A 141,830-nucleotide genomic window follows, 5' to 3' on the forward strand; every position below is an offset into this window, starting at 1 on the left:
GATTGGCTTTTATTACCAAATGTAATTTGTTTTGAAGACTGTGTCTTGAATGTTAATATGTGCTTTTAACTTGTTTTTATATGACTTCATCCTCTGGATTTGGTACATTTATCTACTTGTTTTTATTTATTGAATTTTAATGTCATCAATTGTAATCATCTCATCTTTTGTTTGGCGCGTCATAATCATCTCTGGTTTTTGCGCCATATTCACTCACTCACTCACTCACTCACTCTCTTCCGACGGTGTTTCTGGCCCTGTTGACATCAATGCCGGTGTTCGTCAGGGGTGTCCCTTGAGCGGCCTCCTGTTTAACTTGGCCATTGATCCTGTTCTCCGCTCTGTTGGCTCTTCTCCTTCCTCGCCTCGTGTCCTCGCCTTCGCCGATGACGTCCTCCTGCTCGCTCCTTCTCCCTACGTTCTTCAGGATGACCTGGATCGCATTTCTGACGTCTTCTCTCGTCTTGGTCTTCAGCTTAATCCCGGTAAATGCCACACACTTCACCTTGATGCTTCTCGCCCTGCTAGAGTGCGTCCGACCGTCTTCTACCTGGATGGCATCCCTATCCACGCCCTTGGTGATGGTGATCACTTCCGTTTCCTCGGGAAACCCGTGGGCTTCCACCTTCCACCTGTCCGTGTGCAGCTACGTGATTTCTTGATCCTGGCTAAGAAGATTATGGACTCGAAGCTCGCTCCGTGGCAACGCCTGGATGCAATGAAGACTTTCTTTTTTCCCTCTCTCCTCTTCTTCATGAGGACTTCGCAGCACGCTAAGGGAGACTGGAAGAAGATTGACGATTTTCTGCGTCCTGCCCTCAAGAAGACCCTGAATCTTCCTCCCGAGGCATCTAACAATTATCTTTATGGCCTTTCCGGCAAAGGTGCCCTTGGCATTCCACTCGCTGCGGAGGATTCAGACATCTCTGCCGTCGACTCTGCCTTCAAGCTGCTCTGCGCTAGAGATCCCTTTGTTCGTGCTTCCGCCTGGGATGATCTGACCTCCTTCGTCCGTGCACGCATCGGATTCGCTCCTTCTCCTGAGTTAGTGGCACAGTTCCTGTCTGCTTCGGACGAGGCTCCCTTTGCCGCCTCTTGCAATTCCATCTCCTCTACGTGGTCTGCCGCAAGGTCCGCATCTCGGCGCCTCAAGATTGTTTGGACTATCGATGCTGGTGGGTCTCCCTCCATTTCCTGTGGTCCTAACACCATCTTCCCGAGCCAGAAGCACACCATCTTCCGGGCTTTCCGGACCCTATGACGGGCTACCCGTATTAGTGACCTGTCCCTCCTCCCGAACCAGGGTAAGGCCATGGAATGTGTTGCCGTCTCGCGCTCGAGCTCGCACTTCTTCAGAGAGGGGTCCTTCACGCGCTTCGCGGACTGGAGATTTGTTCACCGTGCCAGGCTGAACCTGGTACCTCTCAATGCCTGCAAGCCCTGGGACCGTTCACGCCGTGGATGTCGCCGTTGCAATTTCAGTGAAGAAACGCTCCCACATGTCCTCAACCACTGTATGCGTTATTCTTCCATTTTCCAGCGGCGTCACAATGCTGTGGTTGAACGGCTGAAGAAGGCCGCGAGTGGGCGCTGGGATGTGCTCTTCTGCAACCAAGTCTTCCCTGGTACTTCTCTCCGCCCCGATCTGGTTCTTCGCAAAGGCTCCTCCGCTCTGGTAATCGACGTCACCATCCCGTTCGAGAATAGGCTTGCTGCTTTTTCTTCCGCCAGAGAGGAGAAGATTTCCAAGTACCGTCCGGTTGCTGAGCTGCTCAGGAAAGACTACACCGATGTTCAGATTCATCCCATCATCATTGGTTCTCTCGGCTCTTGGGACGACAAGAACGATAGAGTGCTACGCAGGCTGTGCAGCAACAAATACGGAAACCTTTTGAAGAAACTCGCAGTTAGCGAAACTATTAAATTTTCTAGGGACGTGTATGTTGAGCACCTCACTGGGGTAAAACAGTCCTAATTAGGCACTGTTGGACTCAGTGACAGCTTGTCAGGATGCGGTCATGGGACAACTCTTGTATAAAGGACTTTCACAGTTATGCAAATTTTGTAAATATTGTAAATATGTACATATCTCTCACAACAAATAAATATGAAAGCTAAAATCGCACTGTGTGCGTTGTTGGTATAGCATGCCATGGTCTTACCAACACTATGTAAAATGGCAAGAAACATTTGTTAATAAAAATTTTCTGTTCTTATCAGCTTAATATCTGATACGACGTCGACATGACGTCAAGATATTAAACTAATTTTTGCAGATAGGCTTGTGGTTAGGAATTTATACCGCCCTCGCCACGGGTTGGCCTGCTATGGCACTACTTGCAGGATACGGCCCACAATATATCCAAAAAGCAGAAACTTCACTCACCCACTGCATCCTCAGGAAAACGTCCTTTTAAAATGGCCTCTTCAAATTTCAGAAAACCGAAGGTCTGACAACATCATACCTTTGTACGAGTGTGCGGCGACCTGCCTTTTTTTTAACTTGCTATTGCTCGGGCCCCTCGTTCTTTTCCTCGGAATGGGAACATTCTGGAGCCTCGGGTTTAACCCTCGTTCTTTTCAGTGTCAAGTTCTGGTTTCTGTAAATACGAAGTTTTATTCGTATTTACAGAAATCCCATAAAATCCACATTTTTTTCCCCGTACTGTTAACAACTTACTCATTCTGTCTGACTGATTGAAGGAAGATCGGCCTCGAAATATCACTCAAATTTCATTTGCAGTAACATTTTTGTCTCATTTCATGTAAGTTTGAGAGAATTCCTATTCACATTTGCCAGATCTTTCCCACTACAGCGCGCGTATACACATTGCTTCTTTCAACACACGAGCCTTTTTATTGTAAATAACTCTCAAAAGGGTGTAAAATGTTTGTAGGCACACTGCAGCAACAAAGATTTTTCTGTCTGTTTCCTAATGTTTTGTTTGTTTTGTTTGTCTCTGTATGATTTCTAAACGCCAGCTAATTGTAATGGTCTACAATTATTGTTAAGGATTGTTGTATTTATGTTTTTATTCATTCATTCATTTATTTTGTTGGCACATTAATATTAACAAACGGGAAAATGCCAATAGATGGCTGCACTATGCAGGAAGCAGTTTATTCTGAGTTTTGAGATGGCTTGCCCGCCACTAGTGTGGAAGTGTAGAATACAAAGTAATCATTAATTGTAAATTAAAAAGTACTGTTTTATTGTACATATTACAAATTAATTTGTAAAGTGTTTTTTGTAATTTTTCTGTTTGTTTAATTGTTTTAAGTTCCTAATATTTCACTCTGTGTTTTCAAGTGCAACGTTTGAACTGAAGAGAGAGAGAGAGTATCTCTGAGTTGGAAACCATGTGCTGGACTGTGCATGTCGAGTTTGTGTCAATCAAACTCTGGCATTATGTAATGCAGTTTTGGCTGATAAATTTTACTGTCTCAATATTTGTTTAATCACAAGAAATAATTTCTTCCCAAGCATGGGCATTCGATAACTCCAGGAATATTTATTTATTTATTTTTGGTTTTGCTATTTTTATTGCCTTTGTAATTACATTTGTTTTATATTCACCTGCAGTGAAGAATGAGATTTTTCGGAGGAGGAAGCTACTCCAGAGAAATGAACACTTTCATGAATATTTCATTGTCCTCTTTTCCCATCTGAAAAAAAATTGAGAAAATACGAGAATATTATGTTGCATGGTGCATAAGCTTATAAAAGCTGGAGGAAAACACCGGAATTCAGTTGTTTACTTACTGCTGTTATTGACTGTAGCGATTTCGCGTTGAGATCGGATTAACTTTTTCTACTTTGAATTTTGCTCAGGCCAACGTTTCCGTAAAACGTCCAATATAACTACTGTAAGTTATTGCGATATTGTAGAAATATCTGTGAGGATATTTCAGCATTGTGGTTCATTTGCTGTAGTAAGAATAAAATTTGCAATTGAATCTTGAATGAAATGAACTTTTGACGTCCTTGGCTTTTTAAAACTAGCCCCGCCCAAGGAGGAGGGGACTGACGCCTCCAGAATGGGAACATTAGAAAGGACCGCAAAATGATCCACTTGACTAGACAGAAATTGGTCATCCTTGTACACCTCTTTTTTTGTAACACAGGAGGAGGATGAAATAACGACATATCATAAAAACCCCCCAAGCAGCACTCGCTAACCTGAGTCTTCTGCACCCCCTTCTCCCCCTGCGCGAATGCTCAGGACTTTTGAAATATGAAAAATTGAAAGTGAATTCATCACGCCAGAGAATTCTGCATCGCTTCTCGGCCTTTTGGCTAAGATCAAAGTGTAGTATCTGTTCTTATCAGCTTAATCTGACGTCTTATTTTGTTCTTTTTTCAGATTTCCAGACACCATGCTGATGGAATAGTTTACTCGTCTGGTGGACGGAGCTGAAAGCGGAGTCGAGGTGGATCCTACGTAAGTTTTGCTTTCTTTCTCTCTCTCTCTCTCTCCCCTCCCATTGACGCTTGATGGTTCGAATACGTTCTTTACTTGCGTTCAATGGGGCCCTTTCACCTTTGAGCGTGCAGGTTGCCTGTGAGCGAGCAGGTTCTTTCCCGTCTACACTGTTTATACTGCTTGCAGTATATTTCGTGCTGCGCGGGGCCTAACTTTTTCTTCTCCCTTCTTACTGCTTCGGCTGTTTTTCAGTCGTCCCTAGTGAGAAATGGTTTCTTTTCTATGTCTTCTCGCTTTTCATTTCAGAAATACTCCGTTTACGGTGTCTTTTCTGTTTTGATAAGCCCTGAACTTCCTTTCCGCTGCCTCACTCGTCCGGGTGGGCGTGGTTTCGACTTTACTCTCTCCCTACTTTTCCTTCCTTCTTCTTTTGCTCTTTCCCTCGTTTTCCTCCTTCTTCTTTGGCTCTTCCCTCCTTTTCTTTTCCTCGTTCTTATCTTCTTTTCTTGGGTCCACCAAAAGCCCCAATTGAAGCTCCCCCCGCTGCCTCACTTTGATCTTGCCAATTGGATAATTTGCTAGTTATTTGTGTTACTGTTTCTTTAGTTTTTTCAGCTATGTCTGATCCTGCGTCAGCGCATCAGATCATTTTGCCAGAGAGGCCGCCTCGCCTTCCTTCTCCGACTACTCCTGGTCTCCCTCCGATGCCATCTGTCCTTGGTGGACTGCCACAGAGTGCTGGATGCCCCGATGGATCGCTGGACAGGACGCCACGCAGACCTCTGAGCCATTTGCCCGCTTCTGGTCACTCCTCCGTGATGACAACGCGGTCTGGTAGTCTTCACCCTGCTCCTGCTCCACGTCGCCACATCTCTGCCGCTGCTGTTCCCTCTGGTCCTCCTCTGCTGAGAAGTGGTTCCCTGTGCCAGATGCTCTCCATCATCTCTGCCAGGACGTCTGCCTCCTCTCGCATCTGCAATGATGTCTTCGCTTCCCGCTCCCGGACTTCGCCTCCTTCGGAAACGCTCACTGCACCGCTCGTGCCTCTTACTTCGGCTCCATCCTTACCTTCTCCTGGCTCCATCCCTGCTACCAGTGCCCCTTCTTCAGATTCCCCAGTGTGTCACCACACAAGATCACGTGCTGCTGCTGGACACTCCTGCTCGCACACTTCTCCGACCATGTCTCCTGTTGCTGCTGAAACGCTGGTTGCTCGATCTGCCACATCTACTTCTCCTTCGGGTAGTCCTACAGTTCGTTCTGCGTCCTCTGCGATCTCTGCTGATGAAACTCCTAGTGCTTCCTCCTCTCCTGTTCCTGCTCCTGCAACTTCTGGCGACAGAGCGTCTCTCCTGCTTTCCGACGAATCTGCTTCTAGGCGGGGGTCTCCTTCACGCCCGGATTCTGGTATTTCTCCTATTGCTGCTGTGCCCGCGTCTCCTGGTGTCTCCACTTGCTCTTCTCCGGTTGACTGTCCAACGTGTGGTAAGTCGTTCCTCAACAAGAGACAGCTACGCTTTCACCGCTTCCGCCGTCATCGCCTTCCTCCTCCTCCCGCCCCTCCTGGTGCTGCTGACTTCTCTTCCACTGGCCATCCGCAGCTCCCGTCTACTTCTCTTCAAGCCTCACCGCCTCCTTCCAATGCTCCATCTTCAGGCGCTCCTATTCCTTCTACTACGTGCCGCGAGGGTACCACGCTCCATCTCGTCTTTCCTGTAAGCGATGTCTTCAGGTGCACAGAGCCCAATTGCAGCCTCCTGTTCCGCTCCAACTCCTGGTCCTGCATGAAGAGATCCCTCACCAGACACCTTCTCCAGGAACATCTGACCCCCATTTCTTCATGCATGAAATGGTGCAGCCTTTGCAACTCCCGGCTTGCCAACAAGGTTTCTGTCCATGCCTGTTTCCGCAACTCGCCTCCCGTCATCTCCACTGGTGGCTCTTTCCGCTGGAAGTGTACAGTTTGTCCGTTCTCGTGTCCTTCCCGGAAAGGGTTATTCAACCACTCCGAATTCCACCGGCGTGCTGAGAGGAACTCTTCTATTGACCACAACATTCATCTTCCTGCTCCTGTGCCTCAGCGACAGCGCCGTAGACAGCCGCACCCTCCACCTGGTGCCTCTTCTTCACCCGCTGACGTGTCCTCCAGATCTCCGGCTACGTCCGCTCCAGCTCCTCCTGTGACTTCTGTGGACGCTCCTTCTTCACCTGCTCCAGTCCCATCTCCTTGCTCTTCCGATTCGTCTCCTGCTGTATCGGCCTCTCACTCCCTGCCACCTTCTCCTCCCGACGTCTCCAGGGCTACTCCTGATGCTCCTCGTCCAGGGCTTCTTCATCCCTCTTCGGCCGCTCATCCTGCTCCTGTGTCGACTTCTGCCTCACCTGCTGCCTCCTCCTCCCGTGCTGTTGTTCCCCCTGATTGCCTCGTCTCTGCATCTCCTCCCTCCTCTTCGTCACCTGCTGATGACACACAATCTTCTGCCGTCTTCCCCACTTCCGAGTTTCCTGATGTCGACCTTCATGAGGTTGTCCCCGTTGTGGCCGCTGATGACCCTGCTCGTATTCCTCCTGCAGACGTAATTCCGGTCACTGAGCCTCCTCTCCTGAACTTCTGGGATTCCCTGCATAGCTTTTCTTCTGGGACTACTGACGATGATGCTTGGGACTCCTTTGAGGCCTGCCTTCTGAACGTCACGGAGTCTGCCTCAGAAATTGTCAAGCTCCCTCCTCCTCCTCCTGTGCCTGGTTCTCCGCGCCCGGTCAACACCTCTAATCCTCGGGTCATTCAACGTTTATACCGGAGAAATCGTCGCAGAGCCATCCGTCTCCTTTCCTCTGACATCTCTCCTCCTTGCTCCATTCCTGCAGAAGAGATCGCCCTCGAATTCTCCTCAAGGTACTCCGCCAGAGACTCTGACTCATCTATCTTCACTACCTGTATCCCGGAACGTCCTCCTCTCGATTTGTCTCCTTTCTCTCCTGCCGAGGTTCTTGCAAAGCTTCGCTCCTGTGAGAACTCTGCGCCCGGCCCTGACCGCCTCTCGTATGCCCACTGGCGAGAGGCTGATCCAGACTGCAAGATCTTGAGTGAGATATTCAACATCTGTCTTCGCTTCCGGCGTGTTCCGTCCTCATGGAAATCTTCCCGTTCGTTCCTCATCTTCAAGAAAGGGGACCCGTCGGTGATTGACAACTGGAGGCCAATTGCCCTCAGTTCTTCAATTGCTCGCCTTTTCTCTGGATGTCTAGCGAAACGTCTCACGCACTGGTTATGTGACAACGAGATTCTCCTCCCCTCACAGAAAGGATTCATGCCGCACGATGGGGTTCTTGAGCACAACTTCATCGTCCAGCAGCGGTTCCAGCTTGCCCGTAGGACGAAGTCTGAGCTCTGTCTGGCCTCTCTCGACATTGCCAACGCCTTCGGCTCGGTCCCGCACTCTGCGATCTTCACTGCACTACTCACGTCTGGTGTCGGGGAGGACTTCGTCTCCTTAATCCAAGACCTCTACAGGAATTCCTCTACCTGCTTCCTCTCTTCCGACGGTGTTTCTGGCCCTGTTGACATCAATGCCGGTGTTCGTCAGGGGTGTCCCTTGAGCGGCCTCCTGTTTAACTTGGCCATTGATCCTGTTCTCCGCTCTGTTGGCTCTTCTCCTTCCTCGCCTCGTGTCCTCGCCTTCGCCGATGACGTCCTCCTGCTCGCTCCTTCTCCCTACGTTCTTCAGGATGACCTGGATCGCATTTCTGACGTCTTCTCTCGTCTTGGTCTTCAGCTTAATCCCGGTAAATGCCACACACTTCACCTTGATGCTTCTCGCCCTGCTAGAGTGCGTCCGACCGTCTTCTACCTGGATGGCATCCCTATCCACGCCCTTGGTGATGGTGATCACTTCCGTTTCCTCGGGAAACCCGTGGGCTTCCACCTTCCACCTGTCCGTGTGCAGCTACGTGATTTCTTGATCCTGGCTAAGAAGATTATGGACTCGAAGCTCGCTCCGTGGCAACGCCTGGATGCAATGAAGACTTTCTTTTTTCCCTCTCTCCTCTTCTTCATGAGGACTTCGCAGCACGCTAAGGGAGACTGGAAGAAGATTGACGATTTTCTGCGTCCTGCCCTCAAGAAGACCCTGAATCTTCCTCCCGAGGCATCTAACAATTATCTTTATGGCCTTTCCGGCAAAGGTGCCCTTGGCATTCCACTCGCTGCGGAGGATTCAGACATCTCTGCCGTCGACTCTGCCTTCAAGCTGCTCTGCGCTAGAGATCCCTTTGTTCGTGCTTCCGCCTGGGATGATCTGACCTCCTTCGTCCGTGCACGCATCGGATTCGCTCCTTCTCCTGAGTTAGTGGCACAGTTCCTGTCTGCTTCGGACGAGGCTCCCTTTGCCGCCTCTTGCAATTCCATCTCCTCTACGTGGTCTGCCGCAAGGTCCGCATCTCGGCGCCTCAAGATTGTTTGGACTATCGATGCTGGTGGGTCTAACTCCATTTCCTGTGGTCCTAACACCATCTTCCCGAGCCAGAAGCACACCATCTTCCGGGCTTTCCGGACCCTATGACGGGCTACCCGTATTAGTGACCTGTCCCTCCTCCCGAACCAGGGTAAGGCCATGGAATGTGTTGCCGTCTCGCGCTCGAGCTCGCACTTCTTCAGAGAGGGGTCCTTCACGCGCTTCGCGGACTGGAGATTTGTTCACCGTGCCAGGCTGAACCTGGTACCTCTCAATGCCTGCAAGCCCTGGGACCGTTCACGCCGTGGATGTCGCCGTTGCAATTTCAGTGAAGAAACGCTCCCACATGTCCTCAACCACTGTATGCGTTATTCTTCCATTTTCCAGCGGCGTCACAATGCTGTGGTTGAACGGCTGAAGAAGGCCGCGAGTGGGCGCTGGGATGTGCTCTTCTGCAACCAAGTCTTCCCTGGTACTTCTCTCCGCCCCGATCTGGTTCTTCGCAAAGGCTCCTCCGCTCTGGTAATCGACGTCACCATCCCGTTCGAGAATAGGCTTGCTGCTTTTTCTTCCGCCAGAGAGGAGAAGATTTCCAAGTACCGTCCGGTTGCTGAGCTGCTCAGGAAAGACTACACCGATGTTCAGATTCATCCCATCATCATTGGTTCTCTCGGCTCTTGGGACGACAAGAACGATAGAGTGCTACGCAGGCTGTGCAGCAACAAATACGGAAACCTTTTGAAGAAACTCGCAGTTAGCGAAACTATTAAATTTTCTAGGGACGTGTATGTTGAGCACCTCACTGCGGTAAAACAGTCCTAATTAGGCACTGTTGGACTCAGTGACAGCTTGTCAGGATGCGGTCATGGGACAACTCTTGTATAAAGGACTTTCACAGTTATGCAAATTTTGTAAATATTGTAAATATGTACATATCTCTCACAACAAATAAATATGAAAGCTAAAATCGCACTGTGTGCGTTGTTGGTATAGCATGCCATGGTCTTACCAACACTATGTAAAATGGCAAGAAACATTTGTTAATAAAAATTTTCTGTTCTTATCAGCTTAATATCTGATACGACGTCGACATGACGTCAAGATATTAAACTAATTTTTGCAGATAGGCTTGTGGTTAGGAATTTATACCGCCCTCGCCACGGGTTGGCCTGCTATGGCACTACTTGCAGGATACGGCCCACAATATATCCAAAAAGCAGAAACTTCACTCACCCACTGCATCCTCAGGAAAACGTCCTTTTAAAATGGCCTCTTCAAATTTCAGAAAACCGAAGGTCTGACAACATCATACCTTTGTACGAGTGTGCGGCGACCTGCCATTTTTTTAACTTGCTATTGCTCGGGCCCCTCGTTCTTTTCCTCGGAATGGGAACATTCTGGAGCCTCGGGTTTAACCCTCGTTCTTTTCAGTGTCAAGTTCTGGTTTCTGTAAATACGAAGTTTTATTCGTATTTACAGAAATCCCATAAAATCCACATTTTTTTCCCCGTACTGTTAACAACTTACTCATTCTGTCTGACTGATTGAAGGAAGATCGGCCTCGAAATATCACTCAAATTTCATTTGCAGTAACATTTTTGTCTCATTTCATGTAAGTTTGAGAGAATTCCTATTCACATTTGCCAGATCTTTCCCACTACAGCGCGCGTATACACATTGCTTCTTTCAACACACGAGCCTTTTTATTGTAAATAACTCTCAAAAGGGTGTAAAATGTTTGTAGGCACACTGCAGCAACAAAGATTTTTCTGTCTGTTTCCTAATGTTTTGTTTGTCTCTGTATGATTTCTAAACGCCAGCTAATTGTAATGGTCTACAATTATTGTTAAGGATTGTTGTATTTATGTTTTTATTCATTCATTCATTTATTTTGTTGGCACATTAATATTAACAAACGGGAAAATGCCAATAGATGGCTGCACTATGCAGGAAGCAGTTTATTCTGAGTTTTGAGATGGCTTGCCCGCCACTAGTGTGGAAGTGTAGAATACAAAGTAATCATTAATTGTAAATTAAAAAGTACTGTTTTATTGTACATATTACAAATGAATTTGTAAAGTGTTTTTTGTAATTTTTCTGTTTGTTTAATTGTTTTAAGTTCCTAATATTTCACTCTGTGTTTTCAAGTGCAACGTTTGAACTGAAGAGACAGAGAGAGAGAGTATCTCTGAGTTGGAAACCATGTGCTGGACTGTGCATGTCGAGTTTGTGTCAATCAAACTCTGGCATTATGTAATGCAGTTTTGGCTGATAAATTTTACTGTCTCAATATTTGTTTAATCACAAAAAATAATTTCTGCCCAAGCATGGGCATTCGATAACTCCAGGAATATTTATTTATTTATTTTTGGTTTTGCTATTTTTATTGCCTTTGTAATTACATTTGTTTTATATTCACCTGCAGTGAAGAATGAGATTTTTCGGAGGAGGAAGCTACTCCAGAGAAATGAACACTTTCATGAATATTTCATTGTCCTCTTTTCCCATCTGAAAAAAAATTGAGAAAATACGAGAATATTATGTTGCATGGTGCATAAGCTTATAAAAGCTGGAGGAAAACACCGGAATTCAGTTGTTTACTTACTGCTGTTATTGACTGTAGCGATTTCGCGTTGAGATCGGATTAACTTTTTCTACTTTGAATTTTGTTCCGGCCAACGTTTCCGTAAAACGTCCAATATAACTACTGTAAGTTATTGCGATATTGTAGAAATATCTGTGAGGATATTTCAGCATTGTGGTTCATTTGCTGTAGTAAGAATAAAATTTGCAATTGAATCTTGAATGAAATGAACTTTTGACGTCCTTGGCTTTTTAAAACTAGCCCCGCCCAAGGAGGAGGGGACTGACGCCTCCAGAATGGGAACATTAGAAAGGACCGCAAAATGATCCACTTGACTAGACAGAAATTGGTCATCCTTGTACACCTCTTTTTTTGTAACACAGGAGGAGGATGAAATAACGACATATCATAAGAAACCCCCAAGCAGCACTCGCTAACCTGAGTCTTCTGCACCCCCTTCTCCCCCTGCACGAATGCTCAGGACTTTTGAAATATGAAAAATTGAAAGTGAATTCATCACGCCAGAGAATTCTGCATCGCTTCTCGGCCTTTTGGCTAAGATCAAAGTGTAGTATCTGTTCTTATCAGCTTAATTTGCCGGTTTGATTTATTTTTATAGGTTCACCGGTGGATATGCTGATAGAGTAGTTGCCTCGTCCGGAGGGCGGAGCCAAGGTGGATCTTTGGTAAGTTTTGCTTTATTTTGTCTCTTTTTCTCCTACTGATGCTTGATGGGTTGGTGACCTTTACTTGCGTCAGTAGGAACCTTTCCTTTCCTTGTGAGCGTGCAGGTGTCTTTTCCCGCTATCACCGAACTAGCCGTTTTCGGTTAATCCATGTGATGGGTGGGGTCTAACTTTTTCTACCTCTTTCCTGTCTATTCTTGCTCTTCTTTAGTATTTTTTCGCTATTTAGTGTTAAAATGCTTTCGTTGAGCCCTTATTTTTTCCTTTGCACAAACTCACTATTATGGTGGGCGTGGTCTTTCCTTTATTTCATCCCTATCTCTTTGCTCCTTCCGCTATCGTTTGTTTCGTTTTATTTATTTTTCCCATGTCCAGGTTAGTTTCGATCTAACTGGTTGGTTTTTATGCTTACTCGGATTAGTGTCCCGGAGTAGCCGTGAGCCCTTAGCCTGTGTTCTGCCACAGGTCAGGGATCAAGTAAGCTTCCGATTGCCCATCCATGTGAAAAGGACACCCGGCTGGGTACGGCCTTTAGTGGGGCGTAATCTTCCAAGTCCTGGTCATCGTCTTTGCTTTCCTGTCAATGGTTTTTCCTTTCGAGTATTTAGTCTCGATAGGTGCCTCGACCCCCAGTTCGTCGTGGGTCCAGGGACTTACCTCCATTGGTGTCTTAGCAGACAGGCCACTCGGCTGAGTGAATCCTTAGCTCGACACCAATTTCCATCCAAATCGGCTAGTTGCACGCGCTACTTTCTCCGCCTACCCTGGTTATGTTTTTTTCCCTACCAGATCCACCCAAAGCTTCGACAGTTGCTCTTGCCCTCTGACTGTTTTATGTTTGATCTTGCCAAAAGTGCTTTGTTCTTGCTTTTTGTGCTGCTGTGTTTCTCTCCATTTTTTTTTCAGCTATGCCTGGACCACCGAATGATGCCGGCTCCTCGAGTGACTACATTCCAGTTCCGGTTCGTCCGCCCAGAATCCCGTCGCCAACAACTCCTGGCCTACCTCGGATGTTGCCTACGGCTTCTACGATACCTGCTGTGGATATGCGCTCCTCTCTTGCTGTGCCGTCACCTCAGCCCTGCTCTGTCACCTGTCTGCCTGTTGAAAACCATGCTTCTGCTATGCGTTCCAGCTCAAGACCTCCTGTCCGACATGTTGCTGCGGCTGCCACGCCTTCCGGTCCTCCACTGCTACGAGGTGGTAATCTCAGGCAACTCCTAGCAAAGATCTACGAAAGGTCGCCTGACTCAGTTTACCGTCGCTCTTGTGGCTCACCTCCTGGACCCCGCTCTTCACAGTCTCCCACCTTGGATCTTCATCCCACTGGATCTTCGTCTGACTCGCCTGCCTCTTCTCTCTTTGATGTTTCCTCTGACTCGCCAGTGTGCCACCACACTCGTTCGCGTGCTGCTGTCAAACATACCTGCTCTGGACCGCCTCCTCCTGGATCTCCTTCCACGATGTCTCCTGATTGCACAGTTGTCCCTGCACCTAGCGGCGACATCTTGCCTCCTGTCTGCCCTGTGACGTCTGCCCCAGGTTCCTCATCTTGCGCCAGTGATCCGACTGCCGTGTCCACCTGTCTGCCGGATGCCAGCACCTCCGTTTCCCCTTCTCCTCCTCCGCCTGCCTTGATCATCTGTGGTGACTGTGGAATGTCCTGTATCAACAAGAAACAGCTGCGCTTCCACTGGTACCGACGTCACAGATCCTCTCCCAGCTCTGACTCTCCTCATGATTTCCGGCTTCCTGCTTCTGATTCTCCGACTGCCGCCCCCAGAACTTCGCCTCCTCCCAGTTCTCCTGGCCTTGACACCACCTACATCGGCCCTCAGGGTCCTGATTCCACTTGTCGGGTCGACTCTACGCTGCATCTCGTCTTTCCTGTCAACGACGTCTTCTCCTGCACGGAAGTAAACTGCAGCCTTCTATTTAGGTCCAACTCCTGGTCAAGGATGAAGAAGTCTCTCACACGCCACCTTCTCCAGGAGCATCAGCTTCCCATCTCTTCCTGCATGAAATGGTGCAGTCACTGTTGCATGCTCTTGGTGAACAAGGTGTCTTCCCATTCCTGCTTCCGTTCTTCTCCTACTGTCCTCTCGTCTGGTGCTTCGTTCCGGTGGAAATGTTCAGTGTGTCCCTTCTCCTGTCCTTCCAGAAAAGGTCTCTTCAACCACTCTGCCTTCCATCAGCGAGCTGAACGTAATGCTACCTCTGATAATATTGCTCTCCCTCTTCCTGTCCCTCAAAGACCGAGAAGACCACGCCAACAACCTACCCAGGTTTCTCCTGCTGCTGCTTCCACGGTGCCTGCTCCTCCGCCTGCTGTACCCGCCGTTCCTATGAATGATGCTCTTGCCTCGACTGCCGCACCCTCGCCTCCTGTTCCTTCTGCTGCAGTCTCTCCAGAGCGTCCTCACTCATCTCCTACTTCTTCACCTGGTACTCCTGCTTCTCCTGCCAGAAGATCATCTCCTTCTGCTTCTCCAGTCTCTCCTGCACTTTCTTCGCCGGCTCTCTCGCTCTCTGCTCCAGCGGACGACTTTCTCAATTCAAGCTTCCTTGATGATGGAATCTCCGTTCCTTCCGGTAGCCTTCGTGACTCCGCGACTGTTCCCTCCATTGACACCCTGCTTCCAGATGATTCCCCACTGCTGCAGTTCAGCGAGACCCTCCAGCGCCTCTCCTCTGCTCCAGATGACAATAACACCTGGTCCGAATTCGAGACCTGCCTTGATGCCATCATCTCCTCTGCCTCTGATACTGTCAAGCTCCCTCCACCTGTGCCTCCTGAAGAGTCTGGGTTTCGCCGCACACCGGACGCCTCCAATCCCCGTGTCATACAGAGGATCTACCGGATGAATCGTCGGAGAGCCCTCCGACTCATCACCCAACGTGACTCCTCTTTCTGTGCGATTCCTGCGGAAGATCTTGCTGCCCACTTCTCTGAAAAGTACTCTCCACGGGATGCAGACACTTCCATCTTCTGCCAGCATGCTTCTGATCGTCCTCCTGTTGACATGTCGCCGTTCTCCCCTTCTGAAGTGCGTTCCAAGCTGATGGCTTGTGAAAATTCCGCGCCTGGCCCTGATCGGCTTTCTTACAGACACTGGAGAGATGTCGACCCCGAATGCAAGGCACTTTGTGCTATTTTTAACATCTGCTTGAAGCTGCGACGCATTCCGGCCTCTTGGAAGTCCTCTCGCACGTTTCTTATCTTCAAGGATGGGGACCCCTCCGTTATTGACAACTGGCGACCCATCGCCCTTAGCTCGTGCATCTCAAGGCTCTTTGCTGGTTGCATGGCACGTCGTTTCTCCAGCTGGCTTTCTACACACGACGTTCTCAGCCCCTGCCAGAAAGGTTTCCTTGCTCATGATGGTGTCTTTGAACACAATTTCATCCTCCACAGTCAACTCCAATTAGCTCGTCGATCCAGGTCTGAATTGTGCTTAGCATCCTTAGACATTTCTAATGCCTTTGGATCCGTGCCACACTCAGCCATCTATGCTGCTCTCTCTGACTCCGGTGTTGGTGACGACTTCTCTTCCCTCATCAGGTCCTTCTACAGTGGCTCTACCACCTCCTTCTTGTCAAGTGATGGCACGTCCTGTCCTGTCGACATCCACGCTGGGGTTCGCCAAGGCTGCCCACTTAGCGGACTCCTATTCAACCTTGTCATCGACCCCGTCCTTCGCTGTGTTGAATCGATGTCTCCGGTTCCAAAGATTCTGGCCTATGCTGATGACCTCCTCCTGTTGGCGCCTTCTCCTGAAGCACTCCAGCATGACCTCCTCCGGGTCCAAGATGCATGTTCCAGGCTCAATCTCTTGCTGAACCCCAAGAAGTGCCGCTCCTTCCACTTCTCTGCTGTTCGCTCCTCCCGTGTTCTTCCGACTGCCTTCTACATCTCTGAAGTTCCAATTCCTGCACTTAAAGAGGGTGAATTCTTCAAGTTTCTTGGTAAGCCCATTGGCTTCAACCTCCCGCCTGCACGTGCCCAACTCCGCGACTTCTTGTCACTGGCCAAGTGTATTTCTGAATCTAAGCTGGCACCCTGGCAACGGATTGATGCTCTTAAGACCTTCTTCTTCCCGTCGCTCCTGTTTCACATGAGGACGTCTCAGTTCTCCAAAACTGACTGGAAAAAGATCGACGATCTCCTCAAGCCTGCCATTAAAAGGACCCTGAACCTCCCCCCAGAAGCCTCCAATAACTATCTCTACGGCCTCTCCGGGAAAGGTTCCTTCGGTGTCCCTCTTGCCGCCGAAGACTCCGACATTGCTGCTGTGGACGGTGCGTTTAAGCTCCTAACATCTAGGGACCCACTCGTTCGCAAGCTTGCTTGGGATGATCTTTGTGGATACATTCGCGCTCGGATCCAGCTGTCTCCATCTCCTTCTATCGTCAGCCAGTTCCTTTCTGCATCGGATGAGGGACCATTCGCCGCCACCAGCAACCCCACCTCTTCACTATGGTCTGCTGCCCGCGCTGCCTCTCGCCGCCTTAACATCTCCTGGAGCTTTGACAACGACGGCTGCCCTTCCATCTCCTGTGGGAATTCTACCATCTTTCCTAGCAACAGGAACTCTATTTTCAAATCCTTTCGTCACCTTAGAAGATCTTGCAGGCTCCAAGATTTGGTGAATCTCCCAAGTCAAGGAAAATCCATGGAATGCGTTTCGGCTGCACGTGCAAGCTCACACTTCTTCCATGAGGGATCGTTCATTCGCTTTGCCGACTGGCGCTTTATCCACCGCGCCCGCCTCAACCTCGTGCCACTGAACGCCTCCAAACCATGGGATCGCACTCGCCGTGCATGTCGTCGCTGCCCCTTTCCAGAGGAGACTCTGCCTCATGTAATCTGTCATTGCATGAAGTATTCGCGGCTCTACCAGAACAGGCACAATTCCATCGTCAAGAGGTTAAAGGATGCTGCTTCTGGTCGCTGGAACGTCCTTTCTGAGAATCTGGCTATTGAAGGATCTTCCCTGAGACCCGATCTTGTCCTTTCCAAAGACGACTCTTGCCTCATTATTGATGTGACCGTCGCCTTTGAGAATCGACTCGCCTCTTTTCAACATGCAAGAACTGAGAAGGAGACCAAATATCGTCCTGTTGCCGACCTTCTAAGAAGAAAGTTTAGAAATGTTCGTACCGAGGCTATTGTTGTTGGTGCTCTAGGATCATGGGATCCGGCAAATGACAGAGTTGTGAGACGTCTCTGCACAAATAAGTATGCAAACTTAATGCGCAAACTTATTGTTAGCGAAACCATCCGGGCATCGAGAGACAATTATATCGAACATTTAACAGGCACACGCCAAAACAATCAAAACAACCAGTGATGTACATAATGCTAAATATTTTATTGTAAATAACGTTAAAGAAATTATATTGTTACGTCTTCATTGTTTTATCTTTTTGTCGAAATTCTTAATATTATTTATTAATAACGAAAATCGCACTGCGTGCGTCATTGTCTGACACGCCATGATCAGATCAATGCTGTGTAAAATGGCATGGAATATTTTAAATAAAGAATCTGTTCTTATCAGCTTAATATCTGATACGACGTCGACATGACGTCAAGATATTAAACTAATTTTTGCAGATAGGCTTGTGGTTAGGAATTTATTCCGCCCTCGCCACGGGTTGGCCTGCTATGGCACTACTTGCAGGATACGGCCCACAATATATCCAAAAAGCAGAAACTTCACTCACCCACTGCATCCTCAGGAAAACGTCCTTTTAAAATGGCCCCTTCAAATTTCAGAAAACCGAAGGTCTGACAACATCATACCTTTGTACGAGTGTGCGGCGACCTGCCTTTTTTTTAACTTGCTATTGCTCGGGCCCCTCGTTCTTTTCCTCGGAATGGGAACATTCTGGAGCCTCGGGTTTAACCCTCGTTCTTTTCAGTGTCAAGTTCTGGTTTCTGTAAATACGAAGTTTTATTCGTATTTACAGAAATCCCATAAAATCCACATTTTTTTCCCCGTACTGTTAACAACTTACTCATTCTGTCTGACTGATTGAAGGAAGATCGGCCTCGAAATATCACTCAAATTTCATTTGCAGTAACATTTTTGTCTCATTTCATGTAAGTTTGAGAGAATTCCTATTCACATTTGCCAGATCTTTCCCACTACAGCGCGCGTATACACATTGCTTCTTTCAACACACGAGCCTTTTTATTGTAAATAACTCTCAAAAGGGTGTAAAATGTTTGTAGGCACACTGCAGCAACAAAGATTTTTCTGTCTGTTTCCTAATGTTTTGTTTGTTTTGTTTGTCTCTGTATGATTTCTAAACGCCAGCTAATTGTAATGGTCTACAATTATTGTTAAGGATTGTTGTATTTATGTTTTTATTCATTCATTCATTTATTTTGTTGGCACATTAATATTAACAAACGGGAAAATGCCAATAGATGGCTGCACTATGCAGGAAGCAGTTTATTCTGAGTTTTGAGATGGCTTGCCCGCCACTAGTGTGGAAGTGTAGAATACAAAGTAATCATTAATTGTAAATTAAAAAGTACTGTTTTATTGTACATATTACAAATTAATTTGTAAAGTGTTTTTTGTAATTTTTCTGTTTGTTTAATTGTTTTAAGTTCCTAATATTTCACTCTGTGTTTTCAAGTGCAACGTTTGAACTGAAGAGAGAGAGAGAGTATCTCTGAGTTGGAAACCATGTGCTGGACTGTGCATGTCGAGTTTGTGTCAATCAAACTCTGGCATTATGTAATGCAGTTTTGGTTGATAAATTTTACTGTCTCAATATTTGTTTAATCACAAAAAATAATTTCTTCCCAAGCATGGGCATTCGATAACTCCAGAAATATTTATTTATTTATTTTTGGTTTTGCTATTTTTATTGCCTTTGTAATTACATTTGTTTTATATTCACCTGCAGTGAAGAATGAGATTTTTCGGAGGAGGAAGCTACTCCAGAGAAATGAACACTTTCATGAATATTTCATTGTCCTCTTTTCCCATCTGAAAAAAAAATTGAGAAAATACGAGAATATTATGTTGCATGGTGCATAAGCTTATAAAAGCTGGAGGAAAACACCGGAATTCAGTTGTTTACTTACTGCTGTTATTGACTGTAGCGATTTCGCGTTGAGATCGGATTAACTTTTTCTACTTTGAATTTTGTTCCGGCCAACGTTTCCGTAAAACGTCCAATATAACTACTGTAAGTTATTGCGATATTGTAGAAATATCTGTGAGGATATTTCAGCATTGTGGTTCATTTGCTGTAGTAAGAATAAAATTTGCAATTGAATCTTGAATGAAATGAACTTTTGACGTCCTTGACTTTTTAAAATTAGCCCCGCCCAAGGAGGAGGGGACTGACGCCTCCAGAATGGGAACATTAGAAAGGACCACAAAATGATCCACTTGACTAGACAGAAATTGGTCATCCTTGTACACCTCTTTTTTTGTAACACAGGAGGAGGATGAAATAACGACATATCATAAAAACCCCCCAAGCAGCACTCGCTAACCTGAGTCTTCTGCACCCCCTTCTCCCCCTGCACGAATGCTCAGGACTTTTGAAATATGAAAAATTGAAAGTGAATTCATCACGCCAGAGAATTCTGCATCGCTTCTCGGCCTTTTGGCTAAGATCAAAGTGTAGTATCTGTTCTTATCAGCTTAATTGTGCACTCATTTATTTTTATCTTCACAGTGGAATGTTGCTGATGGATTAACTTCACTCTTCTGGAGAATGGAGCTGAAGCGGAGCTAAAGCGGTCTGTAAGTATGGTTTTTGCTTTCTTTTCCCCTTCTCCCATTGACGCTTGATGGTTCGATTACGTTCCTTACTTGCGTTCAATGGGGCCCTTTCCCATCCTCTGCGAGCGAGCAGGTTACCTGTGAGCGAGCGGTTCCTTCCTGTCTGCACTGAATGTGCTTCTTGCAGCATACTTTGGTGTTTGTACGGGTCTTTCCTTTCCCTCCCGCTTTTGTTGCTGATTCGGCTGTTTTTAGTCGTTCTCAGTAAGGAAGTGGTTCCTTCCTATTATCTCTTGCTTCCCATTCAGGAAAACACTGCTTGCAGTGTCTTTCTTGCTTTGATAAGCCCTCTCATTTCGTTTCTGCTAACTCCCTCTTAATTGTGGGTGTGGCTACTCCTTTTCTTCTTTTCTCCTTCTTTGCTCTTCCACTTTTCACCTCCCCCTCTTCCCTTTTTTTTTTTGACTCGCTGAAGCTTTGTTGGACGCTCCCAACTCCATGCTGCCTAGATTGATCTTGCCGAGAGGCCTCTTGTTTTCCTGCATTTCTGGGATTTCTTCACACGATTCAAGGATACGTTGATGATGTCGTCTCCACATCGCCTTGCTGCCCGGCCGAAGCCTCGACCACCCCCTGATGTCCGGAGCCCTGGTTCTAGATCTCCACCTTTTGCTAGATGCCCTGATGATTCCTCCGACCTCCCTAGTGGACTCCTGAACACTTCTTCTCTCGTCTCTGGAGTTTCCCCGCCCAGGCCTGCTGCGAGTGATGGCGCCTTTCCTGGAGTGCTCACTTCCCTACCTGTACAGCCCGATTGTTCCAGTTTGACTTCCCGTCAGTCCTGTGCCACCACTTTTGTCCCCAATGATGCGTTGCTGGATTCGAGTGCCGCTAATGGACTGTGTCTTCACAGAGAGGTTACCAATGTCTCTATGCCTCATCCTTTGCCACCTGCTGATGGATGTCCACTGTCTACTTTGGACACGCCTCCTGGACCCCCTGGTGCTCCTCGTCATGTTGCTGCCTTTGTTACGCCTACAGTTCCACCCTTGGGAAGAAGCGGTCAAATCTGTGAGCTTCTCCGTAGAATTCGGGCCAGCAATACTGCTCCCTCCCCTCCGTTGACTGCTGTCACTTCTACAAGACGCAGTTATACTTCTCCAAGAGTCTGCACTATCTGCGGGAAAGCCTTCTCGCAGAAAAGAAAACTTGAAAAACACATCAGAACGCACCGTAGTGATGACTCCCGGACTCTACATGATGATTCCATCCTTCAGGCTTCTTCCTGCGCACCAAATGACATCACCGGTGAATCACCTGTCTGCCATCACACCAGGTCACGTACTGCTGCTGGCCACGCTTATCCACCTGTGAATGTTGCTTCCTCTGCAACGGGTTGCAGTTCCTCTTCTCCTGTTCCACAGTCTGAGTCTCCGTCTGATTCAGCATCCTCCTGCGCTCCATGTCCTCACTGCGTGTCTTCTGCCCATGTGTCACCTGCACCGTCTGCTTCACCCCCTGCTTCTCCTGCTGACCCTGCTGATGTCTCCTTGCCGGATGATCCCGATGGGAGCTCCTCCCCCCGGTACCTTAGGACTCAAAATGAGGATTCTCAGGATGCCTCTGTCAGTCGTCCTGGCTGCTCATCTGACCCTGCTGGTGGCTCTCCTGCTGCTGATGGACCTACTGACTCAGTCCCACGCCAGCCTTCTGGAGAGGAGTCATCCTTGCTTGTCTTCTTTCCCATTCCCCCGAATTTCGTTTGCACAGAGACTGGATGCAGATTTGCCTACAGCAGTTGCAAGTGGACTGCACAGAGAAGATCACTGGAAAGGCATATGCTTAATAACCATGATATTGAAATCCATTCAGTCAAATACTTCTGCCTCCATTGCAACAACGCCATAAGTGGACGACCGTCACACCACTCCTGCCTCGCAAATGGACTACACCTTATGTCGCAGTCTGAGACTTCTTCAGTACAACGTAGATTCCAATGCCGGCTATGTGACAGGTCTTTCACTTCTAGGAAGGGCCTTGACAATCACCGGATGTATCACAGAAGACAGGATGCAAGGAACAGGAACTTGGCTACACTGACTTCAGCTGTACTTCCTGTCTCTCCTCGGGCTTCTACTACCAGTCCTAATGATGTTGCCCCAGCGATTGCAAGTAATCCTGATCCATCCGTGACGACTGTGCTACCTCCTGCAAGTCCATGCCCCCCATTGGCTTCTGTTGCTCCTGCTCCTGCTCTACAGGCCCCTCCTGCCTCCAGTGCCCTTTCCTGCTTCCTGCCAATCCTTGACAACATCCTGAACAGCGAGGTCACCAATGACTCCTGGGACCTCTTCCAGAACACACTCAATGAGATCATCGGGTTTGCACAGGGGGAATGCAGGCTTCATTCGTCTGTTCCCACTCCCCAGCGGGCCCCTGTAAATATTGATGACGCCACTGCCTTACAGAAGCTTTACAGAAGGAATAGAAGGCGGGCGGCACGGCTTATTATGTCTGGCAATTCAAGGAACTGTGAAATTCCCCTCTCACTCCTAGAGGAACACTTTAGCCACACCAGGACGGGCAGAACTTTCAACAACTCCATCCTCAACTCTCATCCTCATCCCCGCAACACAGATCTCTTCGCCGATTAATATGGAGCCTTTCACTGAAGCTGAGGTTATTACCAGGCTCAGAAGATTTGAGAACACGGCACCTGGGCCGGATCGACTCACTTACAACCATTGGAGATCTCTGGACCCGGAGGGATGCGTTCTGACTGTTCTCTTTAACATCTGCCTTCGGTTCCGTAGAATCCCTCACTCTTGGAAGAACTCTAGGAGCATCTTGATTTACAAGAAAGGCGACCCTGACGACCCGAATAACTGGCGACCGATTTCACTTTGTCGGACTATTGCAAAGATTTTCTCTGGCCTCCTGGCTGTCCGATTGGCTTGAATGCAATGACATCCTCCACCCAGGCCAAAAGGGATTTCGCCCATTTGATGGTGTTGTGGAGAACAACTTCCTGCTTCAAAAGAAGATGAATGATGCTAGAACACAGAAAAAAGACCTTTGTGTTGCGTGGATGGATATTGCTGACGCCTTCGGGTCCGTCCCACACTCAGCTATCTCTGACACTCTTGAGTACATTGGTGCTGGAAATCACTTCTGCAGCATCATCAAAGACATGTATGAAAATGTATCTACTGAATTCGTGTCAAACGACGGTACCACGCCCCCCATCCCAGTTCGCTCTGGCATCCTTCAAGGTGATCCTCTGAGTGGCGTTCTCTTTGTCACAACAATGGATCCCATTCTCTGGAACACGGCCTCTTCGGACAGCGGTGCTATTCTGGCATATGCAGATGACGTTGCCCTCCTTGCTTCCTCACCTGCTGAGCTTCAGTCACTGATCAACAAATTCTCCACTTCATGTGACTTACTCTCGCTTGGGATTAATGGAACTAAGTGCGCCTCCCTTCACCTGACCGGTTGCAGACCTGCTGGCACTCGACCCACGCAGTTCAACATCAATGGACAGCCCATCCGCCACCTCAATGATGGAGAGACTTGCGACTTTTTGGGAAAGCCAGTTGGATTCCTGGGAGAATGTGGCACTCCTTCCAGCATCGAGCGGTTCATTGGAAATGGACGGAGACTCCTGACATCAAAATTGGCACCCTGGCAGAGATTGGATGCCGTTAAAACATTCCTGTACCCATCCTTCACCTTTGCAATGCGCACATCCCAGATTCCTAAGGGAGAGTGGGAAAAGCTCGACAAGGTCTTACGACCGCTTTTGAAAGACACTCTCTATCTCCCTCACCGTGCCACTAATGACTACCTTTATGGAAGCCCGGCCAGTGGAGCTGTTAACTTGCCGATGGCTGCTGAGGAATCAGATATCTTTGCGATAGATACAGCGTTCAAGCTTCTGACTTCGCGTGACACCTTTGTACGTTCTTTGGCCTGGGAGGATCTAAAAGATACTGTGAGACATCGCTTGCAACTGCGGGATGAGGACCCGGATGTTGCTGCCTTCCTCTCTGGCACTACTGATGGAGAATTCCGTAGAAGCAGCAACCGTATTGGGAACATCTGGACTGCTGCTTGTGCTGCCTCCAGGAGATTGCAGGTCAAGTGGACGATTCAGAATTGCCTCCGTGTCATCGAAGCCGGTCATTTTTCAGCTGCAGCAGTACACCGCCGCAATATTGCCACCTCGATCAGGAAGTCCTGTAAATCCGTCAGAGATGAACGCCTCCTGTCTCTCCCCAATCAAGGAAAAACATTGGAATGTGTTGCCGCCTCAAAAGCCTCCACCCACTTTTTGCAATCTGGAAGTTACACTCGATTTGCTGATTGGAGGTTCGCCCATAAGGCCCGACTGAATCTTGTTAGCCTTAATGGCGCCAAGCCATGGTCGAACCTTGACCCAAGATGTCGCCGTTGTGGAGCCGACAGAGAAACTCTCCCACATGTTTTAGATCATTGCATGGCATACTCAACCCTCTACAAAGAGCGACACAATGCGATTGTCGATCGCCTAATCAAGATGTGTGAGAGAGACTTCAACATCATTTCTGTGGACCAGTCCCTTAACACCTCACGGCTTAGGCCTGACCTCCTAGTTGAAAGGGATGGACAACACTTCCTCATTGACGTTACAATCCCCTTCGAAAACCACTTGGGTGCCTTTGCTGAAGCGAGAGCCAGAAAGCTTGAAAAATATGAAATGCTCCGTGCTTCCATCGCCCAAGAACGTGGACACTGCGTGATCGTTCCATTCGTCATAGGTGCACTGGGGTCATGGGATCGTGCGAATGATAAATTCATCAACATCGCCTGTTCCCGTTCCTATGCCCGCCTCCTTCGGATGCTATGCGTCAGCGATGTAATCCGCCATAGCAGGAATATCTACGTTGGACATTTAAGTGGAAGAAGCGAAGTCACACTACTCACCGAGGCAAATCCTCCAAATAATGAACAAAGCCACTCCCAGGCAAATGAAAATTAGGTACGAACTGTAAATTCTTACGAACTTGTGCCTTTTGCAAATCCTGGACTGTTTGAACTCTGACTCATGAACTTTGACACATGAACTTTGACTAGTGAACATTGACATGCAATCTTAGCCAACACGGTATGTTAAAACAAGAAAATGATGTATGTCACATTTACGCATCACCATCAGTTGTATATATTATATTTTATATTTTATGTTTTATTTCATGTATATAATCTACAATTTGTAATACTTTTGCTGTATTGCACTTCACGTATACATTTTTACTCTGTAATGATATACTAAATTCTTGTTGAACGCTGTACTTGATTGTACATAGTCTGTAAATATTGTTAATATTTGCTCAATAAAATTGGTTTTATCTGTTCTTATCAGCTTAATATCTGATACGACGTCGACATGACGTCAAGATATTAAACTAATTTTTGCAGATAGGCTTGTGGTTAGGAATTTATTCCGCCCTCGCCACCGGTTGGCCTGCTATGGCACTACTTGCAGGATACGGCCCACAATATATCCAAAAAGCAGAAACTTCACTCACCCACTGCATCCTCAGGAAAACGTCCTTTTAAAATGGCCCCTTCAAATTTCAGAAAAGCGAAGGTCTGACAACATCATACCTTTGTACGAGTGTGCGGCTACCTGCCTTTTTTTTAACTTGCTATTGCTCGGGCCCCTCGTTCTTTTCCTCGGAATGGGAACATTCTGGAGCCTCGGGTTTAACCCTCGTTCTTTTCAGTGTCAAGTTCTGGTTTCTGTAAATACGAAGTTTTATTCGTATTTACAGAAATCCCATAAAATCCACATTTTTTTCCCCGTACTGTTAACAACTTACTCATTCTGTCTGACTGATTGAAGGAAGATCGGCCTCGAAATATCACTCAAATTTCTTTTGCAGTAACATTTTTGTCTCATTTCATGTAAGTTTGAGACAATTCCTATTCACATTTGCCAGATCTTTCCCACTACAGCGCGCGTATACACATTGCTTCTTTCAACACACGAGCCTTTTTATTGTAAATAACTCTGAAAAGGGTGTAAAATGTTTGTAGTCACACTGCAGCAACAAAGATTTTTCTGTCTGTTTCCTAATGTTTTGTTTGTCTCTGTATGATTTCTAAACGCCAGCTAATTGTAATGGTCTACAATTATTGTTAAGGATTGTTGTATTTATGTTTTTATTCATTCATTCATTTATTTTGTTGGCACATTAATATTAACAAACGGGAAAATGCCAATAGATGGCTGCACTATGCAGGAAGCAGTTTATTCTGAGTTTTGAGATGGCTTGCCCGCCACTAGTGTGGAAGTGTAGAATACAAAGTAATCATTAATTGTAAATTAAAAAGTACTGTTTTATTGTACATATTACAAATGAATTTGTAAAGTGTTTTTTGTAATTTTTCTGTTTGTTTAATTGTTTTAAGTTCCTAATATTTCACTCTGTGTTTTCAAGTGCAACGTTTGAACTGAAGAGAGAGAGAGAGTATCTCTGAGTTGGAAACCATGTGCTGGACTGTGCATGTCGAGTTTGTGTCAATCAAACTCTGGCATTATGTAATGCAGTTTTGGCTGATAAATTTTACTGTCTCAATATTTGTTTAATCACAAAAAATAATTTCTTCCCAAGCATGGGCATTCGATAACTCCAGGAATATTTATTTATTTATTTTTGGTTTTGCTATTTTTATTGCCTTTGTAATTACATTTGTTTTATATTCACCTGCAGTGAAGAATGAGATTTTTCGGAGGAGGAAGCTACTCCAGAGAAATGAACACTTTCATGAATATTTCATTGTCCTCTTTTCCCATCTGAAAAAAAATTGAGAAAATACGAGAATATTATGTTGCATGGTGCATAAGCTTATAAAAGCTGGAGGAAAACACCGGAATTCAGTTGTTTACTTACTGCTGTTATTGACTGTAGCGATTTCGCGTTGAGATCGGATTAACTTTTTCTACTTTGAATTTTGTTCCGGCCAACGTTTCCGTAAAACGTCCAATATAACTACTGTAAGTTATTGCGATATTGTAGAAATATCTGTGAGGATATTTCAGCATTGTGGTTCATTTGCTGTAGTAAGAATAAAATTTGCAATTGAATCTTGAATGAAATGAACTTTTGACGTCCTTGGCTTTTTAAAACTAGCCCCGCCCAAGGAGGAGGGGACTGACGCCTCCAGAATGGGAACATTAGAAAGGACCGCAAAATGATCCACTTGACTAGACAGAAATTGGTCATCCTTGTACACCTCTTTTTTTGTAACACAGGAGGAGGATGAAATAACGACATATCATAAAAACCCCCCAAGCAGCACTCGCTAACCTGAGTCTTCTGCACCCCCTTCTCCCCCTGCACGAATGCTCAGGACTTTTGAAATATGAAAAATTGAAAGTGAATTCATCACGCCAGAGAATTCTGCATCGCTTCTCGGCCTTTTGGCTAAGATCAAAGTGTAGTATCTGTTCATATCAGCTTAATTGTGCACTCATTTATTTTTATCTTCACAGTGGAATGTTGCTGATGGATTAACTTCACTCTTCTGGAGAACGGAGCTGAAGCGGAGCTAAAGCGGTCTGTAAGTGTGGTTTTTGCTTTCTTTTCCCCTTCTCCCATTGACGCTTGATGGTTCGATTACGTTCCTTACTTGCGTTCAATGGGGCCCTTTCCCATCCTCTGCGAGCGAGCAGGTTACCTGTGAGCGAGCGGTTCCTTCCTGTCTGCACTGAATGTGCTGCTTGCAGCATACTTTGGTGTTTGTACGGGTCTTTCCTTTCCCTCCCCCTTTTGTTGCTGATTCGGCTGTTTTTAGTCGTTCTCAGTAAGGAAGTGGTTCCTTCCTATTATCTCTTGCTTCCCATTCAGGAAAACACTGCTTGCAGTGTCTATCTTGCTTTGATAAGCCCTCTCATTTCGTTTCTGCTAACTCCTTCTTAATTGTGGGTGTGGCTACTCCTTTTCTTCTTTTCTCCTTCTTTGCTCTTCCACTTTTCACCTCCCCCTCTTCCCTTTTTTTTTTGACTCGCTGAAGCTTTGTTGGACGCTCCCAACTCCATGCTGCCTAGATTGATCTTGCCGAGAGGCCTCTTGTTTTCCTGCATTTCTGGGATTTCTTCACACGATTCAAGGATACGTTGATGATGTCGTCTCCACATCGCCTTGCTGCCCGGCCGAAGCCTCGACCACCCCCTGATGTCCGGAGCCCTGGTTCTAGATCTCCACCTTTTGCTAGATGCCCTGATGATTCCTCCGACCTCCCTAGTGGACTCCTGAACACTTCTTCTCTCGTCTCTGGAGTTTCCCCGCCCAGGCCTGCTGCGAGTGATGGCGCCTTTCCTGGAGTGCTCACTTCCCTACCTGTACAGCCCGATTGTTCCAGTTTGACTTCCCGTCAGTCCTGTGCCACCACTTTTGTCCCCAATGATGCGTTGCTGGATTCGAGTGCCGCTAATGGACTGTGTCTTCACAGAGAGGTTACCAATGTCTCTATGCCTCATCCTTTGCCACCTGCTGATGGATGTCCACTGTCTACTTTGGACACGCCTCCTGGACCCCCTGGTGCTCCTCGTCATGTTGCTGCCTTTGTTACGCCTACAGTTCCACCCTTGGGAAGAAGCGGTCAAATCTGTGAGCTTCTCCGTAGAATTCGGGCCAGCAATACTGCTCCCTCCCCTCCGTTGACTGCTGTCACTTCTACAAGACATGACTCACCTATTGCTGCGGTTAAGTTTCCCACAATGCATGTCTCTTCCACATCCAGCTTGACGTCTTCATGTCATCCGGGGGAGATCTTGGATACTTTGCTTCCCTCTAATAGTCTTCAAAATATGTCTTCTTGTGTCAGTCCTCGCAGTTATACTTCTCCAAGAGTCTGCACTATCTGCGGGAAAGCCTTCTCGCAGAAAAGAAAACTTGAATAACACATCAGAACGCACCGTAGTGATAACTCCCGGACTCTACATGATGATTCCATCCTTCAGGCTTCTTCCTGCGCACCAAATGACATCACCGGTGAATCACCCGTCTGCCATCACACCAGGTCGCGTACTGCTGCTGGCCACGCTTATCCACCTGTGAATGTTGCTTCCTCTGCAACGGGTTCCAATTCCTCTGCTCCTGTTCCACAGTCTGAGTGTCCGTCCGATTCAGCATCCTCCTGCGCTCCATGCCCTAACTGCGTGTCTTCTGCCCATGTGTCACCTGCACCGTCTGCTTCACCCCCTGCTTCTCCTGCTGACCCTGCTGATGTCTCCTTGCCGGATGATCCCGATGGGAGCTCCTCCCCCCGGTACCTTAGGACTCAAAATGAGGATTCTCAGGATGCCTCTGTCAGTCGTCCTGGCTGCTCATCTGACCCTGCTGGTGGCTCTCCTGCTGCTGATGGACCTACTGACTCAGTCCCACGCCAGCCTTCTCGAGAGGAGTCATCCTTGCTTGTCTTCTTTCCCATTCCCCGGAATTTCGTTTGCACAGAGACTGGATGCAGATTTGCCTACAGCAGTTGCAAGTGGACTGCACAGAGAAGATCACTGGAAAGGCATTTGCTTAATAACCATGATATTGAAATCCATTCAGTCAAATACTTCTGCCTCCATTGCAACAACGCCATAAGTAGACGACCGTCACACCACTCCTGCCTCGCAAATGGACTACACCTTATGTCGCAGTCTGAGACTTCTTCAGTACAACGTAGATTCCAATGCCGGCTATGTGACAGGTCTTTCACTTCTAGGAAGGGCCTTGACAATCACCGGATGTATCACAGAAGACAGGATGCAAGGAACAGGAACTTGGCTACACTCACTTCAGCTGTACTTCCTGTCTCTCCTCGGGCTTCTACTACCAGTCCTAATGATGTTGCCCCAGCGATTGCAAGTAATCCTGATCCATCCGTGACGACTGTGCTACCTCCTGCAAGTCCATGCCCCCCATTGGCTTCTGTTGCTCCTGCTCCTGCTCTACAGGCCCCTCCTGCCTCCAGTGCCCTTTCCTGCTTCCTGCCAATCCTTGACAACATCCTGAACAGCGAGGTCACCAATGACTCCTGGGACCTCTTCCAGAACACACTCAATGAGATCATCGGGTTTGCACAGGGGGAATGCAGGCTTCAGTCGTCTGTTCCCACTCCCCAGCGGGCCCCTGTAAATATTGATGACGCCACTGCCTTACAGAAGCTTTACAGAAGGAATAGAAGGCGGGCGGCACGGCTTATTATGTCTGGCAATTCAAGGAACTGTGAAATTCCACTCTCACGCCTAGAGGAACACTTTAGCCACACCAGGACGGACAGAACTTTCAACAACTCCATCCTCAACTCTAGATCCCCGCCACAGATCTCTTCGCCGATTAATATGGAGCCTTTCACTGAAGCTGAGGTTATTACCAGGCTCAGAAGATTTGAGAACACGGCACCTGGGCCGAATCGACTCACTTACAACCATTGGAGATCTCTGGACCCGGAGGGATGCGTTCTGACTGTTCTCTTTAACATCTGCCTTCGGTTCCGTAGAATCCCTCACTCTTGGAAGAACTCTAGGAGCATCTTGATTTACAAGAAAGGCGACCCTGACGACCCGAATAACTGGCGACCGATTTCACTTTGTCGGACTATTGCAAAGATTTTCTCTGGCCTCCTTGCTACTAGACTGTCCGATTGGCTTGAATGCAATGACATCCTCCACCCAGGCCAAAAGGGATTTCGCCCATTTGATGGTGTTGTGGAGAACAACTTCCTGCTTCAAAAGAAGATGAATGATGCTAGAACACAGAAAAAAGACCTTTGTGTTGCGTGGATGGATATTGCTGACGCCTTCGGGTCCGTCCCACACTCAGCTATCTCTGACACTCTTGAGTACATTGGTGCTGGAAATCACTTCTGCAGCATCATCAAAGACATGTATGAAAATGTATCTACTGAATTCGTGTCAAACGACGGTACCACGCCCCCCATCCCAGTTCGCTCTGGCATCCTTCAAGGTGATCCTCTGAGTGGCGTTCTCTTTGTCACAACAATGGATCCCATTCTCTGGAACACGGCCTCTTCGGACAGCGGTGCTATTCTGGCATATGCAGATGACGTTGCCCTCCTTGCTTCCTCACCTGCTGAGCTTCAGTCACTGATCAACAAATTCTCCACTTCATGTGACTTACTCTCGCTTGGGATTAATGGAACTAAGTGCGCCTCCCTTCACCTGACCGGTTGCAGACCTGCTGGCATTCGACCCACGCAGTTCAACATCAATGGACAGCCCATCCGCCACCTCAATGATGGAGAGACTTGCGACTTTTTGGGAAAGCCAGTTGGATTCCTGGGAGAATGTGGCACTCCTTCCAGCATCGAGCGGTTCATTGGAAATGGACGGAGACTCCTGACATCAAAATTGGCACCCTGGCAGAGATTGGATGCCGTTAAAACATTCCTGTACCCATTCTTCACCTTTGCAATGCGCACATCCCAGATTCCTAAGGGAGAGTGGGAAAAGCTCGACAAGGTCTTACGACCGCTTTTGAAAGACACTCTCTATCTCCCTCACCGTGCCACTAATGACTACCTTTATGGAAGCCCGGCCAGTGGAGCTGTTAACTTGCCGATGGCTGCTGAGGAATCAGATATCTTTGCGATAGATACAGCGTTCAAGCTTCTGACTTCGCGTGACACCTTTGTACGTTCTTTGGCCTGGGAGGATCTAAAAGATACTGTGAGACATCGCTTGCAACTGCGGGATGAGGACCCGGATGTTGCTGCCTTCCTCTCTGGCACTACTGATGGAGAATTCCGTAGAAGCAGCAACCGTATTGGGAACATCTGGACTGCTGCTCGTGCTGCCTCCAGGAGATTGCAGGTCAAGTGGACGATTCAGAATTGCCTCCCTGTCATCGAAGCCGGTGATTTTTCAGCTACAGCAGTACACCGCCGCAATATTGCCACCTCGATCAGGAAGTCCTGTAAATCCGTCAGAGATGAACGCCACCTGTCTCTCCCCAATCAAGGAAAAACATTGGAATGTGTTGCCGCCTCAAAAGCCTCCACCCACTTTTTGCAATCTGGAAGTTACACTCGATTTGCAGATTGGAGGTTCGTCCATAAGGCCCGACTGAATCTTGTTAGCCTTAATGGCGCCAAGCCATGGTCCAACCTTGACCCAAGATGTCGCGTTGTGGAGCCGACAGAGAAACTCTCCCACATGTTTTAGATCATTGCATGGCATACTCAACCCTCTACAAAGAGCGACACAATGCGATTGTCGATCGCCTAATCAAGATGTGTGAGAGAGACTTCAACATCATTTCTGTGGACCAGTCCCTTAACACCTCACGGCTTAGGCCTGACCTCCTAGTTGAAAGGGATGGACAACACTTCCTCATTGACGTTACAATCCCCTTCGAAAACCACTTGGGTGCCTTTGCTGAAGCGAGAGCCAGAAAGCTTGAAAAATATGAAATGCTCCGTGCTTCCATCGCCCAAGAACGTGGACACTGCGTGATCGTTCCATTCGTCATAGGTGCACTGGGGTCATGGGATCGTGCGAATGATAAATTCATCAACATCGCCTGTTCCCGTTCCTATGCCCGCCTCCTTCGGATGCTATGCGTCAGCGATGTAATCCGCCATAGCATGAATATCTACGTTGGACATTTAAGTGGAAGAAGCGAAGTCACACTACTCACCGAGGCAAATCCTCCAAATAATGAACAAAGCCACTCCCAGGCAAATGAAAATTAGGTACGAACTGTAAATTCTTACGAACTTGTGCCTTTTGCAAATCCTGGACTGTTTGAACTCTGACTCATGAACTTTGACACATGAACTTTGACTAGTGAACATTGACATGCAATCTTAGCCAACACGGTATGTTAAAACAAGAAAATGATGTATGTCACATTTACGCATCACCATCAGTTGTATATTTTATATTTTATATTTTATGTTTTATTTCATGTATATAATCTACAAATTGTAATACTTTTGCTGTATTGCACTTCACGTATACATTTTTACTCTGTAATGATATACTAAATTCTTGTTGAACGCTGTACTTGATTGTACATAGTCTGTAAATATTGTTAATATTTGCTCAATAAAATTGGTTTTATCTGTTCTTATCAGCTTAATATCTGATACGACGTCGACATGGCGTCAAGATATTAAACTAATTTTTGCAGATAGGCTTGTGGTTAGGAATTTATTCCGCCCTCGCCACGGGTTGGCCTGCTATGGCACTACTTGCAGGATACGGCCCACAATATATCCAAAAAGCAGAAACTTCACTCACCCACTGCATCCTCAGGAAAACGTCCTTTTAAAATGGCCCCTTCAAATTTCAGAAAACCGAAGGTCTGACAACATCATACCTTTGTACGAGTGTGCGGCGACCTGCCTTTTTTTTAACTTGCTATTGCTCGGGCCCCTCGTTCTTTTCCTCGGAATGGGAACATTCTGGAGCCTCGGGTTTAACCCTCGTTCTTTTCAGTGTCAAGTTCTGGTTTCTGTAAATACGAAGTTTTATTCGTATTTACAGAAATCCCATAAAATCCACATTTTTTTCCCCGTACTGTTAACAACTTACTCATTCTGTCTGACTGATTGAAGGAAGATCGGCCTCGAAATATCACTCAAATTTCATTTGCAGTAACATTTTTGTCTCATTTCATGTAAGTTTGAGAGAATTCCTATTCACATTTGCCAGATCTTTCCCACTACAGCGCGCGTATACACATTGCTTCTTTCAACACACGAGCCTTTTTATTGTAAATAACTCTCAAAAGGGTGTAAAATGTTTGTAGGCACACTGCAGCAACAAAGATTTTTCTGTCTGTTTCCTAATGTTTTGTTTGTCTCTGTATGATTTCTAAACGCCAGCTAATTGTAATGGTCTACAATTATTGTTAAGGATTGTTGTATTTATGTTTTTATTCATTCATTCATTTATTTTGTTGGCACATTAATATTAACAAACGGGAAAATGCCAATACATGGCTGCACTATGCAGAAAGCAGTTTATTCTGAGTTTTGAGATGGCTTGCCCGCCACTAGTGTGGAAGTGTAGAATACAAAGTAATCATTAATTGTAAATTAAAAAGTACTGTTTTATTGTACATATTACAAATGAATTTGTAAAGTGTTTTTTGTAATTTTTCTGTTTGTTTAATTGTTTTAAGTTCCTAATATTTCACTCTGTGTTTTCAAGTGCAACGTTTGAACTGAAGAGAGAGAGAGAGTATCTCTGAGTTGGAAACCATGTGCTGGACTGTGCATGTCGAGTTTGTGTCAATCAAACTCTGGCATTATGTAATGCAGTTTTGGCTGATAAATTTTACTGTCTCAATATTTGTTTAATCACAAAAAATAATTTCTTCCCAAGCATGGGCATTCGATAACTCCAGGAATATTTATTTATTTATTTTTGGTTTTGCTATTTTTATTGCCTTTGTAATTACATTTGTTTTATATTCACCTGCAGTGAAGAATGAGATTTTTCGGAGGAGGAAGCTACTCCAGAGAAATGAACACTTTCATGAATATTTCATTGTCCTCTTTTCCCATCTGAAAAAAAAATTGAGAAAATACGAGAATATTATGTTGCATGGTGCATAAGCTTATAAAAGCTGGAGGAAAACACCGGAATTCAGTTGTTTACTTACTGCTGTTATTGACTGTAGCGATTTCGCGTTGAGATCGGATTAACTTTTTCTACTTTGAATTTTGTTCCGGCCAACGTTTCCGTAAAACTTCCAATATAACTACTGTAAGTTATTGCGATATTGTAGAAATATCTGTGAGGATATTTCAGCATTGTGGTTCATTTGCTGTAGTAAGAATAAAATTTGCAATTGAATCTTGAATGAAATGAACTTTTGACGTCCTTGGCTTTTTAAAACTAGCCCCGCCCAAGGAGGAGGGGACTGACGCCTCCAGAATGGGAACATTAGAAAGGACCGCAAAATGATCCACTTGACTAGACAGAAATTGGTCATCCTTGTACACCTCTTTTTTTGTAACACAGGAGGAGGATGAAATAACGACATATCATAAAAACCCCCCAAGCAGCACTCGCTAACCTGAGTCTTCTGCACCCCCTTCTCCCCCTGCACGAATGCTCAGGACTTTTGAAATATGAAAAATTGAAAGTGAATTCATCACGCCAGAGAATTCTGCATCGCTTCTCGGCCTTTTGGCTAAGATCAAAGTGTAGTATCTGTTCTTATCAGCTTAATTGTGCACTCATTTATTTTTATCTTCACAGTGGAATGTTGCTGATGGATTAACTTCACTCTTCTGGAGAACGGAGCTGAAGCGGAGCTAAAGCGGTCTGTAAGTATGGTTTTTGCTTTCTTTTCCCCTTCTCCCATTGACGCTTGATGGTTCGATTACGTTCCTTACTTGCGTTCAATGGGGCCCTTTCCTATCCTCTGCGAGCGAGCAGGTTACCTGTGAGCGAGCGGTTCCTTCCTGTCTGCACTGAATGTGCTACTTGCAGCATACTTTGGTGTTTGTACGGGTCTTTCCTTTCCCTCCCCCTTTTGTTGCTGATTCGGCTGTTTTTAGTCGTTCTCAGTAAGGAAGTGGTTCCTTCCTATTATCTCTTGCTTCTCATTCAGGAAAACACTGCTTGCAGTGTCTTTCTTGCTTTGATAAGCCCTCTCATTTCGTTTCTGCTAACTCCCTCTTAATTGTGGGTGTGGCTACTCCTTTTCTTCTTTTCTCCTTCTTTGCTCTTCCACTTTTCACCTCCCCCTCTTCCCTTTTTTTTTTTGACTCGCTGAAGCTTTGTTGGACGCTCCCAACTCCATGCTGCCTAGATTGATCTTGCCGAGAGGCCTCTTGTTTTCCTGCATTTCTGGGATTTCTTCACACGATTCAAGGATACGTTGATGATGTCGTCTCCACATCGCCTTGCTGCCCGGCCGAAGCCTCGACCACCCCCTGATGTCCGGAGCCCTGGTTCTAGATCTCCACCTTTTGCTAGATGCCCTGATGATTCCTCCGACCTCCCTAGTGGACTCCTGAACACTTCTTCTCTCGTCTCTGGAGTTTCCCCGCCCAGGCCTGCTGCGAGTGATGGCGCCTTTCCTGGAGTGCTCACTTCCCTACCTGTACAGCCCGATTGTTCCAGTTTGACTTCCCGTCAGTCCTGTGCCACCACTTTTGTCCCCAATGATGCGTTGCTGGATTCGAGTGCCGCTAATGGACTGTGTCTTCACAGAGAGGTTACCAATGTCTCTATGCCTCATCCTTTGCCACCTGCTGATGGATGTCCACTGTCTACTTTGGACACGCCTCCTGGACCCCCTGGTGCTCCTCGTCATGTTGCTGCCTTTGTTACGCCTACAGTTCCACCCTTGGGAAGAAGCGGTCAAATCTGTGAGCTTCTCCGTAGAATTCGGGCCAGCAATACTGCTCCCTCCCCTCCGTTGACTGCTGTCACTTCTACAAGACGCAGTTATACTTCTCCAAGAGTCTGCACTATCTGCGGGAAAGCCTTCTCGCAGAAAAGAAAACTTGAAAAACACATCAGAACGCACCGTAGTGATGACTCCCGGACTCTACATGATGATTCCATCCTTCAGGCTTCTTCCTGCGCACTAAATGACATCACCGGTGAATCACCCGTCTGCCATCACACCAGGTCACGTACTGCTGCTGGCCACGCTTATCCACCTGTGAATGTTGCTTCCTCTGCAACGGGTTGCAATTCCTCTTCTCCTGTTCCACAGTCTGAGTCTCCGTCTGATTCAGCATCCTCCTGCGCTCCATGTCCTCACTGCGTGTCTTCTGCCCATGTGTCACCTGCACCGTCTGCTTCACCCCCTGCTTCTCCTGCTGACCCTGCTGATGTCTCCTTGCCGGATGATCCCGATGGGAGCTCCTCCCCCCGGTACCTTAGGACTCAAAATGAGGATTCTCAGGATGCCTCTGTCAGTCGTCCTGGCTGCTCATCTGACCCTGCTGGTGGCTCTCCTGCTGCTGATGGACCTACTGACTCAGTCCCACGCCAGCCTTCTCGAGAGGAGTCATCCTTGCTTGTCTTCTTTCCCATTCCCCCGAATTTCGTTTGCACAGAGACTGGATGCAGATTTGCCTACAGCAGTTGCAAGTGGACTGCACAGAGAAGATCACTGGAAAGGCATTTGCTTAATAACCATGATATTGAAATCCATTCAGTCAAATACTTCTGCCTCCATTGCAACAACGCCATAAGTGGACGACCGTCACACCACTCCTGCCTCGCAAATGGACTACACCTTATGTCGCAGTCTGAGACTTCTTCAGTACAACGTAGATTCCAATGCCGGCTATGTGACAGGTCTTTCACTTCTAGGAAGGGCCTTGACAATCACCGGATGTATCACAGAAGACAGGATGCAAGGAACAGGAACTTGGCTACACTCACTTCAGCTGTACTTCCTGTCTCTCCTGTGGCTTCTACTACCAGTCCTAATGATGTTGCCCCAGCGATTGCAAGTAATCCTGATCCATCCGTGACGACTGTGCTACCTCCTGCAAGTCCATGCCCCCCATTGGCTTCTGTTGCTCCTGCTCCTGCTCTACAGGCCCCTCCTGCCTCCAGTGCCCTTTCCTGCTTCCTGCCAATCCTTGACAACATCCTGAACAGCGAGGTCACCAATGACTCCTGGGACCTCTTCCAGAACACACTCAATGAGATCATCGGGTTTGCACAGGGGGAATGCAGGCTTCAGTCGTCTGTTCCCACTCCCCAGCGGGCCCCTGTAAATATTGATGACGCCACTGCCTTACAGAAGCTTTACAGAAGGAATAGAAGGCGGGCGGCACGGCTTATTATGTCTGGCAATTCAAGGAACTGTGAAATTCCCCTCTCACGCCTAGAGGAACACTTTAGCCACACCAGGACGGACAGAACTTTCAACAACTCCATCCTCAACTCTAGATCCCCGCCACAGATCTCTTCGCCGAATAATATGGAGCCTTTCACTGAAGCTGAGGTTATTACCAGGCTCAGAAGATTTGAGAACACGGCACCTGGGCCGGATCGACTCACTTACAACCATTGGAGATCTCTGGACCCGGAGGGATGCGTTCGGACTGTTCTCTTTAACATCTGCCTTCGGTTCCGTAGAATCCCTCACTCTTGGAAGAACTCTAGGAGCATCTTGATTTACAAGAAAGGCGACCCTGACGACCCGAATAACTGGCGACCGATTTCACTTTGTCGGTCTATTGCAAAGATTTTCTCTGGCCTCCTTGCTACTAGACTGTCCGATTGGCTTGAATGCAATGACATCCTCCACCCAGGCCAAAAGGGATTTCGCCCATTTGATGGTGTTGTGGAGAACAACTTCCTGCTTCAAAAGAAGATGAATGATGCTAGAACACAGAAAAAAGACCTTTGTGTTGCGTGGATGGATATTGCTGACGCCTTCGGGTCCGTCCCACACTCAGCTATCTCTGACATTCTTGAGTACATTGGTGCTGGAAATCACTTCTGCAGCATCATCAAAGACATGTATGAAAATGTATCTACTGAATTCGTGTCAAACGACGGTACCACGCCCCCATCCCAGTTCGCTCTGGCATCCTTCAAGGTGATCCTCTGAGTGGCGTTCTCTTTGTCACAACAATGGATCCCATTCTCTGGAACACGGCCTCTTCGGACAGCGGTGCTATTCTGGCATATGCAGATGACGTTGCCCTCCTTGCTTCCTCACCTGCTGAGCTTCAGGCACTCATCAACAAATTCTCCACTTCATGTGACTTACTCTCGCTTGGGATTAATGGAACTAAGTGCGCCTCCCTTCACCTGACCGGTTGCAGACCTGCTGGCACTCGACCCACGCAGTTCAACATCAATGGACAGCCCATCCGCCACCTCAATGATGGAGAGACTTGCGACTTTTTGGGAAAGCCAGTTGGATTCCTGGGAGAATGTGGCACTCCTTCCAGCATCGAGCGGTTCATTGGAAATGGACGGAGACTCCTGACATCAAAATTGGCACCCTGGCAGAGATTGGATGCCGTTAAAACATTCCTGTACCCATCCTTCACGTTTGCAATGCGCACATCCCAGATTCCTAAGGGAGAGTGGGAAAAGCTCGACAAGGTCTTACGGCCGCTTTTGAAAGACACTCTCTATCTCCCTCACCGTGCCACTAATGACTACCTTTATGGAAGCCCGGCCAGTGGAGCTGTTAACTTGCCGATGGCTGCTGAGGAATCAGATATCTTTGCGATAGATACAGCGTTCAAGCTTCTGACTTCGCGTGACACCTTTGTACGTTCTTTGGCCTGGGAGGATCTAAAAGATACTGTGAGACATTGCTTGCAACTGCGGGATGAGGACCCGGATGTTGCTGCCTTCCTCTCTGGCACTACTGATGGAGAATTCCGTAGAAGCAGCAACCGTATTGGGAACATCTGGACTGCTGCTCGTGCTGCCTCCAGGAGATTGAAGGTCAAGTGGACGATTCAGAATTGCCTCCCTGTCATCGAAGCCGGTGATTTTTCAGCTACAGCAGTACACCGCCGCAATATTGCCACCTCGATCAGGAAGTCCTGTAAATCCGTCAGAGATGAACGCCACCTGTCTCTCCCCAATCAAGGAAAAACATTGGAATGTGTTGCCGCCTCAAAAGCCTCCACCCACTTTTTGCAATCTGGAAGTTACAATCGATTTGCAGATTGGAGGTTCGTCCATAAGGCCCGACTGAATCTTGTTAGCCTTAATGGCGCCAAGCCATGGTCCAACCTTGACCCAAGATGTCGCGTTGTGGAGCCGACAGAGAAACTCTCCCACATGTTTTAGATCATTGCATGGCATACTCAACCCTCTACAAAGAGCGACACAATGCGATTGTCGATCGCCTAATCAAGATGTGTGAGAGAGACTTCAACATCATTTCTGTGGACCAGTCCCTTAACACCTCACGGCTTAGGCCTGACCTCCTAGTTGAAAGGGATGGACAACACTTCCTCATTGACGTTACAATCCCCTTCGAAAACCACTTGGGTGCCTTTGCTGAAGCGAGAGCCAGAAAGCTTGAAAAATATGAAATGCTCCGTCCTTCCATCGCCCAAGAACGTGGACACTGCGTGATCGTTCCATTCGTCATAGGTGCACTGGGGTCATGGGATCGTGCGAATGATAAATTCATCAACATCGCCTGTTCCCGTTCCTATGCCCGCCTCCTTCGGATGCTATGCGTCAGCGATGTAATCCGCCATAGCAGGAATATCTACGTTGGACATTTAAGTGGAAGAAGCGAAGTCACACTACTCACCGAGGCAAATCCTCCAAATAATGAACAAAGCCACTCCCAGGCAAATGAAAATTAGGTACGAACTGTAAATTCTTACGAACTTGTGCCTTTTGCAAATCCTGGACTGTTTGAACTCTGACTCATGAACTTTGACACATGAACTTTGACTAGTGAACATTGACATGCAATCTTAGCCAACACGGTATGTTAAAACAAGAAAATGATGTGTGTCACATTTACGCATCACCATCAGTTGTATATTTTATATTTTATATTTTATGTTTTATTTCATGTATATAATCTACAATTTGTAATACTTTTGCTGTATTGCACTTCACGTATACATTTTTACTCTGTAATGATATACTAAATTCTTGTTGAACGCTGTACTTGATTGTACATAGTCTGTAAATATTGTTAATATTTGCTCAATAAAATTGGTTTTATCTGTTCTTATCAGCTTAATATCTGATACGACGTCGACATGACGTCAAGATATTAAACTAATTTTTGCAGATAGGCTTGTGGTTAGGAATTTATTCCGCCCTCGCCACGGGTTGGCCTGCTATGGCACTACTTGCAGGATACGGCCCACAATATATCCAAAAAGCAGAAACTTCACTCACCCACTGCATCCTCAGGAAAACGTCCTTTTAAAATGGCCCCTTCAAATTTCAGAAAACCGAAGGTCTGACAACATCATACCTTTGTACGAGTGTGCGGCGACCTGCCTTTTTTTTAACTTGCTATTGCTCGGGCCCCTCGTTCTTTTCCTCGGAATGGGAACATTCTGGAGCCTCGGGTTTAACCCTCGTTCTTTTCAGTGTCAAGTTCTGGTTTCTGTAAATACGAAGTTTTATTCGTATTTACAGAAATCCCATAAAATCCACATTTTTTTCCCCGTACTGTTAACAACTTACTCATTCTGTCTGACTGATTGAAGGAAGATCGGCCTCGAAATATCACTCAAATTTCATTTGCAGTAACATTTTTGTCTCATTTCATGTAAGTTTGAGAGAATTCCTATTCACATTTGCCAGATCTTTCCCACTACAGCGCGCGTATACACATTGCTTCTTTCAACACACGAGCCTTTTTATTGTAAATAACTCTCAAAAGGGTGTAAAATGTTTGTAGGCACACTGCAGCAACAAAGATTTTTCTGTCTGTTTCCTAATGTTTTGTTTGTCTCTGTATGATTTCTAAACGCCAGCTAATTGTAATGGTCTACAATTATTGTTAAGGATTGTTGTATTTATGTTTTTATTCATTCATTCATTTATTTTGTTGGCACATTAATATTAACAAACGGGAAAATGCCAATACATGGCTGCACTATGCAGAAAGCAGTTTATTCTGAGTTTTGAGATGGCTTGCCCGCCACTAGTGTGGAAGTGTAGAATACAAAGTAATCATTAATTGTAAATTAAAAAGTACTGTTTTATTGTACATATTACAAATGAATTTGTAAAGTGTTTTTTGTAATTTTTCTGTTTGTTTAATTGTTTTAAGTTCCTAATATTTCACTCTGTGTTTTCAAGTGCAACGTTTGAACTGAAGAGAGAGAGAGAGTATCTCTGAGTTGGAAACCATGTGCTGGACTGTGCATGTCGAGTTTGTGTCAATCAAACTCTGGCATTATGTAATGCAGTTTTGGCTGATAAATTTTACTGTCTCAATATTTGTTTAATCACAAAAAATAATTTCTTCCCAAGCATGGGCATTCGATAACTCCAGGAATATTTATTTATTTATTTTTGGTTTTGCTATTTTTATTGCCTTTGTAATTACATTTGTTTTATATTCACCTGCAGTGAAGAATGAGATTTTTCGGAGGAGGAAGCTACTCCAGAGAAATGAACACTTTCATGAATATTTCATTGTCCTCTTTTCCCATCTGAAAAAAAAATTGAGAAAATACGAGAATATTATGTTGCATGGTGCATAAGCTTATAAAAGCTGGAGGAAAACACCGGAATTCAGTTGTTTACTTACTGCTGTTATTGACTGTAGCGATTTCGCGTTGAGATCGGATTAACTTTTTCTACTTTGAATTTTGTTCCGGCCAACGTTTCCGTAAAACGTCCAATATAACTACTGTAAGTTATTGCGATATTGTAGAAATATCTGTGAGGATATTTCAGCATTGTGGTTCATTTGCTGTAGTAAGAATAAAATTTGCAATTGAATCTTGAATGAAATGAACTTTTGACGTCCTTGGCTTTTTAAAACTAGCCCCGCCCAAGGAGGAGGGGACTGACGCCTCCAGAATGGGAACATTAGAAAGGACCGCAAAATGATCCACTTGACTAGACAGAAATTGGTCATCCTTGTACACCTCTTTTTTTGTAACACAGGAGGAGGATGAAATAACGACATATCATAAAAACCCCCCAAGCAGCACTCGCTAACCTGAGTCTTCTGCACCCCCTTCTCCCCCTGCACGAATGCTCAGGACTTTTGAAATATGAAAAATTGAAAGTGAATTCATCACGCCAGAGAATTCTGCATCGCTTCTCGGCCTTTTGGCTAAGATCAAAGTGTAGTATCTGTTCTTATCAGCTTAATTGTGCACTCATTTATTTTTATCTTCACAGTGGAATGTTGCTGATGGATTAACTTCACTCTTCTGGAGAACGGAGCTGAAGCGGAGCTAAAGCGGTCTGTAAGTATGGTTTTTGCTTTCTTTTCCCCTTCTCCCATTGACGCTTGATGGTTCGATTACGTTCCTTACTTGCGTTCAATGGGGCCCTTTCCTATCCTCTGCGAGCGAGCAGGTTACCTGTGAGCGAGCGGTTCCTTCCTGTCTGCACTGAATGTGCTACTTGCAGCATACTTTGGTGTTTGTACGGGTCTTTCCTTTCCCTCCCCCTTTTGTTGCTGATTCGGCTGTTTTTAGTCGTTCTCAGTAAGGAAGTGGTTCCTTCCTATTATCTCTTGCTTCTCATTCAGGAAAACACTGCTTGCAGTGTCTTTCTTGCTTTGATAAGCCCTCTCATTTCGTTTCTGCTAACTCCCTCTTAATTGTGGGTGTGGCTACTCCTTTTCTTCTTTTCTCCTTCTTTGCTCTTCCACTTTTCACCTCCCCCTCTTCCCTTTTTTTTTTTTTTTTTTTTTGACTCGCTGAAGCTTTGTTGGACGCTCCCAACTCCATGCTGCCTAGATTGATCTTGCCGAGAGGCTTGTTTTCCTGCATTTCTGGGATTTCTTCACACGATTCAAGGATACGTTGATGATGTCGTCTCCACATCGCCTTGCTGCCCGGCCGAAGCCTCGACCACCCCCTGATGTCCGGAGCCCTGGTTCTAGATCTCCACCTTTTGCTAGATGCCCTGATGATTCCTCCGACCTCCCTAGTGGACTCCTGAACACTTCTTCTCTCGTCTCTGGAGTTTCCCCGCCCAGGCCTGCTGCGAGTGATGGCGCCTTTCCTGGAGTGCTCACTTCCCTACCTGTACAGCCCGATTGTTCCAGTTTGACTTCCCGTCAGTCCTGTGCCACCACTTTTGTCCCCAATGATGCGTTGCTGGATTCGAGTGCCGCTAATGGACTGTGTCTTCACAGAGAGGTTACCAATGTCTCTATGCCTCATCCTTTGCCACCTGCTGATGGATGTCCACTGTCTACTTTGGACACGCCTCCTGGACCCCCTGGTGCTCCTCGTCATGTTGCTGCCTTTGTTACGCCTACAGTTCCACCCTTGGGAAGAAGCGGTCAAATCTGTGAGCTTCTCCGTAGAATTCGGGCCAGCAATACTGCTCCCTCCCCTCCGTTGACTGCTGTCACTTCTACAAGACGCAGTTATACTTCTCCAAGAGTCTGCACTATCTGCGGGAAAGCCTTCTCGCAGAAAAGAAAACTTGAAAAACACATCAGAACGCACCGTAGTGATGACTCCCGGACTCTACATGATGATTCCATCCTTCAGGCTTCTTCCTGCGCACTAAATGACATCACCGGTGAATCACCCGTCTGCCATCACACCAGGTCACGTACTGCTGCTGGCCACGCTTATCCACCTGTGAATGTTGCTTCCTCTGCAACGGGTTGCAATTCCTCTTCTCCTGTTCCACAGTCTGAGTCTCCGTCTGATTCAGCATCCTCCTGCGCTCCATGTCCTCACTGCGTGTCTTCTGCCCATGTGTCACCTGCACCGTCTGCTTCACCCCCTGCTTCTCCTGCTGACCCTGCTGATGTCTCCTTGCCGGATGATCCCGATGGGAGCTCCTCCCCCCGGTACCTTAGGACTCAAAATGAGGATTCTCAGGATGCCTCTGTCAGTCGTCCTGGCTGCTCATCTGACCCTGCTGGTGGCTCTCCTGCTGCTGATGGACCTACTGACTCAGTCCCACGCCAGCCTTCTCGAGAGGAGTCATCCTTGCTTGTCTTCTTTCCCATTCCCCCGAATTTCGTTTGCACAGAGACTGGATGCAGATTTGCCTACAGCAGTTGCAAGTGGACTGCACAGAGAAGATCACTGGAAAGGCATTTGCTTAATAACCATGATATTGAAATCCATTCAGTCAAATACTTCTGCCTCCATTGCAACAACGCCATAAGTGGACGACCGTCACACCACTCCTGCCTCGCAAATGGACTACACCTTATGTCGCAGTCTGAGACTTCTTCAGTACAACGTAGATTCCAATGCCGGCTATGTGACAGGTCTTTCACTTCTAGGAAGGGCCTTGACAATCACCGGATGTATCACAGAAGACAGGATGCAAGGAACAGGAACTTGGCTACACTCACTTCAGCTGTACTTCCTGTCTCTCCTGTGGCTTCTACTACCAGTCCTAATGATGTTGCCCCAGCGATTGCAAGTAATCCTGATCCATCCGTGACGACTGTGCTACCTCCTGCAAGTCCATGCCCCCCATTGGCTTCTGTTGCTCCTGCTCCTGCTCTACAGGCCCCTCCTGCCTCCAGTGCCCTTTCCTGCTTCCTGCCAATCCTTGACAACATCCTGAACAGCGAGGTCACCAATGACTCCTGGGACCTCTTCCAGAACACACTCAATGAGATCATCGGGTTTGCACAGGGGGAATGCAGGCTTCAGTCGTCTGTTCCCACTCCCCAGCGGGCCCCTGTAAATATTGATGACGCCACTGCCTTACAGAAGCTTTACAGAAGGAATAGAAGGCGGGCGGCACGGCTTATTATGTCTGGCAATTCAAGGAACTGTGAAATTCCCCTCTCACGCCTAGAGGAACACTTTAGCCACACCAGGACGGACAGAACTTTCAACAACTCCATCCTCAACTCTAGATCCCCGCCACAGATCTCTTCGCCGAATAATATGGAGTTTTTCACTGAAGCTGAGGTTATTACCAGGCTCAGAAGATTTGAGAACACGGCACCTGGGCCGGATCGACTCACTTACAACCATTGGAGATCTCTGGACCCGGAGGGATGCGTTCGGACTGTTCTCTTTAACATCTGCCTTCGGTTCCGTAGAATCCCTCACTCTTGGAAGAACTCTAGGAGCATCTTGATTTACAAGAAAGGCGACCCTGACGACCCGAATAACTGGCGACCGATTTCACTTTGTCGGTCTATTGCAAAGATTTTCTCTGGCCTCCTTGCTACTAGACTGTCCGATTGGCTTGAATGCAATGACATCCTCCACCCAGGCCAAAAGGGATTTCGCCCATTTGATGGTGTTGTGGAGAACAACTTCCTGCTTCAAAAGAAGATGAATGATGCTAGAACACAGAAAAAAGACCTTTGTGTTGCGTGGATGGATATTGCTGACGCCTTCGGGTCCGTCCCACACTCAGCTATCTCTGACATTCTTGAGTACATTGGTGCTGGAAATCACTTCTGCAGCATCATCAAAGACATGTATGAAAATGTATCTACTGAATTCGTGTCAAACGACGGTACCACGCCCCCATCCCAGTTCGCTCTGGCATCCTTCAAGGTGATCCTCTGAGTGGCGTTCTCTTTGTCACAACAATGGATCCCATTCTCTGGAACACGGCCTCTTCGGACAGCGGTGCTATTCTGGCATATGCAGATGACGTTGCCCTCCTTGCTTCCTCACCTGCTGAGCTTCAGTCACTGATCAACAAATTCTCCACTTCATGTGACTTACTCTCGCTTGGGATTAATGGAACTAAGTGCGCCTCCCTTCACCTGACCGGTTGCAGACCTGCTGGCACTCGACCCACGCAGTTCAACATCAATGGACAGCCCATCCGCCACCTCAATGATGGAGAGACTTGCGACTTTTTGGGAAAGCCAGTTGGATTCCTGGGAGAATGTGGCACTCCTTCCAGCATCGAGCGGTTCATTGGAAATGGACGGAGACTCCTGACATCAAAATTGGCACCCTGGCAGAGATTGGATGCCGTTAAAACATTCCTGTACCCATCCTTCACGTTTGCAATGCGCACATCCCAGATTCCTAAGGGAGAGTGGGAAAAGCTCGACAAGGTCTTACGGCCGCTTTTGAAAGACACTCTCTATCTCCCTCACCGTGCCACTAATGACTACCTTTATGGAAGCCCGGCCAGTGGAGCTGTTAACTTGCCGATGGCTGCTGAGGAATCAGATATCTTTGCGATAGATACAGCGTTCAAGCTTCTGACTTCGCGTGACACCTTTGTACGTTCTTTGGCCTGGGAGGATCTAAAAGATACTGTGAGACATTGCTTGCAACTGCGGGATGAGGACCCGGATGTTGCTGCCTTCCTCTCTGGCACTACTGATGGAGAATTCCGTAGAAGCAGCAACCGTATTGGGAACATCTGGACTGCTGCTCGTGCTGCCTCCAGGAGATTGAAGGTCAAGTGGACGATTCAGAATTGCCTCCCTGTCATCGAAGCCGGTGATTTTTCAGCTACAGCAGTACACCGCCGCAATATTGCCACCTCGATCAGGAAGTCCTGTAAATCCGTCAGAGATGAACGCCACCTGTCTCTCCCCAATCAAGGAAAAACATTGGAATGTGTTGCCGCCTCAAAAGCCTCCACCCACTTTTTGCAATCTGGAAGTTACAATCGATTTGCAGATTGGAGGTTCGTCCATAAGGCCCGACTGAATCTTGTTAGCCTTAATGGCGCCAAGCCATGGTCCAACCTTGACCCAAGATGTCGCGTTGTGGAGCCGACAGAGAAACTCTCCCACATGTTTTAGATCATTGCATGGCATACTCAACCCTCTACAAAGAGCGACACAATGCGATTGTCGATCGCCTAATCAAGATGTGTGAGAGAGACTTCAACATCATTTCTGTGGACCAGTCCCTTAACACCTCACGGCTTAGGCCTGACCTCCTAGTTGAAAGGGATGGACAACACTTCCTCATTGACGTTACAATCCCCTTCGAAAACCACTTGGGTGCCTTTGCTGAAGCGAGAGCCAGAAAGCTTGAAAAATATGAAATGCTCCGTCCTTCCATCGCCCAAGAACGTGGACACTGCGTGATCGTTCCATTCGTCATAGGTGCACTGGGGTCATGGGATCGTGCGAATGATAAATTCATCAACATCGCCTGTTCCCGTTCCTATGCCCGCCTCCTTCGGATGCTATGCGTCAGCGATGTAATCCGCCATAGCAGGAATATCTACGTTGGACATTTAAGTGGAAGAAGCGAAGTCACACTACTCACCGAGGCAAATCCTCCAAATAATGAACAAAGCCACTCCCAGGCAAATGAAAATTAGGTACGAACTGTAAATTCTTACGAACTTGTGCCTTTTGCAAATCCTGGACTGTTTGAACTCTGACTCATGAACTTTGACACATGAACTTTGACTAGTGAACATTGACATGCAATCTTAGCCAACACGGTATGTTAAAACAAGAAAATGATGTGTGTCACATTTACGCATCACCATCAGTTGTATATTTTATATTTTATATTTTATGTTTTATTTCATGTATATAATCTACAATTTGTAATACTTTTGCTGTATTGCACTTCACGTATACATTTTTACTCTGTAATGATATACTAAATTCTTGTTGAACGCTGTACTTGATTGTACATAGTCTGTAAATATTGTTAATATTTGCTCAATAAAATTGGTTTTATCTGTTCTTATCAGCTTAATATCTGATACGACGTCGACATGACGTCAAGATATTAAACTAATTTTTGCAGATAGGCTTGTGGTTAGGAATTTATTCCGCCCTCGCCACGGGTTGGCCTGCTATGGCACTACTTGCAGGATACGGCCCACAATATATCCAAAAAGCAGAAACTTCACTCACCCACTGCATCCTCAGGAAAACGTCCTTTTAAAATGGCCCCTTCAAATTTCAGAAAACCGAAGGTCTGACAACATCATACCTTTGTACGAGTGTGCGGCGACCTGCCTTTTTTTTAACTTGCTATTGCTCGGGCCCCTCGTTCTTTTCCTCGGAATGGGAACATTCTGGAGCCTCGGGTTTAACCCTCGTTCTTTTCAGTGTCAAGTTCTGGTTTCTGTAAATACGAAGTTTTATTCGTATTTACAGAAATCCCATAAAATCCACATTTTTTTCCCCGTACTGTTAACAACTTACTCATTCTGTCTGACTGATTGAAGGAAGATCGGCCTCGAAATATCACTCAAATTTCATTTGCAGTAACATTTTTGTCTCATTTCATGTAAGTTTGAGAGAATTCCTATTCACATTTGCCAGATCTTTCCCACTACAGCGCGCGTATACACATTGCTTCTTTCAACACACGAGCCTTTTTATTGTAAATAACTCTCAAAAGGGTGTAAAATGTTTGTAGGCACACTGCAGCAACAAAGATTTTTCTGTCTGTTTCCTAATGTTTTGTTTGTCTCTGTATGATTTCTAAACGCCAGCTAATTGTAATGGTCTACAATTATTGTTAAGGATTGTTGTATTTATGTTTTTATTCATTCATTCATTTATTTTGTTGGCACATTAATATTACCAAACGGGAAAATGCCAATAGATGGCTGCACTATGCAGGAAGCAGTTTATTCTGAGTTTTGAGATGGCTTGCCCGCCACTAGTGTGGAAGTGTAGAATACAAAGTAATCATTAATTGTAAATTAAAAAGTACTGTTTTATTGTACATATTACAAATGAATTTGTAAAGTGTTTTTTGTAATTTTTCTGTTTGTTTAATTGTTTTAAGTTCCTAATATTTCACTCTGTGTTTTCAAGTGCAACGTTTGAACTGAAGAGAGAGAGAGAGTATCTCTGAGTTGGAAACCATGTGCTGGACTGTGCATGTCGAGTTTGTGTCAATCAAACTCTGGCATTATGTAATGCAGTTTTGGCTGATAAATTTTACTGTCTCAATATTTGTTTAATCACAAAAAATAATTTCTTCCCAAGCATGGGCATTCGATAACTCCAGGAATATTTATTTATTTATTTTTGGTTTTGCTATTTTTATTGCCTTTGTAATTACATTTGTTTTATATTCACCTGCAGTGAAGAATGAGATTTTTCGGAGGAGGAAGCTACTCCAGAGAAATGAACACTTTCATGAATATTTCATTGTCCTCTTTTCCCATCTGAAAAAAAATTGAGAAAATACGAGAATATTATGTTGCATGGTGCATAAGCTTATAAAAGGAGCAAAACACCGGAATTCAGTTGTTTACTTACTGCTGTTATTGACTGTAGCGATTTCGCGTTGAGATCGGATTAACTTTTTCTACTTTGAATTTTGTTCCGGCCAACGTTTCCGTAAAACGTCCAATATAACTACTGTAAGTTATTGCGATATTGTAGAAATATCTGTGAGGATATTTCAGCATTGTGGTTCATTTGCTGTAGTAAGAATAAAATTTGCAATTGAATCTTGAATGAAATGAACTTTTGACGTCCTTGGCTTTTTAAATCTAGCCCCGCCCAAGGAGGAGGGGACTGACGCCTCCAGAATGGGAACATTAGAAAGGACCGCAAAATGATCCACTTGACTAGACAGAAATTGGTCATCCTTGTACACCTCTTTTTTTGTAACACAGGAGGAGGATGAAATAACGACATATCATAAAAACCCCCCAAGCAGCACTCGCTAACCTGAGTCTTCTGCACCCCCTTCTCCCCCTGCACGAATGCTCAGGACTTTTGAAATATGAAAAATTGAAAGTGAATTCATCACGCCAGAGAATTCTGCATCGCTTCTCGGCCTTTTGGCTAAGATCAAAGTGTAGTATCTGTTCTTATCAGCTTAATTGTGCACTCATTTATTTTTATCTTCACAGTGGAATGCTGCTGATGGATTAACTTCACTCTTCTGGAGAACGGAGCTGAAGCGGAGCTAAAGCGGTCTGTAAGTATGGTTTTTGCTTTCTTTTCCCCTTCTCCCATTGACGCTTGATGGTTCGATTACGTTCCTTACTTGCGTTCAATGGGGCCCTTTCCTATCCTCTGCGAGCGAGCAGGTTACCTGTGAGCGAGCGGTTCCTTCCTGTCTGCACTGAATGTGCTGCTTGCAGCATACTTTGGTGTTTGTACGGGTCTTTCCTTTCCCTCCCCCTTTTGTTGCTGATTCGGCTGTTTTTAGTCGTTCTCAGTAAGGAAGTGGTTCCTTCCTATTATCTCTTGCTTCCCATTCAGGAAAACACTGCTTGCAGTGTCTTTCTTGCTTTGATAAGCCCTCTCATTTCGTTTCTGCTAACTCCCTCTTAATTGTGGGTGTGGCTACTCCTTTTCTTCTTTTCTCCTTCTTTGCTCTTCCACTTTTCACCTCCCCCTCTTCCCTTTTTTTTTTTTTGACTCGCTGAAGCTTTGTTGGACGCTCCCAACTCCATGCTGCCTAGATTGATCTTGCCGAGAGGCCTCTTGTTTTCCTGCATTTCTGGGATTTCTTCACACGATTCAAGGATACGTTGATGATGTCGTCTCCACATCGCCTTGCTGCCCGGCCGAAGCCTCGACCACCCCCTGATGTCCGGAGCCCTGGTTCTAGATCTCCACCTTTTGCTAGATGCCCTGATGATTCCTCCGACCTCCCTAGTGGACTCCTGAACACTTCTTCTCTCGTCTCTGGAGTTTCCCCGCCCAGGCCTGCTGCGAGTGATGGCGCCTTTCCTGGAGTGCTCACTTCCCTACCTGTACAGCCCGATTGTTCCAGTTTGACTTCCCGTCAGTCCTGTGCCACCACTTTTGTCCCCAATGATGCGTTGCTGGATTCGAGTGCCGCTAATGGACTGTGTCTTCACAGAGAGGTTACCAATGTGTCTACGCCTCATCCTTTGCCACCTGCTGATGGATGTCCACTGTCTACTTTGGACACGCCTCCTGGACCCCCTGGTGCTCCTCGTCATGTTGCTGCCTTTGTTACGCCTACAGTTCCACCCTTGGGAAGAAGCGGTCAAATCTGTGAGCTTCTCCGTAGAATTCGGGCCAGCAATACTGCTCCCTCCCCTCCGTTGACTGCTGTCACTTCTACAAGACATGACTCACCTATTGCTGCGGTTAAGTTTCCCACAATGCATGTCTCTTCCACATCCAGCTTGACGTCTTCATGTCATCCGGGGGAGATCTTGGATACTTTGCTTCCCTCTAATAGTCTTCAGAATATGTCTTCTTGTGTCAGTCCTCGCAGTTATACTTCTCCAAGAGTCTGCACTATCTGCGGGAAAGCCTTCTCGCAGAAAAGAAAACTTGAAAAACACATCAGAACGCACCGTAGTGATGACTCCCGGACTCTACATGATGATTCCATCCTTCAGGCTTCTTCCTGCGCACCAAATGACATCACCGGTGAATCACCCGTCTGCCATCACACCAGGTCACGTACTGCTGCTGGCCACGCTTATCCACCTGTGAATGTTGCTTCCTCTGCAACGGGTTGCAATTCCTCTTCTCCTGTTCCACAGTCTGAGTCTTCGTCCGATTCAGCATCCTCCTGCGCTCCATGCCCTCACTGCGTGTCTTCTGCCCATGTGTCACCTGCACCGTCTGCTTCACCCCCTGCTTCTCCTGCTGACCCTGCTGATGTCTCTTTGCCGGATGATCCCGATGGGAGCTCCTCCCCCCGGTACCTTAGGACTCAAAATGAGGATTCTCAGGATGCCTCTGTCAGTCGTCCTGGCTGCTCATCTGACCCTGCTGGTGGCTCTCCTGCTGCTGATGGACCTACTGACTCAGTCCCACGCCAGCCTTCTCGAGAGGAGTCATCCTTGCTTGTCTTCTTTCCCATTCCCCCGAATTTCGTTTGCACAGAGACTGGATGCAGATTTGCCTACAGCAGTTGCAAGTGGACTGCACAGAGAAGATCACTGGAAAGGCATTTGCTTAATAACCATGATATTGAAATCCATTCAGTCAAATACTTCTGCCTCCATTGCAACAACGCCATAAGTGGACGACCGTCACACCACTCCTGTCTCCAGTGCCCTTTCCTGCTTCCTGCCAATCCTTGACAACATCCTGAACAGCGAGGTCACCAATGACTCCTGGGACCTCTTCCAGAACACACTCAAAGAGATCATCGGGTTTGCACAGGGGGAATGCAGGCTTCAGTCGTCTGTTCCCACTCCCCAGCGGGCCCCTGTAAATATTGATGACGCCACTGCCTTACAGAAGCTTTACAGAAGGAATAGAAGGCGGGCGGCACGGCTTATTATGTCTGGCAATTCAAGGAACTGTGAAATTCCCCTCTCACGCCTAGAGGAACACTTTAGCCACACCAGGACGGACAGAACTTTCAACAACTCCATCCTCAACTCTACATCCCCGCCACAGATCTCTTCGCCGATTAATATGGAGCCTTTCACTGAAGCTGAGGTTATTACCAGGCTCAGAAGATTTGAGAACACGGCACCTGGGCCGGATCGACTCACTTACAACCATTGGAGATCTCTGGACCCGGAGGGATGCGTTCTGACTGTTCTCTTTAACATCTGCCTTCGGTTCCGTAGAATCCCTCACTCTTGGAAGAACTCTAGGGGCATCTTGATTTACAAGAAAGGCGACCCTGACGACCCGAATAACTGGCGACCGATTTCACTTTGTCGGACTATTGCAAAGATTTTCTCTGGCCTCCTTGCTACTAGACTGTCCGATTGGCTTGAATGCAATGACATCCTCCACCCAGGCCAAAAGGGATTTCGCCCATTTGATGGTGTTGTGGAGAACAACTTCCTGCTTCAAAAGAAGATGAATGATGCTAGAACACAGAAAAAAGACCTTTGTGTTGCGTGGATGGATATTGCTGACGCCTTCGGGTCCGTCCCACACTCAGCTATCTCTGACACTCTTGAGTACATTGGTGCTGGAAATCACTTCTGCAGCATCATCAAAGACATGTATGAAAATGTATCTACTGAATTTGTGTCAAACGACGGTACCACGCCCCCATCCCAGTTCGCTCTGGCATCCTTCAAGGTGATCCTCTGAGTGGCGTTCTCTTTGTCACAACAATGGATCCCATTCTCTGGAACACGGCCTCTTCGGACAGCGGTGCTATTCTGGCATATGCAGATGACGTTGCCCTCCTTGCTTCCTCACCTGCTGAGCTTCAGTCACTGATCAACAAATTCTCCACTTCATGTGACTTACTCTCGCTTGGGATTAATGGAACTAAGTGCGCCTCCCTTCACCTGACCGGTTGCAGACCTGCTGGCTCTCGACCCACGCAGTTCAACATCAATGGACAGCCCATCCGCCACCTCAATGATGGAGAGACTTGCGACTTTTTGGGAAAGCCAGTTGGATTCCTGGGAGAATGTGGCACTCCTTCCAGCATCGAGCGGTTCATTGGAAATGGACGGAGACTCCTGACATCAAAATTGGCACCCTGGCAGAGATTGGATGCCGTTAAAACATTCCTGTACCCATCCTTCACCTTTGCAATGCGCACATCCCAGATTCCTAAGGGAGAGTGGGAAAAGCTCGACAAGGTCTTACGACCGCTTTTGAAAGACACTCTCTATCTCCCTCACCGTGCCACTAATGACTACCTTTATGGAAGCCCGGCCAGTGGAGCTGTTAACTTGCCGATGGCTGCTGAGGAATCAGATATCTTTGCGATAGATACAGCGTTCAAGCTTCTGACTTCGCGTGACACCTTTGTACGTTCTTTGGCCTGGGAGGATCTAAAAGATACTGTGAGACATCGCTTGCAACTGCGGGATGAGGACCCGGATGTTGCTGCCTTCCTCTCTGGCACTACTGATGGAGAATTCCGTAGAAGCAGCAACCGTATTGGGAACATCTGGACTGCTGCTCGTGCTGCCTCCAGGAGATTGCAGGTCAAGTGGACGATTCAGAATTGCCTCCCTGTCATCGAAGCCGGTGATTTTTCAGCTGCAGCAGTACACCGCCGCAATATTGCCACCTCGATCAGGAAGTCCTGTAAATCCGTCAGAGATGAACGCCTCCTGTCTCTCCCCAATCAAGGAAAAACATTGGAATGTGTTGCCGCCTCAAAAGCCTCCACCCACTTTTTGCAATCTGGAAGTTACACTCGATTTGCTGATTGGAGGTTCGTCCATAAGGCCCGACTGAATCTTGTTAGCCTTAATGGCGCCAAGCCATGGTCGAACCGTGACCCAAGATGTCGCCGTTGTGGAGCCGACAGAGAAACTCTCCCACATGTTTTAGATCATTGCATGGCATACTCAACCCTCTACAAAGAGCGACACAATGCGATTGTCGATCGCCTAATCAAGATGTGTGAGAGAGACTTCAACATCATTTCTGTGGACCAGTCCCTTAACACCTCACGGCTTAGGCCTGACCTCCTAGTTGAAAGGGATGGACAACACTTCCTCATTGACGTTACAATCCCCTTCGAAAACCACTTGGGTGCCTTTGCTGAAGCGAGAGCCAGAAAGCTTGAAAAATATGAAATGCTCCGTGCTTCCATCGCCCAAGAACGTGGACACTGCGTGATCGTTCCATTCGTCATAGGTGCACTGGGGTCATGGGATCGTGCGAATGATAAATTCATCAACATCGCCTGTTCCCGTTCCTATGCCCGGCTCCTTCGGATGCTATGCGTCAGCGATGTAATCCGCCATAGCAGGAATATCTACGTTGGACATTTAAGTGGAAGAAGTGAAGTCACACTACTCACCGAGGCAAATCCTCCAAATAATGAACAAAGCCACTCCCAGGCAAATGAAAATTAGGTACGAACTGTAAATTCTTACGAACTTGTGCCTTTTGCAAATCCTGGACTGTTTGAACTCTGACTCATGAACTTTGACACATGAACTTTGACTAGTGAACATTGACATGCAATCTTAGCCAACACGGTATGTTAAAACAAGAAAATGATGTATGTCACATTTACGCATCACCATCAGTTGTATATATTATATTTTATATTTTATGTTTTATTTCATGTATATAATCTACAATTTGTAATACTTTTGCTGTATTGCACTTCACGTATACATTTTTACTCTGTAATGATATACTAAATTCTTGTTGAACGCTGTACTTGATTGTACATAGTCTGTAAATATTGTTAATATTAGCTCAATAAAATTGGTTTTATCTGTTCTTATCAGCTTAATATCTGATACGACGTCGACATGACGTCAAGATATTAAACTAATTTTTGCAGATAGGCTTGTGGTTAGGAATTTATTCCGCCCTCGCCACGGGTTGGCCTGCTATGGCACTACTTGCAGGATACGGCCCACAATATATCCAAAAAGCAGAAACTTCACTCACCCACTGCATCCTCAGGAAAACGTCCTTTTAAAATGGCCCCTTCAAATTTCAGAAAACCGAAGGTCTGACAACATCATACCTTTGTACGAGTGTGCGGCGACCTGCCTTTTTTTTAACTTGCTATTGCTCGGGCCCCTCGTTCTTTTCCTCGGAATGGGAACATTCTGGAGCCTCGGGTTTAACCCTCGTTCTTTTCAGTGTCAAGTTCTGGTTTCTGTAAATACGAAGTTTTATTCGTATTTACAGAAATCCCATAAAATCCACATTTTTTTCCCCGTACTGTTAACAACTTACTCATTCTGTCTGACTGATTGAAGGAAGATCGGCCTCGAAATATCACTCAAATTTCATTTGCAGTAACATTTTTGTCTCATTTCATGTAAGTTTGAGACAATTCCTATTCACATTTGCCAGATCTTTCCCACTACAGCGCGCGTATACACATTGCTTCTTTCAACACACGAGCCTTTTTATTGTAAATAACTCTCAAAAGGGTGTAAAATGTTTGTAGGCACACTGCAGCAACAAAGATTTTTCTGTCTGTTTCCTAATGTTTTGTTTGTCTCTGTATGATTTCTAAACGCCAGCTAATTGTAATGGTCTACAATTATTGTTAAGGATTGTTGTATTTATGTTTTTATTCATTCATTCATTTATTTTGTTGGCACATTAATATTAACAAACGGGAAAATGCCAATACATGGCTGCACTATGCAGGAAGCAGTTTATTCTGAGTTTTGAGATGGCTTGCCCGCCACTAGTGTGGAAGTGTAGAATACAAAGTAATCATTAATTGTAAATTAAAAAGTACTGTTTTATTGTACATATTACAAATGAATTTGTAAAGTGTTTTTTGTAATTTTTCTGTTTGTTTAATTGTTTTAAGTTCCTAATATTTCACTCTGTGTTTTCAAGTGCAACGTTTGAACTGAAGAGAGAGAGAGAGAGTATCTCTGAGTTGGAAACCATGTGCTGGACTGTGCATGTCGAGTTTGTGTCAATCAAACTCTGGCATTATGTAATGCAGTTTTGGCTGATAAATTTTACTGTCTCAATATTTGTTTAATCACAAAAAATAATTTCTTCCCAAGCATGGGCATTCGATAACTCCAGGAATATTTATTTATTTATTTTTGGTTTTGCTATTTTTATTGCCTTTGTAATTACATTTGTTTTATATTCACCTGCAGTGAAGAATGAGATTTTTCGGAGGAGGAAGCTACTCCAGAGAAATGAACACTTTCATGAATATTTCATTGTCCTCTTTTCCCATCTGAAAAAAAATTGAGAAAATACGAGAATATTATGTTGCATGGTGCATAAGCTTATAAAAGCTGGAGGAAAACACCGGAATTCAGTTGTTTACTTACTGCTGTTATTGATTGTAGCGATTTCGCGTTGAGATCGGATTAACTTTTTCTACTTTGAATTTTGTTCCGGCCAACGTTTCCGTAAAACGTCCAATATAACTACTGTAAGTTATTGCGATATTGTAGAAATATCTGTGAGGATATTTCAGCATTGTGGTTCATTTGCTGTAGTAAGAATAAAATTTGCAATTGAATCTTGAATGAAATGAACTTTTGACGTCCTTGGCTTTTTAAATCTAGCCCCGCCCAAGGAGGAGGGGACTGACGCCTCCAGAATGGGAACATTAGAAAGGACCGCAAAATGATCCACTTGACTAGACAGAAATTGGTCATCCTTGTACACCTCTTTTTTTGTAACACAGGAGGAGGATGAAATAACGACATATCATAAAAACCCCCCAAGCAGCACTCGCTAACCTGAGTCTTCTGCACCCCCTTCTCCCCCTGCACGAATGCTCAGGACTTTTGAAATATGAAAAATTGAAAGTGAATTCATCACGCCAGAGAATTCTGCATCGCTTCTCGGCCTTTTGGCTAAGATCAAAGTGTAGTATCTGTTCTTATCAGCTTAATTGTGCACTCATTTATTTTTATCTTCACAGTGGAATGTTGCTGATGGATTAACTTCACTCTTCTGGAGAACGGAGCTGAAGCGGAGCTAAAGCGGTCTGTAAGTATGGTTTTTGCTTTCTTTTCCCCTTCTCCCATTGACGCTTGATGGTTCGATTACGTTCCTTACTTGCGTTCAATGGGGCCCTTTCCTATCCTCTGCGAGCGAGCAGGTTACCTGTGAGCGAGCGGTTCCTTCCTGTCTGCACTGAATGTGCTGCTTGCAGCATACTTTGGTGTTTGTACGGGTCTTTCCTTTCCCTCCCCCTTTTGTTGCTGATTCGGCTGTTTTTAGTCGTTCTCAGTAAGGAAGTGGTTCCTTCCTATTATCTCTTGCTTCCCATTCAGGAAAACACTGCTTGCAGTGTCTTTCTTGCTTTGATAAGCCCTCTCATTTCGTTTCTGCTAACTCCCTCTTAATTGTGGGTGTGGCTACTCCTTTTCTTCTTTTCTCCTTCTTTGCTCTTCCACTTTTCACCTCCCCCTCTTCCCTTTTTTTTTTTTTTGACTCGCTGAAGCTTTGTTGGACGCTCCCAACTCCATGCTGCCTAGATTGATCTTGCCGAGAGGCCTCTTGTTTTCCTGCATTTCTGGGATTTCTTCACACGATTCAAGGATACGTTGATGATGTCGTCTCCACATCGCCTTGCTGCCCGGCCGAAGCCTCGACCACCCCCTGATGTCCGGAGCCCTGGTTCTAGATCTCCACCTTTTGCTAGATGCCCTGATGATTCCTCCGACCTCCCTAGTGGACTCCTGAACACTTCTTCTCTCGTCTCTGGAGTTTCCCCGCCCAGGCCTGCTGCGAGTGATGGCGCCTTTCCTGGAGTGCTCACTTCCCTACCTGTACAGCCCGATTGTTCCAGTTTGACTTCCCGTCAGTCCTGTGCCACCACTTTTGTCCCCAATGATGCGTTGCTGGATTCGAGTGCCGCTAATGGACTGTGTCTTCACAGAGAGGTTACCAATGTCTCTACGCCTCATCCTTTGCCACCTGCTGATGGATGTCCACTGTCTACTTTGGACACGCCTCCTGGACCCCCTGGTGCTCCTCGTCATGTTGCTGCCTTTGTTACGCCTACAGTTCCACCCTTGGGAAGAAGCGGTCAAATCTGTGAGCTTCTCCGTAGAATTCGGGCCAGCAATACTGCTCCCTCCCCTCCGTTGACTGCTGTCACTTCTACAAGACGCAGTTATACTTCTCCAAGAGTCTGCACTATCTGCGGGAAAGCCTTCTCGCAGAAAAGAAAACTTGAAAAACACATCAGAACGCACCGTAGTGATGACTCCCGGACTCTACATGATGATTCCATCCTTCAGGCTTCTTCCTGCGCACCAAATGACATCACCGGTGAATCACCCGTCTGCCATCACACCAGGTCACGTACTGCTGCTGGCCACGCTTATCCACCTGTGAATGTTGCTTCCTCTGCAACGGGTTGCAATTCCTCTTCTCCTTTTCCACAGTCTGAGTCTCCGTCCGATTCAGCATCCTCCTGCGCTCCATGTCCTCACTGCGTGTCTTCTGCCCATGTGTCACCTGCACCGTCTGCTTCACCCCCTGCTTCTCCTGCTGACCCTGCTGATGTCTCCTTGCCGGATGATCCCGATGGGAGCTCCTCCCCCCGGTACCTTAGGACTCAAAATGAGGATTCTCAGGATGCCTCTGTCAGTCGTCCTGGCTGCTCATCTGACCCCGCTGGTGGCTCTCCTGCTGCTGATGGACCTACTGACTCAGTCCCACGCCAGCCTTCTCGAGAGGAGTCATCCTTGCTTGTCTTCTTTCCCATTCCCCCGAATTTCGTTTGCACAGAGACTGGATGCAGATTTGCCTACAGCAGTTGCAAGTGGACTGCACAGAGAAGATCACTGGAAAGGCATTTGCTTAATAACCATGATATTGAAATCCATTCAGTCAAATACTTCTGCCTCCATTGCAACAACGCCATAAGTGGACGACCGTCACACCACTCCTGCCTCGCAAATGGACTACACCTTATGTCGCAGTCTGAGACTTCTTCAGTACAACGTAGATTCCAATGCCGGCTATGTGACAGGTCTTTCACTTCTAGGAAGGGCCTTGAAAATCACCGGATGTATCACAGAAGACAGGATGCAAGGAACAGGAACTTGGCTACACTCACTTCAGCTGTACTTCCTGTCTCTCCTCTGGCTTCTACTACCAGTCCTAATGATGTTGCCCCAGCGATTGCAAGTAATCCTGATCCATCCGTGACGACTGTGCTACCTCCTGCAAGTCCATGCCCCCATTGGCTTCTGTTGCTCCTGCTCCTGCTCTACAGGCCCCTCCTGCCTCCAGTGCCCTTTCCTGCTTCCTGCCAATCCTTGACAACATCCTGAACAGCGAGGTCACCAATGACTCCTGGGACCTCTTCCAGAACACACTCAATGAGATCATCGGGTTTGCACAGGGGGAATGCAGGCTTCAGTCGTCTGTTCCCACTCCCCAGCGGGCCCCTGTAAATATTGATGACGCCACTGCCTTACAGAAGCTTTACAGAAGGAATAGAAGGCGGGCGGCACGGCTTATTATGTCTGGCAATTCAAGGAACTGTGAAATTCCCCTCTCACGCCTAGAGGAACACTTTAGCCATACCAGGACGGACAGAACTTTCAACAACTCCATCCTCAACTCTAGATCCCCGCCACAGATCTCTTCGCCGATTAATATGGAGCCTTTCACTGAAGCTGAGGTTATTACCAGGCTCAGAAGATTTGAGAACACGGCACCTGGGCCGGATCGACTCACTTACAACCATTGGAGATCTCTGGACCCGGAGGGATGCGTTCGGACTGTTCTCTTTAACATCTGCCTTCGGTTCCGTAGAATCCCTCACTCTTGGAAGAACTCTAGGAGCATCTTGATTTACAAGAAAGGCGACCCTGACGACCCGAATAACTGGCGACCGATTTCACTTTGTCGGACTATTGCAAAGATTTTCTCTGGCCTCCTTGCTACTAGACTGTCCGATTGGCTTGAATGCAATGACATCCTCCACCCAGGCCAAAAGGGATTTCGCCCATTTGATGGTGTTGTGGAGAACAACTTCCTGCTTCAAAAGAAGATGAATGATGCTAGAACACAGAAAAAAGACCTTTGTGTTGCGTGGATGGATATTGCTGACGCCTTCGGGTCCGTCCCACACTCAGCTATCTCTGACACTCTTGAGTACATTGGTGCTGGAAATCACTTCTGCAGCATCATCAAAGACATGTATGAAAATGTATCTACTGAATTTGTGTCAAACGACGGTACCACGCCCCCCATCCCAGTTCGCTCTGGCATCCTTCAAGGTGATCCTCTGAGTGGCGTTCTCTTTGTCACAACAATGGATCCCATTCTCTGGAACACGGCCTCTTCGAACAGCGGTGCTATTCTGGCATATGCAGATGACGTTGCCCTCCTTGCTTCCTCACCTGCTGAGCTTCAGTCACTGATCAACAAATTCTCCACTTCATGTGACTTACTCTCGCTTGGGATTAATGGAACTAAGTGCGCCTCCCTTCACCTGACCGGTTGCAGACCTGCTGGCACTCGACCCACGCAGTTCAACATCAATGGACAGCCCATCCGCCACCTCAATGATGGAGAGACTTGCGACTTTTTGGGAAAGCCATTTGGATTCCTGGGAGAATGTGGCACTCCTTCCAGAATCGAGCGGTTCATTGGAAATGGACGGAGACTCCTGACATCAAAATTGGCACCCTGGCAGAGATTGGATGCCGTTAAAACATTCCTGTACCCATCCTTCACCTTTGCAATGCGCACATCCCAGATTCCTAAGGGAGAGTGGGAAAAGCTCGACAAGGTCTTACGACCGCTTTTGAAAGACACTCTCTATCTCCCTCACCGTGCCACTAATGACTACCTTTATGGAAGCCCGGCCAGTGGAGCTGTTAACTTGCCGATGGCTGCTGAGGAATCAGATATCTTTGCGATAGATACAGCGTTCAAGCTTCTGACTTCGCGTGACACCTTTGTACGTTCTTTGGCCTGGGAGGATCTAAAAGATACTGTGAGACATCGCTTGCAACTGCGGGATGAGGACCCGGATGTTGCTGCCTTCCTCTCTAGCACTACTGATGGAGAATTCCGTAGAAGCAGCAACCGTATTGGGAACATCTGGACTGCTGCTCGTGCTGCCTCCAGGAGATTGCAGGTCAAGTGGACGATTCAGAATTGCCTCCCTGTCATCGAAGCCGGTGATTTTTCAGCTGCAGCAGTACACCGCCGCAATATTGCCACCTCGATCAGGAAGTCCTGTAAATCCGTCAGAGATGAACGCCTCCTGTCTCTCCCCAATCAAGGAAAAACATTGGAATGTGTTGCCGCCTCAAAAGCCTCCACCCACTTTTTGCAATCTGGAAGTTACACTCGATTTGCTGATTGGAGGTTCGTCCATAAGGCCCGACTGAATCTTGTTAGCCTTAATGGCGCCAAGCCATGGTCGAACCTTGACCCAAGATGTCGCCGTTGTGGAGCCGACAGAGAAACTCTCCCACATCTTTTAGATCATTGCATGGCATACTCAATCCTCTACAAAGAGCGACACAATGCGATTGTCGATCGCCTAATCAAGATGTGTGAGAGAGACTTCAACATCATTTCTGTGGACCAGTCCCTTAACACCTCACGGCTTAGGCCTGACCTCCTAGTTGAAAGGGATGGACAACACTTCCTCATTGACGTTACAATCCCCTTCGAAAACCACTTGGGTGCCTTTGCTGAAGCGAGAGCCAGAAAGCTTGAAAAATATGAAATGCTCCGTGCTTCCATCGCCCAAGAACGTGGACACTGCGTGATCGTTCCATTCGTCATAGGTGCACTGGGGTCATGGGATCGTGCGAATGATAAATTCATCAACATCGCCTGTTCCCGTTCCTATGCCCGCCTCCTTCGGATGCTATGCGTCAGCGATGTAATCCGCCATAGCAGGAATATCTACGTTGGACATTTAAGTGGAAGAAGTGAAGTCACACTACTCACCGAGGCAAATCCTCCAAATAATGAACAAAGCCACTCCCAGGCAAATGAAAATTAGGTACGAACTGTAAATTCTTACGAACTTGTGCCTTTTGCAAATCCTGGACTGTTTGAACTCTGACTCATGAACTTTGACACATGAACTTTGACTAGTGAACATTGACATGCAATCTTAGCCAACACGGTATGTTAAAACAAGAAAATGATGTATGTCACATTTACGCATCACCATCAGTTGTATATATTATATTTTATATTTTATGTTTTATTTCATGTATATAATCTACAATTTGTAATACTTTTGCTGTATTGCACTTCACGTATACATTTTTACTCTGTAATGATATACTAAATTCTTGTTGAACGCTGTACTTGATTGTACATAGTCTGTAAATATTGTTAATATTAGCTCAATAAAATTGGTTTTATCTGTTCTTATCAGCTTAATATCTGATACGACGTCGACATGACGTCAAGATATTAAACTAGTTTTTGCAGATAGGCTTGTGGTTAGGAATTTATTCCGCCCTCGCCACGGGTTGGCCTGCTATGGCACTACTTGCAGGATACGGCCCACAATATATCCAAAAAGCAGAAACTTCACTCACCCACTGCATCCTCAGGAAAACGTCCTTTTAAAATGGCCCCTTCAAATTTCAGAAAACCGAAGGTCTGACAACATCATACCTTTGTACGAGTGTGCGGCGACCTGCCTTTTTTTTAACTTGCTATTGCTCGGGGCCCTCGTTCTTTTCCTCGGAATGGGAACATTCTGGAGCCTCGGGTTTAACCCTCGTTCTTTTCAGTGTCAAGTCCTGGTTTCTGTAAATACGAAGTTTTATTCGTATTTACAGAAATCCCATAAAATCCACATTTTTTCCCCGTACTGTTAACAACTTACTCATTCTGTCTGACTGATTGAAGGAAGATCGGCCTCGAAATATCACTCAAATTTCATTTGCAGTAACATTTTTGTCTCATTTCATGTAAGTTTGAGAGAATTCCTATTCACATTTGCCAGATCTTTCCCACTACAGCGCGCGTATACACATTGCTTCTTTCAACACACGAGCCTTTTTATTGTAAATAACTCTCAAAAGGGTGTAAAATGTTTGTAGGCACACTGCAGCAACAAAGATTTTTCTGTCTGTTTCCTAATGTTTTGTTTGTCTCTGTATGATTTCTAAACGCCAGCTAATTGTAATGGTCTACAATTATTGTTAAGGATTGTTGTATTTATGTTTTTATTCATTCATTCATTTATTTTGTTGGCACATTAATATTAACAAACGGGAAAATGCCAATAGATGGCTGCACTATGCAGGAAGCAGTTTATTCTGTGTTTTGAGATGGCTTGCCCGCCACTAGTGTGGAAGTGTAGAATACAATGTAATCATTAATTGTAAATTAAAAAGTACTGTTTTATTGTACATATTACAAATGAATTTGTAAAGTGTTTTTTGTAATTTTTCTGTTTGTTTAATTGTTTTAAGTTCCTAATATTTCACTCTGTGTTTTCAAGTGCAACGTTTGAACTGAAGAGAGAGAGAGAGTATCTCTGAGTTGGAAACCATGTGCTGGACTGTGCATGTCGAGTTTGTGTCAATCAAACTCTGGCATTATGTAATGCAGTTTTGGCTGATAAATTTTACTGTCTCAATATTTGTTTAATCACAAAAAATAATTTCTTCCCAAGCATGGGCATTCGATAACTCCAGGAATATTTATTTATTTATTTTTGGTTTTGCTATTTTTATTGCCTTTGTAATTACATTTGTTTTATATTCACCTGCAGTGAAGAATGAGATTTTTCGGAGGAGGAAGCTACTCCAGAGAAATGAACACTTTCATGAATATTTCATTGTCCTCTTTTCCCATCTGAAAAAAAAATTGAGAAAATACGAGAATATTATGTTGCATGGTGCATAAGCTTATAAAAGCTGGAGGAAAACACCGGAATTCAGTTGTTTACTTACTGCTGTTATTGACTGTAGCGATTTCGCGTTGAGATCGGATTAACTTTTTCTACTTTGAATTTTGTTCCGGCCAACGTTTCCGTAAAACGTCCAATATAACTACTGTAAGTTATTGCGATATTGTAGAAATATCTGTGAGGATATTTCAGCATTGTGGTTCATTTGCTGTAGTAAGAATAAAATTTGCAATTGAATCTTGAATGAAATGAACTTTTGACGTCCTTGGCTTTTTAAAACTAGCCCCGCCCAAGGAGGAGGGGACTGACGCCTCCAGAATGGGAACATTAGAAAGGACCGCAAAATGATCCACTTGACTAGACAGAAATTGGTCATCCTTGTACACCTCTTTTTTTGTAACACAGGAGGAGGATGAAATAACGACATATCATAAAAACCCCCCAAGCAGCACTCGCTAACCTGAGTCTTCTGCACCCCCTTCTCCCCCTGCACGAATGCTCAGGACTTTTGAAATATGAAAAATTGAAAGTGAATTCATCACGCCAGAGAATTCTGCATCGCTTCTCGGCCTTTTGGCTAAGATCAAAGTGTAGTATCTGTTCTTATCAGCTTAATTTGTGCACTTATTTTATTTTTACTTTTACAGTGGTGACTATGCTGATGGACTAACTTCACTCTTCTGGAGGGCGGAGCTAAGGCGGAGCCAACGCGGTCTGTAAGTATGTTTTTTGCTTTATTTCCCTCTTTTCCCATTGACGCTTGATGGTTCGAATACGTTCTTTACTTGCGTTCAATGGGGCCCTTTCCTGTCCCCTGCGAGCGAGCAGGTTGCCTGTGAGTGAGCGGTTCTTTCCCGTCTCCACTGAATAAGCTGCGTGCAGCTTAATTTGGTGTTTGTACGGGTCTCTCCTTTCCCTCCCCTTTTCTTTCTGTCTCGGCTGTTTTACAGTTCTTTCAGTAAGGAAGTGGTCTCTTTTCTATTACTTCTCGCTTTTCATTTCGGAAAGCACTGCTTGCAGTGTCTTTCTCGTTGTGATTAGCTCTTTTCTTCCTCTCCGCTACCCTACCCTTTGTGGTGGGCGTGTATACTCCTTCGTTTCTTCCTCTTCGCTCTGTCTTCTTATCCTCCTCGACCCGTCTCTCTCTTCTCCCTTCCTATTTTTTTTTTTAAGGTCGACCCTTGGTTCCGTCGAACGCTCTTGCTCTCTGGTGCCGCTTTGATCTTGCCAGTTCTACTTGTCTGTGCCCTGTCTGTGACTCCCATGCAGGTATGTCTTCACAAGACCTTCCAGTGCCTGAGAGGCCTCCTCGGATTCGCTCTCCGACTGCTCCTGGATTACCGCCGATGCCTACGACGCCACTTCTGGTACCGGTTGATGACTATGCTTCGTGGAAGTCCCCTGCGCGACCTTCATCTTCCAGTGTTGTTCACACGCCTGCAACTGATGCCACGCCCCCTGCTGGTACTTCATGCTCTGTGCCTAGTCGACATGTGGCTTCTTCCGTCACACCGTCTGGACCACCCCTGCTGCGAAGTGGTCACCTGCGCCAACTGCTTGCGAGAATCACTGCTAAGACTCCCTCACCGGTCCTTTCCCACGCTGAAACCTTGCTACCGGGCCCTTCATCCAGTGCTGTGACTGACACATCGCCTCGCTTGGCTTCCTCACATGCTTGCCTGGATGATGACCGTGTTCCTGTCGGGACTCCTGACTGCCATTCGGAGTTTTCTTGCTATGTTTGCGGTATGATCTTCTCGAATGCGAAACGCCTGCAGACTCACATGCTGACGCATGTCTCCGCCCACTCTGGGACTGTTCAGACGACTGTTGACACTGTTTCTGACCTGCCTGCTCACTCTCCTGTTTGCCATCATACGCGTGCTCGTGCAGCCGCCGGCCATGCATGCTCCTCCCTCACTTCGCCGCCTGCCATGGTTCTTTCCGCTGCTGCCTCGTCGTCCACAGATACGCCCTGCTTGCATCAGGAATCTGCGCCTGCCGGTCAGCCTACTTCTGGGACTCCTGCTTCCATGACTCTGCCTCACCTGGTTTCCTGCACCCCTGAAGATGCTTCGGTTCCTACATCTCCGACTTTTCCGTGTCCTGAATGTGGTAGACCCTGCCTGAACAAGAAGCAGTTACGTTTCCACAGATATCGTCGTCATGGACTGACCAGGCTCTCTGCCTCTCCGGGAGAGAATGACTTTACCGATGTTGGTACTTCTTCGCTACGTGCTTCTAATGCACTTCGCGACACCAGCACATCACCGTCCACCTCGTTGGAGCCTCCTCCTATTGGACCGCAGGGCCCGCCGTCTACATGCCGTATCGACTCCTTTCTTCATCTGGTCTTCCCCGTCAAAGATGTCTTCGATTGCCCGGAGGTGAACTGCCGTCTTCAGTTCAAGTGTGCTTCTTGGTCCCGGATGAAGAAGTCTCTTGTACGTCACCTTCTTCAAGAGCATCAGCTTCCCATTCTGACGACCATGAAATGGTGTGGTCTCTGCTCATCGTTGCTCGTTAACAAGGTTTCCACGCACTCCTGTTTTAGATACTCTCCCACTGTGATCCCGTCCGGTGCCTCCTTTAGCTGGAAATGTTCGGAATGCTCGTTTTCCTGCCCATCCAAGAAGGGACTCTTCAATCACGTCTCGTTTCATCAACGGGCTTCCCGAAATGCTGAGTCGAATGCCATTCCCCTTCCTCGGCCTGTGTCTCAAAGATCAAGGACTACGCGTCGGCCTCCACTGACCACCTCCATGTCACGCGCTCCTGCCGCTACCACGCCTGTCGTCAGTGACTCCAGCACGACTCCTCCGCCTGTCGTTGATGTTCCCCCTGCTCTTTCTTCAGCTTCTGTGCCGTTTCCGACTTGTTCTGGCCCCATCCCGCCTCCATGCCCGTCTGGAGTGTCCGACCTGTTTGCTGTGCCTGCCCACACTTCGCCAGCCCAGACGCTCACTACTGGCTCCACCTCTCCTCCTGCTCAGGACTTCGTCGCTCCTGCCCGGATCATTGGGACTCCCTCTCTGCAGACCTCGCCTTCAGGCTCTTCGCCTGCTCTCTCTCTTTCCGCTCCCATGGATGACACTTTGTTGGATTTCCAGCCTGATTCTGACTCTGTCCCGCCTCCTGGGACTGCAGAAGATTCACCTCCGATCTCGTCCACTGATGTCTTGCTGCCACCCGAGTCGCCGCTTCTACAATTTAATGACACTCTCACCCGCCTTCTGACTTCGCCTGTGAATGATGAGTCCTGGTCTGAGTTCGTGGTCTGCCTCGACTACATCATCTCTTCTTCTGCAGAGTTTGTGAAGCTCCCGCCTCCTGTGCCTTTCTCGGGCTCTGTTGCCAGACGCCCTCCTGATGCTTCCAATACTCGAGTTATCCAGCGGATTTATCGTACTAACAGAAGAAGAGCTCTTCGATTGATCACTTCTAACTCTTCCTCCTTCTGCTCCATCCCTGCTGAAGTACTTGCTTCCTACTTCACTGACAAGTACTCCCATCGTGATGCCGATGTTACAATCTTCACTCAGTGCCCTGCGGATCGCCCTCCTCTGGACTGGTCACCGTTTTCTCCAATGGAAGTTCGTTCTAAACTCCTTGCCTGTGAGAATTCTGCGCCCGGCCCTGACCGGCTCTCTTTTCTGCATTGGAAGGAAGTTGATCCTGATTGTAAAGCTCTATGTGCCATCTTCAACATCTGCATGAAGTTCAAGAAGATTCCTCCTGCCTGGAAGTTATCTCGCACCTTCATGATCCACAAGCATGGTGACGCAGATAATATTGACAACTGGAGACCCATCGCCCTGAGTTCTTCTATATCCAGACTCTTTGCCGGCTGCTTGGCTCGTCGCCTGTCGAACTGGTTGTCATCCAATGATGTGCTTAGTCCGTGCCAGAAGGGCTTTATGGCTCATGATGGAGTATTCGAGCACAACTTCATTGTCAGCAGTCAGCTACAGCTTACCCGACGTTCCAGATCCAGTCTCTGCCTCGCTTCCTTGGATATTTCGAATGCCTTCGGTTCCGTCTCTCACTTGGCCATCTTCTCTGCTCTCGCCTCCTCTGGAGTTGGTGAGGACTTTGTCTCTCTGATCAAGTCTTTTTACAGTGGATCGAGCACTACCTTTCTCTCCAGTGATGGTACGTCTGGCCCTGTGGACATCAATGCCGGTGTACGCCAAGGATGCCCCCTTAGTGGTCTCTTGTTCAATCTTGTTATTGACCCTGTCCTGCGCAGTATTGACACTTCGTCATCTGTTCCGCCCATCCTCGCATACGCTGACGATATCCTTCTGCTGGCCCCATCTCCTGACATCTTGCAAGAAAATCTCCACAGAGTTCATGCTGCCTGCACAAGACTTGGTCTCGCCCTTAACCCCAGGAAGTGTTGCTCCTTACACTTCTCTGCTGTCCGCAGATCAAGGGTTCTTCCGACCACCTTTTGCATTGACAGTACTCCCATCCCTGTCCTTAAGGAATGCGACTTCTTCAGGTTTCTGGGAAAGCCAATTGGGTTCCATCTCCCCCCCCGCTCGTGCTCAGCTCCGGGACTTCCTCTCTCTGGCCCAAGACATTGTGAATTCCAAGCTTGCTCCGTGGCAACGGATCAACGCCCTAAAGACCTTCTTCTTTCCTTCGCTCCTCTTTCACATGAGAACATCTCAGCTCTCGAAGGGGGACTGGAAGAAGATAGATGACTTCCTGAAGCCTGCCATCAAGCGTACCCTTAATCTTCCTCCGGAAGCCTCCAACAATTATCTTTATGGTCTTTCCGGACAGGGTGCTTTTGGGATTCCAATCGCTGCCGAGGATGCTGACATTGCCGCTGTGGATGGAGCTTTCACGTTACTCTGCTCCAAGGACCCCCTGGTTCGCCAACCTGCCTGGGACGATCTGCGAAACTACATCAAGGCACGGATTCATCTTGAGCCCTCCCCAGCACTTGTCAGTCAGTTCCTTTCCGCCTCGGACGAAGCTCCGTTCACGGCCACCTGCAACCCCATCTCTTCTCTTTGGTCCGCCGCACGTGCTGCCTCGCGCCGTCTTCACGTTTCCTGGACACTGGATGCTGATGGCTCTCCTTCCATCTCCTGTGGGACGTCCACCATCTTCCCCAGTGGCAGAAATACCATCTTCAGCTCCTTTCGGCACCTCAGAAGGTCATCCAGGCTCCAGGATCTTATTCAGCTTCCAAATCAAGGAAAGGCCATGGAGTGTGTCTCCGCTGCGCCGGCTAGTTCACACTTTTTCCAAGATGGTTCCTTTCTGCGCTTCGCCGACTGGAGGTTTGTTCATCGTGCCAGGCTTAACCTGGTACCTTTGAATGCTGCCAAGCCCTGGGATCGTTCACGCAGGGGATGTCGCCGCTGCCGTTGCCCCGATGAGACCCTTCCACATGTTCTTGGGCATTGCATGAGGAACTCCAGAATCTACCAGCAACGTCATAACGCTATCGTCAAAAGGATAAAAGACGCCGCTTCCGGAAGATGGCACGTACTACATGAAAACCAGACCGTTGCCGGGACTTCCCTCAAGCCTGACCTTGTGTTGTCCAAGGATGACTGCTGCATTATTATTAACGTCACAGTCCCCTTTGAAAACCGGAGGCAAGCTTTTCGGGACGCTAGGAAGGCCAAGGAGGACAAATATCTTCCCCTCGTCGACCTCTTTCGCCGTTCCTACCGAAGTGTTCGCGTCGAAGCTATCATTGTTGGTATGCTCGGATCATGGGACCCAGAAAACGACAAGATCATCAGGAGACTATGCTCAAATAAATATGCAAACCTGATGAGAAAACTCATCGTCAGCGAGACGATAAGACATTCCAGGGATATATACATCGAACATCTTACCGGAATTCGACAGACCCAGCAGACAAATTAAAGATGGACACTCCTGAAAAAGTTATACTACATGTATATACTGTGTGGAACTGTACACATCACATCTGTAAATATTCTTTGTTTAATGTAAATATCTAATCTAAATTTTGACAATTTTTTTATAATTTCTCTTTATCTTACTCATGCTATTATTATCAAAATCGCACTGCGTGCGTTATTGTCTGATGTGCCATGATCAGAACAATAGCTTTGTAAAATGGCATGAAATATTGAAAATATAAAAAATCTGTTCTTATCAGCTTAATATCTGATACGACGTCGACATGACGTCAAGATATTAAACTAATTTTTGCAGATAGGCTTGTGGTTAGGAATTTATTCCGCCCTCGCCACGGGTTGGCCTGCTATGGCACTACTTGCAGGATACGGCCCACAATATATCCAAAAAGCAGAAACTTCACTCACCCACTGCATCCTCAGGAAAACGTCCTTTTAAAATGGCCCCTTCAAATTTCAGAAAACCGAAGGTCTGACAACATCATACCTTTGTACGAGTGTGCGGCGACCTGCCTTTTTTTTAACTTGCTATTGCTCGGGCCCCTCGTTCTTTTCCTCGGAATGGGAACATTCTGGAGCCTCGGGTTTAACCCTCGTTCTTTTCAGTGTCAAGTTCTGGTTTCTGTAAATACGAAGTTTTATTCGTATTTACAGAAATCCCATAAAATCCACATTTTTTTCCCCGTACTTTTAACAACTTACTCATTCTGTCTGACTGATTGAAGGAAGATCGGCCTCGAAATATCACTCAAATTTCATTTGCAGTAACATTTTTGTCTCATTTCATGTAAGTTTGAGAGAATTCCTATTCACATTTGCCAGATCTTTCCCACTACAGCGCGCGTATACACATTGCTTCTTTCAACACACGAGCCTTTTTATTGTAAATAACTCTCAAAAGGGTGTAAAATGTTTGTAGGCACACTGCAGCAACAAAGATTTTTCTGTCTGTTTCCTAATGTTTTGTTTGTCTCTGTATGATTTCTAAACGCCAGCTAATTGTAATGGTCTACAATTATTGTTAAGGATTGTTGTATTTATGTTTTTATTCATTCATTCATTTATTTTGTTGGCACATTAATATTAACAAACGGGAAAATGCCAATAGATGGCTGCACTATGCAGGAAGCAGTTTATTCTGAGTTTTGAGATGGCTTGCCCGCCACTAGTGTGGAAGTGTAGAATACAAAGTAATCATTAATTGTAAATTAAAAAGTACTGTTTTATTGTACATATTACAAATGAATTTGTAAAGTGTTTTTTGTAATTTTTCTGTTTGTTTAATTGTTTTAAGTTCCTAATATTTCACTCTGTGTTTTCAAGTGCAACGTTTGAATTGAAGAGAGAGAGAGAGTATCTCTGAGTTGGAAACCATGTGCTGGACTGTGCATGTCGAATTTGTGTCAATCAAACTCTGGCATTATGTAATGCAGTTTTGGCTGATAAATTTTACTGTCTCAATATTTGTTTAATCACAAAAAATAATTTCTTCCCAAGCATGGGCATTCGATAACTCCAGGAATATTTATTTATTTATTTTTGGTTTTGCTATTTTTATTGCCTTTGTAATTACATTTGTTTTATATTCACCTGCAGTGAAGAATGAGATTTTTCGGAGGAGGAAGCTACTCCAGAGAAATGAACACTTTCATGAATATTTCATTGTCCTCTTTTCCCATCTGAAAAAAAATTGAGAAAATACGAGAATATTATGTTGCATGGTGCATAAGCTTATAAAAGCTGGAGGAAAACACCGGAATTCAGTTGTTTACTTACTGCTGTTATTGACTGTAGCGATTTCGCGTTGAGATCGGATTAACTTTTTCTACTTTGAATTTTGTTCCGGCCAACGTTTCCGTAAAACGTCCAATATAACTACTGTAAGTTATTGCGATAATGTAGAAATATCTGTTAGGATATTTCAGCATTGTGGTTCATTTGCTGTAGTAAGAATAAAATTTGCAATTGAATCTTGAATGAAATGAACTTTTGACGTCCTTAGCTTTTTAAAACTAGCCCCGCCCAAGGAGGAGGGGACTGACGCCTCCAGAATGGGAACATTAGAAAGGACCGCAAAATGATCCACTTGACTAGACAGAAATTGGTCATCCTTGTACACCTCTTTTTTTGTAACACAGGAGGAGGATGAAATAACGACATATCATAAAAAACCCCCAAGCAGCACTCGCTAACCTGAGTCTTCTGCACCCCCTTCTCCCCCTGCACGAATGCTCAGGACTTTTGAAATATGAAAAATTGAAAGTGAATTCATCACGCCAGAGAATTCTGCATCGCTTCTCGGCCTTTTGGCTAAGATCAAAGTGTAGTAAATCGGTCAAGTTGCCGATACTTTTTCATCTTTTTTGGTCACTTCTTACTGTTTTTACAGGTAGACTGGTGGCTAAAGATGTTTCCTGTTTCTAGGCCTCGCCCACCGCCGAGGCCCCGCCCACCGCCTGGAGTTCGGAGCCCTGGAAGACGCTCACCGCCTCCTGAAGCCAGTTTTGGAGTCCTGGATGCCGGAGCAGGTTCCCATACGGTGCATGGAGTCCCTGGAGACGTTCCTGTTGTAGCTGTTGACCGTGGAGTGCCTGCCGTTCCCGCTGGAGGTCCTGTTGCTGGATCCATTGGAACCTGTTCCCGTGCTGTTCCTGGAGTCACTGGAGCAGCTGTTGACCATGGAGTGCCCGCCGTTCCCGCTGGAGCTATCCCTGGATCCAATGGAGTCGTCCCTCTTGCTCCGGGATCAGCCGCTGATGCTTCCCAAGCCATCCCTGGATCTATTGGAGCCTCTCCTGGTGCGCTGATGCAGAAGCTGAGGCCCCCGGATTGTCTGAGGCCATTCCTGCCTACCCTGGAGCTTCTGAAGACATCCCTGTGACGGCCGGAGCCTTCCCGGTTGCATCTGTCCCTGGATTGATCCAATCCGTTCCGGCTACTTCCCAAGTCGCCGCTGCAGACCATGGATCCTCCGATGGAAACTCTTGTGTCGTCGCTGGATCTGCCGGAGCTATTCCTGCCCTTGGAGCGAGTGCCTCTCCCGAAATTGCCACTGGAGGTTCCAGAGCTGTTCCTGCATCTTCTAGTGCCACTGCTCATCCTGGAGTCGCCGCTGTGGTCCCTAGTGCCACGCCTTGCCTGCCCGGAGCCGGCTCGTCTGCCAGGAGTGTGCCCACCTACTACTACGGGAGTATCGCCACTAGTGAAGCCACGCCCACCGGGTCGTCCTCCTTGCCCAGACACGTGCCAGCTTTCGTTACACCCTCTGGACCGCCCCTTTCCAAAGGTGGACACTTACGCCAACTGTTGGATAGAATTCAAGCCAAGACTTCTGGCTGCACACCGCTCCTACCTGTGGTCACTTGTCAACCTAGTGAACGAAGGACACCAGAGGGTTCATCACTCGCCAAGTCTGCTCACACGTCCTCCTCTGCCAAGGACACGCCCACCACACCCCAGTCTACATTCGCATGCTACGTCTGCGAATTGGAGTGTACGAGCAGAAGGGGCCTCAGAAGGCATACAAGGACGCACGTGCAGGAGAAAGACAGTCCGCTCCACCCACCTCCTGACAGAAGGGTAGCTGCGAGCATTCCTGGGTCATTGATCTCGCCCGAATGTCATCATACACGGGCTCGGACGGCGGCTGGTCATGCCTGCTCATCGAACACACTCACGATCTCACCCCCACGCACTTACGCTGAAGCTCTTTCTTCGCCATCCATGAGAGAGAGTTCTGCTCATCCTGCTTCAACCGGTCCTCTCTGCGCAGTGATCACCTCCACCGCGGGGACGGAGTCTCTGACGTCCAACGTACCTGCTAAATCCAAGGTGTTTCCTGCGGAGAACACAAGGAACTTGCTGCCACCTTCGGAGACGTCAATCCCGTCGACACCATACTTCACCCTCCCGGCCAGGAATTCTACTCCCACCGTCATACCTGGACCAAAGACTAATGCTTCCACACCTCAACTGGCGTCTGCCGTCACCTGCCCGGATTGTGGTCGCTCCTGCCTGAATAAGAAACAGCTGCGGTCCCATCGTCACCTCCGTCACAGACAGGCTCCGCCTCCCACCTCTCCTGGAGACGATGACTTTACCTCCTCAACTCCTGAGACACTGACTGACGCCGCTTCTTCACCGCCCGCTGCTCCTGCACCAGGCCCCGTCCACACGGACTGCACTGCCTCTGGCTCAACAGACGCTGCTCCTCAACCTGCTTTAACTGCCACTGTCCCGGTGACCACTTCGCCTAGTAAAGACCTACCTGGTGAATCCGATGTCGCACCTCAAGTACCCTGCCAGACACGCTTGGATACTACCTCCAGCGCTGGAGACACGACTGATGCGGACGTCCTCATCCTATGCCTCACTCCCTCAGAAAGGACTGATCTGCTCTCTACTGAATTGCCCGCACCAGACAGCAATGTAATACGCTCACATGCTGCTACGACTTCTACTGAGCAAATTGCACCTGGCCCACGTCCTAGCAGGCCATTGCAGAACCTGTCAGTGAGGGAGCCTTTGCCTATGCCCACTCATGTGGAGAATCATGAGTCCTGCCCAGAGACATCCTGCCGACGTGACTCTATTGTCCATCTACTCTTCCCGATGCAAGACACACTCCACTGCACCGAAAGGGACTGCCATAGGACATTCCATTCGAAACGCTGGACCCAACTCCGCCACTCGCTCTGCAGACACCTCTTGTACACACATGGCATAGATGTTGCTAGCACTCGGAACTGGTGTGCACACTGCCTATTGCCCATCGCCGTTAAGGTCTCGACCCATCAATGCTTTAGAGACCGGCCCGTAGTCGTCGAATCGGGCATTCAACATCGTTGGAGATGTACCCAGTGCGACTTCTCATGCCAAACACGGGGTGGATTCCTTAACCACCAAGCACGCCACCGACGTGAACGGCAGCGCTTACTCCAGCCACCTCTAGTGACGCCTCTCCTTCCCTCCACCTCGGCAAGACGACAGGCACGGACTGCACGATTCCGTACATCTCGCCAAGATGATGCTAGAACTGATGGACCTTCCACTGCCTACCAATCGACAAGTGCAACAGACCCTAATACCTTGCCCTATCAAGAGGATGCCGCACCTCCAGGAACAGACATGAGGACTACCCCACAGGTTGATGCGCCTTTGACTGACAATCTGGGAACCAACCCTTCCTTTGAAGAACACTCCCCGGAGCCGTCCTTCCCGGATTCGCCTTCACCTACCGGTCCTACAGTTACACCCGACTCACCGGTTCCAGAAACCGTATCGGATGATGCCGAGAGATCTCCACTGGGTGGTGTAGAAATACAAGTCACGTCCCCCCTTGAACAGTTCGCAGAACGACTGGAAGAGTTTTCCGACCCGATGACCACTGAGCAGTGGGATGCCTTTTCCACGTTACTTGACGAGATCTTGATGGCCGCCGCGAGTGCAGTTCGTCTTCCTCCCGCTAGCGAGGATGTAACTGGAAACAACAACAATTCCGCCAAGATACGTGATGACCCAAAGTTGCTCCAGAAACTCTACCGTCGTAACCGACGCAGAGCGGTCCGACTGATTTGCGGGGATGATTCACAGAGATGCCCAATTGGAAGACAGGATATACAAGATCACTTTGCTGCTGCCCTATGCAACAACCGAGTTGACACCTCAGTGTACACCTCACCATCCCCTCTCCCCAGAGAACTTGACCTCTCTCCATTTTCTCCTGCAGAGGTCGCAAGGAAACTCTATTCAGCTGAAAACTCGGCACCCGGACACGATCGACTCTCATACAACCATTGGAAGGCCGTTGATCCGGACTGTACAGTACTCGCAGCCATCTTCAACATCTGCTTGAAAGCTAGGAAAGTCCCTGCAGCTTGGAAAGACTCTCGTACTATCCTGTTACCCAAAGGGGGTGACCCGCATAACATCAAAAACTGGCGTCCTATCTCGCTGAGTGTTACGATTGCCAAGCTGTTCTGTGGTTGCCTGGCACGACGGTTCACTTCTTGGCTCATCGACAACTGCATCCTCTCCCCGTCACAGAAGGGATTTCTACCCTTCGACGGGGTGTTTGAAAATAACTTCGTTGTTCAGCAGAGAATCCAGCTAGCACGGACCAGCCAATCTGACACCTGCCTGGCGTCATTGGACCTATCCAATGCCTTCGGATCCGTGCCCCACGATGCAATTTTTGCTGCGCTTCGAGCCTCTGGAGTTGGGAATCATTTCACCGAGCTGATACAGGAGCTGTACACGGATGCGTCCACACGCGTCTTCACAGAGGAAGGCCCCACGGATCCAATTCCAATTGACATCGGAGTACGTCAGGGTTGCCCCCTAAGTGGGCTGTTGTTCAACTTGACCATCAACCCGATACTTGTCGCAGTCCAAGGGCAAAGTCCTCTACACCGCATACTGGCGTATGCCGACGACCTACTGCTACTCGCGCCCTCCCCTGCGGAGCTGCAAACTCAACTCAATCTGACGCACAACCTGGTTGGAAAGCTTGGCCTCTACATCAACCCCAGAAAATGCTTCTCCCTACATATCTCCGGAGCTCGCCCAACGGGTGTCCGCCACTCTCAGTTCTCGATCGACGGCACTGCCATCAGGTGTCTTCGTGAGGGTGAAGGTGAGGAATTTTTGGGGAAACCAATTGGATTCAACCAACCACCGGACATCGAGGCACTCAATACTTACCTACAGAAATGCGAGATGATCCTGAATTCGCCACTTGCTCCCTGGCAGCGCATTGACGCGCTCAAATCCTTTGTGTTTCCATCAATGGATTTTGATATGAGGACGGCCCGGTTGAAGAAAACCGACTGGGCAAAGATTGACTCACATGTGCGCCCGCTACTAAAGAGGACTCTCAACCTACCTCCCGAGGCGGCAAATGAATATCTTTACGGCGCGAAGGAATCTGCATGCTTTGGTATCCCGCTGGCTGCCGAAAGCTCAGATATAGCAAGGATTGACAGCGCTTTCAAGTTGCTCACTTCATTGGACCCTGGGATACAACAGCTCGCTTGGGAGGACCTTACGCGACTTGTAAGTGGACGACTGAAAAGGGTTCCTTCCTTCTCTGAGATTGCAGCTTTCCTTTCGGGATGTGACGAAGACTTTCCCAGGAGCACCTCCAACCCAATTTCATCAGTTTGGTCCGCGGCCAGAAGCGCAGCCCGTCGCCTAAAAGTCACGTGGACAATTTCTGACGACCACACTGTGGAGATCTCTCATGACGGTACCACCATAACAGCCGGCAAGCGACGCCTTGTATTCCGCACCCTGCGGAATGCCATCAAGAAATCCCGCGCAGAGAAACTCATCACTTATCCCAACCAGGGCAAGGCGATGGAATGCGCAGCGGCTGCCAAAGCAAGCTCTCACTTTTTCCGGAACGGGGCATTTACACGATTCGCCGACTGGCGATTTATACATCGTGCAAGGCTAAACCTCGTCCCCCTGAACGGTGTTCGTCGCAATGTGAATGGCTCCCGTGGCTGCAGAAGATGCAACTTTGAGCTCGAGACCCTCCCGCATGTCCTCTGCCACTGCATGAGATACAGCCGTCTCTACCAAGCGAGGCACAATGCAGTGGTAGAGAGGATTAAAAAGGCAGCCAGTGGAAGGTGGCAGCTCCTCTCCGAGAACCGGCCAGTCAGAGGACTCCCGCTACGCCCGGACATCATCCTAACAAGAGACAACGCATGCCTCATCCTAGACATAACAGTTGCTTTTGACAACCGTCGGTCTTCATTTGATGCTGCTCGCCGAGAGAAGATGAACAAGTACCGTCCGCTAATCGAAGCACTGAAATCTACATACAACGATGTGCGCGTAGAAGCAATTGTAATCGGAGCACTAGGATCATGGGATCCAAACAACGATAAAGTTCTCAGCAGGATCTGCAGCAGGAAGTACGCATCACTTATGCGAAAGCTCATCGTAAGTGAAACAATAAGTAAATCAAGGGATATCTATGTGGAGCATCTCACGGACGTCAGACAGGAGAACTGGTAAATTTAACATGGACTCACTGAACTATCCGATTAAGTGTTCACAAAGTACAAACCCCCGAAATATGTAAGTAGAAAGAAAAACCTAGTATGTTGTACATAAGTGCTTGGTTCTGAAAATAGTTGTTGTACATATCTGCTTCGCTCTGTAAATAATTGTAAATAGAAAATTAATGTATAATAGAATTGTAAAATGATATTTCTGCCACGCAAATATCATTCTTCTGTAAAGTGGCCAAAAGTATTGTTCAATAAAAAACATCTGTTCTTATCAGCTTAATTTGCCGGTTTGATTTATTTTTATAGGTTCACCGGTGGATATGCTGATAGAGTAGTTGCCTCGTCCGGAGGGCGGAGCCAAGGTGGATCTTTGGTAAGTTTTGCTTTATTTTGTCTCTTTTTCTCCTACTGATGCTTGATGGGTTGGTGACCTTTACTTGCGTCAGTAGGAACCTTTCCTTTCCCTGTGAGCGTGCAGGTGTCTTTTCCCGCTATCACCGAACTAGCCGTTTTCGGTTAATCCATGTGATGGGTGGGGTCTAACTTTTTCTACCTCTTTCCTGTCTATTCTTGCTCTTCTTTAGTATTTTTTCCCTATTTAGTGTTAAAATGCTTTCGTTGAGCCCTTATTTTTTCCTTTGCACAAACTCACTATTATGGTGGGCGTGGTCTTTCCTTTATTTCATCCCTATCTCTTTGCTCTTTCCGCTATCGTTTGTTTCGTTTTATTTATTTTTCCCATGTCCAGGTTAGTTTCGATCTAACTGGTTGGTTTTTATGCTTACTCGGATTAGTGTCCCGGAGTAGCCGTGAGCTCTTAGCCTGGGTTCTGCCACAGGTCAGGGATCGAGTAAGCTTCCGATTACCCATCCATGTGAAAAGGACACCCGGCTGGGTACGGCCTTTAGTGGGGCGTAATCTTCCAAGTCCTGGTCATCGTCTTTGCTTTCCTGTCAATGGTTTTTCCTTTCGAGTATTTAGTCTCGGTAGGTGCCTCGACCCCCAGTTCGTCGTGGGTCCAGGGACTTACCTCCATTGGTGTCTTAGCAGACAGGCCACTCGGCTGAGTGAATCCTTAGCTCGACACCAATTTCCATCCAAATCGGCTAGTTGCACGCGCTACTTTCTCCGCCTACCCTGGTTATGTTTTTTTCCCTACCAGATCCACCCAAAGCTTCGACAGTTGCTCTTGCCCTCTGACTGTTTTATGTTTGATCTTGCCAAAAGTGCTTTGTTCTTGCTTTTTGTGCTGCTGTGTTTCTCTCCATTTTTTTTTCAGCTATGCCTGGACCACCGAATGATGCCGGCTCCTCGAGTGACTACATTCCAGTTCCGGTTCGTCCGCCCAGAATCCCGTCGCCAACAACTCCTGGCCTACCTCGGATGTTGCCTACGGCTTCTACGATACCTGCTGTGGATATGCGCTCCTCTCTTGCTGTGCCGTCACCTCAGCCCTGCTCTGTCACCTGTCTGCCTGTTGAAAACCATGCTTCTGCTATGCGTTCCAGCTCAAGACCTCCTGTCCGACATGTTGCTGCGGCTGCCACGCCTTCCGGTCCTCCACTGCTACGAGGTGGTAATCTCAGGCAACTCCTAGCAAAGATCTACGAAAGGTCGCCTGACTCAGTTTACCGTCGCTCTTGTGGCTCACCTCCTGGACCCCGCTCTTCACAGTCTCCCACCTTGGATCTTCATCCCACTGGATCTTCGTCTGACTCGCCTGCCTCTTCTCTCTTTGATGTTTCCTCTGACTCGCCAGTGTGCCACCACACTCGTTCGCGTGCTGCTGTCAAACATACCTGCTCTGGACCGCCTCCTCCTGGATCTCCTTCCACGATGTCTCCTGATTGCACAGTTGTCCCTGCACCTAGCGGCGACATCTTGCCTCCTGTCTGCCCTGTGACGTCTGCCCCAGGTTCCTCATCTTGCGCCAGTGATCCGACTGCCGTGTCCTCCTGTCTGCCGGATGCCAGCACCTCCGTTTCCCCTTCTCCTCCTCCGCCTGCCTTGATCATCTGTGGTGACTGTGGAATGTCCTGTATCAACAAGAAACAGCTGCGCTTCCACTGGTACCGACGTCACAGATCCTCTCCCAGCTCTGACTCTCCTCATGATTTCCGGCTTCCTGCTTCTGATTCTCCGACTGCCGCCCCCAGAACTTCGCCTCCTCCCAGTTCTCCTGGCCTTGACACCACCTACATCGGCCCTCAGGGTCCTGATTCCACTTGTCGGGTCGACTCTACGCTGCATCTCGTCTTTCCTGTCAACGACGTCTTCTCCTGCACGGAAGTAAACTGCAGCCTTCTATTTAGGTCCAACTCCTGGTCAAGGATGAAGAAGTCTCTCACACGCCACCTTCTCCAGGAGCATCAGCTTCCCATCTCTTCCTGCATGAAATGGTGCAGTCACTGTTGCATGCTCTTGGTGAACAAGGTGTCTTCCCATTCCTGCTTCCGTTCTTCTCCTACTGTCCTCTCGTCTGGTGCTTCGTTCCGGTGGAAATGTTCAGTGTGTCCCTTCTCCTGTCCTTCCAGAAAAGGTCTCTTCAACCACTCTGCCTTCCATCAGCGAGCTGAACGTAATGCTACCTCTGATAATATTGCTCTCCCTCTTCCTGTCCCTCAAAGACCGAGAAGACCACGCCAACAACCTACCCAGGTTTCTCCTGCTGCTGCTTCCACGGTGCCTGCTCCTCCGCCTGCTGTACCCGCCGTTCCTATGAATGATGCTCTTGCCTCGACTGCCGCACCCTCGCCTCCTGTTCCTTCTGCTGCAGTCTCTCCAGAGCGTCCTCACTCATCTCCTACTTCTTCACCTGGTACTCCTGCTTCTCCTGCCAGAAGATCATCTCCTTCTGCTTCTCCAGTCTCTCCTGCACTTTCTTCGCCGGCTCTCTCGCTCTCTGCTCCAGCGGACGACTTTCTCAATTCAAGCTTCCTTGATGATGGATTCTCCGTTCCTTCCGGTAGCCTTCGTGACTCCGCGACTGTTCCCTCCATTGACACCCTGCTTCCAGATGATTCCCCACTGCTGCAGTTCAGCGAGACCCTCCAGCGCCTCTCCTCTGCTCCAGATGACAGTAACACCTGGTCCGAATTCGAGACCTGCCTTGATGCCATCATCTCCTCTGCCTCTGATACTGTCAAGCTCCCTCCACCTGTGCCTCCTGAAGAGTCTGGGTTTCGCCGCACACCGGACGCCTCCAATCCCCGTGTCATACAGAGGATCTACCGGATGAATCGTCGGAGAGCCCTCCGACTCATCACCCAACGTGACTCCTCTTTCTGTGCGATTCCTGCGGAAGATCTTGCTGCCCACTTCTCTGAAGAGTACTCTCCACGGGATGCAGACACTTCCATCTTCTGCCAGCATGCTTCTGATCGTCCTCCTGTTGACATGTCGCCGTTCTCCCCTTCTGAAGTGCGTTCCAAGCTGATGGCTTGTGAAAATTCCGCGCCTGGCCCTGATCGGCTTTCTTACAGACACTGGAGAGATGTCGACCCCGAATGCAAGGCACTTTGTGCTATTTTTAACATCTGCTTGAAGCTGCGACGCATTCCGGCCTCTTGGAAGTCCTCTCGCACGTTTCTTATCTTCAAGGATGGGGACCCCTCCGTTATTGACAACTGGCGACCCATCGCCCTTAGCTCGTGCATCTCAAGGCTCTTTGCTGGTTGCATGGCACGTCGTTTCTCCAGCTGGCTTTCTACACACGACGTTCTCAGCCCCTGCCAGAAAGGTTTCCTTGCTCATGATGGTGTCTTTGAACACAATTTCATCCTCCACAGTCAACTCCAATTAGCTCGTCGATCCAGGTCTGAATTGTGCTTAGCATCCTTAGACATTTCTAATGCCTTTGGATCCGTGCCACACTCAGCCATCTATGCTGCTCTCTCTGACTCCGGTGTTGGTGACGACTTCTCTTCCCTCATCAGGTCCTTCTACAGTGGCTCTACCACCTCCTTCTTGTCAAGTGATGGCACGTCCTGTCCTGTCGACATCCACGCTGGGGTTCGCCAAGGCTGCCCACTTAGCGGACTCCTATTCAACCTTGTCATCGACCCCGTCCTTCGCTGTGTTGAATCGATGTCTCCGGTTCCAAAGATTCTGGCCTATGCTGATGACCTCCTCCTGTTGGCGCCTTCTCCTGAAGCACTCCAGCATGACCTCCTCCGGGTCCAAGATGCATGTTCCAGGCTCAATCTCTTGCTGAACCCCAAGAAGTGCCGCTCCTTCCACTTCTCTGCTGTTCGCTCCTCCCGTGTTCTTCCGACTGCCTTCTACATCTCTGAAGTTCCAATTCCTGCACTTAAAGAGGGTGAATTCTTCAAGTTTCTTGGTAAGCCCATTGGCTTCAACCTCCCGCCTGCACGTGCCCAACTCCGCGACTTCTTGTCACTGGCCAAGTGTATTTCTGAATCTAAGCTGGCACCCTGGCAACGGATTGATGCTCTTAAGACCTTCTTCTTCCCGTCGCTCCTGTTTCACATGAGGACGTCTCAGTTCTCCAAAACTGACTGGAAAAAGATCGACGATCTCCTCAAGCCTGCCATTAAAAGGACCCTGAACCTCCCCCCAGAAGCCTCCAATAACTATCTCTACGGCCTCTCCGGGAAAGGTTCCTTCGGTTTCCCTCTTGCCGCCGAAGACTCCGACATTGCTGCTGTGGACGGTGCGTTTAAGCTCCTAACATCTAGGGACCCACTCGTTCGCAAGCTTGCTTGGGATGATCTTTGTGGATACATTCGCGCTCGGATCCAGCTGTCTCCATCTCCTTCTATCGTCAGCCAGTTCCTTTCTGCATCGGATGAGGGACCATTCGCCGCCACCAGCAACCCCACCTCTTCACTATGGTCTGCTGCCCGCGCTGCCTCTCGCCGCCTTAACATCTCCTGGAGCTTTGACAACGACGGCTGCCCTTCCATCTCCTGTGGGAATTCTACCATCTTTCCTAGCAACAGGAACTCTATTTTCAAATCCTTTCGTCACCTTAGAAGATCTTGCAGGCTCCAAGATTTGGTGAATCTCCCAAGTCAAGGAAAATCCATGGAATGCGTTTCGGCTGCACGTGCAAGCTCACACTTCTTCCATGAGGGATCGTTCATTCGCTTTGCCGACTGGCGCTTTATCCACCGCGCCCGCCTCAACCTCGTGCCACTGAACGCCTCCAAACCATGGGATCGCACTCGCCGTGCATGTCGTCGCTGCCCCTTTCCAGAGGAGACTCTGCCTCATGTAATCTGTCATTGCATGAAGTATTCGCGGCTCTACCAGAACAGGCACAATTCCATCGTCAAGAGGTTAAAGGATGCTGCTTCTGGTCGCTGGAACGTCCTTTCTGAGAATCTGGCTATTGAAGGATCTTCCCTGAGACCCGATCTTGTCCTTTCGAAAGACGACTCTTGCCTCATTATTGATGTGACCGTCGCCTTTGAGAATCGACTCGCCTCTTTTCAACATACAAGAACTGAGAAGGAGACCAAATATCGTCCTGTTGCCGACCTTCTAAGAAGAAAGTTTAGAAATGTTCGTACCGAGGCCATTGTTGTTGGTGCTCTAGGATCATGGGATCCGGCAAATGACAGAGTTGTGAGACGTCTCTGCACAAATAAGTATGCAAACTTAATGCGCAAACTTATTGTTAGCGAAACCATCCGGGCATCGAGAGACATTTATATCGAACATTTAACAGGCACACGCCAAAACAATCAAAACAACCAGTGATGTACATAATGCTAAATATTTTATTGTAAATAACGTTAAAGAAATTATATTGTTACGTCTTCATTGTTTTATCTTTTTGTCGAAATTCTTTATATTATTTATTAATAACGAAAATCGCACTGCGTGCGTCATTGTCTGACACGCCATGATCAGATCAATGCTGTGTAAAATGGCATGGAATATTTTAAATAAAGAATCTGTTCTTATCAGCTTAATATCTGATACGACGTCGACATGACGTCAAGATATTAAACTAATTTTTGCAGATAGGCTTGTGGTTAGGAATTTATTCCGCCCTCGCCACGGGTTGGCCTGCTATGGCACTACTTGCAGGATACGGCCCACAATATATCCAAAAAGCAGAAACTTCACTCACCCACTGCATCCTCAGGAAAACGTCCTTTTAAAATGGCCCCTTCAAATTTCAGAAAACCGAAGGTCTGACAACATCATACCTTTGTACGAGTGTGCGGCGACCTGCCTTTTTTTTAACTTGCTATTGCTCGGGCCCCTCGTTCTTTTCCTCGGAATGGGAACATTCTGGAGCCTCGGGTTTAACCCTCGTTCTTTTCAGTGTCAAGTTCTGGTTTCTGTAAATACGAAGTTTTATTCGTATTTACAGAAATCCCATAAAATCCACATTTTTTTCCCCGTACTGTTAACAACTTACTCATTCTGTCTGACTGATTGAAGGAAGATCGGCCTCGAAATATCACTCAAATTTCATTTGCAGTAACATTTTTGTCTCATTTCATGTAAGTTTGAGAGAATTCCTATTCACATTTGCCAGATCTTTCCCACTACAGCGCGCGTATACACATTGCTTCTTTCAACACACGAGCCTTTTTATTGTAAATAACTCTCAAAAGGGTGTAAAATGTTTGTAGGCACACTGCAGCAACAAAGATTTTTCTGTCTGTTTCCTAATGTTTTGTTTGTCTCTGTATGATTTCTAAACGCCAGCTAATTGTAATGGTCTACAATTATTGTTAAGGATTGTTGTATTTATGTTTTTATTCATTCATTCATTTATTTTGTTGGCACATTAATATTAACAAACGGGAAAATGCCAATCGATGGCTGCACTATGCAGGAAGCAGTTTATTCTGAGTTTTGAGATGGCTTGCCCGCCACTAGTGTGGAAGTGTAGAATACAAAGTAATCATTAATTGTAAATTAAAACGTACTGTTTTATTGTACATATTACAAATGAATTTGTAAAGTGTTTTTTGTAATTTTTCTGTTTGTTTAATTGTTTTAAGTTCCTAATATTTCACTCTGTGTTTTCAAGTGCAACGTTTGAACTGAAGAGAGAGAGAGAGTATCTCTGAGTTGGAAACCATGTGCTGGACTGTGCATGTCGAGTTTGTGTCAATCAAACTCTGGCATTATGTAATGCAGTTTTGGCTGATAAATTTTACTGTCTCAATATTTGTTTAATCACAAAAAATAATTTCTTCCCAAGCATGGGCATTCGATAACTCCAGGAATATTTATTTATTTATTTTTGGTTTTGCTATTTTTATTGCCTTTGTAATTACATTTGTTTTATATTCACCTGCAGTGAAGAATGAGATTTTTCGGAGGAGGAAGCTACTCCAGAGAAATGAACACTTTCATGAATATTTCATTGTCCTCTTTTCCCATCTGAAAAAAAATTGAGAAAATACGAGAATATTATGTTGCATGGTGCATAAGCTTATAAAAGCTGGAGGAAAACACCGGAATTCAGTTGTTTACTTACTGCTGTTATTGACTGTAGCGATTTCGCGTTGAGATCGGATTAACTTTTTCTACTTTGAATTTTGTTCCTGCCAACGTTTCCGTAAAACGTCCAATATAACTACTGTAAGTTATTGCGATATTGTAGAAATATCTGTGAGGATATTTCAGCATTGTGGTTCATTTGCTGTAGTAAGAATAAAATTTGCAATTGAATCTTGAATGAAATGAACTTTTGACGTCCTTGGCTTTTTAAAACTAGCCCCGCCCAAGGAGGAGGGGACTGACGCCTCCAGAATGGGAACATTAGAAAGGACCGCAAAATGATCCACTTGACTAGACAGAAATTGGTCATCCTTGTACACCTCTTTTTTTGTAACACAGGAGGAGGATGAAATAACGACATATCATAAAAACCCCCCAAGCAGCACTCGCTAACCTGAGTCTTCTGCACCCCCTTCTCCCCCTGCACGAATGCTCAGGACTTTTGAAATATGAAAAATTGAAAGTGAATTCATCACGCCAGAGAATTCTGCATCGCTTCTCGGCCTTTTGGCTAAGATCAAAGTGTAGTAAATCGGTCAAGTTGCCGATACTTTTTCATCTTTTTTGGTCACTTCTTACTGTTTTTACAGGTAGACTGGTGGCTAAAGATGTTTCCTGTTTCTAGGCCTCGCCCACCGCCGAGGCCCCGCCCACCGCCTGGAGTTCGGAGCCCTGGAAGACGCTCACCGCCTCCTGAAGCCAGTTTTGGAGTCCTGGATGCCGGAGCAGGTTCCCATACGGTGCATGGAGTCCCTGGAGACGTTCCTGTTGTAGCTGTTGACCGTGGAGTGCCTGCCGTTCCCGCTGGAGGTCCTGTTGCTGGATCCATTGGAACCTGTTCCCGTGCTGTTCATGGAGTCCCTGGAGCAGCTGTTGACCATGGAGTGCCCGCCGTTCCCGCTGGAGCTATCCCTGGATCCAATGGAGTCGTCCCTCTTGCTCCGGGATCAGCCGCTGATGCTTCCCAAGCCATCCCTGGATCTATTGGAGCCTCTCCTGGTGCGCCTGATGCAGAAGCTGAGGCCCCCGGATTGTCTGAGGCCTTCCCGGTTGCATCTGTCCCTGGATTGATCCAATCCGTTCCGGCTACTTCCCAAGTCGCCGCTGCAGACCATGGATCCTCCGATGGAAACTCTTGTGTCGTCGCTGGATCTGCCGGAGCTATTCCTGCCCTTGGAGCGAGTGCCTCTCCCGAAATTGCCACTGGAGGTTCCAGAGCTGTTCCTGCATCTTCTAGTGCCACTGCTCATCCTGGAGTCGCCGCTGTGGTCCCTAGTGCCACGCCTTGCCTGCCCGGAGCCGGCTCGTCTGCCAGGAGTGTGCCCACCTACTACTACGGGAGTATCGCCACTAGTGAAGCCACGCCCACCGGGTCGTCCTCCTTGCCCAGACACGTGCCAGCTTTCGTTACACCCTCTGGACCGCCCCTTTCCAAAGGTGGACACTTACGCCAACTGTTGGATAGAATTCAAGCCAAGACTTCTGGCTGCACACCGCTCCTACCTGTGGTCACTTGTCAACCTAGTGAACGAAGGACACCAGAGGGTTCATCACTCGCCAAGTCTGCTCACACGTCCTCCTCTGCCAAGGACACGCCCACCACACCCCAGTCTACATTCGCATGCTACGTCTGCGGATTGGAGTGTACGAGCAGAAGGGGCCTCAGAAGGCATACAAGGACGCACGTGCAGGAGAAAGACAGTCAGCTCCACCCACCTCCTGACAGAAGGGTAGCTGCGAGCATTCCTGGGTCATTGATCTCGCCCGTATGTCATCATACACGGGCTCGGACGGCGGCTGGTCATGCCTGCTCATCGACCACACTCACGATCTCACCCCACGCACTTACGCTGAAGCTCTTTCTTCGCCATCCATGAGAGAGAGTTATGCTCATCCTGCTTCAACCGGTCCTCTCTGCGCAGTGATCACCTCCACCGCGGGGACGGAGTCTCTGACGTCCAACGTACCTGCTAAATCCAAGGTGTTTCCTGCGGAGAACACAAGGAACTTGCTGCCACCTTCGGAGACGTCAATCCCGTCGACACCATACTTCACCCTCCCGGCCAGGAATTCTACTCCCACCGTCATACCTGGACCAAAGACTAATGCTTCCACACCTCAACTGGCGTCTGCCGTCACCTGCCCGGATTGTGGTCGCTCCTGCCTGAATAAGAAACAGCTGCGGTCCCATCGTCACCTCCGTCACAGACAGGCTCCGCCTCCCACCTCTCCTGGAGACGATGACTTTACCTCCTCAACTCCTGAGACACTGACTGACGCCGCTTCTTCACCGCCCGCTGCTCCTGCACCAGGCCCCGTCCACACGGACTGCACTGCCTCTGGCTCAACAGACGCTGCTCCTCAACCTGCTTTAACTGCCACTGTCCCGGTGACCACTTCGCCTAGTAAAGACCTACCTGGTGAATCCGATGTCGCACCTCAAGTACCCTGCCAGACACGCTTGGATACTACCTCCAGCGCTGGAGACACGACTGATGCGGACGTCCTCATCCTATGCCTCACTCCCTCAGAAAGGACTGATCTGCTCTCTACTGAATTGAAGACAGAAATTGGTCATCCTTGTACACCTCTTTTTTTGTAACACAGGAGGAGGATGAAATAACGACATATCATAAAAACCCCCCAAGCAGCACTCGCTAACCTGAGTCTTCTGCACCCCCTTCTCCCCCTGCACGAATGCTCAGGACTTTTGAAATATGAAAAATTGAAAGTGAATTCATCACGCCAGAGAATTCTGCATCGCTTCTCGGCCTTTTGGCTAAGATCAAAGTGTAGTAAATCGGTCGAGTTGCCGATACTTTTTCATCTTTTTTGGTCACTTTATACTGTTTTTACAGGTAGACTGGTGGCTAAAGATGTTTCCTGTTTCTCGGCCTCGCCCACCGCCGAGGCCCCGCCCACCGCCTGGAGTTCGGAGCCCTGGAAGACGCTCACCGCCTCCTGAAGCCAGTTTTGGAGTCCTGGATGCCGGAGCAGGTTCCCATACGGTGCATGGAGTCCCTGGAGACGTTCCTTTTGTAGCTGTTGACCGTGAAGTGCCTGCCGTTCCCGCTGGAGGTCCTGTTGCTGGATCCATTGGAACCTGTTCCCGTGCTGTTCATGGAGTCCCTGGAGCAGCTGTTGACCATGGAGTGCCCGCCGTTCCCGCTGGAGCTATCCCTGGATCCAATGGAGTCGTCCCTCTTGCTCCGGGATCAGCCGCTGATGCTTCCCAAGCCATCCCTGGATCTATTGGAGCCTCTCCTGGTGCGCCTGATGCAGAAGCTGAGGCCCCCGGATTGTCTGAGGCCTTCCCGGTTGCATCTGTCCCTGGATTGATCCAATCCGTTCCGGCTACTTCCCAAGTCGCCGCTGCAGACCATGGATCCTCCGATGGAAACTCTTGTGTCGTCGCTGGATCTGCCGGAGCTATTCCTGCCCTTGGAGCGAGTGCCTCTCCCGAAATTGCCACTGGAGGTTCCAGAGCTGTTCCTGCATCTTCTAGTGCCACTGCTCATCCTGGAGTCGCCGCTGTGGTCCCTAGTGCCACGCCTTGCCTGCCCGGAGCCGGCTCGTCTGCCAGGAGTGTGCCCACCTACTACTACGGGAGTATCGCCACTAGTGAAGCCACGCCCACCGGGTCGTCCTCCTTGCCCAGACACGTGCCAGCTTTCGTTACACCCTCTGGACCGCCCCTTTCCAAAGGTGGACACTTACGCCAACTGTTGGATAGAATTCAAGCCAAGACTTCTGGCTGCACACCGCTCCTACCTGTGGTCACTTGTCAACCTAGTGAACGAAGGACACCAGAGGGTTCATCACTCGCCAAGTCTGCTCACACGTCCTCCTCTGCCAAGGACACGCCCACCACACCCCAGTCTACATTCGCATGCTACGTCTGCGGATTGGAGTGTACGAGCAGAAGGGGCCTCAGAAGGCATACAAGGACGCACGTGCAGGAGAAAGACAGTCAGCTCCACCCACCTCCTGACAGAAGGGTAGCTGCGAGCATTCCTGGGTCATTGATCTCGCCCGTATGTCATCATACACGGGCTCGGACGGCGGCTGGTCATGCCTGCTCATCGACCACACTCACGATCTCACCCCCACGCACTTACGCTGAAGCTCTTTCTTCGCCATCCATGAGAGAGAGTTCTGCTCATCCTGCTTCAACCGGTCCTCTCTGCGCAGTGATCACCTCCACCGCGGGGACGGAGTCTCTGACGTCCAACGTACCTGCTAAATCCAAGGTGTTTCCTGCGGAGAACACAAGGAACTTGCTGCCACCTTCGGAGACGTCAATCCCGTCGACACCATACTTCACCCTCCCGGCCAGAAATTCTACTCCCACCGTCATACCTGGACCAAAGACTAATGCTTCCACACCTCAACTGGCGTCTGCCGTCACCTGCCCGGATTGCGGTCGCTCCTGCCTGAATAAGAAACAGCTGCGGTCCCATCGTCACCTCCGTCACAGACAGGCTCCGCCTCCCACCTCTCCTGGAGACGATGACTTTACCTCCTCAACTCCTGAGACACTGACTGACGCCGCTTCTTCACCGCCCGCTGCTCCTGCACCAGGCCCCGTCCACACGGACTGCACTGCCTCTGGCTCAACAGACGCTGCTCCTCAACCTGCTTTAACTGCCACTGTCCCGGTGACCACTTCGCCTAGTAAAGACCTACCTGGTGAATCCGATGTCGCACCTCAAGTACCCTGCCAGACACGCTTGGATACTACCTCCAGCGCTGGAGACACGACTGATGCGGACGTCCTCATCCTATGCCTCACTCCCTCAGAAAGGACTGATCTGCTCTCTACTGAATTGCCCGCACCAGACAGCAATGTAATACGCTCACATGCTGCTACGACTTCTACTGAGCAAATTGCACCTGGCCCACGTCCTAGCAGGCCATTGCAGAACCTGTCAGTGAGGGAGCCTTTGCCTATGCCCACTCATGTGGAGAATCATGAGTCCTGCCCAGAGACATCCTGCCGACGTGACTCTATTGTCCATCTACTCTTCCCGATGCAAGACACACTCCACTGCACCGAAAGGGACTGCCATAGGACATTCCATTCGAAACGCTGGACCCAACTCCGCCACTCGCTCTGCAGACACCTCTTGTACACACATGGCATAGATGTTGCTAGCACTCGGAACTGGTGTGCACACTGCCTATTGCCCATCGCCGTTAAGGTCTCGACCCATCAATGCTTTAGAGACCGGCCCGTAGTCGTCGAATCGGGCATTCAACATCGTTGGAGATGTACCCAGTGCGACTTCTCATGCCAAACACGGGGTGGATTCCTTAACCACCAAGCACGCCACCGACGTGAACGGCAGCGCTTACTCCAGCCACCTCTAGTGACGCCTCTCCTTCCCTCCACCTCGGCAAGACGACAGGCACGGACTGCACGATTCTGTACATCTCGCCAAGATGATGCTAGAACTGATGGACCTTCCACTTCCTACCAATCGACAAGTGCAACAGACCCTAATACCTTGCCCTATCAAGAGGATGCCGCACCTCCAGGAACAGACATGAGGACTACCCCACAGGTTGATGCGCCTTTGACTGACAATCTGGGAACCAACCCTTCCTTTGAAGAACACTCCCCGGAGCCGTCCTTCCCGGATTCGCCTTCACCTACCGGTCCTACAGTTACACCCGACTCACCGGTTCCAGAAGCCGTATCGGATGATGCCGAGAGATCTCCACTGGGTGGTGTAGAAATACAAGTCACGTCCCCCCTTGAACACTTCGTAGAACGACTGGAAGAGTTTTCCGACCCGATGACCACTGAGCAGTGGGATGCCTTTTCCACGTTACTTGACGAGATCTTGATGGCCGCCGCGAGTGCAGTTCGTCTTCCTCCCGCTAGCGAGGATGTAACTGGAAACAACAACAATTCCGCCAAGATACGTGATGACCCAAAGTTGCTCCAGAAACTCTACCGTCGTAACCGACGCAGAGCGGTCCGACTGATTTGCGGGGATGATTCACAGAGATGCCCAATTGGAAGACAGGATATACAAGATCACTTTGCTGCTGCCCTATGCAACAACCGAGTTGACACCTCAGTGTACACCTCACCATCCCCTCTCCCCAGAGAACTTGACCTCTCTCCATTTTCTCCTGCAGAGATCGCAAGGAAACTCTATTCAGCTGAAAACTCGGCACCCGGACACGATCGACTCTCATACAACCATTGGAAGGCCGTTGATCCGGACTGTACAGTACTCGCAGCCATCTTCAACATCTGCTTGAAAGCTAGGAAAGTCCCTGCAGCTTGGAAAGACTCTCGTACTATCCTGTTACCCAAAGGGGGTGACCCGCATAACATCAAAAACTGGCGTCCTATCTCGCTGAGTGTTACGATTGCCAAGCTGTTCTGTGGTTGCCTGGCACGACGGTTCACTTCTTGGCTCATCGACAACTGCATCCTCTCCCCGTCACAGAAGGGATTTCTACCCTTCCACGGGGTGTTTGAAAATAACTTCGTTGTTCAGCAGAGAATCCAGCTAGCACGGACCAGCCAATCTGACACCTGCCTGGCGTCATTGGACCTATCCAATGCCTTCGGATCCGTGCCCCACGATGCAATTTTTGCTGCGCTTCGAGCCTCTGGAGTTGGGAATCATTTCACCGAGCTGATACAGGAGCTGTACACGGATGCGTCCACACGCGTCTTCACAGAGGAAGGCCCCACGGATCCAATTCCAATTGACATCGGAGTACGTCAGGGTTGCCCCCTAAGTGGGCTGTTGTTCAACTTGACCATCAACCCGATACTTGTCGCAGTCCAAGGGCAAAGTCCTCTACACCGCATACTGGCGTATGCCGACGACCTACTGCTACTCGCGCCCTCCCCTGCGGAGCTGCAAACTCAACTCAATCTGACGCACAACCTGGTTGGAAAGCTTGGCCTCTACATCAACCCCAGAAAATGCTTCTCCCTACATATCTCCGGAGCTCGCCCAACGGGTGTCCGCCACTCTCAGTTCTCGATCGACGGCACTGCCATCAGGTGTCTTCGTGAGGGTGAAGGTGAGGAATTTTTGGGGAAACCAATTGGATTCAACCAACCACCGGACATCGAGGCACTCAATACTTACCTACAGAAATGCGAGATGATCCTGAATTCGCCACTTGCTCCCTGGCAGCGCATTGACGCGCTCAAATCCTTTGTGTTTCCATCAATGGATTTTGATATGAGGACGGCCCGGTTGAAGAAAACCGACTGGGCAAAGATTGACTCACATGTGCGCCCGCTACTAAAGAGGACTCTCAACCTACCTCCCGAGGCGGCAAATGAGTATCTTTACGGCGCGAAGGAATCTGCATGCTTTGGTATCCCGCTGGCTGCCGAAAGCTCAGATATAGCAAGGATTGACAGCGCTTTCAAGTTGCTCACTTCATTGGACCCTGGGATACAACAGCTCGCTTGGGAGGACCTTACGCGACTTGTAAGTGGACGACTGAAAAGGGTTCCTTCCTTCTCTGAGATTGCAGCTTTCCTTTCGGGATGTGACGAAGACTTTCCCAGGAGCACCTCCAACCCAATTTCATCAGTTTGGTCCGCGGCCAGAAGCGCAGCCCGTCGCCTAAAAGTCACGTGGACAATTTCTGACGACCACACTGTGGAGATCTCTCATGACGGTACCACCATAACAGCCGGCAAGCGACGCCTTGTATTCCGCACCCTGCGGAATGCCATCAAGAAATCCCGCGCAGAGAAACTCATCACTTATCCCAACCAGGGCAAGGCGATGGAATGCGCAGCGGCTGCCAAAGCAAGCTCTCACTTTTTCCGGAACGGGGCATTTACACGATTCGCCGACTGGCGATTTATACATCGTGCAAGGCTAAACCTCGTCCCCCTGAACGGTGTTCGTCGCAATGTGAATGGCTCCCGTGGCTGCAGAAGATGCAACTTTGAGCTCGAGACCCTCCCGCATGTCCTCTGCCACTGCATGAGATACAGCCGTCTCTACCAAGCGAGGCACAATGCAGTGGTAGAGAGGATTAAAAAGGCAGCCAGTGGAAGGTGGCAGCTCCTCTCCGAGAACCGGCCAGTCAGAGGACTCCCGCTACGCCCGGACATCATCCTAACAAGAGACAACGCATGCCTCATCCTAGACATAACAGTTGCTTTTGACAACCGTCGGTCTTCATTTGATGCTGCTCGCCGAGAGAAGATGAACAAGTACCGTCCGCTAATCGAAGCACTGAAATCTACATACAACGATGTGCGCGTAGAAGCAATTGTAATCGGAGCACTAGGATCATGGGATCCAAACAACGATAAAGTTCTCAGCAGGATCTGCAGCAGGAAGTACGCATCACTTATGCGAAAGCTCATCGTAAGTGAAACAATAAGTAAATCAAGGGATATCTATGTGGAGCATCTCACGGACGTCAGACAGGAGAACTGGTAAATTTAACATGAACTCACTGAACTATCCGATTAAGTGTTCACAAAGTACAAACCCCCGAAATATGTAAGTAGAAAGAAAAACCTAGTATGTTGTACATAAGTGCTTGGTTCTGAAAATAGTTGTTGTACATATCTGCTTCGCTCTGTAAATAATTGTAAATAGAAAATTAATGTATAATAGAATTGTAAAATGATATTTCTGCCACGCAAATATCATTCTTCTGTAAAGTGGCCAAAAATATTGTACAATAAAAAACATCTGTTCTTATCAGCTTAATTTGCCGGTTTGATTTATTTTTATAGGTTCACCGGTGGATATGCTGATAGAGTAGTTGCCTCGTCCGGAGGCCGGAGCCAAGGTGGATCTTTGGTAAGTTTTGCTTTATTTTGTCTCTTTTTCTCCTACTGATGCTTGATGGGTTGGTGACCTTTACTTGCGTCAGTAGGAACCTTTCCTTTCCCTGTGAGCGTGCAGGTGTCTTTTCCCGCTATCACCGAACTAGCCGTTTTCGGTTAATCCATGTGATGGGTGGGGTCTAACTTTTTCTACCTCTTTCCTGTCTATTCTTGCTCTTCTTTAGTATTTTTTCGCTATTTAGTGTTAAAATGCTTTCGTTGAGCCCTTATTTTTTCCTTTGCACAAACTCACTATTATGGTGGGCGTGGTCTTTCCTTTATTTCATCCCTATCTCTTTGCTCCTTCCGCTATCGTTTGTTTCGTTTTATTTATTTTTCCCATGTCCAGGTTAGTTTCGATCTAACTGGTTGGTTTTTATGCTTACTCGGATTAGTGTCCCGGAGTAGCCGTGAGCCCTTAGCCTGTGTTCTGCCACAGGTCAGGGATCGAGTAAGCTTCCGATTACCCATCCATGTGAAAAGGACACCCGGCTGGGTACGGCCTTTAGTGGGGCGTAATCTTCCAAGACCTGGTCATCGTCTTTGCTTTCCTGTCAATGGTTTTTCCTTTCGAGTATTTAGTCTCGGTAGGTGCCTCGACCCCCAGTTCGTCGTGGGTCCAGGGACTTACCTCCATTGGTGTCTTAGCAGACAGGCCACTCGGCTGAGTGAATCCTTAGCTCGACACCAATTTCCATCCAAATCGGCTAGTTGCACGCGCTAGTTTCTCCGCCTACCCTGGTTATGTTTTTTTTTCCTACCAGATCCACCCAAAGCTTCGACAGTTGCTCTTGCCCTCTGACTGTTTTATGTTTGATCTTGCCAAAAGTGCTTTGTTCTTGCTTTTTGTGCTGCTGTGTTTCTCTCCATTTTTTTTTCAGCTATGCCTGGACCACCGAATGATGCCGGCTCCTCGAGTGACTACATTCCAGTTCCGGTTCGTCCGCCCAGAATCCCGTCGCCAACAACTCCTGGCCTACCTCGGATGTTGCCTACGGCTTCTACGATACCTGCTGTGGATATGCGCTCCTCTCTTGCTGTGCCGTCACCTCAGCCCTGCTCTGTCACCTGTCTGCCTGTTGAAAACCATGCTTCTGCTATGCGTTCCAGCTCAAGACCTCCTGTCCGACATGTTGCTGCGGCTGCCACGCCTTCCGGTCCTCCACTGCTACGAGGTGGTAATCTCAGGCAACTCCTAGCAAAGATCTACGAAAGGTCGCCTGACTCAGTTTACCGTCGCTCTTGTGGCTCACCTCCTGGACCCCGCTCTTCACAGTCTCCCACCTTGGATCTTCATCCCACTGGATCTTCGTCTGACTCGCCTGCCTCTTCTCTCTTTGATGTTTCCTCTAACTCGCCAGTGTGCCACCACACTCGTTCGCGTGCTGCTGTCAAACATACCTGCTCTGGACCGCCTCCTCCTGGATCTCCTTCCACGATGTCTCCTGATTGCACAGTTGTCCCTGCACCTAGCGGCGACATCTTGCCTCCTGTCTGCCCTGTGACGTCTGCCCCAGGTTCCTCATCTTGCGCCAGTGATCCGACTGCCGTGTCCTCCTGTCTGCCGGATGCCAGCACCTCCGTTTCCCCTTCTCCTCCTCCGCCTGCCTTGATCATCTGTGGTGACTGTGGAATGTCCTGTATCAACAAGAAACAGCTGCGCTTCCACTGGTACCGACGTCACAGATCCTCTCCCAGCTCTGACTCTCCTCATGATTTCCGGCTTCCTGCTTCTGATTCTCCGACTGCCGCCCCCAGAACTTCGCCTCCTCCCAGTTCTCCTGGCCTTGACACCACCTACATCGGCCCTCAGGGTCCTGATTCCACTTGTCGGGTCGACTCTACGCTGCATCTCGTCTTTCCTGTCAACGACGTCTTCTCCTGCACGGAAGTAAACTGCAGCCTTCTATTTAGGTCCAACTCCTGGTCAAGGATGAAGAAGTCTCTCACACGCCACCTTCTCCAGGAGCATCAGCTTCCCATCTCTTCCTGCATGAAATGGTGCAGTCACTGTTGCATGCTCTTGGTGAACAAGGTGTCTTCCCATTCCTGCTTCCGTTCTTCTCCTACTGTCCTCTCGTCTGGTGCTTCGTTCCGGTGGAAATGTTCAGTGTGTCCCTTCTCCTGTCCTTCCAGAAAAGGTCTCTTCAACCACTCTGCCTTCCATCAGCGAGCTGAACGTAATGCTACCTCTGATAATATTGCTCTCCCTCTTCCTGTCCCTCAAAGACCGAGAAGACCACGCCAACAACCTACCCAGGTTTCTCCTGCTGCTGCTTCCACGGTGCCTGCTCCTCCGCCTGCTGTACCCGCCGTTCCTATGAATGATGCTCTTGCCTCGACTGCCGCACCCTCGCCTCCTGTTCCTTCTGCTGCAGTCTCTCCAGAGCGTCCTCACTCATCTCCTACTTCTTCACCTGGTACTCCTGCTTCTCCTGCCAGAAGATCATCTCCTTCTGCTTCTCCAGTCTCTCCTGCACTTTCTTCGCCGGCTCTCTCGCTCTCTGCTCCAGCGGACGACTTTCTCAATTCAAGCTTCCTTGATGATGGATTCTCCGTTCCTTCCGGTAGCCTTCGTGACTCCGCGACTGTTCCCTCCATTGACACCCTGCTTCCAGATGATTCCCCACTGCTGCAGTTCAGCGAGACCCTCCAGCGCCTCTCCTCTGCTCCAGATGACAGTAACACCTGGTCCGAATTCGAGACCTGCCTTGATGCCATCATCTCCTCTGCCTCTGATACTGTCAAGCTCCCTCCACCTGTGCCTCCTGAAGAGTCTGGGTTTCGCCGCACACCGGACGCCTCCAATCCCCGTGTCATACAGAGGATCTACCGGATGAATCGTCGGAGAGCCCTCTGACTCATCACCCAACGTGACTCCTCTTTCTGTGCGATTCCTGCGGAAGATCTTGCTGCCCACTTCTCTGAAAAGTACTCTCCACGGGATGCAGACACTTCCATCTTCTGCCAGCATGCTTCTGATCGTCCTCCTGTTGACATGTCGCCGTTCTCCCCTTCTGAAGTGCGTTCCAAGCTGATGGCTTGTGAAAATTCCGCGCCTGGCCCTGATCGGCTTTCTTACAGACACTGGAGAGATGTCGACCCCGAATGCAATGCACTTTGTGCTATTTTTAACATCTGCTTGAAGCTGCGACGCATTCCGGCCTCTTGGAAGTCCTCTCGCACGTTTCTTATCTTCAAGGATGGGGACCCCTCCGTTATTGACAACTGGCGACCCATCGCCCTTAGCTCGTGCATCTCAAGGCTCTTTGCTGGTTGCATGGCACGTCGTTTCTCCAGCTGGCTTTCTACACACGACGTTCTCAGCCCCTGCCAGAAAGGTTTCCTTGCTCATGATGGTGTCTTTGAACACAATTTCATCCTCCACAGTCAACTCCAATTAGCTCGTCGATCCAGGTCTGAATTGTGCTTAGCATCCTTAGACATTTCTAATGCCTTTGGATCCGTGCCACACTCAGCCATCTATGCTGCTCTCTCTGACTCCGGTGTTGGTGACGACTTCTCTTCCCTCATCAGGTCCTTCTACAGTGGCTCTACCACCTCCTTCTTGTCAAGTGATGGCACGTCCTGTCCTGTCGACATCCACGCTGGGGTTCGCCAAGGCTGCCCACTTAGCGGACTCCTATTCAACCTTGTCATCGACCCCGTCCTTCGCTGTGTTGAATCGATGTCTCCGGTTCCAAAGATTCTGGCCTATGCTGATGACCTCCTCCTGTTGGCGCCTTCTCCTGAAGCACTCCAGCATGACCTCCTCCGGGTCCAAGATGCATGTTCCAGGCTCAATCTCTTGCTGAACCCCAAGAAGTGCCGCTCCTTCCACTTCTCTGCTGTTCGCTCCTCCCGTGTTCTTCCGACTGCCTTCTACATCTCTGAAGTTCCAATTCCTGCACTTAAAGAGGGTGAATTCTTCAAGTTTCTTGGTAAGCCCATTGGCTTCAACCTCCCGCCTGCACGTGCCCAACTCCGCGACTTCTTGTCACTGGCCAAGTGTATTTCTGAATCTAAGCTGGCACCCTGGCAACGGATTGATGCTCTTAAGACCTTCTTCTTCCCGTCGCTCCTCTTTCACATGAGGACGTCTCAGTTCTCCAAAACTGACTGGAAAAAGATCGACGATCTCCTCAAGCCTGCCATTAAAAGGACCCTGAACCTCCCCCCAGAAGCCTCCAATAACTATCTCTACGGCCTCTCCGGGAAAGGTTCCTTCGGTGTCCCTCTTGCCGCCGAAGACTCCGACATTGCTGCTGTGGACGGTGCGTTTAAGCTCCTAACATCTAGGGACCCACTCGTTCGCAAGCTTGCTTGGGATGATCTTTGTGGATACATTCGCGCTCGGATCCAGCTGTCTCCATCTCCTTCTATCGTCAGCCAGTTCCTTTCTGCATCGGATGAGGGACCATTCGCCGCCACCAGCAACCCCACCTCTTCACTATGGTCTGCTGCCCGCGCTGCCTCTCGCCGCCTTAACATCTCCTGGAGCTTTGACAACGACGGCTGCCCTTCCATCTCCTGTGGGAATTCTACCATCTTTCCTAGCAACAGGAACTCTATTTTCAAATCCTTTCGTCACCTTAGAAGATCTTGCAGGCTCCAAGATTTGGTGAATCTCCCAAGTCAAGGAAAATCCATGGAATGCGTTTCGGCTGCACGTGCAAGCTCACACTTCTTCCATGAGGGATCGTTCATTCGCTTTGCCGACTGGCGCTTTATCCACCGCGCCCGCCTCAACCTCGTGCCACTGAACGCCTCCAAACCATGGGATCGCACTCGCCGTGCATGTCGTCGCTGCCCCTTTCCAGAGGAGACTCTGCCTCATGTAATCTGTCATTGCATGAAGTATTCGCGGCTCTACCAGAACAGGCACAATTCCATCGTCAAGAGGTTAAAGGATGCTGCTTCTGGTCGCTGGAACGTCCTTTCTGAGAATCTGGCTATTGAAGGATCTTCCCTGAGACCCGATCTTGTCCTTTCCAAAGACGACTCTTGCCTCATTATTGATGTGACCGTCGCCTTTGAGAATCGACTCGCCTCTTTTCAACATGCAAGAACTGAGAAGGAGACCAAATATCGTCCTGTTGCCGACCTTCTAAGAAGAAAGTTTAGAAATGTTCGTACCGAGGCCATTGTTGTTGGTGCTCTAGGATCATGGGATCCGGCAAATGACAGAGTTGTGAGACGTCTCTGCACAAATAAGTATGCAAACTTAATGCGCAAACTTATTGTTAGCGAAACCATCCGGGCATCGAGAGACATTTATATCGAACATTTAACAGGCACACGCCAAAACAATCAAAACAACCAGTGATGTACATAATGCTAAATATTTTATTGTAAATAACGTTAAAGAAATTATATTGTTACGTCTTCATTGTTTTATCTTTTTGTCGAAATTCTTTATATTATTTATTAATAACGAAAATCGCACTGCGTGCGTCATTGTCTGACACGCCATGATCAGATCAATGCTGTGTAAAATGGCATGGAATATTTTAAATAAAGAATCTGTTCTTATCAGCTTAATATCTGATACGACGTCGACATGACGTCAAGATATTAAACTAATTTTTGCAGATAGGCTTGTGGTTAGGAATTTATTCCGCCCTCGCCACGGGTTGGCCTGCTATGGCACTACTTGCAGGATACGGCCCACAATATATCCAAAAAGCAGAAACTTCACTCACCCACTGCATCCTCAGGAAAACGTCCTTTTAAAATGGCCCCTTCAAATTTCAGAAAACCGAAGGTCTGACAACATCATACCTTTGTACGAGTGTGCGGCGACCTGCCTTTTTTTTAACTTGCTATTGCTCGGGCCCCTCGTTCTTTTCCTCGGAATGGGAACATTCTGGAGCCTCGGGTTTAACCCTCGTTCTTTTCAGTGTCAAGTTCTGGTTTCTGTAAATACGAAGTTTTATTCGTATTTACAGAAATCCCATAAAATCCACATTTCTTTCCCCGTACTGTTAACAACTTACTCATTCTGTCTGAATGATTGAAGGAAGATCGGCCTCGAAATATCACTCAAATTTCATTTGCAGTAACATTTTTGTCTCATTTCATGTAAGTTTGAGAGAATTCCTATTCACATTTGCCAGATCTTTCCCACTACAGCGCGCGTATACACATTGCTTCTTTCAACACACGAGCCTTTTTATTGTAAATAACTCTCAAAAGGGTGTAAAATGTTTGTAGGCACACTGCAGCAACAAAGATTTTTCTGTCTGTTTCCTAATGTTTTGTTTGTCTCTGTATGATTTCTAAACGCCAGCTAATTGTAATGGTCTACAATTATTGTTAAGGATTGTTGTATTTATGTTTTTATTCATTCATTCATTTATTTTGTTGGCACATTAATATTAACAAACGGGAAAATGCCAATAGATGGCTGCACTATGCAGGAAGCAGTTTATTCTGACTTTTGAGATGGCTTGCCCGCCACTAGTGTGGAAGTGTAGAATACAAAGTAATCATTAATTGTAAATTAAAAAGTACTGTTTTATTGTACATATTACAAATGAATTTGTAAAGTGTTTTTTGTAATTTTTCTGTTTGTTTAATTGTTTTAAGTTCCTAATATTTCACTCTGTGTTTTCAAGTGCAACGTTTGAACTGAAGAGAGAGAGAGAGTATCTCTGAGTTGGAAACCATGTGCTGGACTGTGCATGTCGAGTTTGTGTCAATCAAACTCTGGCATTATGTAATGCAGTTTTGGCTGATAAATTTTACTGTCTCAATATTTGTTTAATCACAAAAAATAATTTCTTCCCAAGCATGGGCATTCGATAACTCCAGGAATATTTATTTATTTATTTTTGGTTTTGCTATTTTTATTGCCTTTGTAATTACATTTGTTTTATATTCACCTGCAGTGAAGAATGAGATTTTTCGGAGGAGGAAGCTACTCCAGAGAAATGAACACTTTCATGAATATTTCATTGTCCTCTTTTCCCATCTGAAAAAAAATTGAGAAAATACGAGAATATTATGTTGCATGGTGCATAAGCTTATAAAAGCTGGAGGAAAACACCAGAATTCAGTTGTTTACTTACTGCTGTTATTGACTGTAGCGATTTCGCGTTGAGATCGGATTAACTTTTTCTACTTTGAATTTTGTTCCGGCCAACGTTTCCGTAAAACGTCCAATATAACTACTGTAAGTTATTGCGATATTGTAGAAATATCTGTGAGGATATTTCAGCATTGTGGTTCATTTGCTGTAGTAAGAATAAAATTTGCAATTGAATCTTGAATGAAATGAACTTTTGACGTCCTTGGCTTTTTAAAACTAGCCCCGCCCAAGGAGGAGGGGACTGACGCCTCCAGAATGGGAACATTAGAAAGGACCGCAAAATGATCCACTTGACTAGACAGAAATTGGTCATCCTTGTACACCTCTTTTTTTGTAACACAGGAGGAGGATGAAATAACGACATATCATAAAAAACCCCCAAGCAGCACTCGCTAACCTGAGTCTTCTGCACCCCCTTCTCCCCCTGCACGAATGCTCAGGACTTTTGAAATATGAAAAATTGAAAGTGAATTCATCACGCCAGAGAATTCTGCATCGCTTCTCGGCCTTTTGGCTAAGATCAAAGTGTAGTATCTGTTCTTATCAGCTTAATTGTGCACTCATTTATTTTTATCTTCACAGTGGAATGTTGCTGATGGATTAACTTCACTCTTCTGGAGAACGGAGCTGAAGCGGAGCTAAAGCGGTCTGTAAGTATGGTTTTTGCTTTCTTTTCCCCTTCTCCCATTGACGCTTGATGGTTCGATTACGTTCCTTACTTGCGTTCAATGGGGCCCTTTCCCATCCTCTGCGAGCGAGCAGGTTACCTGTGAGCGAGCGGTTCCTTCCTGTCTGCACTGAATGTGCTGCTTGCAGCATACTTTGGTGTTTGTACGGGTCTTTCCTTTCCCTCCCCCTTTTGTTGCTGATTCGGCTGTTTTTAGTCGTTCTCAGTAAGGAAGTGGTTCCTTCCTATTATCTCTTGCTTCCCATTCAGGAAAACACTGCTTGCAGTGTCTTTCTTGCTTTGATAAGCCCTCTCATTTCGTTTCTGCTAACTCCCTCTTAATTGTGGGTGTGGCTACTCCTTTTCTTCTTTTCTCCTTCTTTGCTCTTCCACTTTTCACCTCCCCCTCTTCCTTTTTTTTTTGACTCGCTGAAGCTTTGTTGGACGCTCCCAACTCCATGCTGCCTAGATTGATCTTGCCGAGAGGCCTCTTGTTTTCCTGCATTTCTGGGATTTCTTCACACGATTCAAGGATACGTTGATGATGTCGTCTCCACATCGCCTTGCTGCCCGGCCGAAGCCTCGACCTCCCCCTGATGTCCGGAGCCCTGGTTCTAGATCTCCACCTTTTGCTAGATGCCCTGATGATTCCTCCGACCTCCCTAGTGGACTCCTGAACACTTCTTCTCTCGTCTCTGGAGTTTCCCCGCCCAGGCCTGCTGCGAGTGATGGCGCCTTTCCTGGAGTGCTCACTTCCCTACCTGTACAGCCCGATTGTTCCAGTTTGACTTCCCGTCAGTCCTGTGCCACCACTTTTGTCCCCAATGATGCGTTGCTGGATTCGAGTGCCGCTAATGGACTGTGTCTTCACAGAGAGGTTACCAATGTCTCTACGCCTCATCCTTTGCCACCTGCTGATGGATGTCCACTGTCTACTTTGGACACGCCTCCTGGACCCCCTGGTGCTCCTCGTCATGTTGCTGCCTTTGTTACGCCTACAGTTCCACCCTTGGGAAGAAGCGGTCAAATCTGTGAGCTTCTCCGTAGAATTCGGGCCAGCAATACTGCTCCCTCCCCTCCGTTGACTGCTGTCACTTCTACAAGACATGACTCACCTATTGCTGCGGTTAAGTTTCCCACAATGCATGTCTCTTCCACATCCAGCTTGACGTCTTCATGTCATCCGGGGGAGATCTTGGATACTTTGCTTCCCTCTAATAGTCTTCAGAATATGTCTTCTTGTGTCAGTCCTCGCAGTTATACTTCTCCAAGAGTCTGCACTATCTGCGGGAAAGCCTTCTCGCAGAAAAGAAAACTTGAAAAACACATCAGAACGCACCGTAGTGATGACTCCCGGACTCTACATGATGATTCCATCCTTCAGGCTCCTTCCTGCGCACCAAATGACATCACCGGTGAATCACCCGTCTGCCATTACACCAGGTCACGTACTGCTGCTGGCCACGCTTATCCACCTGTGAATGTTGCTTCCTCTGCAACGGGTTGCAATTCCTCTTCTCCTGTTCCACAGTCTGAGTCTCCGTCTGATTCAGCATCCTCCTGCGCTCCATGTCCTCACTGTGTGTCTTCTGCCCATGTGTCACCTGCACCGTCTGCTTCACCCCCTGCTTCTCCTGCTGACCCTGCTGATGTCTCCTTGCCGGATGATGCCGATGGGAGCTCCTCCCCCCGGTACCTTAGGGCTCAAAATGAGGATTCTCAGGATGCCTCTGTCAGTCGTCCTGGCTACTCATCTGACCCCGCTGGTGGCTCTCCTGCTGCTGATGGACCTACTGACTCAGTCCCACGCCAGCCTTCTCGAGAGGAGTCATCCTTGCTTGTCTTCTTTCCCATTCCCCCGAATTTCGTTTGCACAGAGACTGGATGCAGATTTGCCTACAGCAGTTGCAAGTGGACTGCACAGAGAAGATCATTGGAAAGGCATTTGCTTAATAACCATGATATTGAAATCCATTCAGTCAAATACTTCTGCCTCCATTGCAACAACGCCATAAGTGGACGACCGTCACACCACTCCTGCCTCGCAAATGGACTACACCTTATGTCGCAGTCTGAGACTTCTTCAGTACAACGTAGATTCCAATGCCGGCTATGTGACAGGTCTTTCACTTCTAGGAAGGGCCTTGACAATCACTGGATGTATCACAGAAAACAGGATGCAAGGAACAGGAACTTGGCTACACTCACTTCAGCTGTACTTCCTGTCTCTCCTCGGGCTTCTAGTACCAGTCCTAATGATGTTGCCCCAGCGATTGCAAGTAATCCTGATCCATCCGTGACGACTGTGCTACCTCCTGCAAATCCATGCCCCCCATTGGCTTCTGTTGCTCCTGCTCCTGCTCTACAGGCCCCTCCTGCCTCCAGTGCCCTTTCCTGCTTCCTGCCAATCCTTGACAACTTCCTGAACAGCGAGGTCACCAATGACTCCTGGGACCTCTTCCAGAACACACTCAATGAGATCATCGGGTTTGCACAGGGGGAATGCAGGCTTCAGTCGTCTGTTCCCACTCCCCAGCGGGCCCCTGTAAATATTGATGACGCCACTGCCTTACAGAAGCTTTACAGAAGGAATAGAAGGCGGGCGGCACGGCTTATTATGTCTGGCAATTCAAGGAACTGTGAAATTCCCCTCTCACGCCTAGAGGAACACTTTAGCCACACCAGGACGGACAGAACTTTCAACAACTCCATCCTCAACTCTAGATCCCCGCCACAGATCTCTTCGCCGATTAATATGGAGCCTTTCACTGAAGCTGAGGTTATTACCAGGCTCAGAAGATTTGAGAACACGGCACCTGGGCCGGATCGACTCACTTACAACCATTGGAGATCTCTGGACCCGGAGGGATGCGTTCTGACTGTACTCTTTAACATCTGCCTTCGGTTCCGTAGAATCCCTCACTCTTGGAAGAACTCTAGGAGCATCTTGATTTACAAGGCGACCCTGACGACCCGAATAACTGGCGACCGATTTCACTTTGTCGGACTATTGCAAAGATTTTCTCTGGCCTCCTTGCTACTAGACTGTCCGATTGGCTTGAATGCAATGACATCCTCCACCCAGGCCAAAAGGGATTTCGCCCATTTGATGGTGTTGTGGAGAACAACTTCCTGCTTCAAAAGAAGATGAATGATGCTAGAACACAGAAAAAAGACCTTTGTGTTGCGTGGATGGATATTGCTGACGCCTTCGGGTCCGTCCCACACTCAGCTATCTCTGACACTCTTGAGTACATTGGTGCTGGAAATCACTTCTGCAGCATCATCAAAGACATGTATGAAAATGTATCTACTGAATTCGTGTCAAACGACGGTACCACGCCCCCCATCCCAGTTCGCTCTGGCATCCTTCAAGGTGATCCTCTGAGTGGCGTTCTCTTTGTCACAACAATGGATCCCATTCTCTGGAACACGGCCTCTTCGGACAGCGGTGCTATTCTGGCATATGCAGATCACGTTGCCCTCCTTGCTTCCTCACCTGCTGAGCTTCAGTCACTGATCAACAAATTCTCCACTTCATGTGACTTACTCTCGCTTGGGATTAATGGAACTAAGTGCGCCTCCCTTCACCTGACCGGTTGCAGACCTGCTGGCACTCGACCCACGCAGTTCAACATCAATGGACAGCCCATCCGCCACCTCAATGATGGAGAGACTTGCGACTTTTTGGGAAAGCCAGTTGGATTCCTGGGAGAATGTGGCACTCCTTCCAGCATCGAGCGGTTCATTGGAAATGGACGGAGACCCCTGACATCAAAATTGGCACCCTGGCAGAGATTGGATGCCGTTAAAACATTCCTGTACCCATTCTTCACCTTTGCAATGAGCACATCCCAGATTCCTAAGGGAGAGTGGGAAAAGCTCGACAAGGTCTTACGACCGCTTTTGAAAGACACTCTCTATCTCCCTCACCGTGCCACTAATGACTACCTTTATGGAAGCCCGGCCAGTGGAGCTGTTAACTTGCCGATGGCTGCTGAGGAATCAGATATCTTTGCGATAGATACAGCGTTCAAGCTTCTGACTTCGCGTGACACCTTTGTACGTTCTTTGGCCTGGGAGGATCTAAAAGATACTGTGAGACATCGCTTGCAACTGCGGGATGAGGACCCGGATGTTGCTGCCTTCCTCTCTGGCACTACTGATGGAGAATTCCGTAGAAGCAGCAACCGTATTGGGAACATCTGGACTGCTGCTCGTGCTGCCTCCAGGAGATTGCAGGTCAAGTGGACGATTCAGAATTGCCTCCCTGTCATCGAAGCCGGTGATTTTTCAGCTACAGCAGTACACCGCCGCAATATTGCCACCTCGATCAGGAAGTCCTGTAAATCCGTCAGAGATGAACGCCTCCTGTCTCTCCCCAATCAAGGAAAAACATTGGAATGTGTTGCCGCCTCAAAAGCCTCCACCCACTTTTTGCAATCTGGAAGTTACACTCGATTTGCTGATTGGAGGTTCGTCCATAAGGCCCGACTGAATCTTGTTAGCCTTAATGGCGCCAAGCCATGGTCGAACCTTGACCCAAGATGTCGCCGTTGTGGAGCCGACAGAGAAACTCTCCCACATGTTTTAGATCATTGCATGGCATACTCAACCCTCTACAAAGAGCGACACAATGCGATTGTCGATCGCCTAATCAAGATGTGTGAGAGAGTCTTCAACATCATTTCTGTGGACCAGTCCCTTAACACCTCACGGCTTAGGCCTGACCTCCTAGTTGAAAGGGATGGACAACACTTCCTCATTGACGTTACAATCCCCTTCGAAAACCACTTGGGTGCCTTTGCTGAAGCGAGAGCCAGAAAGCTTGAAAAATATGAAATGCTCCGTGCTTCCATCGCCCAAGAACGTGGACACTGCGTGATCGTTCCATTCGTCATACGTGCACTGGGGTCATGGGATCGTGCGAATGATAAATTCATCAACATCGCCTGTTCCCGTTCCTATGCCCGCCTCCTTCGGATGCTATGCGTCAGCGATGTAATCCGCCATAGCAGGAATATCTACGTTGGACATTTAAGTGGAAGAAGTGAAGTCACACTACTCACCGAGGCAAATCCTCCAAATAATGAACAAAGCCACTCCCAGGCAAATGAAAATTAGGTACGAACTGTAAATTCTTACGAACTTGTGCCTTTTGCAAATCCTGGACTGTTTGAACTCTGACTCATGAACTTTGACACATGAACTTTGACTAGTGAACATTGACATGCAATCTTAGCCAACACGGTATGTTAAAACAAGAAAATGATGTATGTCACATTTACGCATCACCATCAGTTGTATATATTATATTTTATATTTTATGTTTTATTTCATGTATATAATCTACAATTTGTAATACTTTTGCTGTATTGCACTTCACGTATACATTTTTATTCTGTAATGATATACTAAATTCTTGTTGAACGCTGTACTTGATTGTACATAGTCTGTAAATATTGTTAATATTAGCTCAATAAAATTGGTTTTATCTGTTCTTATCACCTTAATATCTGATACGAAGTCGACATGACGTCAAGATATTAAACTAATTTTTGCAGATAGGCTTGTGGTTAGGAATTTATTCCGCCCTCCCACGGGTTGGCCTGCTATGGCACTACTTGCAGGATACGGCCCACAATATATCCAAAAAGCAGAAACTTCACTCACCCACTGCATCCTCAGGAAAACGTCCTTTTAATATGGCCCCTTCAAATTTCAGAAAACCGAAGGTCTGACAACATCATACCTTTGTACGAGTGTGCGGCGACCTGCCTTTTTTTTAACTTGCTATTGCTCGGGCCCCTCGTTCTTTTCCTCGGAATGGGAACATTCTGGAGCCTCGGGTTTAACCCTCGTTCTTTTCAGTGTCAAGTTCTGGTTTCTGTAATTACGAAGTTTTATTCGTATTTACAGAAATCCCATAAAATCCACATTTTTTCCCCGTACTGTTAACAACTTACTCATTCTGTCTGACTGATTGAAGGAAGATCGGCCTCGAAATATCACTCAAATTTCATTTGCAGTAACATTTTTGTCTCATTTCATGTAAGTTTGAGAGAATTCCTATTCACATTTGCCAGATCTTTCCCACTACAGCGCGCGTATACACATTGCTTCTTTCAACACACGAGCCTTTTTATTGTAAATAACTCTCAAAAGGGTGTAAAATGTTTGTAGGCACACTGCAGCAACAAAAATTTTTCTGTCTGTTTCCTAATGTTTTGTTTGTCTCTGTATGATTTCTAAACGCCAGCTAATTGTAATGGTTTACAATTATTGTTAAGGATTGTTGTATTTATGTTTTTATTCATTCATTCATTTATTTTGTTGGCACATTAATATTAACAAACGGGAAAATGCCAATAGATGGCTGCACTATGCAGGAAGCAGTTTATTCTGAGTTTTGAGATGGCTTGCCCGCCACTAGTGTGGAAGTGTAGAATACAAAGTAATCATTAATTGTAAATTAAAAAGTACTGTTTTATTGTACATATTACAAATGAATTTGTAAAGTGTTTTTTGTAATTTTTCTGTTTGTTTAATTGTTTTAAGTTCCTAATATTTCACTCTGTGTTTTCAAGTGCAACGTTTGAACTGAAGAGAGAGAGAGAGTATCTCTGAGTTGGAAACCATGTGCTGGACTGTGCATGTCGAGTTTGTGTCAATCAAACTCTGGCATTATGTAATGCAGTTTTGGCTGATAAATTTTACTGTCTCAATATTTGTTTAATCACAAAAAATAATTTCTTCCCAAGCATGGGCATTCGATAACTCCAGGAATATTTATTTATTTATTTTTGGTTTTGCTATTTTTATTGCCTTTGTAATTACATTTGTTTTATATTCACCTGCAGTGAAGAATGAGATTTTTCGGAGGAGGAAGCTACTCCAGAGAAATGAACACTTTCATGAATATTTCATTGTCCTCTTTTCCCATCTGAAAAAAAATTGAGAAAATACGAGAATATTATGTTGCATGGTGCATAAGCTTATAAAAGCTGGAGGAAAACACCGGAATTCAGTTGTTTACTTACTGCTGTTATTGACTGTAGCGATTTCGCGTTGAGATCGGATTAACTTTTTCTACTTTGAATTTTGTTCCGGCCAACGTTTCCGTAAAACGTCCAATATAACTACTGTAAGTTATTGCGATATTGTAGAAATATCTGTGAGGATATTTCAGCATTGTGGTTCATTTGCTGTAGTAAGAATAAAATTTGCAATTGACTCTTGAATGAAATGAACTTTTGACGTCCTTGGCTTTTTAAAACTAGCCCCGCCCAAGGAGGAGGGGACTGACGCCTCCAGAATGGGAACATTAGAAAGGACCGCAAAATGATCCACTTGACTAGACAGAAATTGGTCATCCTTGTACACCTCTTTTTTTGTAACACAGGAGGAGGATGAAATAACGACATATCATAAAAAACCCCCAAGCAGCACTCGCTAACCTGAGTCTTCTGCACCCCCTTCTCCCCCTGCACGAATGCTCAGGACTTTTGAAATATGAAAAATTGAAAGTGAATTCATCACGCCAGAGAATTCTGCATCGCTTCTCGGCCTTTTGGCTAAGATCAAAGTGTAGTAAATCGGTCGAGTTGCCGATACTTTTTCATCGTTTTTGGTCACTTTATACTGTTTTTACAGGTAGACTGGTGGCTAAAGATGTTTCCTGTTTCTAGGCCTCGCCCACCGCCGAGGCCCCGCCCACCGCCTGGAGTTCGGAGCCCTGGAAGACGCTCACCGCCTCCTGAAGTCAGTTTTGGAGTCCTGGATGCCGGAGCAGGTTCCCATACGGTGCATGGAGTCCCTGGAGACGTTCCTGTTGTAGCTGTTGACCGTGAAGTGCCTGCCGTTCCCGCTGGAGGTCCTGTTGCTGGATCCATTGGAACCGGTTCCCGTGCTGTTCATGGAGTCCCTGGAGCAGCTGTTGACCATGGAGTGCCCGCCGTTCCCGCTGGAGCTATCCCTGGATCCAATGGAGTCGTCCCTCTTGCTCCGGGATCAGCCGCTGATGCTTCCCAAGCCATCCCTGGATCTATTGGAGCCTCTCCTGGTGCGCCTGATGCAGAAGCTGAGGCCCCCGGATTGTCTGAGGCCATTCCTGCCTACCCTGGAGCTTCTGAAGAAATCCCTGTGACGGCCGGAGCCTTCCTGGTTGCATCTGTCCCTGGATTGATCCAATCCGTTCCGGCTACTTCCCAAGTCGCCGCTGCAGACCATGGATCCTCCGATGGAAACTCTTGTGTCGTCGCTGGATCTGCCGGAGCTATTCCTGCCCTTGGAGCGAGTGCCTCTCCCGAAATTGCCACTGGAGGTTCCAGAGCTGTTCCTGCATCTTCTAGTGCCACTGCTCATCCTGGAGTCGCCGCTGTGGTCCCTAGTGCCACGCCTTGCCTGCCCGGAGCCGGCTCGTCTGCCAGGAGTGTGCCCACCTACTACTACGGGAGTATCGCCACTAGTGAAGCCACGCCCACCGGGTCGTCCTCCTTGCCCAGACACGTGCCAGCTTTCGTTACACCCTCTGGACCGCCCCTTTCCAAAGGTGGACACTTACGCCAACTGTTGGATAGAATTCAAGCCAAGACTTCTGGCTGCACACCGCTCCTACCTGTGGTCACTTGTCAACCTAGTGAACGAAGGACACCAGAGGGTTCATCACTCGCCAAGTCTGCTCACACGTCCTCCTCTGCCAAGGACACGCCCACCACACCCCAGTCTACATTCGCATGCTACGTCTGCGGATTGGAGTGTACGAGCAGAAGGGGCCTCAGAAGGCATACAAGGACGCACGTGCAGGAGAAAGACAGTCAGCTCCACCCACCTCCTGACAGAAGGGTAGCTGCGAGCATTCCTGGGTCATTGATCTCGCCCGTATGTCATCATACACGGGCTCGGACGGCGGCTGGTCATGCCTGCTCATCGAACACACTCACGATCTCACCCCCACGCACTTACGCTGAAGCTCTTTCTTCGCCATTCATGAGAGTGAGTTCTGCTCATCCTGCTTCAACCGGTCCTCTCTGCGCAGTGATCACCTCCACCGCGGGGACGGAGTCTCTGACGTCCAACGTACCTGCTAAATCCAAGGTGTTTCCTGCGGAAAACACAAGGAACTTGCTGCCACCTTCGGAGACGTCAATCCCGTCGACACCATTCTCCACCCTCCCGGCCAGGAATTCTACTCCCACCGTCATACCTGGACCAAAGACTAATGCTTCCACACCTCAACTGGCGTCTGCCGTCACCTGCCCGGATTGTGGTCGCTCCTGCCTGAATAAGAAACAGCTGCGGTCCCATCGTCACCTCCGTCACAGACAGGCTCCGCTTCCCACCTCTCCTGGAGACGATGACTTTACCTCCTCAACTCCTGAGACACTGACTGACGCCGCTTCTTCACCGCCCGCTGCTCCTGCACCAGGCCCCGTCCACACGGACTGCACTGCCTCTGGCTCAACAGACGCTGCTCCTCAACCTGCTTTAACTGCCACTGTCCCGGTGACCACTTCGCCTAGTAAAGACCTACCTGGTGAATCCGATGTCGCACCTCAAGTACCCTGCCAGACACGCTTGGATACTACCTCCAGCGCTGGAGACACGACTGATGCGGACGTCCTCATCCTATGCCTCACTCCCTCAGAAAGGACTGATCTGCTCTCTACTGAATTGCCCGCACCAGACAGCAATGTAATACGCTCACATGCTGCTACGACTTCTACTGAGCAAATTGCACCTGGCCCACGTCCTAGCAGGCCATTGCAGAACCTGTCAGTGAGGGAGCCTTTGCCTATGCCCACTCATGTGGAGAATCATGTGTCCTGCCCAGAGACATCCTGCCGACGTGACTCTATTGTCCATCCACTCTTCCCGATGCAAGACACACTCCACTGCACCGAAAGGGACTGCCATAGGACATTCCATTCGAAACGCTGGACCCAACTCCGCCACTCGCTCTGCAGACACCTCTTGTACACACATGGCATAGATGTTGCTAGCACTCGGAACTGGTGTGCACACTGCCTATTGCCCATCGCCGTTAAGGTCTCGACCCATCAATGCTTTAGAGACCGGCCCGTAGTCGTCGAATCGGGCATTCAACATCGTTGGAGATGTACCCAGTGCGACTTCTCATGCCAAACACGGGGTGGATTCCTTAACCACCAAGCACGCCACCGACGTGAACGGCAGCGCTTACTCCAGCCACCTCTAGTGACGCCTCTCCTTCCCTCCACCTCGGCAAGACGACAGGCACGGACTGCACGATTCCGTACATCTCGCCAAGATGATGCTAGAACTGATGGACCTTCCATTGCCTACCAATCGACAAGTGCAACAGACCCTAATACCTTGCCCTATCAAGAGGATGCCGCACCTCCAGGAACAGACATGAGGACTACCCCACAGGTTGATGCGCCTTTGACTGACAATCTGGGAACCAACCCTTCCTTTGAAGAACACTCCCCGGAGCCGTCCTTCCCGGATTCGCCTTCACCTACCGGTCCTACAGTTACACCCGACTCACCGGTTCCAGAAGCCGTATCGGATGATGCCGAGAGATCTCCACTGGGTGGTGTAGAAATACAAGTCACGTCCCCCCTTGAACACTTCGTAGAACGACTGGAAGAGTTTTCCGACCCGATGACCACTGAGCAGTGGGATGCCTTTTCCACGTTACTTGACGAGATCTTGATGGCCGCCGCGAGTGCAGTTCGTCTTCCTCCCGCTAGCGAGGATGTAACTGGAAACAACAACAATTCCGCCAAGATACGTGATGACCCAAAGTTGCTCCAGAAACCGACGCAGAGCGGTCCGACTGATTTGCGGGGATGATTCACAGAGATGCCCAATTGGAAGACAGGATATACAAGATCACTTTGCTGCTGCCCTATGCAACAACCGAGTTGACACCTCAATGTACACCTCACCATCCCCTCTCCCCAGAGAACTTGACCTCTCTCCATTTTCTCCTGCAGAGGTCGCAAGGAAACTCTATTCAGCTGAAAACTCGGCACCCGGACACGATCGACTCTCATACAACCATTGGAAGGCCGTTGATCCGGACTGTACAGTACTCGCAGCCATCTTCAACATCTGCTTGAAAGCTAGGAAAGTCCCTGCAGCTTGGAAAGACTCTCGTACTATCCTGTTACCCAAAGGGGGTGACCCGCATAACATCAAAAACTGGCGTCCTATCTCGCTGAGTGTTACGATTGCCAAGCTGTTCTGTGGTTGCCTGGCACGACGGTTCACTTCTTGGCTCATCGACAACTGCATCCTCTCCCCGTCACAGAAGGGATTTCTACCCTTCGACGGGGTGTTTGAAAATAACTTCGTTGTTCAGCAGAGAATCCAGCTAGCACGGACCAGCCAATCTGACACCTGCCTGGCGTCATTGGACCTATCCAATGCCTTCGGATCCGTGCCCCACGATGCAATTTTTGCTGCGCTTCGAGCCTCTGGAGTTGGGAATCATTTCACCGAGCTGATACAGGAGCTGTACACGGATGCGTCCACACGCGTCTTCACAGAGGAAGGCCCCACGGATCCAATTCCAATTGACATCGGAGTACGTCAGGGTTGCCCCCTAAGTGGGCTGTTGTTCAACTTGACCATCAACCCGATACTTGTCGCAGTCCAAGGGCAAAGTCCTCTACACCGCATACTGGCGTATGCCGACGACCTACTGCTACTCGCGCCCTCCCCTGCGGAGCTGCAAACTCAACTCAATCTGACGCACAACCTGGTTGGAAAGCTTGGCCTCTACATCAACCCCAGAAAATGCTTCTCCCTACATATCTCCGGAGCTCGCCCAACGGGTGTCCGCCACTCTCAGTTCTCGATCGACGGCACTGCCATCAGGTGTCTTCGTGAGGGTGAAGGTGAGGAATTTTTGGGGAAACCAATTGGATTCAACCAACCACCGGACATCGAGGCACTCAATACTTACCTACAGAAATGCGAGATGATCCTGAATTCGCCACTTGCTCCCTGGCAGCGCATTGACGCGCTCAAATCCTTTGTGTTTCCATCAATGGATTTTGATATGAGGACGGCCCGGTTGAAGAAAACCGACTGGGCAAAGATTGACTCACATGTGCGCCCGCTACTAAAGAGGACTCTCAACCTACCTCCCGAGGCGGCAAATGAATATCTTTACGGCGCGAAGGAATCTGCATGCTTTGGTATCCCGCTGGCTGCCGAAAGCTCAGATATAGCAAGGATTGACAGCGCTTTCAAGTTGCTCACTTCATTGGACCCTGGGATACAACAGCTCGCTTGGGAGGACCTTACGCGACTTGTAAGTGGACGACTGAAAAGGGTTCCTTCCTTCTCTGAGATTGCAGCTTTCCTTTCGGGATGTGACGAAGACTTTCCCAGGAGCACCTCCAACCCAATTTCATCAGTTTGGTCCGCGGCCAGAAGCGCAGCCCGTCGCCTAAAAGTCACGTGGACAATTTCTGACGACCACACTGTGGAGATCTCTCATGACGGTACCACCATAACAGCCGGCAAGCGACGCCTTGTATTCCGCACCCTGCGGAATGCCATCAAGAAATCCCGCGCAGAGAAACTCATCACTTATCCCAACCAGGGCAAGGCGATGGAATGCGCAGCGGCTGCCAAAGCAAGCTCTCACTTTTTCCGGAACGGGGCATTTACACGATTCGCCGACTGGCGATTTATACATCGTGCAAGGCTAAACCTCGTCCCCCTGAACGGTGTTCGTCGCAATGTGAATGGCTCCCGTGGCTGCAGAAGATGCAACTTTGAGCTCGAGACCCTCCCGCATGTCCTCTGCCACTGCATGAGATACAGCCGTCTCTACCAAGCGAGGCACAATGCAGTGGTAGAGAGGATTAAAAAGGCAGCCAGTGGAAGGTGGCAGCTCCTCTCCGAGAACCGGCCAGTCAGAGGACTCCCGCTACGCCCGGACATCATCCTAACAAGAGACAACGCATGCCTCATCCTAGACATAACAGTTGCTTTTGACAACCGTCGGTCTTCATTTGATGCTGCTCGCCGAGAGAAGATGAACAAGTACCGTCCGCTAATCGAAGCACTGAAATCTACATACAACGATGTGCGCGTAGAAGCAATTGTAATCGGAGCACTAGGATCATGGGATCCAAACAACGATAAAGTTCTCAGCAGGATCTGCAGCAGGAAGTACGCATCACTTATGCGAAAGCTCATCGTAAGTGAAACAATAAGTAAATCAAGGGATATCTATGTGGAGCATCTCACGGACGTCAGACAGGAGAACTGGTAAATTTAACATGGACTCACTGAACTATCCGATTAAGTGTTCACAAAGTACAAACCCCCGAAATATGTAAGTAGAAAGAAAAACCTAGTATGTTGTACATAAGTGCTTGGTTCTGAAAATAGTTGTTGTACATATCTGCTTCGCTCTGTAAATAATTGTAAATAGAAAATTAATGTATAATAGAATTGTAAAATGATATTTCTGCCACGCAAATATCATTCTTCTGTAAAGTGGCCAAAAGTATTGTTCAATAAAAAACATCTGTTCTTATCAGCTTAATTTGCCGGTTTGATTTATTTTTATAGGTTCACCGGTGGATATGCTGATAGAGTAGTTGCCTCGTCCGGAGGGCGGAGCCAAGGTGGATCTTTGGTAAGTTTTGCTTTATTTTCTCTCTTTTTCTCCTACTGATGCTTGATGGGTTGGTGACCTTTACTTTCGTCAGTAGGAACCTTTCCTTTCCCTGTGAGCGTGCAGGTGTCTTTTCCCGCTATCACCGAACTAGCCGTTTTCGGTTAATCCATGTGATGGGTGGGGTCTAACTTTTTCTACCTCTTTCCTGTCTATTCTTGCTCTTCTTTAGTATTTTTTCCCTATTTAGTGTTAAAATGCTTTCGTTGAGCCCTTATTTTTTCCTTTGCACAAACTCACTATTATGGTGGGCGTGGTCTTTCCTTTATTTCATCCCTATCTCTTTGCTCTTTCCGCTATCGTTTGTTTCGTTTTATTTATTTTTCCCATGTCCAGGTTAGTTTCGATCTAACTGGTTGGTTTTTATGCTTACTCGGATTAGTGTCCCGGAGTAGCCGTGAGCTCTTAGCCTGGGTTCTGCCACAGGTCAGGGATCGAGTAAGCTTCCGATTACCCATCCATGTGAAAAGGACACCCGGCTGGGTACGGCCTTTAGTGGGGCGTAATCTTCCAAGTCCTGGTCATCGTCTTTGCTTTCCTGTCAATGGTTTTTCCTTTCGAGTATTTAGTCTCGGTAGGTGCCTCGACCCCCAGTTCGTCGTGGGTCCAGGGACTTACCTCCATTGGTGTCTTAGCAGACAGGCCACTCGGCTGAGTGAATCCTTAGCTCGACACCAATTTCCATCCAAATCGGCTAGTTGCACGCGCTAGTTTCTCCGCCTACCCTGGTTATGTTTTTTTTTCCCTACCAGATCCACCCAAAGCTTCGACAGTTGCTCTTGCCCTCTGACTGTTTTATGTTTGATCTTGCCAAAAGTGCTTTGTTCTTGCTTTTTGTGCTGCTATGTTTCTCTCCAATTTTTTTTCAGCTATGCCTGGACCACCGAATGATGCCGGCTCCTCGAGTGACTACATTCCAGTTCCGGTTCGTCCGCCCAGAATCCCGTCGCCAACAACTCCTGGCCTACCTCGGATTTTGCCTACGGCTTCTACGATACCTGCTGTGGATATGCGCTCCTCTCTTGCTGTGCCGTCACCTCAGCCCTGCTCTGTCACCTGTCTGCCTGTTGAAAACCATGCTTCTGCTATGCGTTCCAGCTCAAGACCTCCTGTCCGACATGTTGCTGCGGCTGCCACGCCTTCCGGTCCTCCACTGCTACGAGGTGGTAATCTCAGGCAACTCCTAGCAAAGATCTACGAAAGGTCGCCTGACTCAGTTTACCGTCGCTCTTGTGGCTCACCTCCTGGACCCCGCTCTTCACAGTCTCCCACCTTGGATCTTCATCCCACTGGATCTTCGTCTGACTCGCCTGCCTCTTCTCTCTTTGATGTTTCCTCTGACTCGCCAGTGTGCCACCACACTCGTTCGCGTGCTGCTGTCAAACATACCTGCTCTGGACCGCCTCCTCCTGGATCTCCTTCCACGATGTCTCCTGATTGCACAGTTGTCCCTGCACCTAGCGGCGACATCTTGCCTCCTGTCTGCCCTGTGACGTCTGCCCCAGGTTCCTCATCTTGCGCCAGTGATCCGACTGCCGTGTCCTCCTGTCTGCCGGATGCCAGCACCTCCGTTTCCCCTTCTCCTCCTCCGCCTGCCTTGATCATCTGTGGTGACTGTGGAATGTCCTGTATCAACAAGAAACAGCTGCGCTTCCACTGGTACCGACGTCACAGATCCTCTCCCAGCTCTGACTCTCCTCATGATTTCCGGCTTCCTGCTTCTGATTCTCCGACTGCCGCCCCCAGAACTTCGCCTCCTCCCAGTTCTCCTGGCCTTGACACCACCTACATCGGCCCTCAGGGTCCTGATTCCACTTGTCGGGTCGACTCTACGCTGCATCTCGTCTTTCCTGTCAACGACGTCTTCTCCTGCACGGAAGTAAACTGCAGCCTTCTATTTAGGTCCAACTCCTGGTCAAGGATGAAGAAGTCTCTCACACGCCACCTTCTCCAGGAGCATCAGCTTCCCATCTCTTCCTGCATGAAATGGTGCAGTCACTGTTGCATGCTCTTGGTGAACAAGGTGTCTTCCCATTCCTGCTTCCGTTCTTCTCCTACTGTCCTCTCGTCTGGTGCTTCGTTCCGGTGGAAATGTTCAGTGTGTCCCTTCTCCTGTCCTTCCAGAAAAGGTCTCTTCAACCACTCTGCCTTCCATCAGCGAGCTGAACGTAATGCTACCTCTGATAATATTGCTCTCCCTCTTCCTGTCCCTCAAAGACCGAGAAGACCACGCCAACAACCTACCCAGGTTTCTCCTGCTGCTGCTTCCACGGTGCCTGCTCCTCCGCCTGCTGTACCCGCCGTTCCTATGAATGATGCTCTTGCCTCGACTGCCGCACCCTCGCCTCCTGTTCCTTCTGCTGCAGTCTCTCCAGAGCGTCCTCACTCATCTCCTACTTCTTCACCTGGTACTCCTGCTTCTCCTGCCAGAAGATCATCTCCTTCTGCTTCTCCAGTCTCTCCTGCACTTTCTTCGCCGGCTCTCTCGCTCTCTGCTCCAGCGGACGACTTTCTCAATTCAAGCTTCCTTGATGATGGATTCTCCGTTCCTTCCGGTAGCCTTCGTGACTCCGCGACTGTTCCCTCCATTGACACCCTGCTTCCAGATGATTCCCCACTGCTGCAGTTCAGCGAGACCCTCCAGCGCCTCTCCTCTGCTCCAGATGACAGTAACACCTGGTCCGAATTCGAGACCTGCCTTGATGCCATCATCTCCTCTGCCTCTGATACTGTCAAGCTCCCTCCACCTGTGCCTCCTGAAGAGTCTGGGTTTCGCCGCACACCGGACGCCTCCAATCCCCGTGTCATACAGAGGATCTACCGGATGAATCGTCGGAGAGCCCTCCGACTCATCACCCAACGTGACTCCTCTTTCTGTGCGATTCCTGCGGAAGATCTTGCTGCCCACTTCTCTGAAGAGTACTCTCCACGGGATGCAGACACTTCCATCTTCTGCCAGCATGCTTCTGATCGTCCTCCTGTTGACATGTCGCCGTTCTCCCCTTCTGAAGTGCGTTCCAAGCTGATGGCTTGTGAAAATTCCGCGCCTGGCCCTGATCGGCTTTCTTACAGACACTGGAGAGATGTCGACCCCGAATGCAAGGCACTTTGTGCTATTTTTAACATCTGCTTGAAGCTGCGACGCATTCCGGCCTCTTGGAAGTCCTCTCGCACGTTTCTTATCTTCAAGGATGGGGACCCCTCCGTTATTGACAACTGGCGACCCATCGCCCTTAGCTCGTGCATCTCAAGGCTCTTTGCTGGTTGCATGGCACGTCGTTTCTCCAGCTGGCTTTCTACACACGACGTTCTCAGCCCCTGCCAGAAAGGTTTCCTTGCTCATGATGGTGTCTTTGAACACAATTTCATCCTCCACAGTCAACTCCAATTAGCTCGTCGATCCAGGTCTGAATTGTGCTTAGCATCCTTAGACATTTCTAATGCCTTTGGATCCGTGCCACACTCAGCCATCTATGCTGCTCTCTCTGACTCCGGTGTTGGTGACGACTTCTCTTCCCTCATCAGGTCCTTCTACAGTGGCTCTACCACCTCCTTCTTGTCAAGTGATGGCACGTCCTGTCCTGTCGACATCCACGCTGGGGTTCGCCAAGGCTGCCCACTTAGCGGACTCCTATTCAACCTTGTCATCGACCCCGTCCTTCGCTGTGTTGAATCGATGTCTCCGGTTCCAAAGATTCTGGCCTATGCTGATGACCTCCTCCTGTTGGCGCCTTCTCCTGAAGCACTCCAGCATGACCTCCTCCGGGTCCAAGATGCATGTTCCAGGCTCAATCTCTTGCTGAACCCCAAGAAGTGCCGCTCCTTCCACTTCTCTGCTGTTCGCTCCTCCCGTGTTCTTCCGACTGCCTTCTACATCTCTGAAGTTCCAATTCCTGCACTTAAAGAGGGTGAATTCTTCAAGTTTCTTGGTAAGCCCATTGGCTTCAACCTCCCGCCTGCACGTGCCCAACTCCGCGACTTCTTGTCACTGGCCAAGTGTATTTCTGAATCTAACCTGGCACCCTGGCAACGGATTGATGCTCTTAAGACCTTCTTCTTCCCGTCGCTCCTGTTTCACATGAGGACGTCTCAGTTCTCCAAAACTGACTGGAAAAAGATCGACGATCTCCTCAAGCCTGCCATTAAAAGGACCCTGAACCTCCCCCCAGAAGCCTCCAATAACTATCTCTACGGCCTCTCCGGGAAAGGTTCCTTCGGTTTCCCTCTTGCCGCCGAAGACTCCGACATTGCTGCTGTGGACGGTGCGTTTAAGCTCCTAACATCTAGGGACCCACTCGTTCGCAAGCTTGCTTGGGATGATCTTTGTGGATACATTCGCGCTCGGATCCAGCTGTCTCCATCTCCTTCTATCGTCAGCCAGTTCCTTTCTGCATCGGATGAGGGACCATTCGCCGCCACCAGCAACCCCACCTCTTCACTATGGTCTGCTGCCCGCGCTGCCTCTCGCCGCCTTAACATCTCCTGGAGCTTTGACAACGACGGCTGCCCTTCCATCTCCTGTGGGAATTCTACCATCTTTCCTAGCAACAGGAACTCTATTTTCAAATCCTTTCGTCACCTTAGAAGATCTTGCAGGCTCCAAGATTTGGTGAATCTCCCAAGTCAAGGAAAATCCATGGAATGCGTTTCGGCTGCACGTGCAAGCTCACACTTCTTCCATGAGGGATCGTTCATTCGCTTTGCCGACTGGCGCTTTATCCACCGCGCCCGCCTCAACCTCGTGCCACTGAACGCCTCCAAACCATGGGATCGCACTCGCCGTGCATGTCGTCGCTGCCCCTTTCCAGAGGAGACTCTGCCTCATGTAATCTGTCATTGCATGAAGTATTCGCGGCTCTACCAGAACAGGCACAATTCCATCGTCAAGAGGTTAAAGGATGCTGCTTCTGGTCGCTGGAACGTCCTTTCTGAGAATCTGGCTATTGAAGGATCTTCCCTGAGACCCGATCTTGTCCTTTCCAAAGACGACTCTTGCCTCATTATTGATGTTACCGTCGCCTTTGAGAATCGACTCGCCTCTTTTCAACATACAAGAACTGAGAAGGAGACCAAATATCGTCCTGTTGCCGACCTTCTAAGAAGAAAGTTTAGAAATGTTCGTACCGAGGCCATTGTTGTTGGTGCTCTAGGATCATGGGATCCGGCAAATGACAGAGTTGTGAGACGTCTCTGCACAAATAAGTATGCAAACTTAATGCGCAAACTTATTGTTAGCGAAACCATCCGGGCATCGAGAGACATTTATATCGAACATTTAACAGGCACACGCCAAAACAATCAAAACAACCAGTGATGTACATAATGCTAAATATTTTATTGTAAATAACGTTAAAGAAATTATATTGTTACGTCTTCATTGTTTTATCTTTTTGTCGAAATTCTTTATATTATTTATTAATAACGAAAATCGCACTGCGTGCGTCATTGTCTGACACGCCATGATCAGATCAATGCTGTGTAAAATGGCATGGAATATTTTAAATAAAGAATCTGTTCTTATCAGCTTAATATCTGATACGACGTCGACATGACGTCAAGATATTAAACTAATTTTTGCAGATAGGCTTGTGGTTAGGAATTTATTCCGCCCTCGCCACGGGTTGGCCTGCTATGGCACTACTTGCAGGATACGGCCCACAATATATCCAAAAAGCAGAAACTTCACTCACCCACTGCATCCTCAGGAAAACGTCCTTTTAAAATGGCCCCTTCAAATTTCAGAAAACCGAAGGTCTGACAACATCATACCTTTGTACGAGTGTGCGGCGACCTGCCTTTTTTTTAACTTGCTATTGCTCGGGCCCCTCGTTCTTTTCCTCGGAATGGGAACATTCTGGAGCCTCGGGTTTAACCCTCGTTCTTTTCAGTGTCAAGTTCTGGTTTCTGTAAATACGAAGTTTTATTCGTATTTACAGAAATCCCATAAAATCCACATTTTTTTCCCCGTACTGTTAACAACTTACTCATTCTGTCTGACTGATTGAAGGAAGATCGGCCTCGAAATATCACTCAAATTTCATTTGCAGTAACATTTTTGTCTCATTTCATGTAAGTTTGAGAGAATTCCTATTCACATTTGCCAGATCTTTCCCACTACAGCGCGCGTATACACATTGCTTCTTTCAACACACGAGCCTTTTTATTGTAAATAACTCTCAAAAGGGTGTAAAATGTTTGTAGGCACACTGCAGCAACAAAGATTTTTCTGTCTGTTTCCTAATGTTTTGTTTGTCTCTGTATGATTTCTAAACGCCAGCTAATTGTAATGGTCTACAATTATTGTTAAGGATTGTTGTATTTATGTTTTTATTCATTCATTCATTTATTTTGTTGGCACATTAATATTAACAAACGGGAAAATGCCAATCGATGGCTGCACTATGCAGGAAGCAGTTTATTCTGAGTTTTGAGATGGCTTGCCCGCCACTAGTGTGGAAGTGTAGAATACAAAGTAATCATTAATTGTAAATTAAAACGTACTGTTTTATTGTACATATTACAAATGAATTTGTAAAGTGTTTTTTGTAATTTTTCTGTTTGTTTAATTGTTTTAAGTTCCTAATATTTCACTCTGTGTTTTCAAGTGCAACGTTTGAACTGAAGAGAGAGAGAGAGTATCTCTGAGTTGGAAACCATGTGCTGGACTGTGCATGTCGAGTTTGTGTCAATCAAACTCTGGCATTATGTAATGCAGTTTTGGCTGATAAATTTTACTGTCTCAATATTTGTTTAATCACAAAAAATAATTTCTTCCCAAGCATGGGCATTCGATAACTCCAGGAATATTTATTTATTTATTTTTGGTTTTGCTATTTTTATTGCCTTTGTAATTACATTTGTTTTATATTCACCTGCAGTGAAGAATGAGATTTTTCGGAGGAGGAAGCTACTCCAGAGAAATGAACACTTTCATGAATATTTCATTGTCCTCTTTTCCCATCTGAAAAAAAATTGAGAAAATACGAGAATATTATGTTGCATGGTGCATAAGCTTATAAAAGCTGGAGGAAAACACCGGAATTCAGTTGTTTACTTACTGCTGTTATTGACTGTAGCGATTTCGCGTTGAGATCGGATTAACTTTTTCTACTTTGAATTTTGTTCCTGCCAACGTTTCCGTAAAACGTCCAATATAACTACTGTAAGTTATTGCGATATTGTAGAAATATCTGTGAGGATATTTCAGCATTGTGGTTCATTTGCTGTAGTAAGAATAAAATTTGCAATTGAATCTTGAATGAAATGAACTTTTGACGTCCTTGGCTTTTTAAAACTAGCCCCGCCCAAGGAGGAGGGGACTGACGCCTCCAGAATGGGAACATTAGAAAGGACCGCAAAATGATCCACTTGACTAGACAGAAATTGGTCATCCTTGTACACCTCTTTTTTTGTAACACAGGAGGAGGATGAAATAACGACATATCATAAAAACCCCCCAAGCAGCACTCGCTAACCTGAGTCTTCTGCACCCCCTTCTCCCCCTGCACGAATGCTCAGGACTTTTGAAATATGAAAAATTGAAAGTGAATTCATCACGCCAGAGAATTCTGCATCGCTTCTCGGCCTTTTGGCTAAGATCAAAGTGTAGTAAATCGGTCAAGTTGCCGATACTTTTTCATCTTTTTTGGTCACTTCTTACTGTTTTTACAGGTAGACTGGTGGCTAAAGATGTTTCCTGTTTCTAGGCCTCGCCCACCGCCGAGGCCCCGCCCACCGCCTGGAGTTCGGAGCCCTGGAAGACGCTCACCGCCTCCTGAAGCCAGTTTTGGAGTCCTGGATGCCGGAGCAGGTTCCCATACGGTGCATGGAGTCCCTGGAGACGTTCCTGTTGTAGCTGTTGACCGTGGAGTGCCTGCCGTTCCCGCTGGAGGTCCTGTTGCTGGATCCATTGGAACCTGTTCCCGTGCTGTTCATGGAGTCCCTGGAGCAGCTGTTGACCATGGAGTGCCCGCCGTTCCCGCTGGAGCTATCCCTGGATCCAATGGAGTCGTCCCTCTTGCTCCGGGATCAGCCGCTGATGCTTCCCAAGCCATCCCTGGATCTATTGGAGCCTCTCCTGGTGCGCCTGATGCAGAAGCTGAGGCCCCCGGATTGTCTGAGGCCTTCCCGGTTGCATCTGTCCCTGGATTGATCCAATCCGTTCCGGCTACTTCCCAAGTCGCCGCTGCAGACCATGGATCCTCCGATGGAAACTCTTGTGTCGTCGCTGGATCTGCCGGAGCTATTCCTGCCCTTGGAGCGAGTGCCTCTCCCGAAATTGCCACTGGAGGTTCCAGAGCTGTTCCTGCATCTTCTAGTGCCACTGCTCATCCTGGAGTCGCCGCTGTGGTCCCTAGTGCCACGCCTTGCCTGCCCGGAGCCGGCTCGTCTGCCAGGAGTGTGCCCACCTACTACTACGGGAGTATCGCCACTAGTGAAGCCACGCCCACCGGGTCGTCCTCCTTGCCCAGACACGTGCCAGCTTTCGTTACACCCTCTGGACCGCCCCTTTCCAAAGGTGGACACTTACGCCAACTGTTGGATAGAATTCAAGCCAAGACTTCTGGCTGCACACCGCTCCTACCTGTGGTCACTTGTCAACCTAGTGAACGAAGGACACCAGAGGGTTCATCACTCGCCAAGTCTGCTCACACGTCCTCCTCTGCCAAGGACACGCCCACCACACCCCAGTCTACATTCGCATGCTACGTCTGCGGATTGGAGTGTACGAGCAGAAGGGGCCTCAGAAGGCATACAAGGACGCACGTGCAGGAGAAAGACAGTCAGCTCCACCCACCTCCTGACAGAAGGGTAGCTGCGAGCATTCCTGGGTCATTGATCTCGCCCGTATGTCATCATACACGGGCTCGGACGGCGGCTGGTCATGCCTGCTCATCGACCACACTCACGATCTCACCCCCACGCACTTACGCTGAAGCTCTTTCTTCGCCATCCATGAGAGAGAGTTCTGCTCATCCTGCTTCAACCGGTCCTCTCTGCGCAGTGATCACCTCCACCGCGGGGACGGAGTCTCTGACGTCCAACGTACCTGCTAAATCCAAGGTGTTTCCTGCGGAGAACACAAGGAACTTGCTGCCACCTTCGGAGACGTCAATCCCGTCGACACCATACTTCACCCTCCCGGCCAGAAATTCTACTCCCACCGTCATACCTGGACCAAAGACTAATGCTTCCACACCTCAACTGGCGTCTGCCGTCACCTGCCCGGATTGTGGTCGCTCCTGCCTGAATAAGAAACAGCTGCGGTCCCATCGTCACCTCCGTCACAGACAGGCTCCGCCTCCCACCTCTCCTGGAGACGATGACTTTACCTCCTCAACTCCTGAGACACTGACTGACGCCGCTTCTTCACCGCCCGCTGCTCCTGCACCAGGCCCCGTCCACACGGACTGCACTGCCTCTGGCTCAACAGACGCTGCTCCTCAACCTGCTTTAACTGCCACTGTCCCGGTGACCACTTCGCCTAGTAAAGACCTACCTGGTGAATCCGATGTCGCACCTCAAGTACCCTGCCAGACACGCTTGGATACTACCTCCAGCGCTGGAGACACGACTGATGCGGACGTCCTCATCCTATGCCTCACTCCCTCAGAAAGGACTGATCTGCTCTCTACTGAATTGCCCGCACCAGACAGCAATGTAATACGCTCACATGCTGCTACGACTTCTACTGAGCAAATTGCACCTGGCCCACGTCCTAGCAGGCCATTGCAGAACCTGTCAGTGAGGGAGCCTTTGCCTATGCCCACTCATGTGGAGAATCATGAGTCCTGCCCAGAGACATCCTGCCGACGTGACTCTATTGTCCATCTACTCTTCCCGATGCAAGACACACTCCACTGCACCGAAAGGGACTGCCATAGGACATTCCATTCGAAACGCTGGACCCAACTCCGCCACTCGCTCTGCAGACACCTCTTGTACACACATGGCATAGATGTTGCTAGCACTCGGAACTGGTGTGCACACTGCCTATTGCCCATCGCCGTTAAGGTCTCGACCCATCAATGCTTTAGAGACCGGCCCGTAGTCGTCGAATCGGGCATTCAACATCGTTGGAGATGTACCCAGTGCGACTTCTCATGCCAAACACGGGGTGGATTCCTTAACCACCAAGCACGCCACCGACGTGAACGGCAGCGCTTACTCCAGCCACCTCTAGTGACGCCTCTCCTTCCCTCCACCTCGGCAAGACGACAGGCACGGACTGCACGATTCCGTACATCTCGCCAAGATGATGCTAGAACTGATGGACCTTCCACTTCCTACCAATCGACAAGTGCAACAGACCCTAATACCTTGCCCTATCAAGAGGATGCCGCACCTCCAGGAACAGACATGAGGACTACCCCACAGGTTGATGCGCCTTTGACTGACAATCTGGGAACCAACCCTTCCTTTGAAGAACACTCCCCGGAGCCGTCCTTCCCGGATTCGCCTTCACCTACCGGTCCTACAGTTACACCCGACTCACCGGTTCCAGAAGCCGTATCGGATGATGCCGAGAGATCTCCACTGGGTGGTGTAGAAATACAAGTCACGTCCCCCCTTGAACACTTCGTAGAACGACTGGAAGAGTTTTCCGACCCGATGACCACTGAGCAGTGGGATGCCTTTTCCACGTTACTTGACGAGATCTTGATGGCCGCCGCGAGTGCAGTTCGTCTTCCTCCCGCTAGCGAGGATGTAACTGGAAACAACAACAATTCCGCCAAGATACGTGATGACCCAAAGTTGCTCCAGAAACTCTACCGTCGTAACCGACGCAGAGCGGTCCGACTGATTTGCGGGGATGATTCACAGAGATGCCCAATTGGAAGACAGGATATACAAGATCACTTTGCTGCTGCCCTATGCAACAACCGAGTTGACACCTCAGTGTACACCTCACCATCCCCTCTCCCCAGAGAACTTGACCTCTCTCCATTTTCTCCTGCAGAGATCGCAAGGAAACTCTATTCAGCTGAAAACTCGGCACCCGGACACGATCGACTCTCATACAACCATTGGAAGGCCGTTGATCCGGACTGTACAGTACTCGCAGCCATCTTCAACATCTGCTTGAAAGCTAGGAAAGTCCCTGCAGCTTGGAAAGACTCTCGTACTATCCTGTTACCCAAAGGGGGTGACCCGCATAACATCAAAAACTGGCGTCCTATCTCGCTGAGTGTTACGATTGCCAAGCTGTTCTGTGGTTGCCTGGCACGACGGTTCACTTCTTGGCTCATCGACAACTGCATCCTCTCCCCGTCACAGAAGGGATTTCTACCCTTCCACGGGGTGTTTGAAAATAACTTCGTTGTTCAGCAGAGAATCCAGCTAGCACGGACCAGCCAATCTGACACCTGCCTGGCGTCATTGGACCTATCCAATGCCTTCGGATCCGTGCCCCACGATGCAATTTTTGCTGCGCTTCGAGCCTCTGGAGTTGGGAATCATTTCACCGAGCTGATACAGGAGCTGTACACGGATGCGTCCACACGCGTCTTCACAGAGGAAGGCCCCACGGATCCAATTCCAATTGACATCGGAGTACGTCAGGGTTGCCCCCTAAGTGGGCTGTTGTTCAACTTGACCATCAACCCGATACTTGTCGCAGTCCAAGGGCAAAGTCCTCTACACCGCATACTGGCGTATGCCGACGACCTACTGCTACTCGCGCCCTCCCCTGCGGAGCTGCAAACTCAACTCAATCTGACGCACAACCTGGTTGGAAAGCTTGGCCTCTACATCAACCCCAGAAAATGCTTCTCCCTACATATCTCCGGAGCTCGCCCAACGGGTGTCCGCCACTCTCAGTTCTCGATCGACGGCACTGCCATCAGGTGTCTTCGTGAGGGTGAAGGTGAGGAATTTTTGGGGAAACCAATTGGATTCAACCAACCACCGGACATCGAGGCACTCAATACTTACCTACAGAAATGCGAGATGATCCTGAATTCGCCACTTGCTCCCTGGCAGCGCATTGACGCGCTCAAATCCTTTGTGTTTCCATCAATGGATTTTGATATGAGGACGGCCCGGTTGAAGAAAACCGACTGGGCAAAGATTGACTCACATGTGCGCCCGCTACTAAAGAGGACTCTCAACCTACCTCCCGAGGCGGCAAATGAGTATCTTTACGGCGCGAAGGAATCTGCATGCTTTGGTATCCCGCTGGCTGCCGAAAGCTCAGATATAGCAAGGATTGACAGCGCTTTCAAGTTGCTCACTTCATTGGACCCTGGGATACAACAGCTCGCTTGGGAGGACCTTACGCGACTTGTAAGTGGACGACTGAAAAGGGTTCCTTCCTTCTCTGAGATTGCAGCTTTCCTTTCGGGATGTGACGAAGACTTTCCCAGGAGCACCTCCAACCCAATTTCATCAGTTTGGTCCGCGGCCAGAAGCGCAGCCCGTCGCCTAAAAGTCACGTGGACAATTTCTGACGACCACACTGTGGAGATCTCTCATGACGGTACCACCATAACAGCCGGCAAGCGACGCCTTGTATTCCGCACCCTGCGGAATGCCATCAAGAAATCCCGCGCAGAGAAACTCATCACTTATCCCAACCAGGGCAAGGCGATGGAATGCGCAGCGGCTGCCAAAGCAAGCTCTCACTTTTTCCGGAACGGGGCATTTACACGATTCGCCGACTGGCGATTTATACATCGTGCAAGGCTAAACCTCGTCCCCCTGAACGGTGTTCGTCGCAATGTGAATGGCTCCCGTGGCTGCAGAAGATGCAACTTTGAGCTCGAGACCCTCCCGCATGTCCTCTGCCACTGCATGAGATACAGCCGTCTCTACCAAGCGAGGCACAATGCAGTGGTAGAGAGGATTAAAAAGGCAGCCAGTGGAAGGTGGCAGCTCCTCTTCGAGAACCGGCCAGTCAGAGGACTCCCGCTACGCCCGGACATCATCCTAACAAGAGACAACGCATGCCTCATCCTAGACATAACAGTTGCTTTTGACAACCGTCGGTCTTCATTTGATGCTGCTCGCCGAGAGAAGATGAACAAGTACCGTCCGCTAATCGAAGCACTGAAATCTACATACAACGATGTGCGCGTAGAAGCAATTGTAATCGGAGCACTAGGATCATGGGATCCAAACAACGATAAAGTTCTCAGCAGGATCTGCAGCAGGAAGTACGCATCACTTATGCGAAAGCTCATCGTAAGTGAAACAATAAGTAAATCAAGGGATATCTATGTGGAGCATCTCACGGACGTCAGACAGGAGAACTGGTAAATTTAACATGAACTCACTGAACTATCCGATTAAGTGTTCACAAAGTACAAACCCCCGAAATATGTAAGTAGAAAGAAAAACCTAGTATGTTGTACATAAGTGCTTGGTTCTGAAAATAGTTGTTGTACATATCTGCTTCGCTCTGTAAATAATTGTAAATAGAAAATTAATGTATAATAGAATTGTAAAATGATATTTCTGCCACGCAAATATCATTCTTCTGTAAAGTGGCCAAAAATATTGTTCAATAAAAAATATCTGTTCTTATCAGCTTAATTTGCCGGTTTGATTTATTTTTATAGGTTCACCGGTGGATATGCTGATAGAGTAGTTGCCTCGTCCGGAGGGCGGAGCCAAGGTGGATCTTTGGTAAGTTTTGCTTTATTTTGTCTCTTTTTCTCCTACTGATGCTTGATGGGTTGGTGACCTTTACTTGCGTCAGTAGGAACCTTTCCTTTCCCTGTGAGCGTGCAGGTGTCTTTTCCCGCTATCACCGAACTAGCCGTTTTCGGTTAATCCATGTGATGGGTGGGGTCTAACTTTTTCTACCTCTTTCCTGTCTATTCTTGCTCTTCTTTAGTATTTTTTCGCTATTTAGTGTTAAAATGCTTTCGTTGAGCCCTTATTTTTTCCTTTGCACAAACTCACTATTATGGTGGGCGTGGTCTTTCCTTTATTTCATCCCTATCTCTTTGCTCCTTCCGCTATCGTTTGTTTCGTTTTATTTATTTTTCCCATGTCCAGGTTAGTTTCGATCTAACTGGTTGGTTTTTATGCTTACTCGGATTAGTGTCCCGGAGTAGCCGTGAGCCCTTAGCCTGTGTTCTGCCACAGGTCAGGGATCGAGTAAGCTTCCGATTACCCATCCATGTGAAAAGGACACCCGGCTGGGTACGGCCTTTAGTGGGGCGTAATCTTCCAAGACCTGGTCATCGTCTTTGCTTTCCTGTCAATGGTTTTTCCTTTCGAGTATTTAGTCTCGGTAGGTGCCTCGACCCCCAGTTCGTCGTGGGTCCAGGGACTTACCTCCATTGGTGTCTTAGCAGACAGGCCACTCGGCTGAGTGAATCCTTAGCTCGACACCAATTTCCATCCAAATCGGCTAGTTGCACGCGCTAGTTTCTCCGCCTACCCTGGTTATGTTTTTTTTTTCCTACCAGATCCACCCAAAGCTTCGACAGTTGCTCTTGCCCTCTGACTGTTTTATGTTTGATCTTGCCAAAAGTGCTTTGTTCTTGCTTTTTGTGCTGCTGTGTTTCTCTCCATTTTTTTTTCAGCTATGCCTGGACCACCGAATGATGCCGGCTCCTCGAGTGACTACATTCCAGTTCCGGTTCGTCCGCCCAGAATCCCGTCGCCAACAACTCCTGGCCTACCTCGGATGTTGCCTACGGCTTCTACGATACCTGCTGTGGATATGCGCTCCTCTCTTGCTGTGCCGTCACCTCAGCCCTGCTCTGTCACCTGTCTGCCTGTTGAAAACCATGCTTCTGCTATGCGTTCCAGCTCAAGACCTCCTGTCCGACATGTTGCTGCGGCTGCCACGCCTTCCGGTCCTCCACTGCTACGAGGTGGTAATCTCAGGCAACTCCTAGCAAAGATCTACGAAAGGTCGCCTGACTCAGTTTACCGTCGCTCTTGTGGCTCACCTCCTGGACCCCGCTCTTCACAGTCTCCCACCTTGGATCTTCATCCCACTGGATCTTCGTCTGACTCGCCTGCCTCTTCTCTCTTTGATGTTTCCTCTGACTCGCCAGTGTGCCACCACACTCGTTCGCGTGCTGCTGTCAAACATACCTGCTCTGGACCGCCTCCTCCTGGATCTCCTTCCACGATGTCTCCTGATTGCACAGTTGTCCCTGCACCTAGCGGCGACATCTTGCCTCCTGTCTGCCCTGTGACGTCTGCCCCAGGTTCCTCATCTTGCGCCAGTGATCCGACTGCCGTGTCCTCCTGTCTGCCGGATGCCAGCACCTCCGTTTCCCCTTCTCCTCCTCCGCCTGCCTTGATCATCTGTGGTGACTGTGGAATGTCCTGTATCAACAAGAAACAGCTGCGCTTCCACTGGTACCGACGTCACAGATCCTCTCCCAGCTCTGACTCTCCTCATGATTTCCGGCTTCCTGCTTCTGATTCTCCGACTGCCGCCCCCAGAACTTCGCCTCCTCCCAGTTCTCCTGGCCTTGACACCACCTACATCGGCCCTCAGGGTCCTGATTCCACTTGTCGGGTCGACTCTACGCTGCATCTCGTCTTTCCTGTCAACGACGTCTTCTCCTGCACGGAAGTAAACTGCAGCCTTCTATTTAGGTCCAACTCCTGGTCAAGGATGAAGAAGTCTCTCACACGCCACCTTCTCCAGGAGCATCAGCTTCCCATCTCTTCCTGCATGAAATGGTGCAGTCACTGTTGCATGCTCTTGGTGAACAAGGTGTCTTCCCATTCCTGCTTCCGTTCTTCTCCTACTGTCCTCTCGTCTGGTGCTTCGTTCCGGTGGAAATGTTCAGTGTGTCCCTTCTCCTGTCCTTCCAGAAAAGGTCTCTTCAACCACTCTGCCTTCCATCAGCGAGCTGAACGTAATGCTACCTCTGATAATATTGCTCTCCCTCTTCCTGTCCCTCAAAGACCGAGAAGACCACGCCAACAACCTACCCAGGTTTCTCCTGCTGCTGCTTCCACGGTGCCTGCTCCTCCGCCTGCTGTACCCGCCGTTCCTATGAATGATGCTCTTGCCTCGACTGCCGCACCCTCGCCTCCTGTTCCTTCTGCTGCAGTCTCTCCAGAGCGTCCTCACTCATCTCCTACTTCTTCACCTGGTACTCCTGCTTCTCCTGCCAGAAGATCATCTCCTTCTGCTTCTCCAGTCTCTCCTGCACTTTCTTCGCCGGCTCTCTCGCTCTCTGCTCCAGCGGACGACTTTCTCAATTCAAGCTTCCTTGATGATGGATTCTCCGTTCCTTCCGGTAGCCTTCGTGACTCCGCGACTGTTCCCTCCATTGACACCCTGCTTCCAGATGATTCCCCACTGCTGCAGTTCAGCGAGACCCTCCAGCGCCTCTCCTCTGCTCCAGATGACAGTAACACCTGGTCCGAATTCGAGACCTGCCTTGATGCCATCATCTCCTCTGCCTCTGATACTGTCAAGCTCCCTCCACCTGTGCCTCCTGAAGAGTCTGGGTTTCGCCGCACACCGGACGCCTCCAATCCCCGTGTCATACAGAGGATCTACCGGATGAATCGTCGGAGAGCCCTCTGACTCATCACCCAACGTGACTCCTCTTTCTGTGCGATTCCTGCGGAAGATCTTGCTGCCCACTTCTCTGAAAAGTACTCTCCACGGGATGCAGACACTTCCATCTTCTGCCAGCATGCTTCTGATCGTCCTCCTGTTGACATGTCGCCGTTCTCCCCTTCTGAAGTGCGTTCCAAGCTGATGGCTTGTGAAAATTCCGCGCCTGGCCCTGATCGGCTTTCTTACAGACACTGGAGAGATGTCGACCCCGAATGCAATGCACTTTGTGCTATTTTTAACATCTGCTTGAAGCTGCGACGCATTCCGGCCTCTTGGAAGTCCTCTCGCACGTTTCTTATCTTCAAGGATGGGGACCCCTCCGTTATTGACAACTGGCGACCCATCGCCCTTAGCTCGTGCATCTCAAGGCTCTTTGCTGGTTGCATGGCACGTCGTTTCTCCAGCTGGCTTTCTACACACGACGTTCTCAGCCCCTGCCAGAAAGGTTTCCTTGCTCATGATGGTGTCTTTGAACACAATTTCATCCTCCACAGTCAACTCCAATTAGCTCGTCGATCCAGGTCTGAATTGTGCTTAGCATCCTTAGACATTTCTAATGCCTTTAGATCCGTGCCACACTCAGCCATCTATGCTGCTCTCTCTGACTCCGGTGTTGGTGACGACTTCTCTTCCCTCATCAGGTCCTTCTACAGTGGCTCTACCACCTCCTTCTTGTCAAGTGATGGCACGTCCTGTCCTGTCGACATCCACGCTGGGGTTCGCCAAGGCTGCCCACTTAGCGGACTCCTATTCAACCTTGTCATCGACCCCGTCCTTCGCTGTGTTGAATCGATGTCTCCGGTTCCAAAGATTCTGGCCTATGCTGATGACCTCCTCCTGTTGGCGCCTTCTCCTGAAGCACTCCAGCATGACCTCCTCCGGGTCCAAGATGCATGTTCCAGGCTCAATCTCTTGCTGAACCCCAAGAAGTGCCGCTCCTTCCACTTCTCTGCTGTTCGCTCCTCCCGTGTTCTTCCGACTGCCTTCTACATCTCTGAAGTTCCAATTCCTGCACTTAAAGAGGGTGAATTCTTCAAGTTTCTTGGTAAGCCCATTGGCTTCAACCTCCCGCCTGCACGTGCCCAACTCCGCGACTTCTTGTCACTGGCCAAGTGTATTTCTGAATCTAAGCTGGCACCCTGGCAACGGATTGATGCTCTTAAGACCTTCTTCTTCCCGTCGCTCCTCTTTCACATGAGGACGTCTCAGTTCTCCAAAACTGACTGGAAAAAGATCGACGATCTCCTCAAGCCTGCCATTAAAAGGACCCTGAACCTCCCCCCAGAAGCCTCCAATAACTATCTCTACGGCCTCTCCGGGAAAGGTTCCTTCGGTGTCCCTCTTGCCGCCGAAGACTCCGACATTGCTGCTGTGGACGGTGCGTTTAAGCTCCTAACATCTAGGGACCCACTCGTTCGCAAGCTTGCTTGGGATGATCTTTGTGGATACATTCGCGCTCGGATCCAGCTGTCTCCATCTCCTTCTATCGTCAGCCAGTTCCTTTCTGCATCGGATGAGGGACCATTCGCCGCCACCAGCAACCCCACCTCTTCACTATGGTCTGCTGCCCGCGCTGCCTCTCGCCGCCTTAACATCTCCTGGAGCTTTGACAACGACGGCTGCCCTTCCATCTCCTGTGGGAATTCTACCATCTTTCCTAGCAACAGGAACTCTATTTTCAAATCCTTTCGTCACCTTAGAAGATCTTGCAGGCTCCAAGATTTGGTGAATCTCCCAAGTCAAGGAAAATCCATGGAATGCGTTTCGGCTGCACGTGCAAGCTCACACTTCTTCCATGAGGGATCGTTCATTCGCTTTGCCGACTGGCGCTTTATCCACCGCGCCCGCCTCAACCTCGTGCCACTGAACGCCTCCAAACCATGGGATCGCACTCGCCGTGCATGTCGTCGCTGCCCCTTTCCAGAGGAGACTCTGCCTCATGTAATCTGTCATTACATGAAGTATTCGCGGCTCTACCAGAACAGGCACAATTCCATCGTCAAGAGGTTAAAGGATGCTGCTTCTGGTCGCTGGAACGTCCTTTCTGAGAATCTGGCTATTGAAGGATCTTCCCTGAGACCCGATCTTGTCCTTTCCAAAGACGACTCTTGCCTCATTATTGATGTGACCGTCGCCTTTGAGAATCGACTCGCCTCTTTTCAACATGCAAGAACTGAGAAGGAGACCAAATATCGTCCTGTTGCCGACCTTCTAAGAAGAAAGTTTAGAAATGTTCGTACCGAGGCCATTGTTGTTGGTGCTCTAGGATCATGGGATCCGGCAAATGACAGAGTTGTGAGACGTCTCTGCACAAATAAGTATGCAAACTTAATGCGCAAACTTATTGTTAGCGAAACCATCCGGGCATCGAGAGACATTTATATCGAACATTTAACAGGCACACGCCAAAACAATCAAAACAACCAGTGATGTACATAATGCTAAATATTTTATTGTAAATAACGTTAAAGAAATTATATTGTTACGTCTTCATTGTTTTATCTTTTTGTCGAAATTCTTTATATTATTTATTAATAACGAAAATCGCACTGCGTGCGTCATTGTCTGACACGCCATGATCAGATCAATGCTGTGTAAAATGGCATGGAATATTTTAAATAAAGAATCTGTTCTTATCAGCTTAATATCTGATACGACGTCGACATGACGTCAAGATATTAAACTAATTTTTGCAGATAGGCTTGTGGTTAGGAATTTATTCCGCCCTCGCCACGGGTTGGCCTGCTATGGCACTACTTGCAGGATACGGCCCACAATATATCCAAAAAGCAGAAACTTCACTCACCCACTGCATCCTCAGGAAAACGTCCTTTTAAAATGGCCCCTTCAAATTTCAGAAAACCGAAGGTCTGACAACATCATACCTTTGTACGAGTGTGCGGCGACCTGCCTTTTTTTTAACTTGCTATTGCTCGGGCCCCTCGTTCTTTTCCTCGGAATGGGAACATTCTGGAGCCTCGGGTTTAACCCTCGTTCTTTTCAGTGTCAAGTTCTGGTTTCTGTAAATACGAAGTTTTATTCGTATTTACAGAAATCCCATAAAATCCACATTTCTTTCCCCGTACTGTTAACAACTTACTCATTCTGTCTGAATGATTGAAGGAAGATCGGCCTCGAAATATCACTCAAATTTCATTTGCAGTAACATTTTTGTCTCATTTCATGTAAGTTTGAGAGAATTCCTATTCACATTTGCCAGATCTTTCCCACTACAGCGCGCGTATACACATTGCTTCTTTCAACACACGAGCCTTTTTATTGTAAATAACTCTCAAAAGGGTGTAAAATGTTTGTAGGCACACTGCAGCAACAAAGATTTTTCTGTCTGTTTCCTAATGTTTTGTTTGTCTCTGTATGATTTCTAAACGCCAGCTAATTGTAATGGTCTACAATTATTGTTAAGGATTGTTGTATTTATGTTTTTATTCATTCATTCATTTATTTTGTTGGCACATTAATATTAACAAACGGGAAAATGCCAATAGATGGCTGCACTATGCAGGAAGCAGTTTATTCTGACTTTTGAGATGGCTTGCCCGCCACTAGTGTGGAAGTGTAGAATACAAAGTAATCATTAATTGTAAATTAAAAAGTACTGTTTTATTGTACATATTACAAATGAATTTGTAAAGTGTTTTTTGTAATTTTTCTGTTTGTTTAATTGTTTTAAGTTCCTAATATTTCACTCTGTGTTTTCAAGTGCAACGTTTGAACTGAAGAGAGAGAGAGAGTATCTCTGAGTTGGAAACCATGTGCTGGACTGTGCATGTCGAGTTTGTGTCAATCAAACTCTGGCATTATGTAATGCAGTTTTGGCTGATAAATTTTACTGTCTCAATATTTGTTTAATCACAAAAAATAATTTCTTCCCAAGCATGGGCATTCGATAACTCCAGGAATATTTATTTATTTATTTTTGGTTTTGCTATTTTTATTGCCTTTGTAATTACATTTGTTTTATATTCACCTGCAGTGAAGAATGAGATTTTTCGGAGGAGGAAGCTACTCCAGAGAAATGAACACTTTCATGAATATTTCATTGTCCTCTTTTCCCATCTGAAAAAAAATTGAGAAAATACGAGAATATTATGTTGCATGGTGCATAAGCTTATAAAAGCTGGAGGAAAACACCAGAATTCAGTTGTTTACTTACTGCTGTTATTGACTGTAGCGATTTCGCGTTGAGATCGGATTAACTTTTTCTACTTTGAATTTTGTTCCGGCCAACGTTTCCGTAAAACGTCCAATATAACTACTGTAAGTTATTGCGATATTGTAGAAATATCTGTGAGGATATTTCAGCATTGTGGTTCATTTGCTGTAGTAAGAATAAAATTTGCAATTGAATCTTGAATGAAATGAACTTTTGACGTCCTTGGCTTTTTAAAACTAGCCCCGCCCAAGGAGGAGGGGACTGACGCCTCCAGAATGGGAACATTAGAAAGGACCGCAAAATGATCCACTTGACTAGACAGAAATTGGTCATCCTTGTACACCTCTTTTTTTGTAACACAGGAGGAGGATGAAATAACGACATATCATAAAAAACCCCCAAGCAGCACTCGCTAACCTGAGTCTTCTGCACCCCCTTCTCCCCCTGCACGAATGCTCAGGACTTTTGAAATATGAAAAATTGAAAGTGAATTCATCACGCCAGAGAATTCTGCATCGCTTCTCGGCCTTTTGGCTAAGATCAAAGTGTAGTATCTGTTCTTATCAGCTTAATTGTGCACTCATTTATTTTTATCTTCACAGTGGAATGTTGCTGATGGATTAACTTCACTCTTCTGGAGAACGGAGCTGAAGCGGAGCTAAAGCGGTCTGTAAGTATGGTTTTTGCTTTCTTTTCCCCTTCTCCCATTGACGCTTGATGGTTCGATTACGTTCCTTACTTGCGTTCAATGGGGCCCTTTCCCATCCTCTGCGAGCGAGCAGGTTACCTGTGAGCGAGCGGTTCCTTCCTGTCTGCACTGAATGTGCTGCTTGCAGCATACTTTGGTGTTTGTACGGGTCTTTCCTTTCCCTCCCCCTTTTGTTGCTGATTCGGCTGTTTTTAGTCGTTCTCAGTAAGGAAGTGGTTCCTTCCTATTATCTCTTGCTTCCCATTCAGGAAAACACTGCTTGCAGTGTCTTTCTTGCTTTGATAAGCCCTCTCATTTCGTTTCTGCTAACTCCCTCTTAATTGTGGGTGTGGCTACTCCTTTTCTTCTTTTCTCCTTCTTTGCTCTTCCACTTTTCACCTCCCCCTCTTCCTTTTTTTTTTTGACTCGCTGAAGCTTTGTTGGACGCTCCCAACTCCATGCTGCCTAGATTGATCTTGCCGAGAGGCCTCTTGTTTTCCTGCATTTCTGGGATTTCTTCACACGATTCAAGGATACGTTGATGATGTCGTCTCCACATCGCCTTGCTGCCCGGCCGAAGCCTCGACCTCCCCCTGATGTCCGGAGCCCTGGTTCTAGATCTCCACCTTTTGCTAGATGCCCTGATGATTCCTCCGACCTCCCTAGTGGACTCCTGAACACTTCTTCTCTCGTCTCTGGAGTTTCCCCGCCCAGGCCTGCTGCGAGTGATGGCGCCTTTCCTGGAGTGCTCACTTCCCTACCTGTACAGCCCGATTGTTCCAGTTTGACTTCCCGTCAGTCCTGTGCCACCACTTTTGTCCCCAATGATGCGTTGCTGGATTCGAGTGCCGCTAATGGACTGTGTCTTCACAGAGAGGTTACCAATGTCTCTACGCCTCATCCTTTGCCACCTGCTGATGGATGTCCACTGTCTACTTTGGACACGCCTCCTGGACCCCCTGGTGCTCCTCGTCATGTTGCTGCCTTTGTTACGCCTACAGTTCCACCCTTGGGAAGAAGCGGTCAAATCTGTGAGCTTCTCCGTAGAATTCGGGCCAGCAATACTGCTCCCTCCCCTCCGTTGACTGCTGTCACTTCTACAAGACATGACTCACCTATTGCTGCGGTTAAGTTTCCCACAATGCATGTCTCTTCCACATCCAGCTTGACGTCTTCATGTCATCCGGGGGAGATCTTGGATACTTTGCTTCCCTCTAATAGTCTTCAGAATATGTCTTCTTGTGTCAGTCCTCGCAGTTATACTTCTCCAAGAGTCTGCACTATCTGCGGGAAAGCCTTCTCGCAGAAAAGAAAACTTGAAAAACACATCAGAACGCACCGTAGTGATGACTCCCGGACTCTACATGATGATTCCATCCTTCAGGCTCCTTCCTGCGCACCAAATGACATCACCGGTGAATCACCCGTCTGCCATTACACCAGGTCACGTACTGCTGCTGGCCACGCTTATCCACCTGTGAATGTTGCTTCCTCTGCAACGGGTTGCAATTCCTCTTCTCCTGTTCCACAGTCTGAGTCTCCGTCTGATTCAGCATCCTCCTGCGCTCCATGTCCTCACTGCGTGTCTTCTGCCCATGTGTCACCTGCACCGTCTGCTTCACCCCCTGCTTCTCCTGCTGACCCTGCTGATGTCTCCTTGCCGGATGATGCCGATGGGAGCTCCTCCCCCCGGTACCTTAGGGCTCAAAATGAGGATTCTCAGGATGCCTCTGTCAGTCGTCCTGGCTGCTCATCTGACCCCGCTGGTGGCTCTCCTGCTGCTGATGGACCTACTGACTCAGTCCCACGCCAGCCTTCTCGAGAGGAGTCATCCTTGCTTGTCTTCTTTCCCATTCCCCCGAATTTCGTTTGCACAGAGACTGGATGCAGATTTGCCTACAGCAGTTGCAAGTGGACTGCACAGAGAAGATCATTGGAAAGGCATTTGCTTAATAACCATGATATTGAAATCCATTCAGTCAAATACTTCTGCCTCCATTGCAACAACGCCATAAGTGGACGACCGTCACACCACTCCTGCCTCGCAAATGGACTACACCTTATGTCGCAGTCTGAGACTTCTTCAGTACAACGTAGATTCCAATGCCGGCTATGTGACAGGTCTTTCACTTCTAGGAAGGGCCTTGACAATCACAGGATGTATCACAGAAAACAGGATGCAAGGAACAGGAACTTGGCTACACTCACTTCAGCTGTACTTCCTGTCTCTCCTCGGGCTTCTAGTACCAGTCCTAATGATGTTGCCCCAGCGATTGCAAGTAATCCTGATCCATCCGTGACGACTGTGCTACCTCCTGCAAATCCATGCCCCCCATTGGCTTCTGTTGCTCCTGCTCCTGCTCTACAGGCCCCTCCTGCCTCCAGTGCCCTTTCCTGCTTCCTGCCAATCCTTGACAACTTCCTGAACAGCGAGGTCACCAATGACTCCTGGGACCTCTTCCAGAACACACTCAATGAGATCATCGGGTTTGCACAGGGGGAATGCAGGCTTCAGTCGTCTGTTCCCACTCCCCAGCGGGCCCCTGTAAATATTGATGACGCCACTGCCTTACAGAAGCTTTACAGAAGGAATAGAAGGCGGGCGGCACGGCTTATTATGTCTGGCAATTCAAGGAACTGTGAAATTCCCCTCTCACGCCTAGAGGAACACTTTAGCCACACCAGGACGGACAGAACTTTCAACAACTCCATCCTCAACTCTAGATCCCCGCCACAGATCTCTTCGCCGATTAATATGGAGCCTTTCACTGAAGCTGAGGTTATTACCAGGCTCAGAAGATTTGAGAACACGGCACCTAGGCCGGATCGACTCACTTACAACCATTGGAGATCTCTGGACCCGGAGGGATGCGTTCTGACTGTACTCTTTAACATCTGCCTTCGGTTCCGTAGAATCCCTCACTCTTGGAAGAACTCTAGGAGCATCTTGATTTACAAGGCGACCCTGACGACCCGAATAACTGGCGACCGATTTCACTTTGTCGGACTATTGCAAAGATTTTCTCTGGCCTCCTTGCTACTAGACTGTCCGATTGGCTTGAATGCAATGACATCCTCCACCCAGGCCAAAAGGGATTTCGCCCATTTGATGGTGTTGTGGAGAACAACTTCCTGCTTCAAAAGAAGATGAATGATGCTAGAACACAGAAAAAAGACCTTTGTGTTGCGTGGATGGATATTGCTGACGCCTTCGGGTCCGTCCCACACTCAGCTATCTCTGACACTCTTGAGTACATTGGTGCTGGAAATCACTTCTGCAGCATCATCAAAGACATGTATGAAAATGTATCTACTGAATTCGTGTCAAACGACGGTACCACGCCCCCCATCCCAGTTCGCTCTGGCATCCTTCAAGGTGATCCTCTGAGTGGCGTTCTCTTTGTCACAACAATGGATCCCATTCTCTGGAACACGGCCTCTTCGGACAGCGGTGCTATTCTGGCATATGCAGATCACGTTGCCCTCCTTGCTTCCTCACCTGCTGAGCTTCAGTCACTGATCAACAAATTCTCCACTTCATGTGACTTACTCTCGCTTGGGATTAATGGAACTAAGTGCGCCTCCCTTCACCTGACCGGTTGCAGACCTGCTGGCACTCGACCCACGCAGTTCAACATCAATGGACAGCCCATCCGCCACCTCAATGATGGAGAGACTTGCGACTTTTTGGGAAAGCCAGTTGGATTCCTGGGAGAATGTGGCACTCCTTCCAGCATCGAGCGGTTCATTGGAAATGGACGGAGACCCCTGACATCAAAATTGGCACCCTGGCAGAGATTGGATGCCGTTAAAACATTCCTGTACCCATTCTTCACCTTTGCAATGAGCACATCCCAGATTCCTAAGGGAGAGTGGGAAAAGCTCGACAAGGTCTTACGACCGCTTTTGAAAGACACTCTCTATCTCCCTCACCGTGCCACTAATGACTACCTTTATGGAAGCCCGGCCAGTGGAGCTGTTAACTTGCCGATGGCTGCTGAGGAATCAGATATCTTT

The 141,830-nt window shown here is 48.0% G+C and overlaps 4 protein-coding genes, 8 non-coding genes and 23 pseudogenes across 12 annotated transcripts; all 35 read left to right on the forward strand.

Moving 5' to 3' along the window:
* The first annotated feature begins 2,184 nt into the window (after window positions 1-2,184).
* Window positions 2,185-2,360, forward strand: LOC118197320 (U2 spliceosomal RNA; annotated as a pseudogene).
* A 1,917-nt stretch (window positions 2,361-4,277) lies between these two features.
* On the forward strand, window positions 4,278-4,379 carry LOC118179318 (U2 spliceosomal RNA; annotated as a pseudogene).
* A 5,530-nt stretch (window positions 4,380-9,909) lies between these two features.
* On the forward strand, window positions 9,910-10,085 carry LOC146994607 (U2 spliceosomal RNA; annotated as a pseudogene).
* Window positions 10,086-11,997: 1,912 nt separating this feature from the next.
* On the forward strand, window positions 11,998-12,175 carry LOC146994608 (U2 spliceosomal RNA; annotated as a pseudogene).
* Window positions 12,176-17,668: 5,493 nt separating this feature from the next.
* On the forward strand, window positions 17,669-17,849 carry LOC146994609 (U2 spliceosomal RNA; annotated as a pseudogene).
* Window positions 17,850-19,767: 1,918 nt separating this feature from the next.
* Window positions 19,768-19,888, forward strand: LOC146994610 (U2 spliceosomal RNA; annotated as a pseudogene).
* A 5,369-nt stretch (window positions 19,889-25,257) lies between these two features.
* LOC146994611 (U2 spliceosomal RNA) lies at window positions 25,258-25,446 on the forward strand. The gene has a single exon (XR_015044309.1). It is a non-coding gene; the product is annotated as a U2 spliceosomal RNA (small nuclear RNA).
* Window positions 25,447-27,354: 1,908 nt separating this feature from the next.
* LOC146994612 (U2 spliceosomal RNA) lies at window positions 27,355-27,475 on the forward strand (annotated as a pseudogene).
* Window positions 27,476-32,990: 5,515 nt separating this feature from the next.
* LOC146994613 (U2 spliceosomal RNA) lies at window positions 32,991-33,179 on the forward strand. The gene has a single exon (XR_015044301.1). It is a non-coding gene; the product is annotated as a U2 spliceosomal RNA (small nuclear RNA).
* A 1,909-nt stretch (window positions 33,180-35,088) lies between these two features.
* LOC146994614 (U2 spliceosomal RNA) lies at window positions 35,089-35,209 on the forward strand (annotated as a pseudogene).
* Window positions 35,210-38,530: 3,321 nt separating this feature from the next.
* On the forward strand, window positions 38,531-39,712 carry LOC146994615 (uncharacterized protein T26G10.4-like). The gene has a single exon (XM_085826393.1). It carries the CDS (start codon window positions 38,531-38,533, stop codon window positions 39,710-39,712), a length of 1,182 nt encoding a protein of 393 aa, XP_085682519.1.
* Window positions 39,713-40,577: 865 nt separating this feature from the next.
* On the forward strand, window positions 40,578-40,766 carry LOC146994616 (U2 spliceosomal RNA). Its single transcript, XR_015044286.1, has one exon. It is a non-coding gene; the product is annotated as a U2 spliceosomal RNA (small nuclear RNA).
* A 1,909-nt stretch (window positions 40,767-42,675) lies between these two features.
* LOC146994617 (U2 spliceosomal RNA) lies at window positions 42,676-42,796 on the forward strand (annotated as a pseudogene).
* Window positions 42,797-46,124: 3,328 nt separating this feature from the next.
* Window positions 46,125-47,306, forward strand: LOC146994618 (uncharacterized protein T26G10.4-like). The gene has a single exon (XM_085826394.1). The coding sequence runs from the start codon at window positions 46,125-46,127 to the stop codon at window positions 47,304-47,306; it is 1,182 nt and encodes a 393-aa protein (XP_085682520.1).
* Window positions 47,307-48,171: 865 nt separating this feature from the next.
* Window positions 48,172-48,360, forward strand: LOC146994619 (U2 spliceosomal RNA). Its single transcript, XR_015044287.1, has one exon. It is a non-coding gene; the product is annotated as a U2 spliceosomal RNA (small nuclear RNA).
* Window positions 48,361-50,265: 1,905 nt separating this feature from the next.
* LOC146994620 (U2 spliceosomal RNA) lies at window positions 50,266-50,386 on the forward strand (annotated as a pseudogene).
* A 3,023-nt stretch (window positions 50,387-53,409) lies between these two features.
* LOC118201923 (uncharacterized protein T26G10.4-like) lies at window positions 53,410-55,231 on the forward strand. Its single transcript, XM_035374082.2, has one exon. It carries the CDS (start codon window positions 53,519-53,521, stop codon window positions 55,229-55,231), a length of 1,713 nt encoding a protein of 570 aa, XP_035229973.2. The 5' UTR covers window positions 53,410-53,518.
* A 335-nt stretch (window positions 55,232-55,566) lies between these two features.
* LOC146994621 (U2 spliceosomal RNA) lies at window positions 55,567-55,755 on the forward strand. Its single transcript, XR_015044289.1, has one exon. It is a non-coding gene; the product is annotated as a U2 spliceosomal RNA (small nuclear RNA).
* A 1,910-nt stretch (window positions 55,756-57,665) lies between these two features.
* Window positions 57,666-57,786, forward strand: LOC146994622 (U2 spliceosomal RNA; annotated as a pseudogene).
* A 5,372-nt stretch (window positions 57,787-63,158) lies between these two features.
* Window positions 63,159-63,347, forward strand: LOC146994623 (U2 spliceosomal RNA). Its single transcript, XR_015044302.1, has one exon. It is a non-coding gene; the product is annotated as a U2 spliceosomal RNA (small nuclear RNA).
* A 1,908-nt stretch (window positions 63,348-65,255) lies between these two features.
* On the forward strand, window positions 65,256-65,379 carry LOC146994624 (U2 spliceosomal RNA; annotated as a pseudogene).
* A 590-nt stretch (window positions 65,380-65,969) lies between these two features.
* LOC146994625 (uncharacterized) lies at window positions 65,970-70,875 on the forward strand. The gene has a single exon (XM_085826395.1). It carries the CDS (start codon window positions 65,970-65,972, stop codon window positions 69,405-69,407), a length of 3,438 nt encoding a protein of 1,145 aa, XP_085682521.1. The 3' UTR covers window positions 69,408-70,875.
* On the forward strand, window positions 70,797-70,992 carry LOC146994626 (U2 spliceosomal RNA). Its single transcript, XR_015044292.1, has one exon. It is a non-coding gene; the product is annotated as a U2 spliceosomal RNA (small nuclear RNA).
* Window positions 70,993-72,900: 1,908 nt separating this feature from the next.
* On the forward strand, window positions 72,901-73,050 carry LOC146994627 (U2 spliceosomal RNA; annotated as a pseudogene).
* An 11,474-nt stretch (window positions 73,051-84,524) lies between these two features.
* LOC146994628 (U2 spliceosomal RNA) lies at window positions 84,525-84,705 on the forward strand (annotated as a pseudogene).
* Window positions 84,706-86,613: 1,908 nt separating this feature from the next.
* LOC146994629 (U2 spliceosomal RNA) lies at window positions 86,614-86,763 on the forward strand (annotated as a pseudogene).
* Window positions 86,764-88,881: 2,118 nt separating this feature from the next.
* LOC146994630 (U2 spliceosomal RNA) lies at window positions 88,882-89,031 on the forward strand (annotated as a pseudogene).
* Window positions 89,032-100,456: 11,425 nt separating this feature from the next.
* On the forward strand, window positions 100,457-100,637 carry LOC146994631 (U2 spliceosomal RNA; annotated as a pseudogene).
* A 1,908-nt stretch (window positions 100,638-102,545) lies between these two features.
* On the forward strand, window positions 102,546-102,666 carry LOC146994632 (U2 spliceosomal RNA; annotated as a pseudogene).
* Window positions 102,667-108,177: 5,511 nt separating this feature from the next.
* Window positions 108,178-108,365, forward strand: LOC146994633 (U2 spliceosomal RNA). Its single transcript, XR_015044322.1, has one exon. It is a non-coding gene; the product is annotated as a U2 spliceosomal RNA (small nuclear RNA).
* A 1,907-nt stretch (window positions 108,366-110,272) lies between these two features.
* Window positions 110,273-110,422, forward strand: LOC146994634 (U2 spliceosomal RNA; annotated as a pseudogene).
* Window positions 110,423-121,885: 11,463 nt separating this feature from the next.
* LOC146994635 (U2 spliceosomal RNA) lies at window positions 121,886-122,066 on the forward strand (annotated as a pseudogene).
* A 1,908-nt stretch (window positions 122,067-123,974) lies between these two features.
* LOC146994636 (U2 spliceosomal RNA) lies at window positions 123,975-124,124 on the forward strand (annotated as a pseudogene).
* Window positions 124,125-135,550: 11,426 nt separating this feature from the next.
* On the forward strand, window positions 135,551-135,731 carry LOC146994637 (U2 spliceosomal RNA; annotated as a pseudogene).
* A 1,908-nt stretch (window positions 135,732-137,639) lies between these two features.
* On the forward strand, window positions 137,640-137,760 carry LOC146994638 (U2 spliceosomal RNA; annotated as a pseudogene).
* Window positions 137,761-141,830: the final 4,070 nt, after the last annotated feature.

This window comes from Stegodyphus dumicola, chromosome 11, assembly GCF_044657685.1.
Source record: "Stegodyphus dumicola isolate Sdum_Otavi_A_Nest chromosome 11, ASM4465768v1".
Taxonomy (NCBI): Eukaryota; Metazoa; Arthropoda; class Arachnida; order Araneae; family Eresidae; genus Stegodyphus; species Stegodyphus dumicola.

Bases quoted from the DNA above. Each gene is read 5' to 3' on its own strand.
- LOC146994615 (XM_085826393.1), top strand. From the start codon at position 38,531: ATGGATCCCATTCTCTGGAACACGGCCTCTTCGGACAGCGGTGCTATT.
- LOC146994618 (XM_085826394.1), top strand. From the start codon at position 46,125: ATGGATCCCATTCTCTGGAACACGGCCTCTTCGGACAGCGGTGCTATT.
- LOC118201923 (XM_035374082.2), top strand. From the start codon at position 53,519: ATGGATCCCATTCTCTGGAACACGGCCTCTTCGGACAGCGGTGCTATT.
- LOC146994625 (XM_085826395.1), top strand. From the start codon at position 65,970: ATGTCTTCACAAGACCTTCCAGTGCCTGAGAGGCCTCCTCGGATTCGC.